Below are 133834 nucleotides of genomic sequence, written 5' to 3'. Positions count from 1 at the left end.
AAAGGGTTTCAGTGATCGTTTTCACAAACTCAGCATCCTGTCTTGTAGAAAAGGAGAATCTCTCAAACTGCTCCTGCACTTCAGACATTTACTGTATGCGTTCATCTAACTTTTTGGCCCCACAGTTTACCTGACCTGTGTTCAGGTTGAGCTACGTGCTTTGCTTCACCAAACTACATGAACCAATAAGAATGATAATGATAGGGCGAGAGTGTTACACTTCTAACAGGTGCAACAAAACAAGTAAGAGAGGTATCAGTCATGCACAGTCTGTACATCCTCACGCATTCTTCAAAAGGTCTAATCAGGCACGATAAGTGAAAACACCTGCACGGGTGTGCAGGGCTGGTAAGCGCCTCGCACTGATTGCATTGAGCATCAGCATCCTCCTGTGTTTCCAATCAATCAGTGATTTAGTTAGTACCTAGATAGATTAATAAAGGCACATTTTCATCCTCCTCTATTGAAATACAGCTCAGAACAGTCTAATTATACAGATTTCCTCCCTGCTGAACTCTTCTCTAAGTTAGATCCGACAACACAAGGACCTCAAAGTAATATCGACCGCTGAAGTGGAATAAGAATGAATCTAGGAGCCTTGACTCTGTGGTCAGGGATTACATGATCAATACTCCATTCAGTCTTCAAACAAATTGGAAGTGATATAACCTTGGGTTGAACGGTCAGCTTCATATCTCATCTTTTTTCCCCCCTACGCCTGCCTGTTATTTTCATTGGCTGTATCTTGTCTCTCTCACTTTGCTGCCGAGACGTCTGACACAAGCGGCATCTGCCCGCAAATATGTTATTACATCTTGCAAACAGTGAGCAGTGAACACAAAATGGCCTCAATGACAACCTGCAGAGTATGCTGCAACCGAGGAATCCTGCTGGGAAACTAACACACACACACACACACACACACACATGCACGCACTCGCACACCCAGTCACGCTAACACAAAACAGATGGCTCCATCCCCAACTATGTTATGAGTTACTTCACCGCAAAATCTTCGGGTAGCCATTGGAAACTCCAGCAACAATTCCCAAAAAGCCCGGCCTCTGCTGACCTTGACCCACGTCAGGTTACGTCACTCGGTGGGAACACCACGGCCTAGTTCTGCCCCCTTTGTTTGTTTCCCTCAGCGTCCCATAGAGCCCGGGGACCTCTGGAGTAAAAACACTCAACAGTAGCAACCGGCTCGTGGGACGGTCGTGCACATTCCACCGTCTGGGAACGTCCTAACAAACTGTCACAGAATCCGAGTAGTTGTTAATGTGAGGGGGAGGGAGAAATGATGGGATTAATAACATGACGCTATGAGAGCGCGTATATATTTATATATTATTAATATGCACTCATTTTTACTGGACATAGCTTTGTTGTTGTATAAATTTTATGATGATTCCGGTGATTTTTAGAGAGAATTTCCTATTTAGACGTTTGGATGTTACGTTACAGGTTGATTTATTAATTTGTCTAGGTTACTGCACATGTCCCGTCTGCAAAAAATGTGATACAGCAGTCAAGAAGGTGGTCAGATGATTAAAAAAACGTACTGTGTACACCTCCTGCTCAGCACCAAACAGCAGACAGACACAGTCAGAGACTAGCTGGTGAACATAGTGGAGCATTTAGCAGCTAAAGAGACACATATTTCTCACAGGAGTTAGAGCTAAAAGAGAGCGAACATTGGACACAAACACGACTCCAAATGAATGAAAATGTTGCTCTGTAACTGCTGGTTGTGTAAAGAAGCAACTGTTTACAAAGCGGCTCACCACATCACTTTAAAAGATGATGATAAGTCAGTGTTGTGTTTACAACTTGTTTCCATTGCCACCAAGTGGCCAAAAAAATCAATCACTGCAGGTTGGAGGTTGGAATTAAAAAGGTTTTTGATCTTCTAATATTTAAGAATGGAGGAAAATAGAGGTTGAATAGTTCCAACTGTTTTTTGCTGAAAGAAACTTGGAGGAGTTGAACTTTTTGGATGTAAATTGAAGGGATATGGGGAATGGTCAGATGACTGCATTGGAGTCATGAGTTATTGATAACAGAAACAAGAGACTTGAGTATTTGAAGTAAGTGACAACCTTTACCTGATTAAAATGTTTTACCAGGCATCCTAAGGGGTTTTGATTACATATGTCTTCCCCCTATACTTTGCTTGGTTTTCACTAAATAGGTTTTTGTCTCTTTTACCCCCCCCCCCCCCCCCATACACTATTGCATTCTTCATACCATAGCTGTAGTCGTGTCAGATTTCCCTCATGTCTACTAAAGTCTCTTCTCTTTTGTCACAGGCTATGAAGAAGCTGAAATCTGGGATTCCTGGATCGATGTTCACAAAATCCACATCAAATTGAATTCCATCTGCTTCAATAAAATTCAACTTAGTGAGCTAATACCCTCTCTTTTTTATTTATGGCCAGGCTTCTTTATCCACTCAAACCATGAAATGAAAGCTGGGATGTGACTCACTCTGTAACAGCTCACCTTTTATCCAGTAATACAAGACGTTACACTCCTCTGCTCAGTATTTCAATCTCCAATCTTCTCTCATTATTTTAAGGTGAATCAGTATTTAGTTTCTCACTTGTGTATATTTTGTTTTTTTTACAGATTCATCGCTGACTGTCTTTTCTGGTCCCTGCTGTGGTAATGTTCGGTCGAGAGGCAACACTTGGGGATAAAGAGGTCCTGATCTGTGGTTTCCTCTCACACCACACTGAGGCTGAGGGGAGGAGGACCTGTGGTGTTTCCCCCTCCAGTTTTGGAAGACTCAAACTATTTTGAATGGTTGCTGTCATGCTATCGAGGGGTACTCGAGGAGATTAGTGGTACTGTGTGGCTGTCGTCTGTGGCTCATTATAACCATTATGCTTAACCTGATTGGGCGGCTGACAGAACGAAGAAGGTCTGAAGAAGCAAATGTGTTTTTATTGGATCTGCACTACACAACTCAAAGTTTACATGTGTTTATGGTGTGTATCAAGAGTTCATATGCATCTTTGTTGTGTTTTAATGGAATTGATAGCATCACAACCCACTGAGTTATTAAAATAATTAAATTTTTTAGACATATAATATATGTTCAAGTGTAAGTGAACTTCTGTGATACAGGCCAGCTGGTTTCACCTGCTTCCAGTCTTTATGCTAAGCTAAGCTAATCGCCTGCTGGATCAAGCTCTGTATTTACTGTACAGACATGAGAGTGGTATCAATCTTCTCAACTCTCAGCAAGAAGGCAAATAAGCATATTTCCCAAAATGTCACATTTTTCCTTTGTTCGTGTTTTCTCCGTCACCCCCCCAGTGTTCGGTGTCTCTCCAGGGTCCTCAGCCCTGTCTTGTAAGCAGGAAGCCTTCCTCCTTCCCACTGTTTCACTGTGCTTTTACAGTCTACCCACATTGTTTGTGTGCACTCCGCACACTTGCCACCCACTGGGGAAAAAACACGCTCAAGTGGAAATAAAAATACCTTGCAGGCCTCTGAAGAGAACGCAGGTTGAAGCAGTGGCATTTCCTTAATCAGTTGATGAACTGCGAGTTAAAATGTGCTGCTCTACAGTCTGCTTAGCATCAGCGGGTCTCACGGCTTCTTGTGGTTGTTGGTTGTAAAATGAAAGTCTCTGCTGACACAGGCGTCAACGGCAGCCGCAAACACAGCTTGCTTCAATTAGCAGAGCTGTGCATTACCAGACAAAACCGCTGTCTCCTGGACTGTGAAAATCAATGGCTGACACTGACACCGGCATCGAAACACAGCAGTTCATCATCTCAACGGAGCTGCACATTGTCAGCACAGCTTTAGTTTCTCTAGAGGCTAAACACACACTTACAGCATTGATTTACCATTTCTCATATCAACTTTAATTACTGGCATTACAGTGTCTTAAAGTTGTGCAAAACTGCCACAAAAGCTTTGAGTGGGTTCTTGCAACACAGCCCAAGATACCGTAGTCAATTACAACCATCCTGGACATTTGAAACACTTTCATTCGTCTGTTCTTGTGTTGGCTTGCAAACATTTTTAAGTTCTTTAATATTTTCTACACAAACATTCAGTCTGCTCGTCAAACAGTTGTTTGAACTAAACTCCTGCCCCTGACTGGGCAGATAGCCAATCATAGTTTAGGATAATGGGGTGACAACTGGGGTGGCCAATCCGATTTCAGGGGTGGCCTGGGCCTCCCCTACTGTCAATCAATCAGTGTTAACAGGTGTTTCCTATTTCCCTCAGCTCAACAGAGATGTGCAGAGCAGGAAATATAAAAGCTTTCATCCAGTTTGTAAGCATTCTCCTCCCCCTCCACCCTGAAATGTCAGACAGAGTCTTAATACTAGTGGTAGTGACGATCCGTTAGATTTTTTTATGTGAACTGGAGCAGGACTGTTGAGAAGCTCATCACACTCTGGACTGACTCTGATGAATTGCGGGGGTGGAGGGGTGGAGGGATGGCGCCGATCAAGCACTGAAAAGACAGCACTCCAGCTGACAGCTACAGCATTATTGGTTGACAGAGGTCGTGGTGAAATCAGATTGGTGACAAAAGGGGACAAAAGACGCTTGAATTAGAGAGAAGAAGCATATGAAAAGCATTCTTTCTGATTGAGCTTTATTAGTTAGGCTGGACCACCACGCTTTGCACTACTCACTAATACAGCTACAGCTGGGTGTCCTGGCTTTGACCCCCCCCAGAGAGCGTCTTCTCACCCACACACACCACCATCATCACCTCAATCTGTTCAGCCAACCACTTTATGTTCAGATCTGCAGAAAACACTCGACCACGTCACATCCCCACCGCCCTCCGCTCCTAAGCCTCTTTTTCGCACAGCCAAGTGAGAATATAGTTTTCTTTCCAGCAGACAGACAAAGGGGCCCAGAGGTTGTTGTTAGATTACATGAGGCTGATACAATCTGCCCCCATTAGAGAAGATAAACCGTAATACTGCTGAGTTGTAACCAGAAGAGTGGGAGGGGGGGGGGGCACACACTGAACATACACATGGGATGATGTCAGCTGACAGTGGGGCTAAACCCTTTTGATTTGTGACCCTTTAAAGGTGTGAGCATGTCAGGAGGTGTGATGCCCCATTGCAAGTGCGAATGCACAAGATGGATAACTGACAAACAGATCATAATTATTATGTGTTTGATCATTTGTCGTACTACAAAAGAAATACTGAACAGACCAAATCTATATTTGATCGTATATATTTGCACAGTAGAGGTGCGTAGCACAAATACTGCTGGAAAACAGCAAAGCGCCTGTAGCTTCATATTTGACGGACAAACATGCGAGTGGTATCGATCTTCTCATGAAAGAGAAAACATCCCAAAATGTTGAACTATTCCTTTAACATTTTGAAGGTACATGGTTTTGTAGTAGTTATAAATCTTCCTGTTGTTTACATGATGTTGAGAGCAGTGAATGTTGGTATGTGTTGATATGTGCTGTTCTATCTTACAAGCTGTGGAGGCCTGCAACCCAAACTTGGTATATTACCTGCTGTGTGTTTCCTGACACCAAACTGCTCCTGATGATGGTTGAGACTTAAACAAAGCCTCCATCATTTGTTGGAGTACATGTACCTTACATGTGTTGAAAATCGGGTGATCTCCAGGCTACATATAAACTGTATATACACATATAATGTATCTGTGTATATACACTTTATATTCCTCCGTATCCATTCTTTCTTTGAGTTACCCGAAGAAGATGATGCTTTCTCTATTTTCATCAAACAGCAATACTTAACTGACGTCTTCTAAGTTGTTTTTGGGAAATGGCCATTGAGTGCTTTGAGTGCTAATGGATCTGCATTGACAAACCTTCGAGGGACGACTGGGCCAAGTATTGATTAGAAATCTACATAAGGTTCAGTGGAAGCACTCAGAGTAGTTTACATTAAGAGGTCAGGAGAGAAAAAACAACTGCTCACTGAAGAGTGGGTGGGCAGGTTTCGGTTTTGAATTTCTTATTTGCTTTTTCTCGGGGGAAATATTTGATACACTTGTCCAACGGATCAAGAGGTGAAAGTGCCGAATAGGATGTTTTTACTTCCACTTCCCTATCTGATAAGGGAATAAAAACACAAGCAAAAACATTTAAAATACCTTTAATCATTGGATAAGCTTGTATAATTTACATACTGCATAATATAATTCTCCACATTAACGAACATAATCGTAGTCATTTGTTGAACATTTTTCTCTGGACACATTGCATAACAAAACGATAAAAATGCATCGTACCACGGAAATAAAAAAAACGTTCCACTCACTCAAGCAAGATATTGATTCGACTGATCCGGTAAACAGCAGTCGGTCCCTGTGGCTTTTATCTTTCAGTCCTCTAAGCTTTGTGTTGCCTAAGTTAAGTTTTGGACCCGGTTCAGAGCCCAGTGTGCACTCAGAGGGGCTGATTTCAATTCACTTCTGTTTCTTTGAGCTGTTTGGGATGTGAACAAAACACACACACACACACACACACACACACACACAGGGATAAAGTATAAATAAGAATCAAGGAAAGGAAATGCTTAATGGCTCTCTTTGAGGGGCTGTCAGGTACCTAGCGACCCACGTCAGTCCCGGGATAAGTTGTGCTCGTGTGTGTGTTTGTGTATGTATAAGAGGAAGGAAGAAAACAGCAGGACACCGGCAGTGGAAGCTTCTTTTTAGCTGCATGCTGTGTGCTACGCCGCTCAGCTCACTGTTTATCCCTGTGTTCTGCCTCCAGGGAGGCACAACCACTCTTTCAGCTTCTCAAAAATGGCCAAAACTTGCAGTCAAAGGGCTCTTGACATCATTTCAGGTGGCTAATAGAGAGGATGGCAGAGCTGTTTACTCTAGCAGAACAGAGCAGAGGGGTGTGCGAGAAGAAGGTACCAGCAGTGACTACAGTACTGTGCATATTGTTAGGCTGCGATGAAAATGAAAAACTGAATTCCTATCATCTTGAGGAACACAATTATCATCTGAAGCTGACGCTGAATTTTTCACCTTGTGTGGCTTCTGATTTCTGCCTCTCAAAGACTCTCAACACTGTTAATCAACCTTTTAAAAATGTATCACATAGGAAAAAGTATGTTTTGAGCCCAAACTGGCTCTTTGTCGGGTACAGAAGAATCTCAATTGAAGAGTTTAGATTTAAAGGGTCCTTGAGGGGCAAGCATCTCAATCACAGCACCTGGACAAGAAAGATGTGCATTTGCTTTTGCATGTCTTGTTTAACTTTGGACTTATTTTTATTCACAAATACATACTGAGCTGTCCAAGGTGAATATCTTATTACATTTAGTTATTTATTTAACCAGGAAAGCGCTGCTGAAATATTTTCAAGAGATTTTGAAGAATTTGTTTGTTTTTCTTTTGAAGGTTTTCAACCAGGAATATTAATTAATTATTAATAGTGCTTTTTGCAGCAGCCAGATTAATTCACATTCCCTCTGTCAGCACATTCAATCTTCTTGCTGGTGCGTTGTGAGTAATGGCTTTATTAATGGTCAATCAATCATTTACCAATGCTTTATAGATCACTTGTAAGCCTTAATTAGAACAAATGCTCATGAGTTTCTACCTTTTCAAAAACCCATCAAGTCAGCAGTTGTAAATGTTATTATGTTAATAATCAAAAGGTTTTAATCACCAGGTCCAGGTAATCACCAGATGTTTCACTACCTAGTAACCCAAGTGTTGTTATTATAAATGGCTTATAATTAATCTATAAAACATTAGTAAATTAGACAAAATATTAACCATTAATAAAACCACAAGGTGAAACCCCTTTGTACAGGGTGCTTTATTAGGTAGACGTACCTGAAAATGTAAACAGGATTCATCACAAATGACCTATCAAGGAGTTGAACATCATTCTAATGGTTGTTATTCTGACTCTCTCTGTTTTACGTGGCCACTAGAGCTGAAGCCTGCTAGGTCTCATTGTCATGGCAACCTTGTGGATATCCACTCGTCTATGTAATCATGCTGTTTGTCTTGAGCCCAGAATAGCTGGAGGGTGCCTGGCACCTGAAGCCAAGGCAAACACGTCACGCACCGGGCATCTGACAAATCCTGGACATCATAAAAGGATAGAACAGAAGGATTTCAGGGCGCAAGCCTGCCGGGTGGTGTTTACCTCCATACCGTCCTAAAACATCTGGGAAGTGAGGAGAGGCTTTCAGCTTTAACTGGAAGGTATTTTCCACAAGCGTGCCAGTTAGTAACACTTCCATTCTTATCCATGCACACAGCAGTTATTATCCTTATTTCAAAAAACGCTTTTCTCCTGGCACCTAGACTGTCAGTACCCATTACATCTCTGCCAATGAGCGTTTTTCAAACAATGTTCATATTCCAATTTTAAACTGGATGTTCCCAGTGAAAACACATTACAACATCTTGGGCTACAGTATAGCTTCAGACAAACACACTATAGCTTGATGTAATGTGTTTTACAGGTTTGTTCCCTGCACTAAAATGTAGGGTTTTTTTCCCCCATATGGCTCGACGAATTTGGAAAGAAAACCACAAACTAGCGGAGCAGACAGACTCTTTGGCATGCAATATTGCTTTACAGCCAACACATATGTTAAAAAGGGAAGGAGGTTTCAAATGACCTCATCTCTATACTGTGGCTGGATGATATACCACGGTTGAAATACTTATCCAGCGATGGATAGATGCGATTCTTCTTGTATTCAAAGAGATTTAGAGGGGGAAAAAAAACAGGGGGACAGATTTTAAAAAAATGTTCCAACTCGTCCAAGAGTTCAAGGTCCAGTTTGAGCACAGTTTTCCTCTCCTGTCTCCACGTCTGGCCTACAGTCGCTGTTTCTGTGGGGCCGGCTTTATGGTGCTGTCTCCAGCGAGAGGGCATTGTGTGTGCATGATGTGTGTGTTGGCACAGGCTGAACATTTCCATCGAACCAGTGTGGTGGTGGAAAGTCGGATGAAAAGAAAGGCAGGAGGAGGAGGAGGAGAGAGGAAACACTTCAGTGGCTCAAACAAATGGAGATGCTGAGTTTAACATCTCACTGTAGCTGCCTATAAAGATAGAATTTCTTTACAGTGAGACCGAGCAGAAATTGAAAAAAAAAGATGGACTGGCTATAGTTGAATCCCAAGTCGACACGTTATAACAACTAGTTGCATTATATATATGCAAGCAGTGGCAGTTAACAAGCAGTTAACTCTTTACATGGCGTGAAAGAGCTACCATCCATTTAGGCCTTTTGACCGTTTGCTAAACCCCTCTCCTGAACTAGGCACAACAGGTCTGTCCAGCTTTGGACTGGGGTCTTAGAGAACGGTCAACTGGATGGTTAAAAGGAAAAGTCTGTTGCTTTTTTCAGAAGGTCATATAGGGTAGGCGAGAGGGGAAGCCAAACCTTTTTACGAGGAGCCTTTTTTGAAGGTATACCGTAGGTTAAAAAAAGCCTATACTGATTATGTAATATGTTCCCCTCCGTTAATCAAAAGTGTTGCACGGCCGCTGCAGCGTGACATGACTAACTGCAGACAGGGAGGAAATATAGTAACGGCGGGATGAATGAGCTGAAAACGCTTGAAAACCTTTGGGAATAATCTATTCTTATATGAACCTGAGCAGGACAGCTGTGCTCAGGCAGGCAGGTCTCATCTGTCTCTCTCTCACACACACACACACACACACACACACACACACACACACACACACACACACACACACACACACACATCCTCTCCCTGTCAGTAGTCTTGGAAACTCCTGAAGAACAAACAAAATTATTAGATTTGCTGAGAGGAGGCTGCTTACGTAAGCCAGTAGAAAGACTTCAAGAAATATTGCTTTTCCTCTCTGATTGTTTTAGGTCTTCCACACATTTCTCCTGATTTAACCAGTAAAGCTCTCAGCATAGGGCATGCAATATCCACCCAGCCAACATAACACATTTACCAGTCAACACTCACATGGCGAGAGCACACAAACTGTTGGTCTAGCCATTTTTACACGCAAGGGGCCAGGAGGAGGCAAAAATAACACAAATAAAATCAGTCAAAAAACTCCGATTATCATAACAACAGTGCAGTCATCTCAGGAGGGAAAGTACAGGCATATGTAGTTAAGGTTTACACCAATCAGGCACAACAGCTGCTTATAAAAACTAGCAAAGGTCACCACAACGGTTCAAAAAGAAAAAATAAACTCAGCCATATTCAGTATTTGCCTACAACCAGTCACGACTAGTACCTGATGCACAGAGTAGCTGGATTGCGATTCAGTGAATATACAATATTGCAGATGGTTGGTTAAGCACTGAAGCTATTAGCTCCACAAAGACACAAATGCTAGCAGTGGGTACCTTATTTCTCAATATGGGGAAACTTTTACTAACCTCAGAGCTCTGCCTTCTATTTTCAGATCCACTACTTTTTGTTCAGGTATCTACGAGTTCGGGGAGAAACACGCTCACAGATTTTATCAAAAAGGTGTTTAATACTTATGTTTTGATTTTTTTGTTAATACTTTATGAAGGAATTCAGTCAATAACCATTCAGTGTTCAGTTATATTGTCTAAGTCAAAGGGTTTATACAATAGATTTAATTTGTGACTCAAACATAATGGGGTTCATAGGGGGAAACTTTGGTCTACTACTTAAATGCAGTACAATAGGCTGTATCAGTGCTGTTATTAGTGGAGGTAAAGGTGGTGATGATTGTAGAGGGCCCACCACAGGACGTATGAAGTAATTCAGTTGATCCCAAAGTGAAATTCTTTAAGGGGGGTCAGAAATCTTGTTGTGCCCCTGGGTTTTAATTATACATTTAGTATAAGTAGAGGAATTGTAGTTTATGGGAATTCTTTTTCTGGATGAGAAGGTCAAATTAGAATTGAAATCCTCAAATTGACATTGGTTGATGTTAATATGTCAAGCAATCTGAACTCATGTTTCAGCTCTCCGGCAGATCTTCTCACTGTGCTTTAGAAAAGAACAGAGTAAAATCAGGGAATGCCAAGAAAGACCCTGAGCAAAACTGTGACACAGGATTTTACCAGGATCAATTCTCCTAAGTTTGTGTGAGGCAGCCCAGTTTGGCTAAATATGGTCAAAATCCTGTTATGTGCAACCACCTTAATACTGACATCAATGTTTTATAGAAAGTTAGTGCAGTCACAGGAGGGAACAACAGGACAAAACAAGTTATCATTTGTCTTTCCAAACCAGTGTCGTTCAACAAGGAAAGCCTCGCTATGTGCATTTCACGACAGCAGTTCGATCTTCTTCTGTCCTTCAGTGATCTGGTCTTCGATGTTACAGAGGGAGTGTTCAATAGTGGCTTTATTCCCCTCTGTTATTATCCTTCTTACAAAAACGTCACATCTTCTTGCGACTGCACCCACCGCCAGTGGGCGTCGTACTCCAGATGCATTTTGCCGTTCATTTTGCAAGTATCCAAGTCGATCTTTCCGTTTTTGTAAGGTTTGAGTTTGGGGCTCTGGCTGGTTCCCAGTTTCTCGTTGAGCTTGGGGCGGGTTGGGCTGCCTGTTTGCATGGTTGGTTTCTCCAGGACGCCGTTAGACTTACCGGTTTGGGTCTGGGTATTGTCCTTAGATACAGGGCTTCCTTTACCCGTCTCTGCAGCCTTGGTCCAGACTGGAGCATCTTGCTTGGGGGCCTCAGACTTGGCTTGGGGAGAGCTGACAGGAACAGCTGGTTTCCCAGTTCCAGGCCCAGCAATCCCAATCCCGGTGATAGCACTGGTAACTCCAGTCCCTAGTCCACCTTTCACCTCCGTTCCATTTCCAACCCCAGTTCCATTTTCATTTGGCCCAGCTCGAATCCCACTGCCAGCCCCAGTACCAGACCTCACCCCTACCCCAGTTCCCGTCCCTGCTGCTGTGACCGTGGCCGCAGTGCTTCCCCCTGTCCGGCCCCCAAGAGCAGCCTCTGAGACCAGCGGTGTGGTGGAGCAGATGACCGACTCCGAGCTGGAGGGGCAGTACTCATCCATGTCATCCGCCAGGGTGTCCAGGTAGCTGCCGATGGAGATGTTGTCCAGCTTGTCATTGGGGTCCTGCAGGCTGCTCCAGGAGCCTCTCCAGGAGGTGTCAGGGCCCTCGCCCAGGCTGTACTGGCTGCTGGTTAGGCTGCTGCAGCGGCTCGTCAGCGTGCTGCGCTCCTCCAGCAGCCATTTCACTGCCTCGATGCCTTCATGGACCGCCAGCAACTGCTGCAAGATCTTCACGTCCACTGAGCGCAAGTGAGCCTACGGAGAAATAAAAAAGGAAATATGGATGAAATTACAAAGAGACAATAAATGTTGCATGTAGAGTTTTATGATTATTTTCATTGTGTGTTCATGTTTTGATAGTTTGCAGTTTGTAATAGGAACCTGGAGTCTCCAGATATTTATTTTAAGCATTCAGCTTTGGCTTTGCAGACGAGTGCAAATACCATTATAATGCTATTAAACCTTTGCAGATTACCATAATTGGAAGTAAAGTAAAACAGACGCTGGCGGGTCAAGTATACACAGCAACCAATGTGGAAACAAATAAGGTAAAGGTAGTGGGGAAAAGCTTAAGGAAAGAGGGACAAACTGGTAAAAGAGGGAACAGAAGGTTTAGGGAAGCGTACTGTAAGCGGTGGATTAAGCTGTTGAAAAGTGTTAACAGGGAAATATGACCAAAACTAACTCTGCAGGAGAAGCTGCTGAGAGAGAGGACATTTGATACAGTGGAAAGTTTGACACGTTTGACAATAAAATCAGGAAAGACTATCTTTAAAAAGACGTCTAAATACCCTGCAAACGGTAGTGGTGGTGCAAACTACTCAAACATACATTTATTCATGATGTCATCTGGTATAACAAATAAAGGAATGATTAATCAGAAATAACCAGCCACTGGTGTCTTCGAATATGGTATGTGTGTGTGTGTGTGTGTGTGTGTGTGTGTGTGGGGGGGGGGGGGGGGGGCGTGGGGGGGGGGGGGTAGCTAAATGATGAATAAGAGGAAAAAGGCGGCGGCGGTCATGGAAAATTCCTCCACAGAATACATTTGCAGAGGTCTGTGGTAAAGTGCAGGGCCAAGAGGTGATATATGGCACAGCTCGGCCTGATGATACCCCCCCCCCCCCCTGCAGATAACCAGTCTCTCTCAAAGCTTAAGCAGCGAGTCTTTCAGTATCTCAGTTCCCTCTGCATAATGTCTCTCACTGTGCCCCCACAGAAGCTTCTTCTTTCTTTCTCAAGGCTACTGTCGCTCACAGTCACATCGTAAAACAAATAGTTTGTCAACAGAGTGTATTACCATAACATGTTTACAGTTACATACTGTACATATATACAGTAGTTGAGTAAATGTACTATGTCCACCACTGTGTTTAACTAAACTAGCTTATACAACATACAGTGTTACAATGCAATGCTATACGAAATATACATTATATTAACAGTATAATGTATATTTAATAATGTATACAGTGACCCCAGTTATAACAATCACAGTCAGACAAAATACACAAACATGGCATGTTCCTACACAAACTAAGCCTAACTGTATATGATTATCATAGATTGTGCAAAACTGATATGAATGGTCAAAAAAACGGCACATACAGCAGTTTTAGCGATGTTAGGAAGAAATGCAGAGACCTTAAGTGACCAAGACCTTTGCCCTCTGACCTTTTGGAGTCTTTGTATACCTCTCTTATTTCCAATATAGGGTCCTTATGACCCTTCAGGTTAAGTCAATAAAACAGTAGAGAGGAACGTATTGATTCTTCCAGCCTGCCAAGCTATTTATCTCTTGCTCCTGCATAATATTTGCATGGTTATGCCGCCAGTGGAGCGATGCATCATTGTAGATTTAGTTCGTATGGTTTTTCTGTCAATAACCTTAGTGTTAAAACAAAAAAAACCCCTCTCCCTGTCAGTGTGTTAAGAGCCAGAGATTCTTCCATCTACAAGGAAAACTGAAAGTAATGCCTCTCGTACATCCTCTCGATGCGTAGGTAGTGGCTGACCTTTGTTTCTTCAGGACAGCGAGCACTGCTGGCTGTGGGGTAAAACTACTTCATCACATTTAGTCCTCTCCAATTCAGTGTCATCCCTTCCTCTCTCTCATTATCAGACCCTCTGTGGTTAGAAAGTGATTTAGATCAGTGGTGTCCTAACTGTGGGTCGGGAGCCCCCAGTGTGTGCCAAAATAAAACGTGCCAAAAGTCACACGATGAAAATCTGTTGCACAAAATTGTTATTTTTCCCCGCTCTAATTTTTGCCTTTTCATGCGAAATATTGGATACTTTCACCTCTTCAGGCCTTTAAAAATTCCCTCAAATGATAGAGTCAAAGGAGGAATAATCCCCCTTTGGTTGCTCACTGCTCAAGACTTATTCAGGCCATAACCTTTAATGAGGGGTCTCAAGTAGCTCCATTTCAAGGAGTCAAAAGCCACACAGGCTGTTAACCATCAATTTAGATAATACTGCATCCTCATGTAGAATATTGGAGGGGGGGCTACTAACAGCCTACTATGTTATCCAAATGTATATCAATTGTCAACACAGCTGATTCTAATCATACAATCACCTACAGCATTAGCCCAAACACTGTGGTTGTTTACATGACTCGTGAGGACTTACATTAATTCCTTAGAGGTTTACCCAAACCTAAACCACTGCAGGCCTAACCCCAACCCTTACCCAAACCTTAACCAAAGCACAACTTTAATTTCAACCAAAAGCCAAGTCTTTATCCAAATATATGTAGATGGTTAACCTTGTGGGGACCTGCTTTTTGTCCGCGGATGTGAGACGAGTCCCCACATGGCTGAAAACACACTTTTTCGGAATTCACCTCGACACCTCATGCGAGCACTTACTTGTATCTGATTTCTTAAAAAAGAACGAAAGCCCTAAGCACTTGCACTGCAGCTCTCTGATCCCACTTTTAGCTGTATACTGGGGAGGTTTGGACGTCCAACTTGTCCGTTCTGAGTTTGAATGCACTTATTGTAAGCCGCTTTGGACAGAAGAGCAAGTACAGCAGAGCTTGTTTAGAGGAAAGCAAAGGCATTCGCTGTGTGGCCAATGTATTGCAGATCTGCTGAGGCTAAAGTCACACTGTACGCTAAATTACAACTGGCAGACGCAGCTCTAACAACACGAGACGAAGGACCAAGAAATAAACAGAGTGAGATATAAGAATATGTCTTTCTGCTTATTCATCCCATCCATCCGCCTCTACTGTTCAAGAAACACACATAAAAGCGCACATCACATGATTACAGGGAGGAGTTGCCAGACAAAGAAGAAGAAGAACTAAAGATCAACAACCACAGCTTTCTGTCCCTGTGTGTGTGTGTGTGTGTCTGTAAACCCGCTGACGTCCTGGGGCACAGTCAGACTTTTGGGGTGGGGTTCAGGTTTGAGGTTTGAGGTTTTTTTCGGCTGGCAGAGACTGAGTGCCTAATGAGGGTGGCAGTAAAAGTAGCTCCATGCCTGTCAGCGCTGAGGTGGCACAATGCTAACGAAGCTGAGCGCTCCACCGGTCTGTGCTCACGCTGCTGCCGAGCTTGGCCTGTCTGACAATAAATTCATGGTTACTCTCACACTTCAGTGTTTTCCTCATTCTTCTTTAGTGGGAAGGCTGCATTTGACTCTATATTCTATATTCAGCAAAAACAAGTAACCAAAAATAACAAATACTCCTCGACTCCAGCGTCTCAGTTGTGAGGAGTTGCTGCTTTTCTTGTCTCGTGCGATATTAAACTGAATATATTTTGGGTATTTTGAGCAAAACAAGCAATTTGAAGATTTCACTTCGGGCTTTCAGAAACTGTGATGAGCGCTTTTTCCACATTTTCTGATTTTATAGCCCAAGCGATTAATCAACTCATCAAGGAAATAACTGCCAGACTCATCATTGGTCGCATTAGTTTGTTTTCCTCAAAATTATATCCTGGAATATAGAGCACACATAAGTAATCATAATACAGTCTCAGCGAATAACTGTAAAATAAAGTAACAGCAAGAGAAAAAACAGAAATGTAACCAAAAGCCATACTAGTTATTTTTATGATCTAAAATGCAAGACTAGTGTTGCTTGTGGTCTTAGCAATGCTTTCTTTCATTTTTAAAATCAGTGGGTTGTCAATCTAGAGATCAACATTGTAAAATACAAAGACAATATTACATTGTGTTACTAAACAAAGATGCAAATATGTCCTTTATGCTTTTTTGGCGTCAAATGAAAAACTCCTATGGGCCCAACCTTATGCCAACAGTGGAACCCATCCAGTTTGCATGAATGCCAACCGAGTCTTGCATTGTGTGTTATGCTTCTGTTCCTGAAGGAAATCCTTCCATCTCCATCATTTTCATTATTTCCAGATTGATTACAGCCTTTAATTATATGACGATGTCAAACCTTCTCATTATAGAGAGTAACCCAGTCAAGGGAAAAAGGTCAAACTGGGGTCAAAAGGTTTTAATGTGACACCGGTCAGAAGAGAGCAGGAAATGGACGTCCAGGACTGAAACATCATTAATCATCTCTTCTTGTTTTTGTGCCATCGGTACACAGACCCAAACAGATTCCAGTTTTCCTGCTCAGGCACGAGGCCAAGCGCCTCCTGGCTGATCCACAGGATTCTGGAAAGCTCATTTTCCTGCCTTTTGATTTGGCACATGACGCCGTGTGTGTGCACTGCAAACAATATTCAGCTAAATATCACTCTTTAATTAAAATAAGCCTGCTGACTAAGTGATTTGAATTTTGTTGTCATTTTAATAGGGAAGTAATCGTCCTCATTCTGAACTGTTTTCGCAACACGTGTTAAGTGAAACAATGCAGATAATAACCAGTGTTTTTCATTCATTTTAAGATAAATACGATTATACAGATTAAACTAAATATATTATAAGTAAAAAGTCTAAATCTGATCAAAAAGATGATCAACTGAATGGTAATCAGTGACTACTGGATAAGTCATTTCCCAAGTAAAAAAAAAACATTAGGACCAACATCTTGGGATCTGGTGGCAGGCATTTGCCATTATTTTTGACAGCCCACAGACAAAACAATCAATTCATTTAATCCACAAAATGCACAAAAGATAAGCCAACATTGAAAATAAGTAGTTGTGGTCCTTAAATGTGTGTACAGTACATGCTTGTGCTTGGAGTGCCTCAGTGTAACTCAGCTGAGCGTAAGGAAAAGCCGTCAGCTCTGAATACAAGCACCAGCAACGTTGAGAAGATGAGTGATGGTAACACTTCAGTGATCTCCTCTCATGAGGGAATTTAACCCAAGGTGTGTTTCAATCTCTGATTCTGACTGACCTATTTCTACGTCTTTGAAAGTGGAAGGAACCAGTGAGAACCTGAACGTGCCAGGATTCCCAAACACATCAGAAGTCCCTTCAACAGCTTCACACTGACTGTTGGAAAGTTTACTATTATGGATATTTTGTTGGACTTTGGTTCTCTGTCAGATTGCAGTTTTCCTTGGACACTTTCTTGGACATGTGGATTTTGTGGCAGAGCAAACAGCGGTGCAGTGTTTTAGATCACATGTTTGGACCATGAACCTTTTGTTTTATCCAGACAGAGTTTTTTTGTCGTTTTGGCCATCACTCTAATCTGTAGTCATAATATCACTGGCTTGTTTACAGCCAGTCTTGGCTGACCGCTCGTGTTTTCTTGCCCCGTCTGTCTTCGCTGTAGCAATGAACCCGTCACTTATTTTGGTGAGTGCAATGTTATCATAACCAACAATGACTATGAAAATAAAACACAACTTGCAATAAAACACAAATTATCCTTTAAGTTTTGTTTCGGATGTTACGGTAGACCAGTTTCCCTTCGTCAATATGCAAAATGAAGCAGCATGGTGCTCCAGATTCTGATCAGATCATCCTCTTATTTGGGGGAATGTGTAAGTGTAAGAATACATTTTATTTTTTGTATTGAGTGTCTAAACACAATCATCAATCATCAATTCAGTCATGATGCAGTGCGCGGCTGAAGCGTGATCCGTGACGCGGACTCTCCCATGTGGCAAAAGCAGCTTCCCAATGTCACACAGCTACCTGACAGACTGCTGAATCACTGCCAGCGGGGACGGCACGGACATGCACTCGTTCTCTCCTACACCAGCAAAAACAAACGCCCGTCTCTCTCTCTCACTCTGTCTCACGTCCCCTGGTGTCACTGTCTGTCGTTTCACCGTCCCGGTCTGCAGACATACGGCGACCTTGCAGAGTCCCTACGGTCTCAATAGACAGCAGAAGGTCGGCCCTGCCTCTCCATGAACCTCCAACTGCTCCATCTGTCTGTGTTCACCTCTGAATGCTCGGTAAAATCTCTTTCATTCTGTCTCTACTTTTCAGACCAACCAGCAGACGTGCTTTGGATCGCAACATAGAGGATTTCATTGCGCGGTACAAGCCAGACCAAATGAAAACAAATTTTTCACAGTATTAAAATACCGCCAGGAAAATATTCGACTGCATTTTTGTCTTCTGACTTTGGAACAATGTTTATTAAAACATATTTGGGAAAACAAATTAGAAGCATATAAACATAATTCCTTGGAGTTGTTGTTGAAAACAAAAAGTTATGGATGAATAAAGGAGCACAGGTCATTTGGCAATGGTTTCATTGGACACAGTCCTTTGAGGAGATAGCCAGTCGCCGATAGAGAAAGAAGACTGAGATTAAACAGACTAGACTTTGATTCCCTACAGCTCAGCTCTGCGCTCAAAGCTGACTTTGCGCTGTCATTCATCTGCCCAGAGGTGGAAGACAGAGACAGAGAGAGACAGAGAGAGACAAGCACACATGGACAAAAAAGAAGAAATACCCTGAGCAATAACACAGCATGCACTAATACGTCTCCCTTTGACAGCTGAAATACAAGTGCTGATCGTGTATAAAACCCACAGCAAAGGGCCGTTAGTGTGTGTGTGTGTGTGTGTGTGTGTGGCTGACTGTGAGTCTTGTGTGGTTTTAAAGGAGTGTCTCTGTATCCAGTAAGTCTGTTTAGATCAGTGGAGAGCGTGTCGTCCATTAGACAGCTGGAGACGAATGCAGGAGACAGACGCTTTAAAACTGCAGCCACAGAGACGAACAGCAACACTAAAATCATTAATAACAACGTTTATCTGCTTTCAGCCCACTGTGCTGTAAGATGTTCTCTACCGCACTGAGACACAAGCCTTGAGAAAGTGTGAGTCTGTACAGGATGCAGGGTATGTGTTAGCAGACAGTCTCAAGCCAGATATGAGACACACCAAAAGCCTTTTTCACTAATGAAGTACACCAAAACAGAAACTTAATTAGCAGCGTTTCTGATAATGAACTAAATATTTCAGCTACTTCCGAGGCAGAAAAGCCAAAACATTATCTGGCTCCAGCTTCTCAAACATAAGGGTTTCATGCTTTCTCTGTTTAACATCAAGTCCACACTGAATACCTTTACACAGGCGATTTGAAGACATCCTACTGGGAAATTGTGATTTGTGTTTCTTCTTCTTTAAAAGTACTGTACTTAAGTACACTTTTGAGGTTCTTGTACTGTGATTCAGTAATATAACATATATGTTTCTGAATTCTGCCATTCTGCATAATGACTGCATTTACTTTTGGTACTTTAAGTATATTTTGATGCTAATACTTTCGTACTTTTACTTTTTGTAAGATTTTGAAGGACTTTTACTTACTCACATCACCACATGCCCAAACAAAATGGCGCCCCGCGCATCAAACAATTGCTCCACAGCATTGCTAGTGGTCAAAAACTCCACAGGGTACTTTTACGTCAACTAGACACGCAAAGGGAAAGACGTTGTATGTGTTAAAGGCAGCGTATGTTTGTTCCAGTCAAAAATAGGCTGTAAGGAGCATCAGAAATGCAGAATAACATCCTGTTTTTCCTGACAGTTAACAAGAAGCAGAGCAACATGGCCCACACACACACACACACACACACACATCCTTGACCTTACAGTAGACAGATGCAGCAGCCCACCATCACCATGCTGTGAGGTTACAGACACTAACAGATAGTAACAGACCTGACTGTGGAACACAAGCGCAAATACAGCAAACAGAGACACTCACACAAACGCAAATACACAGACACAGTGAGAAGAAGAAGCAGATAGCCTACTACTTAACATGCTGTGAGTGTGTGTGTGTGTGTGTGTGTGTGTGTGTGTGTGTGTGTGTGTGTGTGTGTGTGTGGATGTGGAGCTTATTAGTGTGACAGAAAGTGTTGAGCGTCGGAAAACAGTGAGGATAAAAACCCACATCCAGGGACTATCCAGGGACTCTTCCAGATCAAGTGCGCGTGCACGAGTGTGTGTACATCAGTGTGTTAGCATTACTCTGCAGACACTCTGCACACGCACACATCTTACTAAGCAGATTTCTGATGAAAGTGCAATGCTCAGAACTCTTCTTCTGCACTCCCATTACACCACACCACTCTCATAGAGGAATGAAACACACACACACACACACACACACAGATAGAGAGGAGCAGCTCGGCTCTGTGCTGGAAGTTTCACTCCCCTCCAGTTAGGAAGTGGCTCTTTATCACTTCTCTCTCAGTCCTCCCTCCTTTGCAGCAGACCTGATTAACGGCTAAAAGTGTCAACAAATCAGTCTGGCCCTCTGCTCTCGGCAGATTTATAGAAACTCTCTGGATGCTTTGTGAATCCAAACTGGGTGCTTTGGTCAACTATACACTTTGGAACTGGCGGACATCACTTTCTGGGGGTTACAGTTAATTTCTCTATAACATTCCTAATTTGATAGCCTAAAAATGTATATCCTCCCCTATGAAATGAATGGGCTGACGGAGAGCTTGGAGACGTATTCAGATATTTCTTCTTCTAACCTGGTATTTCATTTGTTTGGCCTGTCATTACTTTTTACATATTGAGCGGTCAAATGGGCCTGCATGCCAGCATGGTGCCAGAAGTGGTTGATAAGGGATTTGTGATGTGACTGTAAAGGCTTCACTTCTACTAGCATGGCTATTGACGGAGGACTGAAGGCAAACCCTTGAAGAATGGATTAGTTTGGGACCTTTATTGTGTTGGAAACACTCAGAAAGAATGTTTTCTCCCACCAAATGTTCAATTTGTGCATAAAAGACGTAAGGGGAAAATGCCTGGCACACATTTTTATTGACGTTGTGGTGCCTGTTTCTGCTCCTCCTACTGTCAGCAAAACCTCCAACATTCAACAACCAAAAAGTCAAGAATAAAAAGAGCGAGGGTGCATGTAACCTTACGTCACTCGCATCTCTATCACCACAGCAGCTGTGATGGGCACAACTGGGCCAGATGACTCAAATGCATTCATTTAAATAAAAAAAAAGCCATATTAGGTGGGAAGCAGCAATGAAATGCCATAATGTAAAGTTACTGGTGTCATCTCATCACGTCCTCTATTATACAGTTGATGGAATTACGCTGACTCACATTTTGTTTTTCCAAAATGTAAGGAATCTGCTTAAAACCTAAGCAGCATTTTAATGGAAAAATAATATAATGGACATTCTTTCATAAGCTGACACATATGGTAATGCATTATGTATCAAAGCATCATCATATAATTTAATAATGTGACGATGATGTGATGATGCATAAATCTTATCCCCAGAAGCAGCATTAATGTGACCTGCACATGGTGTCGTGCAAATTAAACGAAACTAAACTAGATTACACATATAAGCACCATCTAAATGCAAGATATTGGAAGTATTAAAAGGGCCAAAAAGTATTTATAAGCCCACATTCCTAAAAAAAAAATCCTACTGTTTCTTCAGGAAGTGTTCAGTTACAGTGGGGAGAGGACTATTTCCTCTTGAGGACTCTCCAGACCTCTAAAGTGCATCTGGACTGCCAGCATCATGAGCTTGTGTTGCCACAACGCTGCAGTTTCTATTTCTACCGTCGTGACAAAACTGATAATGTGTTTTGGATGTTTGAAAGAAACCAATGTGTTTTGGAGAAACTCTCTCAGAAGACAGCTTGCTTTGTTTGGGAGTTTGGTGGCGGTGGTGGCATGTGCTCTGTGTCACAACCACAGGAATGTATGACATACATAATCATGGGGGGGGGGTCAACTGTAGAGTGGTGCATTATTGCTACAGACCTCCACTGTTTGGAGGAGGCAGGGTCTAAGTAAACAAGAAGACAGAGAGATATTTGTTTAATGGAACAACTGAACCGCTGCTCAATAGGAAATAATCTGCAGTCAAAACAAAGAAAACTTGGCCGGACAAAAGGAAACGTTTGATTCCAGATCATAAGCTTCTACATGTGATAATCATTTAATATGTGAAAAACAAAAGAATGATGATATCCTAAAATATCACACCAAGACTAAGTCTCAGTATGTACCGAAATAAAGTGCTGCCATAGGTGATAGAAACTACAAATGCACATGAATGGAGTGATTAGAGTGTTCACCACCTGACAGTACATGGACAATGAATCCATCACACTTCTACAGGCCTTTCGTGGTCAACTCATTTCCTAGCAACCACAGCCATCTGCAGCTGTTGGCATGGTGAGGAGCAGCTTGAATTACTGACTGAGTGAGTTTGAAGAGACACGTCACGTTTTATCACTGAAGACGATTCAAATTGCAAATATCACTGATGCATTTCATACAGTAACATCTATTTAGATTCCTTATATCATCATACAGTAATTCTCTGTACACAGTATTTAACTGGTTAGTAGAGTTTTAATTTATTATAAGAATAATTGCCAAGAGTTAGATGAGAAGATCAATACAACCCTGTACTGTACCACTCTGTCTCCTCACGGTGACTACAAGACTCCAGGAAGTCACTGCTCCCGGCCAAGAAATAGTTTAGCACATAACCACCCATAAACCATGCACAACAGCGTGTTGTGTGTGCACGGCTGTTCGTGTACAGATTAAACAAACAAGATATTCAATTAGTGAGGCATAGAGATAGTGGTGCGCAGATTTTGTCACCTTTGGACAGAGCCAGGCTCGCTGTTTCCAGTCTTTATGCTAAGCTAAGCTAATCTGCACCTGGCTGCAGCTTCATATTTACCGTACAGACATGAGAGTGGTATCAATCTTCTCATCTAACTCTCAGCAAGAAAGAGAAACAGTGGCTTTCCTAAAAACCTATGAACTGATATGCTGACACATTTTAGTGCCTCTTATTGTATATAAGGCACATAATAACAGAACAGAAGAATTGTATTGTATCCATTTATTCATCCATATTCTATACCAGCTCATCCTTTGCTTTATTATTTGCTTTTTTTTTTTTTAACATTAATCAACATATAATAATATGCCAGCACAAGTGCATTAAGTAAGCAATTACTAAAAAACATTGGTTAGTGAGATTACTGGAAGCCTGACAATTGCAATAGGTGCCAACAGACATCTTAAAATGGTGCAGTCCTGATGTGCACATGAAATGGAAACGTCTAAGAATATTTGTACCACTGCCCCCGTAAGGAAACGTCTCTGGACATTTTACGAAAAGACTTTTTTGAGATTTAAAGTTAGACCTATATAAGCCCGGGCTTCTAATATCAGCCGATATTAGCTTAATGCAGAGGGATCAGTATCGGTGTGTGTGTCTGCCGATAAGTAACAAGAAATTTCAGTGCAAAAACTAGGTTTGAGGTCATTTAGAAACAGTGTTTCCATTACGTAGTTTGTCCACCAGAGAGCACTGACAAGCTGGTTTTTCAACAGTAAAACACAGCATGTGTCTTGGTCAGGAGTCTAAAACTAATCTAGGGGATCCATATCAAGATTGTTTGTTTATGTCATGTGTTAAACAATTTTTTTGTTTGTTTGTTTGTTTTTTTTACATTTTTATAATGTTTTACAACTAATTACAACTAACTTATTTGGTACTTTCAGGAGTTGTACAACTATACGAATGTGCTGCAAAGTACATGAGTCATGATAAACTGCTGATAAACTGCTGATTAATGTTAAAATATTAACAACAACAGAGTCCAGCGGAGCAGGATCACCACTGTGATATCTCCGTGCTGTGGAGACTTCAGTGAACGCAACATCCTGGAAAACGAGAGCCTGCCACACGTCCAACAGCCTGTGCCACCACGCAAGTGCACGTACACGCACACGCACGCACACACACACACACACACACACACACACACTAAAAAGCACTCTTACCATCTCCATCTTCAATTTCCTGATCTTTTCATCCAAACTCTTCCTCCCCGTCTCCTTACTGGTGTCGTGCGCGGTGCTCAGCTTGGCGTCTCCCCGGAGAGAGGACGCATCCTCCCGCATCCACCTGAGCAAACCCTCGGGGGTCTTCCGGCCAATTTTCACCTCTATGTCTTTCAGGTCCGGGATGGTCTCGCTGGCAGTGCCTTCGTCCATCGCGGCCGTGTGTTTAGACCCGCAGGACAAAGATTACGTCCTCTTTCGTGTCTTGGAAAATGTTGCCCGTCAAGCTGCGAGAGTCACTTCCTATAGGATTGTGTGGACTGTGTGGCATCCTATGCGAGTCCAGCTGAGTTAGACTGCGCCAGCAGAGACAAACACCCCGACAGCATCAACACTACAGCGTGTGCTTGTTCCAGCAGGGTCCCGCTTGGAGGATTTACTATTTTAGCTGTATTATCATCTGCTGTCAAATTGATGAAGCCCGTGTATCTAAACAAACTGGGAGCAGGAAAAAAAAAATCTTTCAATTTTCAGTTTTTTCTTTTCATTTCTCGTGGCTTGTTGCCTGGTTCCTCCACAGTCTGACCTCCGGTGTCCGGCGTGTGGTGGCTGCAGGCCGGTGGAGGCTGGTGGTGTCTTGTTGGAGATCCTCAAACTGAGCTACATTGCGCAGATTCCACCTGCATGATGACGGCGACCAGCCGCCGCAGAGTGAGAGAGGAGACCCCAGACTGTCAACCGCCCACAATTACACCGTGTAGCTTCCGGTAAGGCTTTCAAAATAAAACATGCGTAAAGGAACACGTTGAATTTGAGTATTGTGAAGTACCAAAATAAAAACAACAGCTCCCATGTGAGAGCTGAGCAGTGAACAGTTAAGTATAAATACGACAATGTAAAAATACTCCCTTTGCTATTAAAAGTATTCAAAATCCTACTTAAGTAAAACTATCAGTATAAATAGGCCTGTAGGCAAAATTTACAAAAGAAAAAGTTCTTGTTTCTGAAGAAAAATGGTCAGTGAGTGTTAGAGTTATAATATATGACATTATATACTGATACATCAATGTATAAGAAACATGTAGGTGGTCGAGGTGGAGCTAGTTTTAACTATTTTTTAAATTTTTTTACTGTTGGTTAGTTTAATCCCTAAGGGTTAGACCCCCTCTAAAGGGTCACAAGATGAATCTGAGGGGTCGTGGGATCATTAGTGGGAGAGGAAAGAAGAAAGACAACATCTTATCACCTTTGTCATGCCTTTAACATTACTGTGTAAAAGTAAAATGAGGAAGTTCGGCTAGAGCAGTTTAACACATTGCTATAAGCAACACCCTTGTTTGAGTTACAGCTCATAGAGAACAGCGGCCAGTTTAGTTTAAAGCTAAGACAGGTTTTTTTTTTTAAGCTTTGACCAGATTCTTTCACTTTGTGTAAGTAAGCGTTATTGAAAGATGTTAAATGACTGTTGGCGATTTATACAGTAATGTTTACCAGTAATGTGCACCAGCTGTTTATGTAGCATTTTTATCAGCAAGTTTTTAATCAAGTGGTAGTTTTTATCAGCCTATCAAGTAGCATTCCCATTACAATTTACAGTCTCTAGTACCCGTTTAGCACTGTTTATTTCCTGTAGAGTTGTTAGCCCATTTGTGAGGTTTAGGTTAGTTACAGAGACAGTTTAGTCTAAGTAGCCTGACGTTGATTTCTTTGTTTCCCCTCCCTTACGTGCGCAATAGACATTAGTAATAATGCCTGTGTGCATCTGTATATATCTTATGTTACAATAAAACCCTCAAAGACATCCCTGCCTCCTGTGTCCTGACTAGACACCCCACATTGCTGACTAACTTTCCTAACCACCAAGAGCTCCATTACAATTACTTTCATCACTAACGGACTTGCCAGCCTATTAAAGCACTATGTCCTCAGCTCAGATAAGGTGGACAAGTAAAGGTTTTCACAATCAGGCCTATGATTGGACCTTCAAATAAACTGTCTGCACACATATATTACTAACATGAACAGGCTTTGTAGTTCCATCCATTCAGTACTTGTAAAAGCAATGCAAGGCTCAATCCAGGCATTACTAAATCTTTTACAAACACTCTGTTTCAGCTGTTTTCAAGTTCAAAGGCTTCTGTTGCAGCTGACTCCTAAAATTAAACTTTTAATTTAAATTTTTTTTTTCTTGCAAAAGCAGAAATCTTAGTAACTCATATTAAGTTTGCAGCATGTGTTGCAGCTGATTTCAGATCATTTCACTGAGAAGCTGTTTAGATGCAGCAGAGTCCCTGTGGGGTGAGACGGATGAAGAGTCTAATCAGTGTAATGAAGTACGACAGATGTCTGTGTTACTTAAGACTATCACATTACTTTCAATACACTCACACACACTCACACCCCGTGGCTCGACATGACAACCTTCTTCCAGCCTACGCAGACTCAGGCCTGGATGTCCTCATGTGGAACCACGAGCGCCGTGGCTGCCATAATACATCAGGTTAAAGCTCATGGTTATGAGACTGGTGGGGTGATGTATTGTGTTGGCAATGGTTTGGAGCAACAGAGATTAAATGCGGCTGTCAATGGAAATAGACATGGTCAGTTAGAAAATTCAATAAGATGTATGGTTAGCGTAGTTTTGCCCCTGACATTTTCCTCATGGCTTTGGAGGGAAAGCATTTTAAACTTTGCTAACAAATGTAAATCCGGTGCTAAGTAACAAAGACACATGGCTAACAAGGTCTTTAAACATCCTGCTTTGTATCCATGATTTAATACAAATATGACATTTTATGAAAAACAGATGAAACGCGTCATAACAATCCTAAACAATTAGTCGTAATTTTAGGTATATTTGCTGTGCTAAGATTTCCTGAAAATATGGCGTGCTTGCTGTATATGTGTGTTACACACAGAGACAGGACAAAGAGACATTCAGTGGTGTAATCTGCAGTCAGAGGAGGCCTCTGGAGAGCTGAAGAGTTGCTTTTCACTGTGAACACTCACTCGGGGTGCCAAAGAGAAGCTGACTAAGAATGGAAATACAGTCATAGTCAACAGTGATGAAGTGGCTTCGAAAGGCAGAGGGGTTTCAGCTACAGTATAAGCACTAATTAAATGTACAAGTGTGTCTTGGGGGAACAAGGGATAAGGAGGGGAATCTGCAGTAAAAAGGGGGATGGATATCTGCATTAAATAACAATACGTTAAAAGCAGGATTTGGGATCTGAAGTGGATTAGGGCTGTCTCATTCTTATCCGATATGGTATGAGAGCTACAGAGCCTGGATACCAGAATTAGGCTACTTTTCGTCAGTTTAAGATGGAGAACACACAGTATAATACATACTGAATCATTCAATCCCTCCTTTCTTAGTAATTCTTTGGACCGGTTACAACAAGATAGTGAAGGTGTAACAAAGGTATTAATAACTGAGGAGAGCTCAGCCTCGACGGAGGGGATAGGAAGGTGTAACGTCTGGATTAATGAGGCTTTCCTGTGATCCTATGATCCTTTTGTATTCAGTGTCACATCTCATGAGGGGCCCCAAACGTCCCAGTTATGCTCCTGTCAATGTAAATGTAATGTGTCTGCAGAGAGGGATTTCAGAGAACTTTGATGCCTGACTGCTGCCATCTTGGCTCTTGTTCATACTGTTCATGCCAGGCAACCTTTCCATTCTCATCCCTGACTGTCTGTATATTATTCTTCACCACTGTCCTTTGTGCCAGAAATTAAGACATACACCAAAACAATTAAGTAGGTTAACAAGGGGTTAGTCTAAAAGCAAAAGGACCTTTATCAGTATGTAGGACACATATCCTAATCCTACTTTACAGGGGAGTGCCGCTAAGGCTACAGGGATTATTAGGGGTCAACATCTTCCCCGTAATACCCTTGTTTTGTCTCTTGGCTGCTGGTATGTAAAATCTATCATGTAAATTCAAACCTTTATGAGCAAAATGCTGTTAAAAATCCTGCCTTTGGCCTGGGGGGGGTGCACAGCCACACAAACAAGCATCTGTAATCATTATGTTACCATGCAATCAGCCTGGTATCCATGATGGCCACCATGGCAACGGTTGTCAAGAGGAGAACATTTTCGGATTTCTGTACACCCACATGGTACAAATGGAAAAGGCTGCCCACGAGGAGGCAAGTCTGCAGTACTAAATACACATTACGCAACACACTCTGGTAGTAACTCTATCTCTGTGTGTCAGGGGCAGCAAAGGTGATTCAGCACTGTTCAAACCTGACTGAGGCATCTGTGTGTGGGTTTGCATGTTGCTCCAAGTGATCCAGTTTCTAACCCCATCAAAAACACGTTTGGTTTTAGAAACACTCCTCTCACTGACCTGTGAGCTAATGGTCCACTGCTGCCAGCTGTGTTCTCGTCCTGCAAACTCCCTCCTTTTCAGACAGGACTCACTCTTCGTTGTCTCCTCCATCTTTGAGTAACTGTTTGATTAATCTAAGACCATCCTGCCCCATATCCCTCCAACTTGTGCCCCGGTCGTACTCAGGACTGTGATGCGCAGCTGCTGGGCTTTTAAAGTCCCACTCCACTTATTGTTGCTTAATTTTGATGATTGCCCTTCACTGTGCAGAATGATGTATGTGCAGACTTTGACAAACACACACGTTCAGGTTTCTCTGTGCTCGCCTTAAATATCAGTTTACGACCACGACAACAACATTTTGTGCTCAGTTGTTAACTTTTTATATTAAAAACATTTGCATATTCATAGATTCCGGATTTTTAAATAAACGAACCTGGGAGCTCATGTTTTATTGTTATCATTATCATTCTCAAAAATGAACTGAGAGGCTCCAGACTAATTAGCATTTGAGAATTGGTCTGAGGGGATCTTTCGGGCTTTTTTTAATCATAGTTTTCATTATCTAACTGTATGTTTGTAACTGTGTGTAAGATAGTATGACTGGATACTGTGTTTATGCTGACTGGGGAGCAGCCATGATACACGTTTTTCATTGTATGGAAATGCACTGACAATACATTCCTTGAATCCTTGAACATCAACCAGCAGTACTTTCTGGGACTTAACTCTTTGTATGTATATATTGATCTTGTTTAATCTAAGCAGCTCTTACTATAATCCTACTGGACTTTTTTGTAATTGATTTGTTGCCACCTACAGCTATTATTGCACCGCAATTGTCAGCGGAGGGCTGATCTCTCTTTGAATTATCTCTTCAAAGGTCTCTTATGTGCGGAGGCTTTGTGGAGTTTTCGAGTTTTCACCCTGTCTTCTTAGAGAGTTAGAACTTGCTTGGGAACCACTTCTGATGTGGGCCTGCAAAGCCCATCGAGGCACTGCATGTGATACTGGACTTACAACACTAAAACCCTCTCTGCTTTGTTCCACTGTCCGCCTGGTTTATCATAATACAAGTTTACCCTCTGGTGGAAGAGTGTGGATTTGTATGCAAAAGCACTGAGAAACAAAACTGTGCTTATCTTGTGTGTATCTGATCTTGTGAGATAATAAGTGACTTGCAGGATAATGAGGATTCACAGTCAATGTTTGCTTTTGTTGAACTCTTGCAGAGTATCTGCATATCTCCTCCAGGTGTTTACATGTGCTGTCAACAGCTCATCATACAGCTGCGTGTTTATCTTTTCATAATTACCTCCTTTTTGGTATGTCTAAAACATGTTGAATTTTTGTTGAAATGAAAGGTAATTTAAAGTTGTGACATGGAAGGAAGGAAGGAAGAACCTGTCACTGAGTTTCCTTCAGTGTTTCAGTCACACTGATCCTGATGGTTCACATTCTTCTGTTGGCTACAGCTGACTCAGGCAGGGGCAGAGGGGGTTAACTGAAGCATTCTCCAAAACAAGGCTTCAAAACCATTTTTTTTTTTTTTTTGCGAAACTCAAGACATAGATAATATCATCCTGTCATAATGGACTTTAAGGAATGTCAGCTGGTATTTCTGAGCCAAATAAAAAAAAAAAAAGAAAAAACAAAACAACTCAGAAGTGATGCGATCTCCTTTTTGGAATAGAAAAAATAATAGAGACGATGACTAAGATTTTATGGATTTATGGATAAGACTCAAAAGGGGGACTTGATACAAAAAAAAAGTGTGTGGGAAAAATATATATCCATAGTTATACACTATCTCCCCCTTACACTCTTATTCCACTCCCTCGTCACTCCCAAGCCTAACCTGTTCAACCTGTCTGCACCGGGATCACAAGAGTGGGTGGCTGAATTATGTCGCAGTAGATTGACTTGTAACTGTAGGCTGAGGAGGACGAGAGGTATTTTCTTGTGTAGGATCTTAGGTCAAAATATATTAGAGAAGAAATTATCTTATTTAAGTTAGTAAGTTTCTTTTTCTTTTGAAATAACAGGTGGAGCAGGAGGAGCAGCAGGCCATGGAGGCAGACAGCACAGAGGACATTGAGTCTCTCATGGAGAATATGGACTACATCCCCGGCCACTTTCACCTGGACCTCAACCTCAACTGTGATCCTGTTGGGCCTGTGAAGCTGAGACTCAGGGACACTTATCTGAAACAGGAGAGCCTGCGAGGCGAGCTAGAGGCTGAAGCCGGATATCTACAGTACGCTGTCCAAAATCTGCTGGGTCTGCTGGCTTTTCACCTGGAGCAGCTGGACACGGCTGAGGAAATGTTCAGGTGATGATACACTTTTACACACTTTTACAGGAAGAATACTCACAATATTCACCAAGCAAGAGGCCTCATATTGAGACACTGTTGATGCACGATTTCCCAAGAGAGCTTGTCTTGTTTTTAAGATTCTGTTGCACTCTTTGCAACAGAAACTCCACACATGTTGAAACATGTCTTACTACATATAGTTCATCTCTGTGAGCTAACCAAGAACCACCACACTGAATGCCTACACAGCAGTAGAAAATGTAACACAAAGCGCAACCTAACTTTTTTACCAACTATAGTGAAACATCAACCAAAATCAAGACCGACCTGTCAGTTCACAGTAATCTCAAATGCAGGATGCTGCATAACAAACACATTGTTAACATGTTTGGCAAAGACAAATACTTAAAAAGCATTATCAACAAAAGTTGCTCCAGTAAGATTAACACATTGATATCTTTATTTCATATTGCTAACTCTGCTCTCTGCAGACGTTACCTACTACCCAATTACATTCATAATAAAGTGCAATTTAGTAGTAATTATAGCAATGTAGATACCCTCCAATTAACCAATGATGTCTTATTTACTTTTAACAGATGGTGTATATAGTACATCTCTTTTCGCATTAGAATGCTTCATATTGTATAGATGGTGATAAAGTATGCATAATACTATTTCATTTTACTTCTTTTATCTAAACTATGCATCTTATTGTGTACTTCCTTTCCTGATTGCTTTGGTCAATGGAAATACACCAGCAATGCTAGCAGCTCTGTGAGGCTGTAAATGCTAATGTCAGCATGCTAACATGCTGACAGTGACAATGCTAACATGCTAATGTTTTAGCAGGTATAATGGCTACCATATTCACCATCTTAGGCATGTTGGAATGCTAATGTTTGCTAATCAGCATTAAACACAAGCGAGTATTTAGCCACAAATCAAAGTACTGGACAAAATTGTAATTTTGACCTGGTGATAGCATTAGAAGTTACCACAATTCATCCTGAAGTTGGCATGAATGTGTTTATCAAATTTCATGGAAATCCATCCAATAGCAACCTCAAAGTGACGCTAGAAGAAAAGTCCAAAATCAGTAAGATTCATCCTCTGGGGACCATGAACAAATTTTGTGGCAATCCAATCTTAGGTTTTGTGTATTATAACATATTTTTTGTCAAAATAAGAATGAAACATGGTGCGATATTTTTAAATGACTTCTGATGTTCAAGACCCTTTGTTGGCCTTTCAGAAGCATTTGTAAAGAAGACCCTGGTAACCTCAATGCCTGGGCCAACCTGGGCTACGTGTACGACAAGCTGGGGAGAGAGCTGGACGCGGGGGAGTGTGTGGAGAAAGTGTCCCACCTTATGGGTTTAGATGCTGGAGAGGCCTGTCAGGAAGAGACCAGGCTCCTGGCGGCTCGCTGCCTGGTTGAGCAGGCCTACGTGTATCCCTATGATGTGGAGCTGGACAGCGAGGATGACCTGAGAGAGAGACTGACAGCAGCATTGATACTTTACAACAGAGCCCTGGACTACGGGGGTCAGCTGGTGAGAAACATGCACATGCAGTAATACTCACAATACAGGTGTTTAACAGTTTAGGATTAACATGAAGAATGTAGATGTGAGGGGCACTGAAACAATGACTGGTTATGTGATGAGACCACCACCTTCTAGCAATTTATCAATCGGTAATTCAACCATGCAGCGTAAGTAATCATTAGATATCTTTGAATTCATCGCTCCGCCATGACTCATTTCACCTGCAAACTTTTACTGAAGTTAGAGGATGTGGCTATGCTCAGGAGATTTACAAATATGAAGCTTAATAACATGGATATGAAACTAATATCCCCAAAAATTAAGCCAATTTTATTCTTGTTTTGGAAAATCATGGCACAGCACAGAGCCAATCATGGCTCAGCATTTTTCATTCAAGACAAGTGCAAAATTGTGTTCATTTGGGTGGAGCAGCAATTAAACAACACTGCTGAAGACTTAACTATTTACAGTATTCCTGCACAATAAATGTCATTTTATTACTAACTAAAGACTATTAGTAAATAATGTTGTTGTTTTTCAGCTACCAATAGAGGAAAAACGAAGCTGGTATTTTAAAATGTCAACCATCTATATAAGGTACAAAACTGGCATCAAAAGATAACCACTGCACCACTTAATGTGTAAACATTCATTTGTACTAAGTCATTTTCTCCCTGCAGACTGGACGACATAGTAAAGACCAAAGAGGACTCTGAATACTCCAGACTCTCTCACTACAATAAGGGACTGAAGCTTCTCAAGCAAACACTAGAATCGGAGAAAACACAACACAAAGGTAAATGACAAATGTTTCTCTATGAATATATCTGCTCTGTTGTACATTTAGAGGCATATTTTGATTTGAAGTGTTACATACAATACAACCATTTCTTCAATCTAGAGGGAGACAAAGAACAAATGCTTTAAGTAGAACCTGGTAAAAACCCTGATTTTGATCTCCCCCCTCAGCTCTTGCCTGGTGTTATGTTGGCATCATGTTGGAGAGGAAGGAAGAGTTCAGCACTGTGCCCATGTCTATACATGACTGTGGCTACTCCGCCTCTGACCCTCTATCCTGCTATGGAACAGTGAGTTAACCCACACATTTAGATACCTCCAGACTGTTTTACCTAGACCTGTTGTAGAAGTTGTTAAATCTGATAATCCGATCGGAAACTGCTCAAGTTCCTGTCATTTTTCTTTTACTGTTTTGCTACCGGCAGTTCATTTCAGTTGAACATTCTGTTGCTAGTAGCAACCACTAGTAGCACAATGCTATAGCAGTTTAACTGACATTCCTACATCCACCATTTTGTCAGTTTTGTGACCAAGCAAATATTGACAGGCCCCTTTTATCTATTCTCCAAATATCCTGGTCGGAGGATTACCTGTAGGTTCTCTGCCTGTAATTGCTATTTTGTGACTCTTGTCTGTAATTTGAGATATTAAAATGGTTGTTTCTGCAACCAGTACTGACCAAGATAGCCATTATACTAGCAGTTAGCTGTCTTGGGCTAATGTGATGCTAATACAACATAAAGGGAATAAAGGTTTAATTACTATTACTACTGCTACTTTGTTATATATATATATATATATATATATATATATATATATATATATATATATATATTTCACCATAACGTAATATAACTGACTGTGTCCTCAGGCCATAAATTTTGCCAGTGACGATGCATTCACCCTGAACCTTCTGGCAAAGGTCTTCTTTCTGCTGGGCAAACATGAGATGGCTACAGGGATCTGCAACATGGCCCTAAACATGCTCCCAGACCCAGAAATCAACTGGCAGGCCTACTGCACCCGTGCCAAGGTACTGCAGACCAAGTACAACCAGTCAATGTCAAGCTGTCAAAACTTGTGTCAAATTACCACGTGAAATCCATTCAGTGCTTGAGAATCTGCATTAATTTGAATATATTCGTGCAATCAAATCTAACATTTGAGCTGAACTATAAATGGTTATATCTGTGCACTGTATGTATTTATATTCAGTTTATATAGTAAAAAAGAAATGTTATACTCCAAACTCCTGCAGTGATGATTTCATTTGAGAAAACAAGATGACAATAAAATGGTGTATAATACAAATATTCATAAAGTTTTTCCTTGTAGATCAATATGATGCTCTACGTCAGGGACCTAGAGAAGGCAAAACATGGTCAAGGTGGAATCCCAGACCGACAGAAGCTGACTGAGGCCAGAAAGGACTTGGACAAGGTCCTGACTGTACGTCCATGTCTGCGGACACACCTAGAGATGGCACAGGTCAGGACACAAACTAGTAATGAGCATTGGATTGTCTACAGCAACGGGGTTTTCAGATTTGTGTGTTTCCCTTTAGGTGTACTACTACATGGGTGTAGATGCACTCCAGGAGAGTCTATTGGTGGATGAGGGGGCAGTGAACAGTGCGTTGGTGAGTCTGTCCCACGCCCTGCAGTTTGAGCTGGGCGACAGCTTGCCGGACCTTCACGTGCTCAGAGGACGCTGCCTCCTGCTGAAGGGTGAGGAGCAGAACGCTGCAGACTGCTTCAAACTGGCTGTGGAGTTAGAGAGACCAGGGAGCACAGACACCACAGCCCTGCGCTGCCTCCTACAGGCCCTCCTGGTTCTGTTCATGCAGGGAGGCCCTGACCCCACCCTTGCCATCACCCAACTGGAGCTGTGGGTGCAAAAGGCAGAGGAGAGGTACCCCGGGGACGTTGTGAAGGCCGAGCTGAGGTGCCTTTACAGGACTCACACAGCGGAGGTCACGGAGTTATCCAGGGCTCTGATCAGGACAGGCAGACTGGACCTAGTGAGGAGGCTACTGGAGACGGTGGTGCCTAAACAACTGGTTAAGAAGAGACCAATAGCAAGGTCTTTCTCCTTTACATGAATGTGACTTTGAGAGATATACAGGCACGTGACCAAACCAGACCAGTCATGCAGTAATTAATGAACTTCTTGCCAGTATTTCACAGATAACAATGAACAGAAGCAGTGCACGGTCATGAAGCTGTCTTAACTGTAACAGTGTACATTTTAAATCTGTGATTCCTATATCATCAACTTGTTTTTTCAACTTTTGGAAAGGTTGGCTCTACAGACCGGAACCTACAGTCACAGTGTTACAGCACAGAGGGATATTCCTTTTTAGCTTGATTTTACAATGGAAAATGCATATGTAAGTAATGTATGTATATGTAATGTATATAAAGTGTATAAAATAAGATGGTCACGACTTGAGAGAATTGCTGAATTGAAGAGAGTGGTCGGTGTATTCATAATGAAATGGATATGGTTAGAATGCCTCATTGGCCCTTCCACAGTGGCCATATAAATGACGGCTTCTCACAGTGGCCCTCGGATGACTAGTTTCCAGCACAAGTAGTCTTAATTCTGCTTAGTAATATTTAAATCATGCCCCACTACCTCTGAGGGGGATGTTTTAATGCTCCACCACTGATGACCAGCAGGTGGGGATGTAAACAGTTGAGATGTTTATGAAAGGTTCTGTGTTTGATGCAAAATGGATTAATCATAAGCCTTTAAGAACTTTGTGCATAAATTAAAAGACTCTTGAATCACTCGTTATGTAATCTGTGGTCCAGATCTGAACCAAACTGGACACCTGTGGGAGACTTTGGTCCAATGTGTTAGGCAGAGCTCATCACCGCTATAACCTAAACACCAAAAGAGGAAATGTCTTTTGGAAAAACAGTGTTCATCCTCCAGAGTTCTAGAGACTAGAAGAATATGTCTTCATTTTGGGCAGCAGGGGAGAATAATTAGAGACTAAGTGCATTTCTTGCTCACAAAGGTGAAATGAAAATTCTTTGAACAGATACAGGTCACTGTGTGAAATATCCACAGAGATGTTATGTTGCCACTGTGTATCATTTAATCTCTCTTAAAGCCACCATCAGTAGAACTTGGAGTTTTGGCTCCCCCCTGTGACGGTATCAGTAAAGACACTGTGACACTGCACACTGGTTTGATTTATATACTGGTGCTGCTCCTTGTGGCTGCACCCAGCAGGGGGCCCAAGGGCCTGAGTGACTGTCACTGAGTGACTGTCATTGTGGCAGAATGAAAGGGAAACACCTTCACAGGGAATGTAGGTTTATCCCCTCTGGTTTTCTGACATTATTGACACCATTGAGACAGAGCAGTTTGTGAACTGAAAAAGGTCATGATTAGGTCAGTTTATGTATGAGTATGACATCTGTTTTGCATACAAATTGGACTGACACACTGAGTGAATGCAGCTAAAAGGAATTTAAGAAAAGATAAAGACGCAATCAAACTGGACATTTAATATCAACAACCCAGACTTTTTACTTTCCAAAAACAGTGCGATCACATTAGGAGGGGATGTCATCCCGGCCAGTATGGACAGGAGGACAGATTACAGAAACCAACAACACTATAAAAGTACACTGACGTGTGAGTACTGTTTTATGACAGTCGTGACAACACGTGAATCCACACCTTGTAAAAACACATGTTGAGTCATTTTGGGAAAGTGTCAAAATGAACGTAATGTCATGCCATCTTCATCAAGGGTCTTTCACCCTTCAGAGTGTGCAGAGGACCAGGGACAGGTCAACGTCATGGGTGTTGTTTAAAGCTGCTATAATGTATATTTATATATCAACAATGTGTGAAAGGACAATGTATAAACAATGTGGTAATGTGAAGGGGGTCGCACGTAGTGATGAACCTACAGAGAATTATCTCCTGGATCTGCAGCTCGCCTCGGTTTTACAGAGCTTTCTAGTGAGTTTTAGCTCAGTGTTTCGCTGTCTGGCCCATAAATGTGGGTTCACTCTCAACGCTTCCATTGCGTCGTGTTCAGCCACAGCAGGCAGCTGTATTTAGAGGAAAAGCTCTAGAAGCCCACTGTACACTAACTGCTCAGACACCAGACGGACACAGTTAGTGACCAGCTGGTAGGAAGATATTTCCCTCAGAAATTGGTAGAGACCAAAAACAGAGCTAAAAGAGAATGAATATTGGGTGGCCAGAAACACAACTCCAAATTAATGAAAATGTTGCCCAGTAACTGCTGGATGCGTAAATAAACACCTGTTCGCTATATAAACTTAAAAGGTGATGAAGTGTCAATGTTGTGTTCCCAACTTATTTCCGCTGCCCCCAAGTGGCCAAAATAATCAATTATTGCAGGTTGAAAATGGTCTCAGCAGGTGATATCTGTGCAGCAGCTCATAGCACATTTGTTCTATTGTAACGTTTGGATGTAACCCTTCAGTGTTTCCTTTTGTTTTCTCTGCTGGCTCTGCAGTGCACTACAGCCTTGGAGATTTGCTCCGATGTGGTGATTGCTCTGTGGAGACAGTATATATGTCTCATACTATATCTGTTGTAACGGAAAGGGAATGAAATGGTATGACTAACTTCTGTTCCCTAAAGGAGAAGAGCGAGGTACAACATTATAGATGTGAAGCAGCCAACAAACTGAGGAATGACTGTGATTTACACGTTTTTACAGGTGGGACATCACATACATGACTAGAGGACATCTGGCTTGACAGCAATATAGGCGTCTTCAGTCAGGCCACAGTGGGCCGTGATATTCCATACTCTATAAAACACCTGAAATCGAAGCATTGATCCATCTTTACTAACAGTTAGTGTCTGACTGGTTTGCCACACCTGTATCAACATAAAAACAATGGACATAAAATTCTTGAAAGCTCTGTTGTTTTTACTTCAAGAACATGTCAGGTTCTGCAGCATTGTTCGTGTTTGCTTGCTCAACTTGCATGAGGTGCCACTCCTCGTGCAAGGCACATTCTTTCACAGCTTTCCAAGGTGACAACAAGGCTTCAAGCAGGTAAGATAGTTAGGTTTGGTAATAAGAAATTAGATATCTTTATTCAAAAAGTGAAAATCCAGCAAAAAGGGGGTTTATGAAGAGCAAAATTGTTGGTTTTGATGTTGATTGTCACTTAGCCACATGCACCAGTTTCTGACACAGTAGCATACTGTGCAGCTTCACAGCTACTTAGATTCAGATTTATCAATATTGAAATACAAAAACACAATGAAATGTGTATCATATTGCTAGAATCCTACAAAGAAGATTTTCATCATGTCCTACTGGGTCTATCCTTTTGTAAGCCATAGAGCTCACACAAGCTCACACACCCTGCAGTGCTGTGCTACCGCAGCTATGAAGGATCGCAATTCTTTTCGCTGCACACACACACCTGTTGGATATCACACACTAGAGCTGGGCAAAAGCCTACAGTTTATGTTTTTATAATTATAATATTGTGATTATTTGTTGCTGGTACAAAATTATCAGAAGCCATTGTTGCCAGTATTCTTACAGATGAAAGAAAGCTTGTTCACCAAGACGTTTACAAAAACTAAGTCACAAAAGGTTCTGGGGTCTATTCCAGAAAGCAGGTTTAACAAAATCAGAGTTTTCACTCAACCCACTTTACACAATTTACACCCCTGTAGGCGCTCGCTGCTGCTCATTCTGGCTACAGAGCCTATAGTCTACTAATACCCCGTTCATGGGCACTGAGTCACAAATGAGTCCAATGGATAAAGTCGCTATATTTTATACATAAACAGAAAAGTGGCAAGTCATTAGAAACATATTTGTCTTTACATAGCACATGATTGGTTGTGCTGTTCCATGAAATTGAGAATGCGTCAATTCAAAGATTTTTCTCATTAATATTCAAATGAATGCCACGAGACGGCCCATTATCTAATCAGGTCATTGGCTCTTAAGGATGAATATGTGTTGTAAACATTACATTTCTGTTAAGTGCAACACAATGTCATTTTCCCCAGGTTTCCTTGCTATATACTGACTATACTACACTTCATTTTCAGTTAACAGGTTAATTGTGGTAAAGTTCAAGAGCCAATGGCACAACCCTTGACAGACTGGAACACAGGCCTCTTTGACTGTTGCGACGACAAAAGTTCATGTAAGAATCAACACCACTTCCAACACATAATCTTATCAAAAATGTCATATTTGTAAAACTTGTAAAGAGGTCAAATACTTTTCTCCTTCTTCAGTCATATAAAGCCAAGACTATATATTACAACTTATGACTGCTTGTTTTTCAGGTTGCTATGGTTTCTGGTGCTGCCCTTGCCTTGCCTGTACAGTTGCAGGAAAATTTGGAGAGAACCGTTGTCTCCCATTATGTGACATATTCAGCCCAGCCATAACAGCAGCCTGTGGACTACCTCTGTGTGCGCCTCCTGCAGGCCTGTCTCTGCGGGTTGGCGTTCGACACAGATACGGTATCAAGGTGATCAAAACTGTCAAAACTGATGCACATTGATTTCACATATCATGTTTAATGAAAGCCTCAGGTACATCAACAGAAAATAGGGCCATTTTTACAAAAATACATTTGAATTTTAGAGAATGATATACTTGAATTTAAAGAATGCACTTCTTCAGTCATTTTCTCTGTGGAGATTAATGAACATAATGAGACTGACTATTGTAAGACACTAAATGATAACTGAGGAATACAGTAAAAAGAACTGTACTTTTGTTCTCCACAGGGTTCTCTTTGTAAGGACATCGCGACCTCCTGTGTCTGCTCCTGGTGCTCCTGGTGTCAGATGCATCGTGAGCTGAAATATCGCAAGAAGCACCCCGCAGTCATCGTCAACACGCAGCCTGGTCCAGTGATGATGGCTCCTGGACACCCACCTCCTGCTGGGTTTAATAGCTAATCGAGGGTTTTTTTTGTTTCATTTTTTGCGGCTTCACACAGAGCTTTGCGTCTTCTAATTGGCCTGCTCTGTCATGCGAAGGAAATTTGATTTAGCTCAGGTCAGTTATCTGTGGTGTGACCATGTTGTGTTATTCCTGGTTTGGTGTGGGGCTGAGAGGGCGAACACAGTTTTGTTTTGACCTTATTATTTTTTTTTTTTTCCAAGAAGCTCATCAGCTTGCTGCTGTTTGTTTTGTTACACTGAAGACAGAAGCAAAGTATTTATCAGTTAGATCCAACGATGTGATCGTTTTATATTTAAATAAATGGAATCAGAACATGCTGGGTACATAATGCCTCAGTAATGATAATCCTGTCAATTTTATGGTGGAAGTTGGTAGACATGATCAGTCTCTCCCTCTTTTTAAAGACCTAGGGCTTGTCCTCCTTAATAAAAGTGACCTACTGTTGTAAACTATGGCCTCGAGATGACGGATCAGAAGGAGATTCACAAATGTGTCTTTGAAAGTCTACATTTGTTCCCTGAACATTACCAAAATACTTGCTTGTCCCTGTCAGTTGCTGTTTTAGGATCACATGTATGTTGAAGAAATTATGTATAATTAATACACATAACAGTGTGTCATCGAGTCCAAAGGTCTTATAATCCCAGAAAACCACTATGTGTAGATTTGTAATTGAAGTAATAATTTTTATCTGATGCTGAGAGGAAGTGGTTGGTGTCGGTGTGTTGATGAGGGTGAAATCACAATCAAATGAAACCTCTTTAAAAATAAAATACTGTGTGTTCATATAACAATCTGCTCTCTCTTACTTCTCAGTAAACATGTGTGGATGGCAATGAATAAAAGTTCCCAATCAATAAAATGATCACAGGTTTATTTAACAAACAAGAGTTTCTAACCAATATTGCTCCGTTTTACACTTTTGAATAAAACCTTTCCTGCGTTGTGTCCCACCCCAACATCCTGTTTCATAGGAAAATACGTCAAATTAAGTAACTAATGTACTGTCTGCCTCTCCACACAAGAAGAACAGAGATGGGGTCGTTAACGTTGTTTCTGGCTGCTCTTATATTAGTAGTAAAGAAGGGAACCAGAAGATGGCGGCAAAGTATCAACATCTACACCAAAGCTCCCATTGTGTATCACAGCAACGAATTCCCCTGACTTTCAATTTCTTTCTGGTAGAAGACACCATTTCAACTTGACTGTATTATTAGGAAGCTATGCTGGAGGCCCACATTTTGTTTGTAGGTACACGATATTGCTCAACTTTTTTAAGTTATAACATTAATTCTGGCGGGGGAAAAAAAACCCTCTCCACCTTGTCTTGTTTTAGTATTTGCTACCCAGGTTCTTAAAACGAAACATTTAGCTCACCTGATTTCTGAAGAACGGCTGCAACACTTGTCTGTTTCATCGGAGCAAGACTTTTAAAGAGGAGTGGATCTGCTTCCACCAGCTGCTGCTCCAAGTCTTCAGTTCAACATGTTGACCTTTTTGGGTTTTGCTTTGCTGAACTACACATCACACTCTCTCTCTTCTCCTGTTGAGAATCCCACCAAACTGGTGACGCAGAGGATGCGCTGACATTTGATTGGCCAGAGTGACACTATGAGAGTGGGTGGCTGGTAAACATGTCAAGGTGGGATTTAGCTAATCGGGTGCGTAAACTGAATTGTACTTGCCTGACACCCAAAAGTCAGGCAAATAGTGATTTACACCTTGAAGCTAAAACTTCAGGCAGATATGGACATGTGGTTGGCTAACATACGGCAAATTCAGTTTGCTTAAATTATAAACAAAACACAGGCAAACGTCTCAGACGGGTAGTGGGAGCCCTGGACTCCTTGTGCTATACACCTGACATGTCTTTGTACAGAGTGGCACAATGAAGATGTGTTGTAGTGTTGTAGTCAAATCAAAATGGGACTGGATTCAGACAAGTTACTGTGTTCTGGCCCAGCAGGACGGACCCCCACCCCAGCCCCCATCACAGCAGGTCAACAGCAGGGCAGAACACACACACAGTATTCCTGTTCCAAGAGTGCAGCAATATTTGTGGTATTTAGCAAACAACAAATAAGGAAATAGTCATATTAAGATGTATTTTCCACTGATAATCCCTCTAGTCACTGAGCAGGTTTAGTATGTATGAACTGGTGTATTTCTTCTGTATTGTACATGTTCATCTCCGATTAGATAGAATATTTTTTCCCCTTCCGTTCGTTCTTGATGCTCATGAATTCAAAAAGGTTTATAAATTGGAAGTAAAAATCTTTGCTTTAATTCACACACTAACTGATGACATGTTCGAGTGCAGTACATCCACCAAAGGCGTGGTGTAATTTAACTGTCATCAGATGTCAGAAACTGGGTCACACAGACGAAACCCTCCCAGCTTGATGGATGTTATAATCCTGACCTGTTGACATTTGTGATCAGGTTCTTGTCATCAGGAGCTGAATCCTGGAAACTCCCTGCAGCCAGTTCATCACCGGCTCCTATGAGTGCAGTCACTCCATCTACAGTTATTTTAACAAACCATGTATGTTCCTGGTCCGAACTTTTTAACTTTTTAAATGATAGAAATTAAAATACGATGGACATGCTATTCTTAGCATGAATCTCATGTCTTTGTGCCAGTAGATTCAGGTTTTGCAGCATTGTTGGTGTTTATCTGTGCAGAAGATGCCACACAAAACGATGAAGAGGAGTGGGGTTTCTGCAGACCAAAATCATTGATTTTCACTTCCTTTGTGACACAGACACATGCAGGTATTTCTGACAGAACAGTTCCTTTTTGGGACATTTCAACCGTCTGTTCCTGTGTTTAAATGGAGTAACTTAAACTCTTAAAAATATCCACTTGGACGTAGTAATTGAAATACCATGGACACGCTATTCTCTGCATGTGCTTTCGGTTCCATTTCTTTGTGCCAGTAGATTCAGGTTTTGCAGCATTGTTTGTGTTTAGCTGTCCGACACGTACAAGATGCCACTCCTAATCCAAGGCACATCATTTCATCCACTCACAGCCGCAGAGTCACCAACAAGGTGTCCAGCTCAATCAGGTGAGATCTTTACATTTGCTAATAAGACATTTTACATCTTTATCAGCTAAATCAAAGTTTAATCTGACATGCTGTAAAAGATGAAGAGGAGTGGGGTTTCTGCAGACCAAAATCAGAGATTTTCACTTTCTTTGTAACAGACACATGCAGCAGTTTTTGTAAACACACATTAACCACACTTGAGGCAGAGGCATCCTGGGTATTTCTAAATATTACCAGCTGGTTTATTTTAGGAGCAAACTGTGACTTTAAGAGGATACCTGTATGGCGATTCTTAGCACATCCAGTATATTGAAATATAAAAACACAATCAAAGGTATCTGACTGTAAGACTCTTAGAAAGAGGTTTATTTTTGTTCTTCTTTTATTGTTCATCTGTTTTGTTTGTTTTTTACTCACCACAGGCTATAACATATTTTATGTTGTTGGTATTTTTCTCACGTGGTCTCTGTTTGAATTATACAGCCAATTTGCCAGCCTTTTATTTTGCCCAATCAGTGTGCACTTCTTATTCAGAGGTTTTCCAAATAACTGGGAAGAGCAGGTGGTAATGTGTTAGTCAAAGCTAAATACAGTATATTAAAACATGATTGCCACAGGAGAAAGTAACACAGCTAACAGGGAACTCCTTTTCCCTCCGTGGAAACACAATGCTTGAGTGTTATTGCTGTCAAACTGGAGGGTGAATTGTATACTCTCATTTCCTAATAAAAAAAAAAATCCCCTCTGAATTATTTTACACATGAACAGAAAAGCAGCAATGTATTAAAATGATGTTTGGATTGACGTAAACCTGGCTGTCAATGGTTCAAATGTTCTGTGAAATCAAGAAGTGGGAAGGTTTGAATTCAGAGACGCACACGTTTCGCAACAAGGAGCTCCAAAATCGAATCAGATCTTCTGCTGTAGAGGATAAATGTGGTGCAGGAATGACATTTTCAGACATGAGCTCTACTGAATGCGTGGAAAGAGCTTAAGAAATATAATATAAGCTTCTGCATAACATGCTCCAGGATATGAGTATTTCTTTTTTTTTTTGATGTGAGATTCTTGCTATGCTCTGATTTCAGTGTTTATTATTCACCATCTGTGGATGAGGTTGGAAGATGGAAGAAAAACCCTCAGCAGAATGGAGCAGTGGTCTCTTGGACTGCTTTGAGGATACAAGTACCTGTAAGAATCCAAACTATTTTTCCCCTCATTTCTATGGCCTGCTTTAGTAATATTAAGTCATTATTAAGAGAGTTTGTATATCCCCGGGTGTTTTTCAGGTTGCTATGGTTTCTGGTGCTGCCCGTGCCTTGCCTGCACGGTTTCAGGACGATTTGGAGAGTGCACTTGTCTCCCATTGTGTGACATATTCAGCCCTGCCATAATGGCAGCCTGTGGGATACCACTGTTTGTTCCTCCGGCAGTGCTGTCTGTAAGGGCTGCCATACGAAACAGATATGGCATCAAGGTATGATGCACGTAAAGCTGTTGTATACTGAATTTCACATGACGTATTGAATAAAAGTGAAGCCATGCTGAATTTACAACTTTACATTCTCTTCACTCTGGTTCTCTGCAGGGTTCTATCTGTAAGGACATCGCAGTGTCCTGCTTTTGCTTGTGGTGTTCCTGGTGTCAGATGCATCGCGAGTTAAAACATCGCAAAAACACTCCCACTGTCATCAATGTGCAGTCTCAAACCATTGTCAACATGCAGCCTGCTCCAGTGATGATGGCTCCTGGATACCCACCCCAGGCTGGTTTTATGAACCAAGGGGTCATGGCGTCATACTGAGCTTCGTGGCTTCCTGTTGATCTTGTGAAGGAAATATGATTCAGCTCAGATCATTTCCCCCCGGGGATCAATAAAGTACTTTATTCTGATTCTAAAGACAAAATCCAAGTGTGTATTTACGTATAAGATGTAATCATTTTGAATTGTGTCCCCTTGGCATCAGAGGATGCCGAAAGTCCTGCAGAACAAGTGGTTCCCGCATGAGGCCCGATGTTTTTATGTTTATATTTAGTGCTCTTGATGACACATCTGTCTGTGACAATAGAAGCTAAAGGCCTGACTGGAAGCATGAGCATCTTAGTAATTAGTTCATCGTATCACCCTGTCGATACAGAACACGTAGCTCTAGGGAACTCGTGCCTGGCTGAGTTGTCTATTGTAATGTACTGAAGCGCATCGGCAATGACAGAAAAGCCTGCTGAACAAGGTACAGAAGCTGTCGACTTTAATCCAACACCTAACTTGGCAAACACTAGTCACCTGTAATGTGCGTCTCAGTGTTGAAAGTCCTGGTGGAAAGCCACCAAACTTTCTCTAAAAGCAAAACTGAAAGGTGAACTTGAGATTATATTGCTTTTGTTGCTGACTAACACTGAGACTTACAGCACCAGATTTCTGTTTAGGAACTAGTGTTTTAAATGTCAAGGATAAAGTCAGAAGGCTTTGCTGTATTCTTTCTTTTTTTTTTTAAATGTTTACTTACAAGCACTTACATCACTTGTTTATACTTATTACACATTTTGTTCTTGTTGTTTAATTAATGTATGGTGGTTTCATTTGTCATTAATTTGTCTAATTAAGCACTTGAATGAAATCTATTTACACTGTTTTATTTCTACATACAGAAACTCAAAGAATCCACATGGATTACATTCGTTTTTCATTCTTTTATATTGATATTTGGTGGCAAACAGTGTGTCCTGCTCTCGGCCATGAGAAACACGCATGGTGTCCCAAGAACAAAGTCAGTCTTCTGGGGTTGAAAAGAGAATTTGATGTATTGAAAGTCCAAGATCTGAAGGCCAGTGTTTTTACAATCCTTGTATTTTCTTTCCTGTTAAAAACTGCTTCCAGAAGGATGAGCCATTTACCAGAACGATGAAGCTGGGAGTGCCCGCCTTGACGAAAAACCTGTTAACAGAAAAGAGGAAGAGAAAGCTGAAGTCAACGAGTGTCCAAACAGATAATATCCTCAGAGATATACATTCCTCCACTGTGCTGGATTACAAAAGCAAAGAATCTATGACAAGGAGCACCTGCCCAAAGGGAGATATATGTCATCAAATTAAAATATCACTTTCATGTTCCTGCTTAATGAGGAAACACCAAACAGCCCACAGCAGAAAAGAAGTCATTTGCATGGTTCTCATTAGGTTATTTGTCTGCTTTTTAATTGGTTGCACAAACTAAAGTGCCATTAAATAAAGAAGACAAATTTGAGCCTAGGTAACATTTAGGCTGCTATTTTACTTGCAGTTACTTAAAATTTACTTGCAATACATTTATAAACGTAATAAATGTTAATAAATGTATTAACGAGTAAAAGGGCAGTGTGCAGAGAAGTTCTCTCTTCTCTTGCCTGTGGACATTTCCTCCTACACGCCTGCCTACAAGAAACTGAAGGTGTGCATGAGCCTTTACAGTCAAGATTTATACCTAAAATTTTAAATAATTTTAGGCCTATTAAGACAAAGAGAGAAAAAAATAGAATGATGCAAGCAAGAGATGCAGGTTAAACTAGTTAAACCAAGAACTGCAAGAAAATAACGGACGCCTGCCAGCTTATCAAAATTCAGAATTCTTCAAAATGAAATCACACTGAATGAATAACAGACTTTATCACAATAGATGTACCTTTTGTGCTGCAACACTTCTAAAAGTGTCGTCTCTGGCTTTACTTGGTGGAGCGTCTCCTTCTTCTCATCTTCAAAGTACAGCTAGAAAGTGAGGAAAGGTCAAATGTGGTTAATTAGGATTAAAAATGGATTATTGTCACCTATCGATATGTTTTTGGTGATGAAATACAATCCCTGTTTGACAGTAACTGAATTATGTATCTACATACTTTTCACAAGTTCAAGGCTGCAGAACAAAACAGCAAAAGTTAACTTCTTCAGGTTGGTGGTGCAAATCGTTCCTGATCGATAAAGTTTAGGCGTGACACACAAACCTGCAGATTTTGGGGATGGTATTTTCTGTCCGCGTCCCAAGGTGGAAGTTCTTCTCCAAACATGACCGCCAGGTGATCTATGAAGCTGAACAAGACAAATAAAAAGAGGCAGGAGTGACTTTGCAGCTGTGAATCTGATGTAAAACACTTAAAAATAAAAGTATTTGTGTGTAGTATTTCTTACAGTATACAAAGTTGAAGAACAAAATCTAATTGCTAGAATCTTTAACTACAAACTACAGGGGAGATTTCTAAACATTACTTGTAATCTTTTAAGATAGCTGCAGCAAATGTAACTACATCTTGGCTACAGAAATACACCAAATCAAGATATATCCAAGACTAGACAACAAGAACAGGAGGAGTTTACCAGTTGTTGTCACAGAAAGCAGAGATGAAGTCGCTCTGCTGGTGTTCAGGATAGAGGAAGAGAACGGGCCAGTGCAGGGAGCCCTGCTCGTCCAGGAAGACCTGAGCCCCCGTGGCCTCCCGAGAGCCGAGGCCGTCCAGGCTCAGCTGCGATATCGCTGCCGAGGAGCCTTCATCCTCGTCCTCACTGTCTGAACTATGCTGACGAGGCTTCACAGGCTGGAGGAGCTTGATGCCTCGATCCTGAGTAAAGCACACAAACACGCATCTGATCATCACGAAAAAAAAAACGGGCCGTACACGTCTCACATCATGTTAACATACACTTAGTGCGCATGCAAAGCTCCACGGGTGTGATGCTGGACTGACAGCCAGTGGAAGTTTTAAATAGGGCGTTTACCTTTATAGCAGCCAGAAGAGCTTCTTTCTCACCATGCAGCTTTTTCTCTTTGGCATTGGCCTTCCGGGCATCTCTCTCTGCTGCTCTCTAAGGCACAAAAATAATAATAATTAAATAATCGTTATGCTCGACCGAAAACAAAACCTCCACCTCAAAAATCAATTCAACATAGTAGTGATTAGACCTTGAGTTTATCTGCTGCCACTCTCAGCTCCAGCAGCTTCTTGTCAGTGGGACAGACCTTGAGCCCCTCATCACACCACTGGACGGCCTCTGCAAAGATGCGCAGCTCTATACAACACTGAACACCTGCAGACACATACACAAGACATGCACATGCTTGTTTTTGTCATTCTAAGCAGAGTTTTGCTTTCTTGTGATTACTGTGTACCGTTATGCTATTGCAATGTTTAACCATATTTATTGCTATATGCAGGCGAACCACCTGTATGTTTATATTACATACCTCTGATTATGGCTTTCAAGTGGTCTGGTTTGATCTTCTTTGCAGCTGCAGCATCATTCAACGCAGAGCGCATGTTACCTGCATGACACAAACATGATGAAATGAGGATGAAGGATGTTATCATTATAAAATATTATTCTGCGATATCTTAGTAAGCCAACAACCCATGTTCATGGTGCAAGCGATACATTTACATTTTAAAGCTATGAATGTGTCTGTGTGGCATGTAAATAAGAAATCCTCACCCAGGTGGAAGTGTGCTGCCGCCCGGTTGGTGAGGAGAACTGTGTCCAGGTCCTGGTCCCCACACTTCTTCTTCAAACCTGCTGTGTAGGCCAGGATGGCCTTTTGATAGTTCTTCTCTTTGAAAAACTGATTCCCCTCATCTTTCAGGCTCTTTGCTTGCTCTGGGGAGGAATGAGGCAAATGAACTGAGTCCGTAACAGTTTCTCAAGCTTCTTTTCACCGATGACAAAGATAACTAACCCCAACAGGTGTTTCAAAAGCTGGAGGGACTTAAAGCTGTGGTCCACCTACCTTCTGGGGGTCTATCTTCATCATGGATAATGGCCTGGAGACAAGCTAGTTCCGGGTATTGTTTTGAGTCGATTTCTTCAGGGGCTGTTTTCATGAACATGGGCACTTTATTGAACTCCTGGATGAGACAAAAACAGAGGGGTCACTGCGGCTGCACAGAATGTTTACCTCTGTCATGTTACCAGTTAGCTTGCTAACGTTAGCTTACAACTGCAACAACATTAAAGTTGGCACAGCCCACTTACGTAGAAATCATTTCTGGCTAATGTTGATAATCGATAGCTTCTTACCTCCTCCCAGCTGTTTTCACTGAAGGCATTTTTATATCTCTGGGTCTTGAATTTGTCCATGAACTCGTCCATGCCATCGTCGCTGTCACATTTCTCCGCCATTTTCGAGCAAAATAGATTTTTGAAGCAGCGCTTCGTTGTTTACAAACCTTATAAAAACTATGACTTGTAATTACCGCCACCAGCCCGTCAGCTGTAATAACGTTATACTAATAAGTTACCCAGCTCCTTGTTTACACATGTGCATGGGCGGTGCTACGTGATTTAAGATCCGTGCGGAAACACAGTAGTGAAACTTTTGTTCCGTCGCCCATGCCATGAAGAATTGGTAGAAAGTATAAAGAATAAATAAATTACATATAATAACACTCAAATGTGGCCAACCTGCATATTGAGCTACTTCTGTATTTTCACTTGTAATGGAGTATTTACTTTATATATGTTGTGATAATGCTATTTTTAGCACTACTTCTTTCACCACTGCAAATGTCCATTTCGTTTTTTTGCTTTTCCATGACTTTCATTAAAATGGTTGTATTTGCAGCATTTACCCAATTCCAGCATTGAGTTGTACTATGTTATAAATGCAAATGCATATTAAAACACAACAAATGGTCATTATTTGTGTTCACCTCTGTGGGCTCATGTTTTTATTTGCATGGGAACATGAAACGCTGCAAAAATAACATTGTGACATTCCTGTGTATTACATCAATCATTCAATTTAATATGTTTTTGTTGTGACAGTAAGTTTATGCCAATCAGCAATGTCAACTGGTATGTAAATTAGAGGTTTTCTAACTTTGTAAAACAAAAATAAACTTCCAGACACAACTTACAAAACATACAAGGCTTTTATCTTCTTATCCCACCACCTCACTGATTGCCTCATACACATTTTGCTTATTACAATATGCACACAAACATAAAATCACATTTATTTCCACATTCAGAGTTGTTATTCACACAGTTTCCACTCTTCCCAGAAGATCTAACAGTCCATCTTTACTGAGAAACATTGTCTCACCTGTCCGCTGACAGATCACCTCAAACCTGGGTGTTTCCTCTAGCGCTCCCTGTCCCACTACGATAACATACGGGTAGCCCAGTCTGCTGGCATCCTTCAGCCTCTTTCCAATGGTCATCTGTGTCCGGTCATCAAGAACAACTTCTCCTCTCAAACGAGGCAGAGTTTCTCCCAAAGTGTGAACCAATTCCTCAGCTAAGACTGCCGCCTCGTCCACCTTGCTGCCCTTCTTTGGGGGTAAAACACACACCTGGTAGGGGGCGAGAAGACCTGGCCAGCGGATCCCCTCTTCTGTTGACATCACCTCAATGGCCGCAGCAAGAATACGGGTTACCCCAAGACCATAGCAGCCCATCTCTGCAATACTAGGCTTGTTCTGGGCATTGCTGAAGGTGGCATTGAATACATGAGAGTATTTTTTACCCAGGTAAAAGGTGTGGCCGACCTCTATACCCTTTGACTCTACCAGTGTGCCAGTACTGCACTGTGGGCAGTCAGTTCCGTCTGATGACATGGTCTCTACATTAGCAGAGAAGGAGCAGTTCCCACAGACCAGAAGCCTGTCCTCACCAATGTCTGCTGGCAGCTGGAACTCGTGGGAGAGTTTACCGCCGATGTTGCCCGTGTCTGCCTGCACCTGAACGCAACGCAGACCGAGCCGGGCGAAGAGCCTGGTGTATGCCTGGCATACAGAGTCATAGGTCTGGTAAGCTGCTTCTTCACTCACATCAAATGAGTACATGTCCTTCATGTAGAACTCCCTCCCTCGAAGCAGACCAAACTTCGGCTTTGGTTCGTCTCTGAATTTGCGGGTGATCTATTTATAAAAAATAAAAATAAATGTAAAAACTGCAGCTTATTACAAAACACACTGATGGCAACACGGTAAGGGCTACCTGATAAAGAAGCAGAGGGAGCTGTCTGTAGGAGAGAGTCGTCTGGTGAGCGACCAGAGTCGTCACTGCCTCCTCGTGTGTGGGAGCCAAGCAGTAGTCGGCTCCATGGCGGTCTTTCAGACGGAGCAGCTCCTTTCCCATCAAGTCCCAGCGCTCACTGGTTTTCCAGAGATCAGCTGAGCACAAACTGGGCATGTCCAGCTTCTGACCACCGATCCCCTGCATCTCTTGGTCAATTACTCTCCCCTGAGAGAGAGAGAACATGACAACATTTACACTTAACCTTGCATCCAGGTTCATCACATTTATGATGATGCAGTGGTTCCCAACCTTGGAGCCGGGACCGCCCCCCCCAATGGATTGCAAAATAAATCTTAAATGATTAAAATAATATGAAGGGAGAAGAAAATATATTTCTGCAACACAAAATGATGCTGATGATATTGCTGTAATCTTTTCCTTTTTTCTTATGAATTACTAAACAAACAAAAAGATTCATCATGCTTACTTGAGTTGACTTGTACTATTTCTTTAAATAAACATGTCTCACCAGCTTCTCCATGGAGCGGACAGTGGCAGGAAGGTAGTAATAACAACCCGGGTTGGATGGATGGATGAGCCCGGCCTGCTGCATGAGCCTTTGGCTCTTACAAGTCATCTCTCCTTGCAGCCGGTTGTCCTGTCCCACGTCACGCAGGTTTGAAGGCTGATAGAGGCGGGACACCAAGAGTGTGGGCTTGATATGTCTGGAGTTGGTGGAGGCAGGAACAGTGGCATGCTCAGTACACCCTGAATGGCTCCTCCTGGGAAGTAATGAGGTTCTGTGGAGGCGCTGGAGGACTCTCAGCCAGATCTGATTCATTATGGGCTCCATGGTAGATCCAGACCTACTAGACGAGACAAGTCAGTTAGAACTGAAACAATTGACAGTGAAATCATCATTTTTCCAGTGAAACATTCTCTGGTTCCAGCTTCTCAAAAGTGAGTTGGTCAGAATAAAAATAATCATAATTTAAAGACAGCACTTTATTTCATGCTTCTACTGCACTACATTACAGAGTAAATATTCTACTTTATCCACTGTTAACACTCTGAATTTGGACATGCATGATGAGTACATAGTATAATACTAATGCACGTGTGTTTTTGTATTGTAGAACTACAACTTTAACTTAAGTAAAGGATCCGAGTACTTCTTCCACCACTGACACAAATACACACGATCTAAGTGCTGAATCATAGGAGCTGAAATGACAGTCGCTGCATGCAAGTAGTAAACAGAAGTCAAGGTCGCCATAACTCTCAATTTCTTCACAGATGTCTATTTAGACCTTGGAATAAAACGAGATGTATGACATGAATGTGGAGGATTCAAAGCTGTGAAAGTGTAGATGCCACTGACAGATGTCCAAAGTGACCACAGCAGTGACAGCTCAGAGATGCATGTCACCAAATCCTGCAGCATGTCCTGCCCTGATGCCCGGTGTAGCAGCTTAGCTAGCTGAGGTTAGCTTCCTCAGTTAGCACACAACGACGTTTATTACGCGCACAGAACTAATACACAAGACTCACCTTGGGGTCGATAACTACTGTCTGATTGTTCCGAGTAGATTATGTGAATAAATGAGGAAATAATTACATTTCTATTAAGTTGACAAACTGCAAAACATTGAAGGTCCCACCACCATGCTCTCTTCCTTGGCTACAAGCCTGCAGGTTACAACGTCACTGCGCCACCTGCAGGCCTGGAGGAGTAAAGACGCAGAGGCAGAAAGGAGAGTATTATTGCACTAATAAAAATGTAGTTGTTTGTCTATTATTATTATTATTATTGTGCCGTTTGTTTGCGTTTGGGTGTACAGTCAAGTTATATGTTGTCTCTGTTTGTATCACAGTATACAGCATGACAGTTACTTCTATGTTCAGCAGACTCTAGGGGCTTACAGGCAATGTTTTGTTTTTCCTCACATGTCCTCTTCCAGCCAAAATCTAGCTTTCAAGAGTATCAACTACAAATCAAATGATTTTGCTGTGCTTAGATTAAAATCTATGTTTTGTAATTCCCTAAATATGGATATCATATCTGTGTTTTTATACCTCATAAGGTTGAAGACTGGTTTAGAAATGAGCACACACGCCTACACAGCTGTATATGGTGTTTGGCTAATCAGACATTTCCCCAGGAAGGAGACGTTTGCATTTGTTTGTTATGAAGATACTCGTATTGACCTTAATAGGGACGCTGGTCTCACCATGCACGTTACTGTCAGGAATAAAAGGCTCAGTATGTCCCTCATTAACCTTTTCTTTCTCCCTAAACACTGTGTACACATCATCACGATCAGCTGCTCCTAAAGCTCTCCCTCCTTGACACCAGCGCTGCACTAAATGTAACAGGTTCCTTGAGTTTTAAAAACATTGAACCAATACAGAATATTTAACAGTTGTATTATTTAAAGAATGAAAATGACATAATCCATAGATTGCATTTTAAGCCAAAGGTAGTTTTTTTATGATTATGTTCTGTGAATTTTGGATTTAGACTTTATAGAGCTGGAAACAGGAAACATTTACTGTGAAAGGGAAAGGCAGACGCAATGGAGCAGGAAAAGGATGTAGGTTCAATGGCCTGCAAATATATTTAATGAGCCATTTGGTGTTGGCATTGCTTCACTTCCTCACAGAGTCTTGACATGTATTTACGAACCAGTAACATGACATTATATAACCACATTTGCATTTTTTTCAGTGAAAATGTTCTTCCATTTTCACACCTGTTATACCCAACTATTCTATTGCTAATGACAAAAACAAAACCTCTTGATTTAAGTATGTTTTTAAAGTTGCCGCCAGTATTCCCAGGCTCAACACACACATTGAAAATACAATCTGAGGTTTTAATGTTTTCTAATGCTGAGTTACTTCAGTTACGTGTTTGTAAAGTTAAACAGCCCAATATGTTAAATTATGATCAGAATGAGAAGCATACAAAATGCTGTTTGTCCACCTGACTGGCATATGTGAAGACCTCATCCACAAGAGTCAAACTCACAGAAAACCCCCTGTGAGTACAAAGTGACATGACATTCAGTCACCTCCCTCTGATGAGGGCGGTTTTAAGCACATTGTGTAAAATACAAGGGACCAAAGGCTGTCCTCGAAAGCTCATACTTTATTACAGCAAGTGAGCTTGCAAAATTTTGCTATAATAACTGAGAGATGCAACATTCACTACAACATAACACATTTATCTTTATAAAAAAATATTTTCCCCATTGACAAGTGGCTTTTTTCATTTGGACAAAAAGAAGAACAAGTATCTCAAAATGTTAACATGTCCACCATAAACATTTCTCTCTTTCTGCACAGCCTGAACAGTTGTGTGAAGACGGCATCTCTATTATTTGCCACCGAGACAAGCATTATCTCGGAAGGCGACAGTGATGGACAAATGACCCCTATCAGCTCAAGACATCTGGGTGGGAGAGTGCAATGAGGTAAAACTGAGGAAGGGGTGTAACATACGTCCTGACATGACAACATTTATAACAAAATCAAAACACTAAAAGGAAGCACGCACATAAAAACAGATGGTGCAGTATATATATAATTGGAAACAAATAAGAGACATTGTGTTTTTTGCTTGGTTTGTACTTTCTGTGAAGCTTTTACAGAGAAAGGTGCCTTAAGGATCAAGTTAAGCAAAACCAAATATAATGACAACTGCCACCAGTGGGTACAAGGTAAAATATTAGGTACACTGTTTTGGTGCGATTGATGAGTTTTTATTGAACATGCTTTACTATCACAGGTAATCTTTGTCTTTTGTTGACATTATACTGTTCTGCAGTCTGTGTTAATGCACCTTTGCTGGCTTTATAGCATTTTATGTCAGCAATTTGAAACCATTAATCCCTCAGTCAGTCAATGGCACACGGCTACATGATGGTCATCTCACACGGCAAACACAGCGGAGCTCAGAGTGTCTCTCTGGCTCTTCTCTTTCAGGTGGACATCGTTCAGTCTGCAGGTTACACATTGATTGAAGATACATACACACACACACACACACACACACACATAGTCCCGAGTGAATTAGGTTTGCGCCTGTTTCATCCATTTATCTAGTTGCTCTTGTTGTACGATTTGGTTCTCAGAGGAATGGGCGACTGAATGTCTCCTTGAGATATGAACAATCCCATTAGGACAGATCTTATCTGCCAACATCACATTTGCCTGCTTGGCTTCATACTGAGTATAGAGTTGACATTTCTACTGTTACAAAGACTTAGTTCAAGCTTTCTGGGAAATGTAGTGTTAAGCTATATATATATATATATATATATATCATACGTTAGAGAGGGTGGTGGAAGTGAGGGGGACGCAAGGAAGTCCGTTTTTCAAACAAAAAATAAATAAATCTAGTAAAAAATAAATTATGGTGACATTGGTAACCAGGCTTCATAATAATGATAGTCTAAATTGCTGTGTTAACCTTACTTAATGTTAAGTTTCCTTGACAGCACTTGCGGTTAGAAATGTTCCCTTTTCTCTCTCTGTCCTGTTGTTATTTAGACACGTCTGAACTAACGGACAGACTAACTCCATGATGTTTATCCAGCAAATGTCCATGGCTTATCGAAACATATGAAGCGTGCCATACGAAATACTGTTGAGAAAGGCTCTGTTACAAGGCAGGGGTTTTAGTTATGAGGGGAGTTACACATGGGTGTCGACAAACTTGTTGGGACTGTATTGTTTGTTGGATTTCAGTTTCTGGAGATGGATGGAATACATTCTTCACATGTGCAATTTATTGATGTAAAAATAATCCTCACCAACAATCACTACCCTTCGCATATAAGTGTCAATTCAATTCTCAAATTCAGTCTTGACATTACGGCCTGATACTGAAATGGGAAACATGTAGGAGCTTCGTAATCGGATGAAAGCTGACAACCTCCAGCCATGAAGGGAGGGACGCCTTTCTGCTTCACTGCAGCTGCTGCTCAGTTTGCTAGTACCGAATTTCAGGCAGCTGTTAAATTGCATAAACGCTGATCTTGTTTGAATTCAAATCAAATAGCATGGATTTGGCTCAACACACAGTACTAGAGAACAAAGTCAGATGACAGTTAGAGAGCCACAGACATGAACAGCAGCCCTTATTTTTAGTTTGGCATCATAATCAGAATCAGGTTTTCTCTTTGCCTTGGTATGCCATTATGCCACTTTACATTATTCAGGGTAATTTAAGGTCATCGTAATCTAAATGGTTGCCTTCGCCTCTCCAGACCGCTGAATCAGTAATCAGGTCCATTATGACAAAAGAAGTTGTAGCTCTGATTACAGCCATCAATGCTCACAGCTCCTCAGCTTCAGACACATGAGGAAGACGGTGAATGCTGACAGAAACGCTGTAATATCTCTATTACTCTCATCAGGGTTACATTTTATTAACATATACAGCAGTGAATATAATACAGACAAAATACCCCAGAGTGGTGTTTCAGCTTTTCTGTCCATTCAAGGTTTGCCGAGAAAACTTAAGTAAATATAGGAGCCAGAGTGGGATCATGATGGCAGCAAAAAACATGTGAGCGGGCCATCTTAGCCGGGCTAAATGAATAAACCTGTGTCTGCTGATGCACGATAACCTCACCCCTCTTAAAAAAGAACAAGTTCATGAAGATGTACAGTGCATCCGGAAAGTATTCACAGCGCTTCACTTTTTCCACATTTTGTTATGTTGCAGCCTTATACCAAAATGGATTAAATTAATTTTTTTCCTCAAAATTCTACACACAACACCCCATAATGACAACGTGAAAAAAGTTTATTTGAGATTTTTGCAAATTTATTAAAAATAAAAAACCTGAGAAATCACATGTACATAAGTATTCACAGCCTTTGCTCAATACTTTGTTGATGCACCTTTGGCAGCAATTACAGCCTCAAGTCTTTTTGAATGATGCCACAAGGTTGGCACACCTATCTTTGGGCAGTTTCACCCATTCCTCTTTGCAGCACCTCTCAAGCTCCATCAGGTTGGATGGGAAGCGTCGGTGCACAGCCATTTTCAGATCTCTCCAGAGATGTTCAATCGGATTCAAGTCTGGGCTCTGGCTGGGCCACTCAAGGACATTCACAGAGTTGTCCTGAAGCCACTCCTTTGATATCTTGGCTGTGTGCTTAGGGTCGTTGTCCTGCTGAAAGATAAACCGTCGCCCCAGTCTGAGGTCAAGAGCGCTCTGGAGCAGGTTTTCATCCAGGATGTCTCTGTACTTTGCTGCATTCATCTTTCCCTCTACCCTGACTAGTCTCCCAGTTCCTGCCGCTGAAAAACATCCCCACAGCATGATGCTGCCACCACCATGCTTCACTGTAGGGATGGTATTGGCCTGGTGATGAGCAGTGCCTGGTTTCCTCCAAACGTGACGCCTGGCATTCACACCAAAGAGTTCAATCTTTGTCTCATCAGACCAGAGAAATTTGTTTCTCATGGTCTGAGAGTCCTTCAGGTGCCTTTTGGCAAACTCCAGGCGGGCTGCTATGTGCCTTTTACTAAGGAGTGGCTTCCGTCTGGCCACTCTACCATACAGGCCTGATTGGTGGATTGCTGCAGAGATGGTTGTCCTTCTGGAAGGTTCTCCTCTCTCCACAGAGGAACTCTGGAGCTCTGACAGAGTGACCATCGGGTTCTTGGTCACCTCCCTGACTAAGGCCCTTCTCCCCCGATTACTCAGTTTAGATGGCCGGCCAGCTCTAGGAAGAGTCCTGGTGGTTCCGAACTTCTTCCACTTACGGATGATGGAGGCCACTGTGCTCATTGGGACCTTCAAAGCAGCAGAAATTTTTCTGTAACCTTCCCCAGATTTGTGCCTCGAGACAATCCTGTCTCGGAGGTCTACAGACAATTCCTTTGACTTCATGCTTGGTTTGTGCTCTGACATGCACTGTCAACTGTGGGACCTTATATAGACAGGTGTGTGCCTTTCCAAATCATGTCCAATCAACTGAATTTACCACAGGTGGACTCCAATTAAGCTGCAGAAACATCTCAAGGATGATCAGTGGAAACAGGATGCACCTGAGCTCAATTTTGAGCTTCATGGCAAAGGCTGTGAATACTTATGTACATGTGATTTCTTAGTTTTTTATTTTTAATAAATTTGCAAAAATTTCAAAAAAACTTTTTTCACATTGTCATTATGGGGTGTTGTGTGTAGAATTTTGAGGAAAAAAATTAATTTAATCCATTTTGGAATAAGGGTGTAACATAACAAAATGTGGAAAAAGTGAAGCGCCGTGAATACTTTCCGGATGCACTGTATATTTAGTCAGACAAAAACAATCCCAACTCAAGGTCCACTGACTAGCTTTTTGCAGGGATTTCAAACGTATCACACAGTCATCATCAGCGGAGGGAACTGGCTCAGGTACTATGGAGATGGAGCTGTTGACGTGTGAGCTCAGCAGCTGTTATGATTTAATCTAAAGCACCTTTAGGACTTCCGCTGATGAATACCATGTGACACAGCTATGAAAAATGTGTTATTACTATTTCCAAGGTCAAGAATGATTTTTCTGTCTTTAATCGTATGTTTATCTTGTATATGGTTACTGTACATGCACTATTAGAGGTAATACTGTATGATTACACTATTGAACGGTTGCCAATGATGTCCAATAATGTCACCAACCTGAAACAAGCTGCTGACAAGGGCAACGGCAAGTCTCTAACTAGACGGCAGGTTGTTTAGGGTCAAGAACTAGACTAATATTATGAAATCAAAGAGTCAGTCAATTATTACTGATTTCTCCTTTCAGTTGCCAATTGTTTTTGGAGCTGAAATGGCTCAATTGATTCTGGAGAATCTCTTTAATATGCAAAAGTCTAGAAAACAGCAAACAGTGTAGTTTGGTTCTAGTAAATAAAAGATAAGTATTCTTTACTGTGGTACTCCCAGCCACCTTAGATGTCACTTTATCAGGACATTCCTCAACAACAACAAAATGGCTTCCAATAAAGGAGTCAACCTTTGAAATGTCTTTTGTTTTTTTGTTAATTTTTATATCTAAAACATTGGTCTTTGTTTTCTGCTACCATAGGGACAACCCCACAGCATGCCCAGCAAAACACAATATAATTTCATTGACATCCTAAGTGGGACCTCCACCGCTAATGATCGAAGTGAAATGGCATGCTGAGTATCACATCGCACCATCAGCAGCACCGTAATGACCTGCATGATGGACTGTCAACATTGACTTTTTTCCTCTCATATGGGCCCAAACTGCTGTAAAGCCAAAGACACGCAGGCCATCAAAGTGTTGTAAACTGATGAAACATCTGTTTGACTGCAAGGGGGAATCACTTTGCGTCACTTAATTAGCCGTGTGTGTGTAGTGAAGGTCGGTGCAATCACAGAGAGGCTGAGGAGGCTGCCCTCATCTAATGTGATTGTCAGCTGAGGGTTGTAAAAGGCTGATGGCCGTCACTCTCTCTTAGGTGGGGATGACCGGAAACATAAAATGACTGTCCTGACAGAGTGAGGACTGTGTGTGTGTGTGTGCGTGTGTGTGTGTGTGTGTGTGTGCGTGTGTGTGTGATGGGGATGAGCTAAGAAGAGGCCAGTTAGAGGGAGGAGGGGGAGAGATACTCGGCACTGATGAACTGAAAGGTGGGTGGTATATAAAAAGGGAGAGATGCAAGCATTGGATCAACGACCGGTCCACTGTGCAGCAAAGAAGACTCAAAGATAAGAGATAACCAACAAGAAACAGCCGAGAACAAACCAGACCAGCAAAGAGACAAACCTCCGTGCAGACAGTCAGGTATCCAGTATGCGGGCTCTGGTGGTTTTGCCTCTCCTGCTGTGTGCAGTGGTGCATGTGGACCAGGTGAGAGCGGAGGGGAAGGCAGTGAAGCTGTGCGGTCGAGAGTTCCTGAGGGCCGTCGTTTACACCTGCGGAGGCTCCCGCTGGAGGAGATTCCTCAGTGAGTCAGACATGGATGGTGAGACAACTTTTTTTCGTTTTTGATCCTCAGAACAGCGGACAAGCTGGTCAGTGATAGAAAGAACAAGGACTTTTCTCTTCGGTTCAGGACTAACCTTATTATTAGACGGGTGTACAAGGAAGAATAGTGCAGGATAACATATAAATAGATTTTTCTGTTTCTGCGTAGATTTAGCCTTAAAACATAGGTTCACAATGTTTAAAGTCTGTCTTAAAGCAACAGTCAGGTGCCCATATGAACACTGAATCATTAATCATTCCTTCTGTTCATACCGGCCATCAAGAGATCTCTTTTCTAATGTGCTTCCAATGTAAGAGATGGGGGACAAAATCCTTGTGTGCAAACATGTATTCAGTAGTTTATCTGAAGCCACTGTGATATGGGGCTTCAGTTGTCCGAGTCAGACAAATCAAATGGATATCTTCCAAAGTTACAACATTTTTAGCCCCTCTTTCTGTTCCTATCACTCCACTGCAGCTCAACAGGGAAACACAAAGAGGGAATTTGTACTAAAAAGGGATGTAATTTTGGAAGATATCCACATGATGTGAGTAACAGACTGCTGAACCCTCGTATTAGCATGAAATACACACAAACCGAGGACTGTGGATTGTGTCCCCCATCACTTACACTTTGTGGTGACGGACCCACTCCTGGGCTGCTGCTTGTTAAGGGTTCATCTACTGTAAGAGACATTGCAGACATTGAAATTCTGTTGAAGTGAATCCTGCAGTTTGATTACGGAAATGTAAATGTACATTTTCTGTTCCTGTTTCCCTGCTGAAGTTTGACCTCTTTAAGATCTCATCCTACTTATCTGACTGAAACTGTTCTTCCTCATACCATGTATGTGTTTCATCAAATGTTGAACCCACTTAACTGCTGAGTACTTCTGACAAAGTGCAGGTAAAGATATTAACCCTCAGACTGAAACATAAAACAGTTATCACACTAAAGGGGATTCATGTGTCTGAATGTTACATTTCCATTTGAGCAAACTGCTGTAAATCTCGCTACATGCACTGTATACTGTGTACTATTAATTCAGTGGGTGTGCAGGCAGACAGGTGCCGGATCGCAGAGACATTGTCTGCTGTTCTACCTTATTAGGCTATAGGAGCCCACATATCATGATTAAATGGTGCAGCAGACTGTTTCCCGGCCAGCCTCTCTCTGTTACTGTCTGTCACACACAAACAAACCCAGTTAGCCTATCAGTCGTGCTGATTAGAAAGAGTAAAGTGACACTGTAGAAGACAAATAGCACTGAGTTAATCTGTACAGTCACTTAGAGTTTCCTTATTTAATGGGAACATAGACCTCGATTACACAAGACTTTGTTCATCCATTACACTGTTGGAAACAACTGTGAAACTAACTGACACTGACATTTGCAGAGGAAAAGTGTGTGTGAACCTGGTTATGGGACTAAATCAGAACAATGGCAAAGTTTGTGATGATGTTTTGTTGTTCCAGGTTTGCCCACAGGGGAGCAGAGCAGTTTGGAGAGCGTGAGCAGCAGCAACCCGGCCCCCCAGTTGACCAAACGGGATGTTAATAACATAGTGACCACCCTGTGCTGCCAGGTGGGCTGCAGGAAGAGCGACCTCACTTTCCTCTGCTGAGGCCAACCCCTCTCTTCTTTCTCTCATTCTCCAAGTGACCAAAATGACTCTGTTCTCTCCCATTTTGCCTTCGTAGAAACCAAATCTGAATCAAAATGCTGATGTTTAAAAACGACACGATCACTGCACTGTATGTACAATAATGCTCAGATCCACAACTGCTTTTTTTCTTATTGCTTTTGATATTTTTGTGAGTTATTACTTTAACTTGTGAGGTTTGTGGAGCACTGGAGCATCTGTGAACATAAAAATATGTTTCATAATAATATAAATGAACCTATGAGAATCAGAAAACAATACTACAGTTGAGGAAAATGCACTCAGGGATGATATTCCAGGGTGTAGGACTGTATCACTTCCCACTCAGACTCTGCATACAGAGAAGACAGATGTCTTAGCCCGGGCTTGTGTCCTGTATGTAGACAAATATCCACAGGGTTGCTGGTTTGAAGACTTTCCATCTCTGCTTTGATGTATTTATAGAAAACTTGAGCTGTATTCTATCATTTCACTATATTTGTCAAATAAATGTTCTTGCACAGGGCTTACATTCTATGAGGTGTGAGATCTTTTTAAAACTGCACTGGATACTAAACAATACTTGGTTAATTTCAACAAACCTAGTGTCAATAAGATAATTATAACATCAATATGAGACTAGAAGCCAAAAAATAGCACCCCAGCAGCCATGAGCCACAACGGCTGGTGACCTTGGCTGTCATTCACACGCTCTTTCTCCTCTCATATCCCGTCATCTCAGGCGTAATGTTTGCCATCTTAATTTAGCATGCTAACATTTGCTAGCAACTAGCACTCAACACAAAGGCTGATGTGAAAGTTTTGCAGTATTGGAGAAATTACAGTTCATCCTGAGTAGAACACTGATGTGTGTATCAGTTTATTATGGGAATCCATCCAATAGTTGTCGAGACAAAACAACAAATGTGAACCTCATGTTGGCGCAAGTCGGGGAGTTGCAATACATCGTGCAAATTTAACCTGCTGGTGGCGCTAGATGAAAATTCAGGGGATCAATAAAGTCAGGAGGATTCATCCAATAGTTGTCGAGAGATTTCAGACTGGACCAAAGTGGTGGCCCTCTGACAGACCAGCATAGCCATCTCCAGATCCATGCTGCTAGCGCGTCTTAAAAAAGCCAAAGAAATATTCAGCAGAACTCTTTGTGTGTTTATGAGGAAGACCAAGTCATGCAGAATTACACGATACAAAGAAAAACTGCAAACACAGGCGTCCAGTTATATCTTTTATTGGTTTTGGAAAGAAGCAAACTAAGTTTCTCAGTTCATCTTAGCATTGTTATGTACTGTACAAACAGCTTGCACATGTGTTTGAGGTTAACGGTACAGAACCAAAAAGCATTCTGGCTTACAGCACACATAAACACACTCCCTGCTCTCTTCTCAACATTAATACAGGTAACTGACACTCAGCACAACATGTCATTTCAGTACTATCTATCATCATAGATGCCCCACCTTTTACTGCATGCGCTGCATGCAATAATGAATTACTGCAGGACAAATTTACCACAGAGATGAAGATCTGGAAAATACAAGTTTTGTTCCATTTTTTAACTAGATGCAAAGAATAATCTGGCTACTAACAGACCGAGAGTGAGTTTTGTACGGCAACATGACTTTCAAGCTGAAAGACAGGTAGCCTGTAGTGTACTGGTAAGTTAAAACAGATGCATGATGGGGGTTGTGTATGGTGGGCCTCTGTAGATAATGCTGTAGTGACTGTTGCACTGATAACTTCAAGATTCACCCAGAAGGTTACAGCTTCCTGTCAGCCATGTTGATCCATCCAGTCAAACGAAGGCCTGACATGACTGAAAGAAAATGTTACCAAACTAATGTGGGAGCTAAATGGCGCCAATCATCATCACTTCGCATTAACAAATTGAATGCAACCTCAGAGTAATCCACAATGCTCTGTTAGACTGAGTCTGCACAGGAATAATGGAAAATCTGGTCAAAAACGAGATTTTCATTTTAACCGCACAGTTAAAATCTGATTTCTTTTATTAGTCAAATAACCACATATCTTCAAAACTAGGTCATTAAATAGGAGTATTGACATGTTGCTAAATTCAGCCTAAGATGCTTCTACGGCAGCTCTGAAAGGACCATGATTGGTTGCATTTAGCAGAATGCTGACATACAGTACAGTACAGAGATCTTCGGCTACACTTTACACTCACGATTTGTTCTTCATGTTGAGTGTCAGAGCATTCAGGAAGTTCAACATCATCAGCACAGTGTTTTATACACATTAAACAATATAGTATTTTTTCACTTTTATCCGTTTTAAAAATATTCAGCTTATTCTCCTTAACAGAGGACTGACTGTCCGGGGTACACACACATAAAATACAAAAAAAAAAAGAAAAAAAAAAAAACGCATTTTGGTCAACGTAACCTCCACAACCTCATTCAACTCATGTCATCTCACAGAGACCATTACAATTATGCAAAATAAAGCCATGGATTCAAGCGCTGGTTGAATGATTGGGGGTGTGCTCATGACATAGTCAGGGAGTTTAGGTACCACTGAGGTCAATGGAAACGGGCAAGAAGACAGGTCAGACATACAGTATAGCCCAAGTTGAGGAAGAACTGAATAGGCAGATGTGGGAACTGAGAAAGCTGGATTAATACAATGCTTTCTTTCTGTTTTATCACAATGAGGTTTGAACAAAACAAAACAAAAACAAAACAAAAAAACAAGCTGGTCCCAGTAAACAAATCCTGTTCCAGTAGTGGTACCACGGCCACCAAGCGTCATCACTGCTGTTGAGGAAAACCGATTGCTTTTGTCGTCACTGTCTTGACCTTATTAAAAAAGTTAAACAATTTGGGAAATACACCGACTCACCTTCTTGCTAAGAATTAGATGAGACAATTGATGCCACTTTTATGTCTGTCTGTTAAATGTTAAGCTGGAGCCATGAGACAGTTAGCTTAGCTTAGCATAAAGACTGGACACAGGGGGAAACAGTTAGCCTGGCTCTGTGCAAAGGTAAACAAGAGGGTCTACAGTCATACTTGCAGCTCTGTGAGGCTGTACTTAGGCACAGCAGTGCTTTGAGCTAAATGCTAACCTCACAATGACAATGCTAACATGCTGATGTTTAGCAGTATTAATATTTAAAACCACAACTGGACATTTTTTACACTATGGATTAAACAAACAAGATATAATGGGTTGATTAGGGAACTTAAGAAGTGCTGGGAAGCAGATTTTTTTACCCTCAGACATAGCTAGGCTAGCGGTTTCCACAATTTACGCTAAGCTAACGGCTTTAGCCTCATGTTGAGCAGACAGATATAAGAGTGGTATAGATCAACTCCTTTCAAAACTCTCGAAAAAAACCAAACCCGTTTCCCCAAATGTCAACCTAACTCCTTATAGTGTGGACCTTGCCCATGGTATGACTAACTCTACATTAACACTGCTTTCACAAAGCATAACACAGCATCCAGGAAGATATTTATCTTTTTCTTTAAATTACCCACCCCCCACCCACCCATATATAGCTCAAATCTTCTGTTGCACTTGAGTTAAAAAATTATATCTGAAATAAATTCAAAAATTATACCTTATACTGTACACAGGTTACCCAACTACACAGATAACAAAAAAAAGAGAGAGAATTCAAATATTTATACCTTTAAGGGTTCTGAGTTGTGTGATACCATTCAAATTCTATTCGTATACAGAATCACATGTTTTATACAACAAATCATCGTCATCAATAAATAAAAATAGAATGCTGTCATGTACTCTGGAGTCTATCGCTGCTGTCCTGGGAACAACAGAAAGGCTATCTGACAATACGAGGAAAACACCAAACGCCCTTTAAGATATATATTATTGATTTAAAATGACACTTTGTACACTTCTTTTGTTCTGACGGGAAAACATATTTTCTTATTTTGCAACCAGTACATTGATTTATCATTGCAGCTGCCTAACTGGCTAAAAACCTCTCCATGTCTGTATATTCCAGAGAAATAAAATAACAGTTTGATTGACTGATCAGTGCATTTATATTAAAAAGGATGAAATCCAAAGTCATGTGACCCTGTAGTACCAGTAGGTGATGCATGAAAATCTAGTTTCTTTTTGTAGTTACTTGATCCTATGTTTCATCCGATCGCAAACAAGCACCGGCGAAACATCTTTCATTGTTGGTGACAACATACACATCAAAATGCATCAGTAAATGCATTTACTTGCTGGCAAAAGACACGCTAATGGCCGCCCGAGACAGTGAGGACAGCAGTCTCAGGCTTCGAGCTCAGAGTCTAACATAAGGATTATTTATTGAGCTGATTTTTAAAATCTGCTAGTGGTGTTTAACTTACAATGAATTGTCCTGGGCCCTGCTTCTACTAGTCTAGCTTTGGATGTGTCAGAGGTTGAGCTGCGTGTCTGACCACAAAGCTCTTATTCCTACAGCCAAATGTTTCTGGACTCTAGACAACAAACACTTTCTGTCCATGTCTTCGGTCAGGCAGCTGCAGTGAAACTTTAAAAAAACACCACCACACATTGACCAGAGGAGGATGGAGACAGAGGGACAGACTTTAGAGGGAGGAAGAACCCAGGTATCTAACTGCAGCAATACAGATGTTATGAAATGAATACAAATACGATAATTACATGACCTAAAACAGCTCCACGATGCTATATGCAAGTTGTACAATACTGCTGGGTAGGCTGCGGACCTGTCGTGTGGGTTCAGAAAAGGTTAATGGAAAGTCTGTCTGGTGTCGGTTTGCCCTCTGTCCTCGGTGTCAACCTCAGTCCACTGCCATTGTTTTGTTCAACAGTGCTGTTCTCAGTAGCACGGGTTAGTTGTCGGCCAGGTATTTTCCTGAAACACATCATCGTAAAGTTTAGCTAATGTTTTAATAATTTATGGACCTTTTATAGATCTATTGTTAACTTCAGAGACAGTTACCGCAGTAAGTACAAGCGGCATTATTACACAGTAATGGAGGTAATGATAATGAGCCTGGTGCATAAAACAACAAATTAACGCACACTGTAGCACAGAAATACGAATAAAATCAGTACCTGTTATCTACCTTTACATAAAGTACACCTTGATCCACAATTTAGCAATTTACTCAATACAAACAACAATAACAAAATGTGTAACTGATGAAAAATCGAACAAATATTCCTTAATTTATATTGATATCTACATTACTCGCATATGAGAATCAAACAGTTTGAAAAGGTTCGATCTACTGAACGAGTTGGCATAGCTCTCATTGGACACTAGTGACAGTGATCATTAACGCTAGCTTTTGGAAAATCCCTCTATATGTAGTTACTACAGTACCAAACTGACCTGCGGCAAACCTCTTCTTGACGAGAGAGAAGCGGTATCCTGGCCCAGCCAGTTCAATGTCACAGCCTGACAGGGTGCTGCCCTCACTGGTGAACTGCACCGCCAGTGGAGCCGGTTTGCTGGGGCCTTCTGTTAGCTGAAAGCGAGCTAACAACGATCCCACACCTGAGGGAGGAGGGAGACTTTAGAAAGACGTCTGCGGGCCACGAAGAACGTTTTAAGGGTGAAAGAATTAGGATTTAACTCCCAACATTTCATAGACAGTGACAGTGACACGAGGGAATCAAGTTCAAAGACGTAAACAGCTCTGTAAACTATTTTGAATGGCTATCAGAGGGATAAGTTGGTGCTGATTTAACAAAATGAAAAATGCAGGTAGCAGCTCCAGACGACTACAGACGTTGCTATATTTAACTTTTTATTGTGGGAACAGGCTATTGTTATCAAAGCCTGTTCAATGTCAAAATGTTTGCTGGATACAGATTTCCAGAAAGCACTGAATGAGATTCATTTGAAAAGAAAATTACAAATCAAACAGATGATCACATTTAAATGTCACCCACGTTCAAAAGAAGCACAGCTAAACTGATCATGTTTGAGCCTGGTTACATTTTCTATCTTAAAATACATAATCAAGTTGTCCTTCTCCTGGAGACCAGGTTAACCCCGGAGGCTTCCTTCCTGCTTCGTAATATATGAAACAGGCCAGCTACTTAAAGTGCATCAGATGACGTCAGATGCACAAATCAAACTATGCTTTATCAGTTGAAAATATGTGTAAATATTCCACTGTATGTGCTACATCAGGCACTGACTATTAGAGAAACTCTGGAAACATACACATACAACACACAGACACAGTGCAGTGACAGGTTTGCTGAAGTAATTGTAACACCATTTGTAGACAGAAGGGGGCATTGTTTACTTCAGGCAGAGCTGACAGCCACCGAGGGCCCCATGTTTTCCAGAGGGGCATGATGTACTACACTTTTTTCCCCCTGTAGCCTGCTTAGCTGCATCCATGGCTCCTAGTGCAGGTTCTAGGTCAGTGTTTAAAACTGTCCAGCTCTACATGCCTGCAGAAATTCTGCAGGTTTGCACGTTGCTTTTTAATCTATCTATTTCCACATTCTAGCTATGGTTGTCTCTCTTTTTTTTATTTTTAATAAAAATTGATTCAATCTCTTCCAGGCTGATACAATCTGAGTGACTCTTCAAAGTTGGTTGAGATGTACAAAGAAATATCTTGTTCAGTGGTCCAAAAATGTCAAAACCTGCCCCGGAGCTGTCATCTGGTTGTCCAGGATTATATCTGATCTTTATCAATATAAAACTATAAAGGACTCTCTCATCACTTGCCACAAAGCTGTTCCTTGAAGAATATCAATATTACTAAACGATACAATTTACTTTTATTACACTCTATGTACCTCCGTTTTCAGATTTCTGGGAGATATCAGGAATCTTCCAAAGGATTCTTTGCTGCTCCGCATTCCTGTCAGGATTAGGGCACAAAAAAACATCTATGAAGCATTTGAAGAGTAAGTGACCGACTGAAAGTCACAGTCAAACCATTGTAGAGTAAAAAGCTCCGTGCAGATACTATATGCAAATTTGAGGTATCTCAGTGCTTTGTTACAGCAACAATAGACAGAAGTGTGCACTTTGAACTAATAATTGGTATGATGGTGATACAAGCATTAATGTGGTGTACAGTCAGCTAGAATCAAGGTAAGTAGAGAAGTCCCTACCTGGTATTACTATTTCTGTATTCTGTAATATACAATATTGTACTGTAGTATACATACTGTATACTGCCTAGTAATGTAAATGGTACTTAACAGTATAACAAAGTTTAGACCGTACCATGCAGCAGGAGGTAAGACAGCCTGCAGTTTTGAAACCCCTCCGTCGACTGGGATGAGGAACTGGACGTTGTTGAGGGCCATTGGCGTCGTCATGGCCTCCCCGTTGTATTTGTAGTCTATCCTCAGGTCAGTGCTGGTGGGCTCGCATCTCCAGCTCACCGCTAGATTCAGAGGAATCGACTGGAGCCCCTCCGTGGATACCTGCACACAGATAGAAAATATGTATAGGCAACTAATAATAATGCCAAAGCATTAGGTCTAATGTTCAGGGATTCAAACATAATCCATTTAAACCCCCCCCCCCAAAAAAAACTTATTCAATGGGTAATAGTTGCAGTTGGTGCTTTGCAAAACGGCCTTTCCAGTGAAACAGTGGAAGCTTTCTCTTAGCTTAGAGATGTCTGGTAACTCCAGAGGGCCGAACTTACCTGATACTTGAGCATGTCCACGTTGTAGTACGTTGCCTGTGGCTTCTGCTCTGCCACCTTCTTTAAATGGGATATCAGGTTTGGCATGTTCACCCAGAAGTCCTTGGTATCGGCCTTGGCTTGTGTGGTGGTGTCGCTGATGGGGAAGCATGTAGAAAAGCACCATCAAAATACAGAAATCTTATACCATCCTGGTGATTTGTCTAACCTGAGGAATGTGCATCTCAATTAAAAAGAAATGTTTGACCAGAAAAACAAACTCTTTTTGGCACCAATGACTTTGGAAATTTTGCTACCCATTGCGTTTCACAGGCTTTGGTCAGTATTTTAACAATCAGCCGGAAGAGGTCAGGCTTTACACTGATTCTACAACAACTGTGCTGGGTTTAGAAAAACATTTCATCAATTACTTCTTCAAGAAATGATCCTCCATTATTTGAAAAGGGAGATATTTAATAAATGTCATTTTGTAATGAATCATAATTAAGCAGTAATTGTCATCATTCCGATGTGAGGCAATATACTTTTTACTTTTGCTGCCATTGAGTGGTGATTTCTGGGTTAGATTGCTCACAATAAAATGTGTTTTTATGGGTCCCACGCAAGTGAATTAAAAACTGAAAACCAAGGACGATACACAAATAAAAAAGGAGCTGACCTCTGTTCAAGGTAGTTGGTCTGAAAACTCAGATGACCTCATGATGACTCAATACGCAGTCAGCATTAATACGCAGCACAGTGTCTGAGCTGATCTCACTGAAGTTGACTCATCCTCTCTGGTCATCACTTAACAACCAAACTCTTCCACATGGGATCATGAATGTTTCATGAGCCACTTCTCAGAAAGTTTTGCCAGTTTACACCCTGATTCCAGATTCACAAATATCTGCAGAATCACATCTGAAGCTTTGTTACTCTTTGTTAAGCTAAAAGTTTTGCTTTGTTTTTATGCCACTTTACACATTTTTTCTATGTCATGTTAGGTGTTTACTTTCATGCTGCTGTTTATTTTAGACATTTTATTTATAAAACAGTTGTCTTTGCGTATGAAATGTGCTGTGTAAATGAAGTTTGCTTTGGCACTATAACGCACTGTAAGTGTGATAAGCAGGATTTGTTGTGTGGAAACAAAGACGATGAAATACACTATGATTATTATGAAAAATACACAATAAATTGGAAACAAACAAATATAACAAGAAGGTGACTCATTTTGATCATATGATGCAACATGCTCTTTAAGCTATTATCTCACATGCTCTACAAGTGAAATCAATACTATTGAAATTATAATGCACAATGAGTAAGAACATTTGATTTGGTTTGAATGAAGTTTAGTTAAATTATAAACACTCAACATATAAAAAAGAAATATGGGGCATTTCCAAGCTGGACAATAAAGCATTCAGACTTGAACTACACATGTGAGCAGGATGCAGTAAGAGTTATGGTGTAATCTTATCTTTTCGCTTCACTGCGACATTGCCTCCAGTGAAACGCTGTGTATTTGATTTTTTTTTTTTTTTTCTGAGAGTGAGGTGGTGAGGTCACAGCGAGGTCATTACCAGCAGAGGAGCTGGGGGTTAGGCAGCACATGCTCCAGTCGGCTGTAGTTGGTTATGCTGAAGGTTAGCACGGCGGGGGACGGGTTATTGGCAAAGTGCCGCGTGATTCCTGCCGGAAACGACAAAACCATCTCACCTATGATCTTCACAACACACCTGAGGGGAAGAGGAAGAGAAGGAGAGGGTTAGAGAGAGAGAGTAAAGACTCTCTACATATACAGTACACAATTATTTGGTTGATTTCTCCGTTTTCTGCGGGTTGTCTTTCTTAATACACATTGCAATGAGACAGTTTCAGAATCAGAATCAGAAACTGTTTATTGCCAAGTAACATACATTGCAAGGAATTTGCCGTGGTCTGATGGTGCTTGTTTCATATACTATAATTTCTTAATAAAGGTTTGTGCCCATGAGTGCGGATTTCAGCCTTTATGTATTGTAACTCAATGTCAATATTAAATCGTATTAATTTAAATATTTAAACGGTGTAAATCAATAATCTAGGCACAAAGTTTATTCCTCTCAGCTCCTCAACCTCAAAGCAGTGTAAACACAGACACTGAGCATGCTCCTTGAGGTCTACCTGATATGAAGCTACTGTGCAGAGTATTATTACAGGTTATGCTTTTTTAAATAGCGGTAACACTTGAAACCCTCTGATTAGCATATGTAAGCAGTATATGAATGTTTAATACATTTTTAACACACTATATTGCAGTTGTAAGCTGATATAAGGACATTTCTAAGTGCTTATCAATGCATTTGTCAGCAACTACAGTATAGCTTCTCCTGTGACGGATCTGTAACTGGTGTATAAACAGTGCACAGACACTAACATCTTTATGTATTTAACATAACAAGGCTGCACATGCTACATAACTAGGTAACTAGGTACCAGTAGGCGGGGTTGTGACCTTGGTCTATTACTCAGCATCACTAGCTAACAATGCTAATAAGGACTCTTCACAAGTACCGCTGAAAATTGTGATCCTGTTCAGGGAATCCTACGATAAATAAGTAATGGCAGGATATGTTGGAATGTGTGAAGCTATTGGATGACCTACTTGCTGGGGTCAGCTCCTTTAAAGAAGGCGTTGACCGTCTCTGTGAACGCAGCGGCCACAGGAAGAGTGTCCTGAGCCCCCATGGTGAGAGGACTGGGCCCTCTGGAGCAGCCTGGAGGTAACACACACACACACATTAAAATAGTGTATAAAATAAAACAGTCACACTCAACCAATGTCCGTAACTAAAAATCCCCTGAGCTGAATTATACGCTATGCTTTTCTGGTTGTTATGGCCAGGACAAGCCAGGACTACATCATCGTCCAAATCAAATTTTCAGTCAGGGATCTGAACTGAGTTTCACATCAATGTATAGTGGCTTCAACCCAGTATAAAAACAGCCAACAGACGTCAATAGATAGATACATGTTTCAACTCCCAAACCAGGACTCTACGCTCTTCCTAACCAATAGTGTGTGGAAGAAATGAGGAACAAAACATGGTGTGCAAACTGCAGTGAGGAAATGAAACTTTACAACTATTTGAAATGAGAACAAATATTGGTGTTAGTAAGGTGGCATGAAAACAGCAGGTTAAGTGTGTAGAGGATACCCATTTCTCTCTGCTCTTTGACTGTGATATTGTAGAGTTAAACACAATTACTTCCTCAAATTGCTGATTTTTTTTATTACACACTGACATCTGCTTGTAATTTAATAAGCACAGGTAGATGAGGAAGGAAAGGCAAGAGGCAGACATAGAGACTGAGCGAGATGAGCATGCTTATTCCAGACATGCTGTTGAAGCTGAATTATTCTGACAAGATCAAAGAAGATCACACAGTCTAAAGATCAAACCAAGAACTAAAAAGGACCAAAAGGACAAACGTGACGACAAAGAGATTAGTAAAGTACATGAAGAACGCCAATTGTTCAGGGAATGAAAGGCGGTCAGCGCAGATGAAATGAGTATGAACAATGTCAGGAAGAGAAGGTTGAGGAAGATATGACAAGACTGCATAGTTGACTGCATATGAGGGGGCTCAGCCAGGAGTTAGCATGGCGTGGGTTAGGGTGATGAAGGGGTTGCAAAAGAGGAAGAGGAAAAGAGGGGAGGGAGGAAGGAAAGAAGGGGCAGGACAGGGGAGGGGCGAAGCTTGCACAAATGAGCCTCGAAAGAGTGTGTGTGCACGCTACCCTGGTGCAGAGAAAACTTACCTTCAAAGGTTAAATAAAACTTCCCTCTGTCAAACCATACAAGGGATGGCTGGTCATTCTCTGTGTGGGGTGGAGGGGTGGAGGAAGGTGGGGTGAGGAGAAGGAGGGGGGAGAAGGAAGAGGGATGGAAGGGAGGGACGTGGGTGAGGAGGGGTGAGAGGGGGGAAGGAGAGAAGGACAGTAGCGTGAGTCTCACATGGCAGGTCTATCACATGTCACAGTGAGGTGGAGGTGGAGGCCGGGGGACGAAGAGGGACAGAGGGCCATGGCAAGCCGAGACAGAACATGTGACAGCACGGGTGTGACTGGATGTTTTTTTGGGTGGGTGGGTGAGTGCGTGCGTGAGGAGCGGCAGGAGTCAGGTGGAGCGAGGGCCAGGTGTGTGCTGCCAGATGTTGGCAGTGGTACGAGTTGATGTGCAAGATACAGGAGAGAGCAAGTCGAGGATGTATAGTCTGGGGGGGGGGGGGTGGGGGGGGCATTGTCACATAATAAAATGGTAATTTTCCAACAGCCGATGCTCCAATTGCGGAAAATTTGGGAGCACTATGGGTCCAACGGTAAACTGGCACTACTTTCTACTTTTCACTGGCAGATTGTTCATATTGCGTTTATCTTTCTTCGGCTCACTGTGCAAACATTTGCCTCCAGGCCTCCACTTTTCAAATTATGAAACAGATGGAAGCACACTGTCATGTATAAAAAGAAAACACCCTGCAGGGGGCAGCCATAAGCAGGGAGAAGGAGGTGCACAGAGAGACGCTGCGTCCCAATTTCAGGGGCTGGATCCTCCAGAAGACCTCACAGACACCAAAACTAAGGACAGTTCAGACAGTTCTGGTTAACTTTCGTTTCAAGTTTGTCACGGAGAGATACGAGAGCTACACAGATGAATGGGCCAGTATTTGCTTATTGCAGATTATTGGTAGCGTAGTGTATCTGTGATATATTTCTGGTAGGAATGGCGTCTCCACCAGAGCACAGTAGCAAGTGTATCTTAGGTAAGATAAAGTAGGTAGATTAAGATAAAGTAGATTAAAAAAAATTATTTAAATAGCACACATATCTGAGAAATGCATAAAGGACCTTATGAGTTAATAGAGATTGCCTTAACACTCACTGAACAACTGACCAGTGAACAATGCATTATGACAGTTGTTCTCAACCTGTGGGTCAGAATCCCCAAAAGGGGTTGCAGGATTATTTTAAGAGGTCATGAGATGATTAATGTGATAGGAGAGAATCAAAAAACTTATTTCTTCTACACATAATTATGTTTTTTGTGTCTAATAATACTTTTTTTAGTTGGAAAATACTAGATAGTTGCAGCCTCTCTGGAATATAACAAATATTTAAACAAAAACATTTGAGAAGGGAACATTATTGCACTTGTCATGAGTCACAGACATATTAAAACCGTGAAGAGGAGTCATTGCTTCGTTTTAAGGAGACAAGCCAAGAAAGGGTTAGGAATTGGTGGATTACAGGATACTACAGGCTGCAAAGGATACTCTGGTTCTGTCCTCAGACTTTGGGCAAAAGGAGGCCTCATTTCTCAGCTGCATCTGAAGGAGCCTTTCATGTCAGGTCATGCTGTGTTTGGTATGGATTCAGACTTTGGAGGATCCAGCCCCTGAACTGGGGTACAGCTCCAGTTTGACAAGAACAAGCATTACCAGTCATTGTGTTTACATATGGTACTATTTCCTAAAATGACATGCGGCAAAAACATGACTCTTCCAAAGTCAAATGTGTACATTTAACTCATGTCAGTGTTTGACAGTTTGACACGGAGAACTTGGCAATCATCCTGGCAGAGCAGGCTTGTTCTAGTCCATACTGTTGTTTTGATGTGGGGTTCCAGCAGCGAAGGTGTGTTGTTGAGCGAGTGGAATAACTGAGTGTTGGGCGATGGCACGACGGGAGCAGCGCAGTGCTTCATGAGGAGAACAAAAGGGCAGGTGTTCAGATGGGGAGGGCGGAGTTTGGGGCTGTATTTATTTCTATGGCTGGAGAGTGCGTGAGTGACAGGTGCGGAAAGGTGGGCGTCATGGGTCGAGTGTGGGAGTAGACCGAGGCTTTAAGGCCAGTGGAGATTGGTTAAACTTGAGGCTGCGTCGTGCTACTCCAGAGGTAGAGAGAGGACGGCATGAATACCAAACAGCTGCTGCCTGTCTAATTCGGCCTAATTCTCATGCCAGACTTCAAACGACTCTATGAGCAGCAGCTCTGATATGGCAGCGTGTGTTTGAGAGTGTGTGTGTGTGTGTGTGTGTGTGTGTGTGAGCGAGAGAGAGAGCGAGAGAGAGAGAAAGACAGACAATATGGATCTCAAGGGCCCACAGATAAGGAGCTCTTCAGACATGCTCATTGAACACACAGCACACAAACACTCAAACACACTCTTGTGGTGCAGACTGAGAGTGAAGGTATCTGGGAGTGACTGCACCACACACACACACACACACACACACACAGACACACACACACACGCAATATGTGTCGCCAAGAGAAGAGACAGGAGGTTGCCATGGTGACATGGCGAGACAGCCGTTGGTGCACAGTCATAAAACAGAGAGAAAAGTCTCACGAGTGGGCAGATGGGCAAAGGGGAAGACACTCAAACTTTTTCATTAAAAAAAAAAAAAAAAGGTTATGCAATTGATGCAGCTTTTCGTCTCACCACAGCTTTCATTTGTTTCTGTGGGTGAATGAGGAAAGATATGCAGATAGACAGAGAGAGAGAGGGGGGCTATCATATCTATCAAATGCTTGGGAAATGTGTGGGAAGGCATGAGTTGGCAAGAGCAAAACAATGAAGAGAAATGCTGCAACGTTTGAAAAGAAAAAAAATGAACGTGTGGTATGTCCCTACGTCTGTGAGCAAAACCCGAAGTAGACTAGTCAAATAAGTAGGTATTAGGATAATGACACAGAAGCGGCCTTTTTATATATCTCATGATTTGAGATGTCTTTAAAGATTGACACGAGGCTGCAAAACCGGCTTTCTGGAACTGTGCGAGAATATGGGGAAAAAAAACAAAACAGAGTCTCACTGTCCCAATACCTACACCTTTTGACCAACATTCATCAAGAGAGCACAAAAACATTCAGTGATGGCCTTTACCCTTCTATGTCAAGTGCACTCCGGGTAAAGAGCATCAAAGAGATTGAAAACCGACAAAGGAACACTCCTCCAACCCCTTTCCCAACCCGTCCCCTTTCCTCTCTCTGAGGGGATCTTTACTATACCTGCAAATGAATCAAAGTGTCTCTCAAAGGTGGGCAGTTTGTCTACATAAGCATCGTCTTCTGACAAGCAAAAGGACAAATAAAGAGACAAACAAACGGCAAAACAAAAAGCAGAAGGCAAATCAAACCAAGGAAACAATCATTCAAAAATAATAATCAGAAAAGTACTGTCATGCAAACAAAAATAAAACTGCAAAAAAACGAAGCATCTTAAACACAAACAAGATGAAAATGTCACAATTAAAATGCACTGGAACTGGAATAGTGGCAGTTTCTTATTAAAACTGCTCCTCTGTGACCTTTATGTTACTGTCAAGTCCATCAGCCTTTTAGTCTATCAACAATGAATAAATAATGTATACACATACAATCATATTTTTTCACGTTACTCTCTGAATCTATTGAAGCCATTTGCTTATCGTTTGTCCCCGCAATCTGTTTAAAAAAGCAACTTCCAACCAGGGACTAGATTCTGTGTTTATGTAACTGCTGCTGCCTCCAGAGTGTGTATTTTTTTAAAATCTATTATGACTCAGCCATGTTACAGTCTACTGAGATCTGCTATTATCCACCAACAACTGCAAGGTCCTTCAACACCGACTCTAAAGTTAGATCGGGGAGTATAAACTGTTGTTGTGCCATTAATTCATTAAGGGAAAGTTTGTCGGGAATGTTTGCTTGAAAATGAACACCCTTTATGTGCAGTTTCATATTTCATTGTATCAAAATGATCTTTAGGAGTAACTAATACTTATTTTAAATGAACAGAAACCAAGATACAAATGATTATGGTCATATTTTACATATTTGTTTGTTTGTTTACACATCTATCTCCAGATAGTAACTGCTCACATGCGTGTGTTTGAATGATGTACATGCCACAACAGGTTTCGACCCTGTGTAACTGATATTCATCATTTTGTGGACCATCATTTCCAGGAAACCATTCCTAGAATTTTTTTTTTTTTTTTTTAAATCAATGTAAAAATGAATAAATAAATACACAACTGCATGACTCATTCCACACAAACTCTGAGTGCAAGGAAGGACGGGGCCGGTGCATGAAATCAACAATGAACTTTTAATATTAGACATGAACAGTAAAATTCAGCCAGCCGTCGGGCGACAGGCTGCACAGCTCAGTGACTGTTGAGGGAGCACACACCTGACACGGACACGGAGAGCTCTTTACCGACGGTGGGGGTGGTGGCGGCACTCAGGGAGTTGGTGGAGGAGATGGAGGAGGTGCTCTCGGCCCGCGCCAACGGGGCGATGGGAGGGGGGCTGGCAGAGTGGACCGGCGGGCTGAACGGACGATTCTGAAAAGATAAAGAGAGAGTAGGAAAAAGACAGATTAGCGTGAAAGAAAGAAGAAGAACTTTCAGGTTCAAGGTTTTGGCATCTTATACCATTGCTTGTTATGTTTTTGAGAAACGCATTTAAAAATCAAATCAAAAGTTGTTTTGAATAATCAGATTAAGCTCTGATTTTAAGGGACTTCATTATAACAGGAAACATTTCACCATTGGCAAGTTGTACAGTTGTGTTTGGCTTTGAGAGGCTTTCTTATGGAAGTTTCCTGCTAGTCCATGCAAGGATGCAGACCCGGAGAGCAGTGACTGACCCCCTCAGGTATTAACCGACCAGAACTAGTTGCAACAGCGACACAGTTCGATAGTGGAAAGTCAGTACTAAAGCTTCAACAGCTGGCAAAATACCAAAAGACAACCATCTTAATTACAAATGAAAATATGATGCCGCGAGACTTACTGCATCTCCTACAGTGGGTTTCCCTGGAGGGAGTTTGGGCCGTGAAGGGGGTCGAGGTGGAGGTGGTGGTGGGGTGGGGTTGACTGACGAAGGAGTGGCAGGTCGCACCGGAGAGGAGGAACCTGCGGAGCAGAAGAGAAAGAGATAGATTTTCCTTGATAAAACTCTACAGCAGAAATGCAGAATAAATGCAGGTTGGACAGAATCAGCTTTCAGACACATTGGAAAGCATATTTCCTGTATTATATTCATAATATCATTTCAAGCATCCAATGCAACTGAAGAGCATGTTATTTTACTATAAACAAGGAATATGTATACTTATGTAGTTTACAATTCTAACTCAAATTTGATTTTCATAAGAAGACACAGACAAGGTTTTATTGTTTCACTTCAATCCTTGAAACTGTTTTTTCACCTCCATCATGCACACCTCTATTAGAGGATTAAGAACAGCCAACATCCTATTTAACGGCCTTCGGTATCCGTTACCACTGACAATTAGGATTTTGCTAAAGCTGCGACCAAATTATTCCTTCTCCTCAGCTATTAGTGACACACTTTCTTTTGTGAACTACTGGCCTACATCTGATCAATGTCCTCCCTTGTACTGAGACTATTTCCTCACATCGTTATGTATGCTATGTTTGGGTCCCTGACTCATTAAAATTTACCAGAAAAGATTTTTGTCTCCTGCATAATGGACAGCTGAAATAGTCATACAAAAAAAGGCACAAGTCCTTCGATTCAGTGATACTGGCAGGACTGGCTGACAACTCAAAGAAGACACTGTGTCTGCGATAATGAAAATGTTCTACCAGAGTGAAGTCTGACCTTTAACTACAAGTCAGTCAGAACAGCAGCCTCTCCTAACATAACACAATTCAGCAGCAGCATGAGTGGTCTAGATCCATCCGGGCTAAAAGTGTGACCTCTTTTCCAGGGATAAAAATGCAGAATCATCGTTCAGTTTGACAACAGAGATGGTGCAATGGGCTGAAAGGAAATCCACTCAAACTTCTCCCCTTAGTTGTATGGATGTCACTGATATTACTAGTCACCTGACTGATATGATGACCAGTGTTTTCACAATTCAATTCCTGCGAGTGTATCAATCAATCACTGTCCTCTGAACATGGTAGTTATTATCTGGATGCGATTCAGGAAGTTATTTCCACAAATCAGAGCTCTAAAAAACCTGAACTCTGTAAATCGTATTCCACTTAGAATCCACTCACCGCTATTCGTGCCACCAGGCCCAGATGTGGGACCCGGTGACGACACCACCGCCCGGTATGTGGGGGGAGGAGGTTGGGGAGGCGTAATCCGGCTCCCCTGGCTAGCGTCGTTGGGTGAGGTGACAGGTTCACCTCCGTCCTCTTTGGGTCGGGTGGTGTCAGTGTTCTTGGACTGCTCCTCTTGAGACAGGACAAGAGGCGGTGGGACCGGGCGTGTTGCGGGTTCCTCAGCAGGAGGAGACACAGCTGGAGGGGTTCTTGCTTTGGGAGCAGGGGCTAGTGGGACGCTGGTGGGTGAGACGAGCGGAGGGGGAGAGGAAGTGGGAGGAGACGCAAGCTCCTTTGGTGGCACAGGGGGTGGAGAGGTGGCGAGCGTGAGAGGACTTCGGTCCTCAGGTGTAGGAGGACCTGAGGGGACAGGAGGTGCAGCAGGCTCCTCTGAAGGAGGAGGGGAGGCTGGTAGAGGGGGCACAGGTTCTTCTTTTGGGAGAGGGGAGGTAGGGAGAGGGGGTGCAGGGTCTTCTGGATGAGGTGGTGACGTAGGTAAGGGTGGGGCAGGAGATTCAGGTGGAGGCGGGGAGGCTGGTAGCAGAGGTGCTGGTTCCTCTGGTAGAGGCTGCCGGCCAGAAGATTCTTCAGTGAAGCAGACCCACGCTTCACCTGTGTCCTCGCCAGCAGGGGGAGCCTGTTCTGGTCCAAAAATGTTGTCCAAGTCAGCTATTGACGGCTTCCTGGTGGAACCGTCGGCTTCTGTTGACGCTTCTGAAACACAGACAACCAGTGACCAATCAAAAGCTGTGTTTGCAGAGGTGCTCAGTATGTTTACACACAGAGATAAAACAGGACAGACGGGCAGAAAGTTGGAGATAAACAAGCTGCTGCGATCAAATGTAAAAGTCTGCTTTATCCCGAGGTGATGGTTTGATATAACAGGCAGAAATAGATAAGAAGACTTCTCACCAGCTTCATCTGCAGAGGGAGGGCCAGTCGAAGGGGGGGAGGTCGGGACATTCTTGGGTGGAAGTGGAGGTGGAGCTGCAATAAAATGATCAGTGCGACAATGAATAGTCCTTTAACGTGTTATAACAGGGAGTGTCTAATCAACATCAGTGCTTGTTGCCAACGGTAATTTATGTTGATGAAGACTTGTTGAAAACTTATGGTGGGCAGCACACAACGCAAAAAAAAGAAGAAGTATTGTTTCATGGTTTAGACAATAACATACACACAACTTGTAACAAAAGCTTTGAAAGTTTGGTTCCATGCGTGACAGGTATTATCCCACCTGCCACAAACAGCCACAACAACTTGAGGAGAAGGGACCATCCCACAAATCGTCAACCATGCAGCACAGCACATTCAGTCACCACCATGCCAAATGCAAGGAGGAGGCAGCGAGGGAGGAGGGGTTGGCGCGGTATGGCAGACAGGTACTGAACTCTCCCATATAACTACAACCAACACTGAATCATTAGGTTGTGAAGTGGCTGATGAAATGAAACAGGTTACAGATGGCTGTTTATAAAGAGAAGCAGAGCGTTATTGCCACACGGTTGTTTGATCGGGTCAGTGTGCTGGTCTGTTTGTTGGGCGGATGATGAAGGGGGGGGGGGGTCATGAGGTGAGCTGATGGATGTGTCATTCCAGGGAGAAGAGGAACAATATGCGGCAAGACATGCTGGAAGTTATAAAACTTACTTCCTGTCGGGAAGGATCTTGTCAAAGAGGATTCAGGCTCTGAAAGAGGAGCCCCCCACGCATCGGACTCAGACAGACCCACTAAGTTCAGGAGGGGACAGAACAGGCCATGTCAGGGGGCATTAGAGCCAAAACACACAAGGGTTTCTGATTCTCTGGGGCTTAAAAAAAGCAATCGGTGTAAGAGGGGAAACAACACAGATCAGCCGGTCAATAAAATCTTTCAGTGGAGAAAACAGACTTTCAGACTGCAGTCAGGATCTGTTAGAACACCTAGAATACCTTTTCCTTGCCAACTAAATTTCAGTGCCACTATAATAGAGGAATACAGGGTTCAGCACAGAATGCAGACATATGAAGACACGGTTATAAACCTGTTCACTCAGACTCATTTCTAGCAGCAGAATAAAATCTATTTTGGCAGAGGTGACCAAAGCAGCCTGGCTATATGAAAGTTAGCTTAACACTAGCCTAACCACTTGTCTCAACAACAAATCAGATGATGCCAAAACCAACATTATTAGGGTTAGGTAATATGACAATACATGAGAGGTTGGTAAACTGGATGATATTTCGTTATACTGTTTATACCTAGGTAGCTATCTGTCAATCTAACTGTAATATTTGTGATTATATAAGCCAAAACGTTGCAAGAAAGTTTTATGAAAATATTGAATTTAAAGGATATATGCATTAATGTGATGAAGTACCTTGATTTTTCAAGGCATTTAATTCACTTTATTTACCAAAAACATCAGATTATTTTATCTATAAACTGTTTCTCAAATACATTTCCAAAGAATTGACATTGTATGCACTCAGTTGCATGTTGTTTATGCACACCTAGCTAAATTTACAGCAGTCTAATACAGCCATTTCAGCAATAAATCCTGCCTTCGCCAAGCTTATAATGTTTTAGAGAGCACGGCCATTTTTCGGGATGCAATATGTGGTGCTGTTGAATTATACTGTATTAAAGTGACAGGTTTTTCTATTATTTTGTCAACCCCATTTATATCAATGAGGGTGGGCTAAACAACAGAAACACCTCTCAGTATGATTCAATACAGTCCTACAGCACCACAAAATACATCCTCCAAAATTGCCAGAAATTTGAATCAAACCTCTCCGAAACAGATTTATTGCAGGACTGTTGTATTGGACTGCATTAGTCTTAGCTGAGTGTAAAATATACAATATATATCATCAATATAAATGGAGTTGACATTAGAATGTGATTAGAATCACTGAAGTACTGTCTGTCTTCAGCAAAAAACGACCATTATAAGTTTCATGAGGGTAGGATTCTTTGCAGGGCTGTTGTATTAGTTTTAGCAAGCTGCACCCTAATCAACTTGAGATGAAGTGTAAAATTACATATGGTGAAAGATACAAATACCACACCCCTCTACATACAGATAAAACGGTAATGAGCAGGAAGGGAAAAAGTTACCAGTGTCACACACAGAGCTGTTTTATTTGTCTGAATGAATGTATAAAAGGAATTTGTGTCAAGTTGATGTTAGTTATGCCTGACATGGCAGTTGCGTAACAGCTAAGCGCTCTCCCACAGCCTGTACCGTTAAATCCTACTGGATTGGGTGAGAGCGTGTGACAGCAGAATCTGCATATTAACAAGCTGCACTGTGCACGTGAACATGCCAATTTCAACCTTTGACCTTAGCGAAGACAGATGGAGTGAATCCACAACTGCACAGTGAGCCTGAGGGAAAAACAACGCTGTCAGAGAAGAAGGTGGGAGAGGGAAGGGGAGGAGGAGAGAGAGAGGGAGGAAGAGAGGGTATCTGCTGTGACAGCCAGGCAGGGCTTAGCTGGCAGCCTTAAAGAGACAATAATCATTGTGTTGCTATCACATTTAAACAAAAAACAACAACACTGGTAACAACCGTCAACACAAACATATTCTAAGAACCAGTGCAGACACAAGGAAATACGAAGAGACACGAACAGAGCGGCAAAGACACAGGGAGGAGGGTTACCTTCAGTTTTCGGTTCTCCAAAGGATGTTTCCAAAGGAGGCCCAAATAAGGCTGTGGTGTCTTCAGGGGCCGGCGTTTGTTGACTGCTGCAGCAGACAAAGGACAATATGAGAGAAGTTAGAGAGAGTTACAGGAGGTCATTTTTGGAAACAGCTACACAGCACACATCATATCACATCAAGCTTCCATCATCTGAACATGCTACAGGTAGAATTTTGCATCTTAAGTGACAGACGTGGCAGGTTGCAATTTTTATCTTTAACACATAGATATCGGACTTGGTTTGTGGATGAACAGTATTTTATTAGATACCAAACAGTATTAGAGAATCAATAAATGCTTATTTTGTTTATATTTTATGTGGTCACTGATCATTGATATTTAGATAATGTTGTTTTTGTGTTGTTTTGGCGTCCAAAACACCTGTGCTGACGGTGTAAACACCAACACGCCCCCGGTGCTCAGAGCGAACCGAGCCAACGGCAGCTACAGTTAGCAGCAGTTAGCGGTAACTTTATAAAGCTCTCTGTCCATCAGGAAACTCTGTAAATCACAGAGAGTTGAGGCAGAGCAGCCGGAGGACAGTAATCAATGAGGTCCAGTCCCCAGAAACACTCCGCTCCGGCAGCATCTATCGTTTTTCCAACCTACTTCTTGTCTCATTTGTGGTCTGATAAACAGTAAGTTCATCAAATTCAGTGCCCCATATCTCCAAGTTACTGTTGCTGTCATATGCTGTCGAGCACGGCTGCACGTGGATGAAGCGGTGCAGCAGGTGTTCGAAAGCCTTGAGTCTTATGCAGAAGTTTTCAGTGACACAACACTAGCGGTTTCATTGGATGCTGGTGACTATCGGAGCAGAGTAAGAATATAAAAATGCTAAAAAGGGAAAAGTGATGCAATTCATAGAAAAATCCAGTTTTTAACTAACTAACTAAAAAGGTGCATAAAGCTGTTGGTCACTGGTTGATGCCACTTAAATCCCCAGTTCATCCGACCATGACAGAATGTATCATGGTTGGACGGACTGGCCAATCTCCCGCAAAGGCCTAATGATTCTTGATGGTGACATTTGAAACCTCTACATTATGTAACAGGTCATAAACTCAAAATATTAACACGTTTGACTTGAAAAATGAAAACTATCATGCAGTTTCTGATAAAAAATTGAGCTACATGTAACATTTTAACACCAATAAATGATTACAGCTTAGCTTGTACACAGCATTTTACACCGTGTGCCAAAAGAATGCATTACACAGCAAATCTACTGCACTGCTTTACAACACAAAAGTTTATCTTTTAATGATACAAAAGGGAGCCAGTGTCTCAGCCCAAACAAAACCAAACACCGTTTCTAACACAATGTGTGGTGGGGAAAAAAAAAAGTGAGAAAAGCCACTTGCACACCATTTTTAGGAATGCAAAAGTGTAAATATACAGAATACACTACACAAATACAGCATGATACATAAAGCACCTTCACATTAAGTGGCAGTGGCTTGTCCTCAACCTCGCCAGGAAACAGTGAGGTACATACCTGGGGGGTTGTGGTGCTGGGGCTGGTGTGGGGGCCACAGTGGGTACAGTAGGGACGACACGTCTCGGTCTGGCAATCTCCTCACCTGGAACCAAGTTTAAACCTGTTCACCACATGTGCCTCTCGCATTGCATTATCTATAATTCACCATTGTTAAAAGTGAACCTGGCCTAAGGTGCAACAGGACTGATACTTACTGGATGTGTTCCTTTTCAAACCCTGTAACACGAAAAAAAAAAAAACAACAGTAAAATGTAAAACCCCCAAAACATGAAAATTAAAAATGTCAACAGCACAGAGACACTATTATTGAAAGTCTTTCTTGTGTACCAACACACACATAACGACGTACATATTCATACTAATGGCAGATCCTGGAGGTATGAAATATATATATTATAAGTATATATAAGTTACATATAAGTTCACTGAAATATGGCACAGAGAGCTCTAACAAACAGCAGATACTATATATCAGATGGAACAGAAAAGAAATATATATCTGCCTTTAGGGACACAGTTTAAATCAAGGGGTGTAGAGTTTCTTCAATAAACAACTCCAAAATTCGATAACAACAACATTGTTAGTATATGGTTAGAAAATGGCAGCTCGGTGAACTGCTGCTGCCTGTAGTGGGAATATTGGAAAGCTTTCAAAACATGCTTTTGAAGTCCTAAGAAGCCACCCCTGGAACCAGAGAAGGTGTGAGGCTGATAGTTAGAGCGTGAGAAAGTCAAAAGAGAAATGAGTTTTGTTGGAGAGACAGGCGGCGTATGTATGAATTCACCATGAGAGGGACACAAGAGGCCAAGAAAGGCAAGAGGGCAGATAAGGAGAGAGAGGGAGGGGAGGGGGAGAGACGGGAGCAGATGAGATGGGAGGACACGTCGATGGGGAGTGACTGAAGTAAGACATCAAAGGTTCCAGCTGTCAAAAGTGCAAATGTTCTCCCACTACAGAGACCAAGCATGAAGCCATTCAAGACGAAAAACAAGTAAAAATGAGTGTAAAACAAGTTAGCTAACAGTTTTGACCCATCGCCTCAGCCGCTGAACCCGCCTACGTATTTTCTGTCTTACTCAACCGACTCCAACGACAAGGTGAGGAGCAAAAGGGCAAAAGAAGCATGTGACATATGTTAAGCCTGACCCCAGGGAGACGGAGGAAAAGGACACTTACCGGGCTACGTCTCTGTGACCAGCAAAAAGGAAGAGAGAAGAGATACCTGGTCAGAGAGTAACAAATCAGTAAAGCAGACATCATGTGCATCAGGAGAAGAAGAATTTTGGCCTGGCTGGTCAGATTTGGGGATGAGGACAACAACATGTCCATAAAGAGGCCGTTAAGTGCTCATCTGTCTTAGATTTCGTGAGAAATTGCTTGTGCAGCCTTATGCGGTTTAAGGATTTTTGAGCATAAATGCAAATGGCTCATTACGTCCTGGATAATAAGGCAAGTGGGTATTAGGAGACTTATTCAAACTGATCTGTGTGTTTCTGTGGGTGCCTACATCCCTATCTTGTGTTGATGGTGAGAAAAAACCCCAAAGTGCAGTAATTCAAGGCCTTCAGATCAATGAGGATATTTGCCTGAATCTCTAACGTCATCTGTGAACCGGCTGTGACTGGACATCATCCAAAATATCTTGTGGAGCTGCTTAAAGCACTTCCCTCTCTTCCTCCCCTCATTTTTATCTCCAACTGTCTGCGTCCCTATCCTGTTATTTGATCATGTTTGTTAAAAAGCATGTCATTTTTGCCATCTAATCCTTCTGCGTTTCCTTTCATTTTCCCTTGTAGTCTCCCATCTGCTCCCTTGGCCTCTTTAATTTCTGCTGAAATCTTCCCATCTGCCTGCGTCACGTCCACCTCGCATCAGCCCTCTCTCCCTCCATCCCTCACTCCTGCGCTTGTTCCAGTTGTGCAGTGAGCCATGAGTGATTAAAGTGATGCAACAAAGGGGGTGGGACATGCTGGTGGAAGGAATTCATTTCATTGGGCGAATTGGTGCAGTACCCAGCGCAACACTGTCTCTCATAACCAATCATTGTCTCCCTGCTGTATGTAAACAGGAAGAAGAACAGGAAGTATTCAGAGTCACACACTGTGACCTTTTAGCTTCTTTCAGGGATTAACAATGATCTTTAAAACACAAACTGCTGTGTACAGATCTGCTTACGTTTAAAATGGACCACCGCAACAATTGTGTGATATATTTCAACTCAGAAAATGTTAAAGGATCAGAAATACAGCCTTTTCTTTTCCAATATTGCGCCTTTGCTTTTGGCGTTAGAGTAATGAAACATCTTGTAATTGAGGCAGGTCGTATTTGTACAGAGAGAGTCAGCTGGGCTGTAAACCTCGCCTGAGGGGACTCTCTGTGTAGACCTGACATATTATACATTGTGAAATAATATAATAAGTCATCATAAAAGTCTTCAAAATTAAGCCTTTCTGGTTGAAATGCTGGTAGACAATACAACAAGGGAGGAATGATGTGTGATGTAAGACCTCTGTTTTTTAGTTTCTAACACTCTAACTCCATCCCTGACCTTTTCCTCGCCTCCTCCACTGTAGTCTTGTTATTTGGAGAAGTGGAAGCTCAAGACTCCAGAACTAATTAAAATCAGATTTAAGACGTCTTAGTCAGCGGAAACAACTTGAAAGACAGCGCACTTATACTCCAAGTAACTAGGCAAACAAATCAACATGTGCCGTATAAATGCTGAGCAGTCGCACGCATGCACATTCAGTACAGTAATCTGCCTATATATAAACACCACAATGAAACACACTCACACCACATGAGAAATCACATAATACTGGCCATTTGCCCTGTACATGCTGGGCCAATAATAAAGCCTACAGTTATTACACACGGGCTTGATATGTTGCTTCATTTGTAGTTAGCCTATTTTCAGCAACACGGAACGGATTTTATGAGCAAACGCATTCATGAACAAGCAGTAAGTATTAAGAGGGATGAAAGTGTTATCAGTCAAGAATAAAAAAAAAAAAAGATAGACACACGACAGCATGCAAAGCAACGGCTTACCGGACTCCTCTACAGAGGTTAGCATCATTAGAGGCAGCAAAGGAATGAGAGATAAGAGAGAAATCAACAGGAGAGAGGGGTGGAATGGTTAGAAGACTGGAGGGGAAAGCATATTAACATTGGCAATGCAAAGCAAAGCATCTGTGCACAATGAAGGTAAGCATCTACATCAGCTGCAATCATTAGCACAGACAGATAGAGCTAGTGTAGTACTATAGCTCTTCACTGCATTCAGTCAACCCTTCATCCCTCCACCTACACATTACCCACTCCTCCTCCTAACATGATGTGAACACCGACTCCTGGCTTAGGTTTTCATGTGAAATAAGCTGTTCACCGGCATCTCCGTGTCCCTCTCGCAAGCTTGTGTACATATGAATAATTCATGCAGAATATGCCAGATATTACACAGAAATTAAGCTCATGCAGTCTGCCGAATACAACACTCAGTATCTAGGTGTGCATAATACTTGTGTGTTTCAGGTTGTCAAGGTTTCGCAAATGCAATGTCATATTTACACGCAGGAAACCGGCGTCAAGCGCAGAACGCGGAGCCTCAGTTATTAATGTAGGGAATCTCAATGATAGTCAAATGGCTGTGGGCTGTTGTCAAGTGTGAGTCATAAATGTTTTGGTCTGGGGATAAAGTTTTACTGGATTAGCTCAAGAACACGGAACAGCTAGAAAGAAGCGGAAAGAAGCCGTGTTTGATTTCGGAGGCCTGTTAACATTTGGCCCCTCTTTCCTCTTTTCATCAGACTATTTTATTGTCAGTCCATAGCCAAGGTTAGCCAGAGTTGCCAGGGACTGGGAGCGTGTGACTCATGTGATTTATGTGTGAGGGAAAAGCTCTGCTCAGGCAAACGTGATGCTAATTTGAACTGGTAGAGGTGAAGGTGGCAGTTTCGTAATCACAATTACAGGCCAGTAATTCCAGTGTCATGACCTTTCAGGTGACATTCGGGTGACTTGACTGTATTACATGAATTTCACGTTAGGGGAAACTTGTAACAAAGATAACTTGTCCTGGTCTAGGAAAAAAACCAAACATTCATTCATCCAGATTATAACTAACTGTAACACGCAACGCATGGAAGCCCCAAAACCAAATCTGTCATATTATGAGCGCTGCAACTAACATTTATTTTCAATATCAATGAATTCATCACTCAATAAAATGGCAGGAAATAGTGAGAAATGCCCATCACAATGTCTAGAATATATCCAATTTACAATGATAGAAAACAGATTTCTGAATCATTACTAAATTCTCAAATTTAAGAAGCTGGCAAACGCTCCATTGCTAGTTCATTTTTTCTTAATAAATGATTTTAACAATTAACTTCAGCGTCACATTTGTGAGTAAAAAAAAAAACTCGTACGTGTATATGACCACTAGCTATCAGACTGGAAAGACCTTCACACCTGATCAGGTTAACAGAGCCAGCGGGTGAACACATGGCGGCTGGATTAAATTATTGAGTCCAGAGGCTCATATGACCACAAGCAATGTCACTGCAGAGCAGACTGACACACGGGTTCATTGTGCCCACTTTCCTACCTGAATTATTCAAGGTGGACACCGAAGCTAACTGTCCCCACTGAAGAACATAGGAATCATGGGTAGGAGCCAGACAGGCAGGGGAGGCCAAAGCCTGTTTTGGAGTCCCACTGCTAAATACAGGCTGTCTAAAGGGGATGCGTGCTTGAATCTGGACTGGAGCTACATCACTTCAAAGAGCCTCACACCCTGTTATTCACTGGTCTCTGTTGTGATGGGACATCTGTCTTGTGCTAAACTACACCAGACTAAACAGGAGAACATTGAGGTCACTGACTGAGTATCACAAGCATCACAAATTATTCAAATCATATAAAATCGGCTAACGTCACTTGTTTGCTGACATGGATTGTGATTTCAGTCTAGGGACCAGAGACATCCTGTTGCACACAGGCTCATAAAAACAAACTATGTTGTCACATACAGGCCCAAGACAAGCAAAGCAGTGACCCATTTAGAGTTCCCATCAATAGCTAAAACCAAACAGTGGGATTAAGTAGAGTATATATTGTGGAGAAAGACACTAGCACACACAACATCATGCAGCAACTCAGTGGGAATAAAAGCAGCATAAAAGACAGTCAGACAGACACATCAAACTCTACTACATGTTAAAAGACAGTTAAAGAGGACGAAGATAAGAAGCAGGAGTCATTCACACGCCTGTTAATGAAAGCCGGCAGTGAGAGGACAGTGGGCTACTCACCAGAGGAGACGGGGACAGGGCTATGTTGCCTATGGAGGCTTTGAGCTCGTCGACCGAGGGGACTGACGTGACGCGATCGGCCGGCAGCGGCTTGATCTTGATTTTGAATTTTTTCCTGTGGTCCTCCTCTTCTTCCGACTCATCCGAGGAAAAGAAGTGGGGCTTTTTGGTTATAGGAGGTAGCTCGGTGTCAAGGAAATCAAAGTTCCCTTCCTCGAACAGTCCAGGATTTATTTCACGTTTGACATAATATTATGAAGGCGACTATGTGATTGGGTCATGGCTTCCAAACTCAGAACTACATCCGAAACTAGCCTCACTACCTTGGTCTTAAAATCTCAACTAATTTTCATGAAACTTTTTGTCTTAAATGTTTTTTTTCTCTCTATTTCCAAATCATTTTGCCTGCATGGCTAAAGTGGAGGACGAGATACCAACGGAAACCTAAATACTACTGGTACATGAATTGACAGGCAAGGCAATTCTAGCCCAGACTTAATAACTTAAACAAATAGCGGCTTAAACTTGGTGCCTGCCAACCCACAGGATGATGGTGCAAGTCCCTCTAAATCAGATCACATTTTCAACCGACTGAGTAGGTAATTGCAAAGTGATGAATACAGTATCACCATCAAGTGAAACAGTCACAGAGAGGTAAACAGAGCATCACCTCTGCTCAATATGAGCTGACAGTCTGGAGAATCAGTGTATTGATTGGAGGGATATTTCCACACTTCACAAAGAGGTCACGGGACTTTTCTCAAACACTTTTCTGCAACTTCCTGTTCACGTCTGATGCATCAATGACTCATTCTTCTGTAGCTGTGTTATGTGCTGCACCTCATTACCTTTATTTAGATCTTTGTTAATTGGATGTTTTTACACTTTGCTAAGCAGTTGACGCACTATATCATCATTGTACGTCAAGTGGAATCTTTTGTGTGTGGATTCCACTGTAAAACATGAGGATATTTGATTATATAGATTTGTTTCCACTGATTTGGCCCCAGCAGAATTTGAGAGGATGAAGTACATTCCCGTGTGACTGAGATTTACTACACAAACTGATCTCCTATCAGTATGTACCAATTTAACAAAATCCTGCACTAACAATGGAAGCCAAACTAACTTGGCAGAGATAAGACAGATGAACTCTGTTAAATGACAAATCAAGCAGCGCGAAGGATATCTCCCTCTTCTGACTCCTCTTCAGGTCGCATGCTGTAGCCCTCATCATCCACCTCAGGGGAGTTCTGAAACACAGGGTCAGTATAAATCTCCTTAAATGGTTGTATCATGTTATCGGTAACACACTGCTGCGATATTAGTTGTATGCAAATAAAATGCTAACAGAGGAATAGCTAATAGCTAAGTAACAAGGAGTACTGCAGGTTTACCGAGCTACAGTTCTCATACTGAGACTTCTGGTCATAACAAATGCTGGGCTCCCTGCTTAATGGAACATGACTAAATGCATATTGACAAAGTCATAATCTGGATGTAAAATGTAAGCAGTGTAATATTGCAAATGATAATAGTTAAACCCATCAACTGACTTACTGTCTGTAGCCACTTTTAACATGCTTTGTCCACAAATTTGTCGATAGCACATTGATTTTGCAATAACGTGGATCAATACTATGAGTTAATTCAATGTAAATGAAAACAAATCAGCAGTGAGTTGGTGAGGACCAAGCTGACACACTGTTTAAAATCAGTATACAATAATAATTCTACACTCTTTCTTACATATCTGTCCCAGTCGATATCCCCGTAGAAGCCATTAGGGGCCCCGTTGGTCTTCTTCTGAGACTGAGACGAGAGACACAGTTTGAGTAAAATCCCACCAGACAGTGAAGGTACAGTATATTCTACACTACTGCGCTACCACTGGATGTGTTTCTATGTTAGCTACTGTTCAGTGGAACTATGGTGCAGCTAAATCTGCCCTATAAACCCTGATCCTGTGCACTCTGGATGTCATGTCACGTGAGACCTCAATTTGTTTCCCATTTGCAACTCCTAAAGGCAGTCAAAATAAATAATTTGTGAACTTTTAAGTCTGTTTTCTGCAAACGGAAATGGTCACTAATGATCTGGATGAGGATTACTGTTACTACCAAACATGCTGCAAATAGTCCAAAAGTGCTGGATAATATTTCAAGATTTAGGTCTCCGAAGCTAAACTGACAAGATATCCTGCTGCCCTTTTAGTTTTTTCCCCCCTCAAAGCCTCCTCAGAGAGCCTGCTAATGAAAAGGTAGCTGAAACAGCAACACTGGCGGCTGACTGATGAGTTAAAGAACGTACTGTGAAGTCTATAAACAGTCTAAGCTCTAAGCTCTAACTATTCTAGGGGTTAGTCTACTCCAAAGGACTAGAGACTAGAGTTCAGTACCGAATCAACCTCTTGGGGTTCCTGGCAAGTAAGAAGAACACAGAAAATAAATAACGTACTGCACAATCACCAGATTATCTCCATTAACACACATGTAGAGTGAATAGTAATTTACACATGAATTCAGTGGTCGACATATATATTAAGTATTTTGTGTTACTTACACCCCCGTCTCTGTCTGGGGACCCCCTGTGAGAATGTAAAGAAGAAGAGAGAGGAGAAAAGAGAGCAGGAAAGTCATTTAACATGTGAGCTCTTCATTTTGAAATCAAGTGCTTTGCTAGTTAGTCGAGCCGAAGTGTTAAAAAGAACTATTCAACCTTTTCACACCGCCATAGCCACACACTTATTCACTCACAAATCGCACTCTCACAGGCATCACAGCGCACAAACCTTTTACAGTAAGTGTCTCATGCACAGTTACAAGCTGGCTAAACACTCCGGTAAATCTATCACGCTTACAAAGATACTGCAAGATGACCAAGTACTTCATAAGGGATCTAACTGGTCTATAAAGTCTTATTTCGATCCTTTCTGCCATGATATGACAAACAAGCAATGTCACAAGCATGTGTCATATAGGATTTATACTGGCTGTTTAACAGATCCATTAATACAATACACAATATACCACTGTACATCCATACATATATATACATTGTTACTGTATATATATATATATTTTTTTTTTTTACCTCACTTCACTTAAATACTGTAAATGTGTAATTTTCTATTTCTTATTTTTATATTTTGTACATACCTTTAGTTCTAAATTATGCTATTTTTCTACTCTGGAATGGGAGCACCGGTACTGTACAATTTCCCCCCGGGGATCAATAAAGTATTTCTGATTCTGTGGCTAATAACTCACTGGTAGACTCTTCAGCTGTGCATGATTAATGGAAGCAGCAGTCTAACATTTATTTGACAAGACCTGCACTTAATACTAATCCTGTAATTGTTCTTACTTATTCTAATCCTGTAATTCTGCTGTAATGTATATGCCTCCAATTCAGAGGTTTCAGCCAGCTCTCTGCTCCACTGCACAACATCATTGTGAATACTTTCAGCAGTGGAACGACTAATATGCTCTATGTTTGGATCGTACTGTACACCAGGAAGAAGGTATCAGGACTTACGCAGAGTCATTGTCCTTCTCTTTCTTCCGTATCCCAAAGGCCTTCCTGGTACGTTTTTTCAATCCTGGGGAGGAAGAGGAGGAAAAGGGTGAATTATTGCATGAAGAGACACCAAAAGGCATGACTAAAAGGTGGTGTCCGTGGGTGGGTTAAAGGGCAGCTGTCCTGCATCTGTCATCCAGGAGATCAAACATGACGTTTTTTATATATTATTGAGTGAGTGGCTGCATCACTGTGAAGGCAAGCGCTGTCTTTCAGAGCTAAAATGTGTTCACGGTCAGCGCAGATGGACAGGCAGCCTTGCAATCCTCAGGGCATCTTTTTGGAATGGAAAACTCATTAGCACTGCGAAAATCAATGCGCCAAGAATTTAACAAGAATATCTTAGAGAGCTGCGGAGCAGAGGAACCTACTGTAGGTCACACAGCTGATAATAAACAACGCTTTAATCCACAATGCTACATTAAGCTTATGAGATCCCTAATGTGTTGATTAGCCATACGATTGCCAGTTTGAACCCCTAAACTAACTTGGAGAATCTCAGCTGAGGAATTCAACAAGGCTCACTGTCCCCTCCCTCCACATCTACTGTGTACATGACCGCGTGGCTTTGACCAAGGCACCAAGATCTCCAGCTGCTCACTCACCGACAACACAAATGATGAAGTGTGAGTGTGTGTTCTGGCCTGAAGACAACTTTCTGTAGCTTTTGGGAAAGAAATGTCTTAAATGCACACTGGTCCTTGAAACAGACATTAAATGTTCTCCTGTAAAGAAAGTGACTAGTGTGTATTGCAGGTCCAACCCCAGTTGAGGGCAGGTTCAGGACAAAAGCAGCGTACAAAGGAAAAGGAGAAGTAGTCCGTCCGCACACGTAATACTGCAACCTCTCAAAAATGGACTGATGCAACATTTCAACTGAATTTTCACCAGTAAACAAACTGAACATGTAGTGATCACCACAGATTGGCAGATGTGGTTCGAGAGTTCAAGCTTTTCACATGATCTCTTTCAACAACAACTCAAACTTTCCTCTGCACTATCGGGATGTACTCTGGACTGAATTAACAACAGAAGTTCACCACAAATTGTTTCCACAAAATCAACTCAAATAGCATCGTATTACACGAGAGCATTACACTCCAGTACTATGTTCAATCACAATCCATCTCTCGGCTTATTCTTACCCCAGATGAAAGCCCAGTTGTCCCCCTCCATTTGTTCTCTGATAATTCCTCGACACTCATTCTTCCTCGTCTTTGTCTGGTTGTGAACTCATCACATCATCTCATGACCAACCTATCTCTTCCTAATACCACATGCAGATACACACTGAGCCTCAGAGCAGGAACCTGATGCTACCTCCCGCTAACTCACTCACACAAAACCACACACTCACACAAAAACACACACGGTATCCTGTTCTTGATCTGCGTCTGGTACTCAAATTCAACACCAGTGACTCCACTCATGAATTAAAGACAAATGTCATCATTTCTTACATTTCATACAATCTCTTTACCACACTAAGTTTGCATCAGCATGGCTGTAGACAAAATGGCAAATCGATCCAGAAAGACCTGCCTGCCATGAGGGGTCTCACCCAGAAATACCCTCCCATTGAGCCTGCGAACATCCTATGAACGGCCACTGTCACAACTCACATACGCACAAACTGAAGGCACGTTCACAAATACAAAGGCTTGTCCTTGTATACACAATAGGTAGGCACACATGTAGACATTTTAAGAGCATACGCAAACACCTCAAGAAACAGAGCTTGATGAATATTCATAGTCGCTAGGTGATCAGGTGTTGGGAAGCAGCACCAAAGGCAGTACTCAGAGGAGGAGGGGAAAAAAACGATTCACATGTGTGGGATGTATGAAAAATATTATATAGGTTTATGTAATTGAGGGTAGAAAACATGTGCCCTAGTGGGTCAATGCAACACGTCTCACAAGTTGGACACTTTGAAATGTCAACAATAAATTGGAAATTTAACAACTGTGGCCTTGAGTGCGGCAATGAATGACCAAACACAATATCTTTTTAAGGACAATACTTCTGTAGGGGGAGTGCTAAAAACGATCATACTGTTTGTGTGGGTGCTTGTGAGTACGCACGTGTTGTTTGGTCATTCTGCTGTATTTTACAGGTACAAAGATAATTTGCACACTTACAGACACCTCCTCCCCAACACAACTGAGAGCAAGTTTTTTTTTCATAGTACTGAAGGTTTCACTTTTGTCAAGCCAGACTAAAGATGACTTTAGATTACATTCCGGGGCTTGACAGTTTCTCTCTCGCTAATCTCGGTGAGGCGTCTGTCGGAGGTCTCCGTATGAGGACGCGGTGTGCTCTCTCAGCCACGCTACAGGCTACAGAGGGAGGGAGCCTTAATTGTCCATCAACAGCTGTTCTGCTACATCCATAGTTTCTTTTTGACTCTCTGCTGAGTCAAGTCTCTAAACTGCTGCTTCAATTCTTCATGTTTGTTTATGCATCTTGTGCCTGATGCCATCCAGAAGCAAACTCTTTTCCTCGTCGTGGCCCAGTTTAGTGCTAACTGAAAATTCAATGTCAAAACCTGGTTATAATTATCCTCCATGATACTGCCAGCTGGGGAGGCCTTGTTGTCTTCGTCCTTTTAACGCGACTTGCACCATGCTAGCATCTTCACATGAGGCATCATCAAGGCATACCAACTTCAACTCATTTTTGACAAAGTGCACTTTCATTTCAGCAGGCCGTTTTTGATCGCATCTGTCAGAAACACGTTTCTTTACGTTGCCATCGTGTTTAATGTCTTCAATAAATATCTTTCCATATTACTAGCCCCTGTATTGGCCTCTCTTCTTTTTCTTTCCTTAGGTCTCCTCCCCTCTCCTGTAAATCCTGCTTTGCCCCCAAGCAAGAGCTGACAGGTTTACAGCTGTGCTAATGAAGTATTTTGTGTATGTGTGTGTGTGTGTTAGGGTGTGTCACTGTGCACATGGTAGCTGTACCCTGGCTACAGAAAGTCTGCATTACATGAGATTGAAATCTGCATTATTATTTCACTTTATTTCATTGTCTTTGCTTATTATTTTTTCTTTAATTTTATTGGCTTGTTGAGTATTATTTTAAGAAAATTAAAAAGACCAAAAACAACCATTAGCAGATTGCCAAAAACTATGGCAAAATCAGGCATAGGTTTAAAGCTTTAGTTTCTTTTCTATTTGGCTACAGAGGTGGTAATAACTGCCACTAATGATACACATTATAAATAACCAGAATAATGTGAACTAAGTATTCTGTTCCAAAGTTTTTCATCTCGCTGTATACAAACAGTTCAAACACACACAAAGACCAGAAGCAAAACTTAGAAATTGTATACACACGATTCAGTGGACCAGCGTAATTGAATAATAATGCAATTAATAAATATTCCAAGTTCAGAGCACAGCAGGATCTAAATCTGATTGGATGACGTTGATGTGAAAGAATACATGAATGCGTAGGCAGGGGTGAATTAATGGCCAGGGAAATAACAGAGCGTGCGGTACACACTGTGTAATGACTTAATGGCTTCCGTTCAGAGGGATGCTAGCACAAGTGCTAACGTGATTAGCCGTCTCGTCTCAAGACAGAGTAATGTAATTCTAGGAAAAGCCAAAGGACAAGAAGCCAAACAGGACAGGACACTGCCAAACTTTAAAAAAAGCCGTAGACTGGTCAGAGTTAGACGTTCAAAGATTCTGCTCTGGAAAGCACTTATAGAAAAAAAACAAACACAAAGCCACTTCTTTTTCTAGCGTGTCTGTGGACTCAACACTAATTTCTATGGGAAATATTTTCAGAGTAATGTTTATCTGGTTTCTAAGAAGAGTTTAGAATGTGGGGTTCAGGATAATCTTGGAGAGGTGGGAAGCTAACTTTAGAAAGGGTCCCAAGAAGTGAAAACAAACTCACTACAGGAGGAACACCATCCAGAGCAGCACAGAGTGTATTATTATTACAACCCTGTGGTCCACCCTTCAACCTACAGGAAGAGGTTGGCACCAACACTGCCTTCAATAAAATAAAGAACCCGTCTTGAAACACAGCAGTTTTAACTCCCATTATCAACCCCTAAGAATTAGTAAAAACACACTGGCGCTGCATGTCATTAGCTTTTTACAAATTGAGGTTTGAGCCTGAGAAGAAGTGAAATGTCTGATGCTCTCATCTACAGGTGAACAAAATCCAACATTGCAATCGAATTTATAGATTAGATTCTTTAAACTTTTTGGAGCATCTATACAATGAATACACTGTATATTGTTTTCCTATTTGAGGAACACAAGTAGACATTGCTTTGAATCAGTCTCGTCTTAAACTAAGAGCTGTGATTCAGTCTGTGCATTACCCTATCATTGTCCCAGTGATTAAAGAAGATGAGCTGTTCTTCTTTATTAGCCAGAGAACTAAACTGGAAGAGACACCATGCTCTGGACACACAAACAAAAATGTAAATCACACACGGTTGCACATGCATGCTACTGCACACCCCCACTAAAACACACTTGTATAAGGAGAGCTCTACTTCAGGGCAGGCGGAGCAGGGGCTGTTTAACAAGCTCATCCAAAGAAGGAAGAGATGAAGAGGCTAACCAACAACACAGACACACACACACACACACACACACACACACACACACACACACACACACACACACACACACACACACACACACACACACACACACACACACACACACACACCTTGTGCTTCCAGCCACAGCGGGCCAGGCCAGGCCACTCCAAACTCTGCTGCTGTGCATAGTAAGTAGAGAGGACAATAACACACCATTGAGATCTAGAAGCAGAAGTGTAGGATGTTTTTGGTAAAAAGTCTAATGTTTATGGCTTTTAAATACTAATTTAGATATGAGAGCATTCAATCAAGTTCATGTCAGATGCACACTCAGGTGAGAGAATGGCATGAGGGAATTAAAGTGTGAAGACGGTGCGTTGGCTTGTTTTGAGGGTTTTGAGTCAAGCTGTTGACTAAGCACAAGGAGAAGCATGTGGATCCGCTGACAGGCAGGCAGGCGGGTTAGCAGACAAGGAGACGAGTAATTAGTAGAACAGGACGAAGGCTGGCAGGCACACAAACAAGCAGAGAGAGAAAATAAAACTGCAGAAAGACAGGTTGTAAGAAACAGTAAGTAGACAAAGAGATAGCAAGCACAGAGACGGACATACAGTAGACAAACCGAGAGATAGACAGGCATATTGCAAACAGGAGGTTTAAAAGGCTCTTTCGTTGGAGTTACTCATCCATCCTCCTGGCCCTGAGAGGCAGGAGGAGGAGGACGCAGGTGAGGACAGAAAAGCTGCTCAAGACCGGCAGATACACTAACAATGACCTCGCCATGCTGCAATGATGCTGAGGCAGGAAAAAAAAATGCTCCAATATCAAGACGGGGCACGTGACGTGTAGCTAAGTGAGTGCAGCCTCCATTTTATTGCATACACTGTTTTGCAGACCTGCATGGAGCTGATCAGATGTGATCAGGGGAGAGCAGAAGACATAGATGCAATTATTTACACAGGATGTGCTGACGAAAGCCATATGCTTCTATGTAGCAGCTACTATGCTGCACTCTCACAATCAACCTTTGAATATGAAGCAGCTTAAGATTTCATTTATGTAGAGAGAGATGTCAACTAATTTCAGAGGCTCTAACATTTGCACAAACACAGTTTCATAGACTGTAACACAAACAAGACGGTGCACATAAAATCATTTGGTCTCCCGCTGTTGTTCATTACATATCTCTACTGGCACAGGAAGGAAGAAAGCCATATATTCAATCTCCCCCACCTACATTTTCCCTCCTCTCACCACTTCTCTAACCTGCCTGCTCCCGACCCAAAGATGGAGGAAGAATCTGACAGAAGAGGCCAAGAGGAGAGAAGCCGTCTATGGAAATATCCCCCCCCCCCCCCTGTCTCATTACCTGGCAGCGCAAACAGAAAGCCAGGGGGCATGGCATGAGAAAACCTCCAGAAATGGCCATCGACAGCCATCACCTTCAGGCTCACTGTGTGTTTCAGTGAAAGAGCCTGTGTCAGTGTGGCAGAGGAAAGACAAAGAGACGGTGTCAGTTTGCGTTTGTGCCTGTGGATGCTAAAATTAGGCCTTGGCTGTACTGTCCAGGTGGCTGCACTGTGAGCTATCAACTGTAACATTTGCAGAAACAAAGTACCCATCACACACACACACACACACACACAAGGAACTGGATGGTACATGTCTGTTTTGTTGCACGACTGCATCCTTTGAAAAAAAAAGAGAAAAAGAGATGTTTCATCGAGTGACGTCACCCACCTCTAAGAAAAGTGGGTCAGGGCCAGAAACCATATAGCAGCATGCCGGCAGTTTGTGCAGAGATGAACAAAAGATGTTTGAGAATGCCAGGACGGTGGCGATGCCCAATATTTAATTTATTTATGCCTATTTTTGTTTTTATAAAAGGACGGATAATTAAGCATAAGCATTTAATGAACAAACTAGGGCAGCAAGAAAGGGACGCTATCGATTCATCTGCAGATTTATTTGATTAATCAATGAATTATGTAGTCTATAAAATGAAAATAGGTAAAAACAATGATCTCAGTTTCAGAGCCTTGATCCAGTGAATATTTGGCATTGTTGCTTGATAAATGACTGACTATTAATCAAATATCAGATCATCCAATAATCACCAAATAATCAATTCAGCACTATATCAGACTAATGCTACATATTATAGCATTCAGTGTAGGATTATTGGCAGCACTTGTCTGTCCATCTCTTCTTCCACTCCCCATCATTGTTCTTCATCTCTTCCCCTCTCTCACTCCTGTCTCTATAAACAGCCAGCACTCATGGTTCCCATCCCCAGGCTCCAAATAGCATTCACCAAGGACTGTGTGGCAAATGACCCTGCTGCAGAACCAACAAAGTGGCTTTTAACATGGATTTTCAGCACAAAGACACAGGAAGTAGATGAATTTTTCCACCATGCTGTCCATGTATTGACTCAAGACTTTCATAGATATGAGAGAGAGAGAGAGAGAGAGAGAGAGAGAGAGAGAGAGAGAGAGAGAGAGAGAGAGAGAGAGAGAGAGAGAGAGAGAGAGAGAGAGAGAGAGAGAGAGAGAGAGAGAGAGAGAGAGAGAGAGAGAGAGAGAGACACCAAGTGCTCTCTCCGCCGCCAGCTGGTGCTCACAGTCCGATACTTCTGTGATTTCCTACTAAGTCTGCTTGTTCCATATAGACGCCAAATGAATGGTTATTCCTTACAAGATAATGTGATTCATAATGAAGCTGGGTGTTCAATACGTGACTGTTACTTTGCAAAATTCAATCAAAGTTACATGCTGTGAAAGTTTAAGCATATCTCTGAAAGCATTAGCAGACCACAAATGGGATTTTAAGCTCTTGAGAATCAGGGATCATTGCTCTAAGCTCGTCTTAAAACATTCATTAGTTCATTGTTTTTGCCATTTTTGGTGCTGTCTTTTCTACATCTGCAGACGCAGAAAGTAGTTTGAAGCTTCTAAACTGTAGCTCTGAAACTTGAGTATAACTACATCTTGAGGTTGACCCAAAGTTAGCGGGCAAAATTTTTTTTATACAAGCAAATGTCTCCATAAAAAGTGTATGCATGGGTGTTGCCAGACTACAGTTGTCAAAACCCCTGCTAGGCCTCCGACTCTCCCCTGGAGACGAGTCCCCAGCTATTCCAGTCATGTTCTCCTATCAAAACAGATCACCACAGCTGCCACTACGGGGAGAAAACATAAAGTAGAAATCCTCCCTTCCTCTTTTTGTCCAGATTAATCTGGCAGTGCCCAGAAATGTCATGCAGCCGCCCAGCTCCCATTTCCACAGGAAGATGAAATACCAAAGCAAGACAAACATCCTCGTTTCCCTTTTTATGCATGCTGCATTTCATATCCACAGTTGCCGAGCACATTGACTTAGCTGTGGAGTGACGTTCAACGATCAGTTCAGCTAGAGCCCGAGTCGTCCCACAGATGCTGGGCAAAGTAAAGCCATCAGTCTTATTTGGGTGTCTTTTCCCAAATTTATGCTCGCTGTGCACATCTGCCTCCATCACCGGCACGCTGCGTGCTCACTAAATGGGCCTGCTGCTCCTCATTCCTCATGATAATACTTCTATTCTCACACAAGTTTTCATAAAGAAATCACCCTGCCTAATGCTATTATAAAATGGCAAAACAAAGTTACTCATGAACAGTTTTGTGTATTTAGAGAAATATTTGCATTAACTACATAGACGTCCCTTTCCTGCACAAACTAACATACTGAATTTCAACCAGTAAGGTGTGAGACTGAGGTGCTAGATGGCTGCATGATAACCTGGAGATTAGCCTCCATAAGATAATAGGACAGAAATGTCTTCTGGACTCATTTCAAGTCTCCTTTGGAACGGGGAGGCCACATGTGACGTCAGCTAGCGTGATATTGTCTGGTTTTCAAGGCTAAAGCTGCTCTGGTGTGTTAGCTGTTGGCCAGACAACAAAAAACTAATGTGAGACACCTCCACAGTCGAGGGGATTTGTCAGCCTGCAGGGACCATGACACCATTTCCTCATTGCATTGTCACATTTCTGTCACTGCTTTGTAATCAAGCAAGGAAGGAAGGAAGGTAGACTGCAGCCCCATCTGCACTTAAAAAAAAAGAGTCCCTGATATGTCTGTTGACCTTCAAACACATAGCAAATTCAACTTAAATGTTTCCTCTTTCTGCTGTAGGTTCCCGCTCGTCTTCTGGCTCAGGACTAGGACCTTTATCATCACTCCTCTCATGTATGTAAGGCTCAAGATACACCTGATGATGAGTTTTCAGTTACAATCATGTGTTGATCAAGAGTCTCCTGGATGTAGTTTTCTAAAATGTGGAGGTGCACAGTATTATTGACACTGAAGAGATCAGACAGCCACATACAGGGAGGTACAGTATATTATGCTAAGCTAAGGAGATGCACACTGTGGCAAAATGGTGCAACAACTCAGAGTGCTAAAGTAAACCGAACAAAATCAATCAAATCAATATACAATAATTCAATACGTGTTTTACAAATATGAAATGAAAAGACAGAGAACAAAAATCTATGCCAATGTACTTTATCAAAAAAATCTAGTAGCTAGTGTTAATTCATTCTAGTGTTTCCTATTGTAGAGTTAAAGAAAAAACCTAGAGCCTGCCCACACTGATCAACATGATCCCCCGTGTGTTTACTGACATGTGATCTGTGTTTACTGGCAAGTGATCAATGTTTCGATCGCATAAGCATGTTTGTCAGGATTATCAGTCTAATACAGCACTGCAGCACAGTAACCAGAATAATCACAGCACAAATGACATACTAATAATTTCAAGCCACTTCAACAGATATATTTTTAATTAAATGACGCCACGGTGAAGCAACAGCCCAGAATGTACGTAGCTCTGTGGTGCGTTATAGCCATATTTAACCCAACAGCCCTCAGAAATACCACCGAAATACCATTTCATATAAAAGCGTTCCCATCTGCTCTCAGGCCAGGGATTCACTTCAGCCTGTTTTACACCAACCTATCAAAAGATGGGGGAGAGCTGAAATAACTGGTGAACGTTCAGAAAGGAAAGCATGTTTTCCTGAGGAACTGACAGAGCAAGCCAGAGCTAAATGTCTTTGGCCATGAGTGGCATCTTGGCCATAAGAAGTCGATCATGGTGGTACCAGTATAAAAGTGCCTTTACATTATATGGAGATTTTCTGCCCATCACTTTCAGGCTCTTACAGCATTGTTTGATACAAACAAGACGGTCCGCCTTGATTCACAGATGTGAATGTGGAAAAGCAAATACGCTAAATACATAGAAATGTTGATGACTAAACTGTCAAAGAGATTTTAATACCAAAACGCAATGATTCAAAGAAGTTGAGCCATAAGGCAAAAGACAGTGTGGGTGTACAATGAAGTGTGACTCACAGATGAGAGGATGGATAATTTCTTTTTCAAAACTGGGAGATCAGTGTTTGCACTGAGTATGAACTCCCCATTGTATTAAGAAGACGGAGGAGGACGGGGAGGAGAAAGGATGGAGGGTCTGTGGTGAGAAAACATTTGCCACACACACACACACACACACACACACACACACACACACACACACACACACACACACACCTTCATACGAAGCAAACACAAGCCCGCATTTGATGAGTCACTGATGAATCAATTTTACAATTTTACAGAACAGACTGGCCAATAATGATTAAGAATAAACAACTACAGAGACATGAACAGCGCCCCTAGCGGCTGTTCACGCACTTTCATAATGGATGATGTTTACTACATCTTACAGTATGACAGTGTGTCCTGAAGGTAGATGGTCTCTATGTATAATAAAAGGCCATACGGTCACTAAAATAAAATACTCCTTGAGAGCATTGTTGTCCTCTGCAAATGGCAATCTGGCAAGATATTTTGTTCATGTTGACGACTACTGAACATGAATGTGCAATGGCAACATGTGTATTAGATTTAGATTTTTTTTATGTTCTAGAAGACATTTGGGCTTGTGTAAAATGGGTGCTTCATGAAAGGACTGGAAATCATTGGGGAACATGAATATTCATAAAAAAAAAAAAGGTTCAAGGACTTCAAGGTTATCTGGTCTGTAGTTCTTGAGATTTGTTGCTCTGTAACTAAGTACTGAATGCACCTGACTGACTGACTGACTGACTGACTGACTGACTGGCCTTTCTGAGGCCCCGCCACGACTGGAGCAAAACGATTAGGTGAAGGCAAACGCAAAGAGCTCGTGTTTGTTTATAGAAGCTTATGGTGAGTTTTCTCTGGGGATATAATGCGTGTGTATAATTTAATATACATCAATCTTAATGGTGTGTTAATGTTCATATTACTGTTATTGTGCACTGTCCAAATAACAAAATATTTATGCAGAGTTACAGTTCCAGGTGATATTGTATGTATGGACATGAACCATCCATACATACATGTGAACCATCCAAGCCACAATTAGCAAGACAACAGCAGTTTGAGTGTTATTTTCTTGATTGCTCTGATGGAAAAACTGAGACTTTATAGGTAGACATGAGATAATAAAACCCAGCGTGTATTTTACAACAGTGAAACGGTACTTTATGCTACAGAAAATCACTCTCAATTACAACCACTGAACCTTTCCTTTATGATCTGCAGCACAGCTTTGTATCAAGGTTCCATAAAAAAAAGTGTACGTGTGTCTGTTTGCAGATATAATCCTGGGAATTGCCCCATTGGTCTTGCCAATGTCCTGTATGGGCACTCTTCTCAATGCCAAATCCCACCAAGTAACCAATCAGGGAAGTGGATTTCATTCCATCCGTTCAACTCTTGTAAAAACTGGAGTGAAGCACTGAGTGATAACAGAGGGATGAACTGATTATTCATAAACACCATAAATTCCGTAAATACTGCTATTAAATCACACAACTTGATGCAACTAAGTTTAACAACCCTTTCACTTATGTATTTTTAGTCTCCCTACCCTGTCCTTTCTGATTCCTCCTTTTTCTATTCCCTTTCTTCTACCACCACGGGTAAGCCTGTCTTCAGGTGCGCACATAAAACCGGTGGTAAAGCTGAGTATAATTAATAAAGTGCCTCTCCTCCCACAAGTCCTGTTAGTAAGATAAGCCCATTCATCAGGGTGTCAGCTTCACATAGGTCAGCACTGCTTCAATACTCTGAAAAGAGCAGATAGCCTGGGAACTTAGCTCTTCAGAGTCTCTAAAGACACACTCCTTGATGTGCCTGACTCATCAAATTTCAGTTCATGTTGTGTCACCTCTTGTATGGACAGTTTGATTTGTTGTAGTGATGAAATGATTCGTTGATTAACTGATCAGCCAATTAGTTGGGTCATCCATCAATCATTGAAGTTATTTATCAGTTAAAAAACATTTAGACTAATATATATTTGCTACAGCTTCTCAAATCAAGAGGAAATTTGTGCTTAGGCTGTTTGAGTAAGAGAGCTATTTTAAAGGTATCTCTTTGGGCACTGGTAGCTTAGTTGTGATGGGTATTTGGCAATAACTTGGACATTTTCGGAGTAATTAATAAAAGCAAATATTGTGGAAAATCTATTATTTCTTAATTGCAGCCTAATTTGGTTACGTGTTTTAAAACACAATTGCATCTGTACTATCCACTAAATTAAGTTTAAGGGAAACTCAACTGATTTTACACATAAAGATCAGTTTACTATTCATGTAATATTCAATAGCTGTAATACTTCTGTGGTTCTGCAGAAGGAGCTTTGTCAAGTCTGAGAAAATAACCCTGACGAGGTCATCAGGGGTTTTCTCTGCCTTAGAGACAACACATTTATAACAGAAAGCCTGCATTATAAACTGAGGTGCGGAGTATCTAATGAAAGATGATGTCGTGTTGCATAATGGGAAATTCAGTGTTTTTATGGACCTTAAATCGATAGTATGGACCCAGTAAGTCTATCTCTAGTCCTCAAACTTTATGGAAGTGCAATATTAAATAACTGAAGTACCACTTAAAGTGTGGAGGGGCGATACCATATGTTCAAGGTTCCTTCAACAAAACTGGGTGCTACGACTACCAGGGATCAGGCCAGCAACTTTCAATTACTCCACAGGCTTATTAGTCTTGTCTACCTGGTTGCGTTGTCTGGGTTAATTCTATACAAAATCTGTGTACTTCGAGAGAAAAGGGGGGAAAGAAAAGAAAGAAAAAAAAGATGCAACTGAGAGACACGAAAGAGGGATCTCTGGGCACTGCTTTCCCAGCAGCCAGTCACACGTCTTTCAGTTACCATGCCAGCTATACGACTCGAACATGGTCTGTTTGCCTGTTTGAGAAAGACATGTGAGCGTGTGTGCTGTGATGCGTGTGTGTGTGAGAGAGAGAGGGAACTAGACACAGGCAGAGAGGCATACAGTAGATTGCCAGTCAGATTATGAGGCTGCCCAGAGTGAAAAATTTCCACATGAGCAGTAAGCAGTTCTGCACACAATGTGTTACCAGACTGTGTGTGTGTGTGTGTGTGTGTGTGTGTGTGTGTGTGTGTGTGTGTGTGTGTGTGTGTGTGTGTGTGTGTGTGTGGCCTTGTCCAGATGAGGCTTGACAGAAAGTTGATATGTATCAGTAGCTCAGATGCAGGCTGGTCACGTCCTCCTTCCACGTGCCCCAGGGGAGCACAGGAAATTACTTTGTTTGTAGAAAAACAATTATGAAAATGAGGACAGAAAAAGGGGGAGGTAATGAGAGAAGGACAAAAACAACAGTGTCAACTCTGCACTCTGAAGAGACACAGAAGTGACAAGCCTTACATTAAAATGAAGCGACAAAGGCTCCATCTTCTCCTCCATCTCTTGTCCCTCTCATTGAGATGGGACCCTAAAAAGCTGGCCCAAATTCCTGTGGATTACATCTTCCTTACTCCCTCCCAACAATCTAATCTCAGTTCATTCTGGTTAAGGCAGACCGCTGACTCCACCCCTCCCCTGTTCACACCCAGATTATAGGTTTGGTCAGCTTTTGGTTGGAAAAGGAATGTCCTGACTGTCTATGCTTCATTAAAACAGGGGCTTATTAAAAACCTGACTGCATCTTCTCAACTTCACAGTCCTCAAATAAAGAAAAACAAAAAAACACTGGCATCATCTATAGGTGGTGCGCTGTGTTTGTCTCTAAAAAGGAGTGGAGGGGGAATGAAAGCAAAAGCGACACAGGGAGGGCGAGAGGCAGAAAGAGCGAGGGGATGTGGAGAAACCACAATGAACCACAAGATCTGGAACCACTTTGAGGGAACACACCATCAATTCCAGTGTCACTCTAATACCCAGCAATCTGATGTTATGGAAAATCTTACATAACTTGCAGGTTGAGTGAGGCTACACATACAGACTGTATCTACCTATGTCAGTCATTTGTATCCTAAGCTGAAGTATAGTACAGTACAGGACCCCCAGCAAGGAACAAGGGTCGTCCTGCTGGCTCTGTCTGGTTGTGCACACTCACACACCATGGGGCATCAGTACATTTTGACTCATGAACTGATTTTACTCCCATCCTTCTCCCACCATTCTGGACAGTATGCACTAGAAGAATGTTTAAACAAATCTAATGTCTTCTTCTTTTAGTAAAGCTTAAGGATTGTGCCCTACCTGCTCTGTAAGCTTGTGAGTATGTGCTGCTAACATTGTGTACACATGTTGTGTAAGCTGTGCAAAGGTAAAAAAAAAAAAAAAAGACACTGTTCTTAGTGACTGCATGTTATGTAACACGCTGGTACTTCTAAAACAACAAAAAGGGGCCATCAGGAGATTCCTGCTACAACTGCTGCACTAAAGTAATGCAAAATGGAGGACAGCGTGACTGCATGTCAAGCAGCAGTCTTGAACCAGCATGCACAGACACACAAATAATACACATAAAAACGGATGCATACAAGCTTGCACCATGTAGAACTCTGGTGTGCTCTGCTGAGACGGTATAAAAGGGTTAAAACTGTCTGAGATCGGAGCTGGATTACACCCTGCTCCCCACTCCCTCTCTGACTTACTGCTGATATTTTGTAAGAGTTAAAATTTTAGGTCGACGAAATGCAGCAGAGGGCATAAATTTTTTAAATTGTACTGAGGAATCAGAGATGACTGTGAGATCTGTTAGCTTTAGGGCCTTTAAAATGAGAAACTTGAGCCAGTACATAAAGTAAACACTCATTAACACAGTATCCCTGTAGTAGGGGAGCAGGATACTTGGATACTGAAAGATTCCAGTTCCCACTTTTATTAAAAAGGAGCTAAAGATATGCTGACGTCGCTTTAAAACATTAGGGGAATAAACCGACATGAACACAAATGCTGCTGAAAAGTGCTGATGACAATCTCCATTTTAGTTCACAAATACTAGCAAATAAAAACTATTTGGACAGAGCCTTATGACTTGCCAGAGGGGAAAAGAAAGGACAAAACAAAACTTGTGTTTCGGGGGGGGGGGGGCATCCAACAGCCCTCAAAGATGATTCTGCTGGTGTTTAAAAGCCCAGTGAGACAGCTCAATTCCTAAGAAATAAGACAGGAAGGCATTCTTCCTCCTCCATTGCCCTCACCAACTATAGATAGTGGTTAACATTGTGGTAAAGTGAGGGGAGTACCTTCCTTTTCCTCCAATCTCCCTTTTAATTTGGACAAATTGCGCTCTGGTCACACTTGGAAAGGATGCTAAATGACCAAATAGGAATCTCACTCAGTCCCCGACCAATGAGGTCAAGGAGGTACTGAATCTGAAGAGAAAAGGTTAAGAGTTGGCAGGAGTGATGAGTCTGTGGCGGAATGAGAAACACAGTGAATCATCTTCAATCCAGTTCCCATTTATTTCTGCCTTGCTCCCTCCTCCATGACGGTCATTTTCTTCCATGTCTGGCAAAGCGCAAACAGGTCAAATCCTTTTGGCTTGCAGGCTATATGTTGATTCCAGGTTATTTTGGCAATGCTTGCCCCTGTGTGAGATAGCAACCTGAGTAAACTAACAGTGCTGTCTGTCTTTTCTAGTCCCTAATCCATTCCTGTCATTTCCGGCCTTCTATCAGTCCGTCACTTCTCCAGCGCTGACTTTATAACAATTCATAATCAAGTGGGGCGTCTGATAAAATAAAAGAAAGCCTGGACTCTCAGCTGACATCAACGCGGCACAGTAAACCCTCAAAACACTTTCTGACATAACCGAGTCACTTGAAGGCTGCACACTTACAACTAACATTCAGCAACAAATAATCACACAGTAGAAATTAATCTGTTTGAGTCATCTCATTTCCGTTTGTTTATGACGGTGCTTGAAGTCTGACTTTTATACAACCATCACAAAATTAATTGGAATCATGACAGGAACAGTCTGGGGGCGAATGTGGAGGAACTCCTCTGAGGATACAAGCTGCGGAAACAATTACTGCTACGCCAAACTGCAGCGCTGTATGTCAAAAACCCGAATCACAGCAGCTGAGGTACAGCCGTTTTTGGGAAAAAAAAAAAAAAGTCCTCTCCTGGTGAATCTTAACAATTTGCTGAATGATATTGGAATAAAAACAAAAAAACTAAATGTCTCACTGACTAACAGAATATCAAAAATCCTTTGTGGCCATCTTTCATTATAGACACAGATACTGATCAGTGTTCAGCCAATGCCTCTTTCAGTACTCCTCAGTGGCGTCTTACAGTGGGACTACAAATGACAGGTGCTTTGTGTGGTTTAGTTTCACTGATGTTTTCTCTCAGTCGCCGCTCTCTCTGCACCTCTAACTCCCATGTCTCCCTGCTTTCCCCTTTCTCTCCCCCTCCGTCTCTCTCCCTGCTGATATGGTGAAAATCAATGGCTCCTCTATTCTGTGGAAGGTCTGATGTCTGCTAATGAAATCCTATCTGCTATGAGTCATCCATCTGCTGGGACAACGACTGGCAGAAGGGCCGTCTCTCCGGCATCAATTATGATCTCTCACACGCACAAACATGCACACCTTTATGGGAACATCCATTCATGTTAACATAAATGTGTTGTGTGCAGAAGCGGAAGGAGTGCAAGACACACACACGCAAGCAGTGGTTGGACTGCTATGGTCAAAGTACTCTCAAGGCCAGTAGTTTTGTAGGTTTTAGTATAAATTGTCATATCATGACAAGAGACAGTCCTATTTTTTGTTTTCATTTTCTGTTTCTGAGACAGAGCAGACTCAGGGACAATAAACTCGGATATGTCACCACCGACTTTTAAGTCATGCTCACGCGTACAGTACGTACACACTCATCCAAGATAAAACTTCAAGGCCAGTAACAATGCCCTCATGTCATGTCTGCAAACACATCTTTGCTTTTAACTGTGCCACACAAATCAGTGCATGTACTGTACACACACAGTGAATTACAAAGTGTGAAACTCTTGCATGCAACAATGAATGAAGAAACTATGCAGAGGGATTTGTCTTCAGCTTTCACACAAGCCTGAATGTTAACCAGGCCTATAGCCTAATGTACACAGAGAGTACAGACACGTAAAGGCTCGCACTCACACAAACACACACTTTCCACGCAAACAGTGCAAGGCTGAAAACATGTCACACACAGCTGGCGAAACACTTCTACACATGCTGTGTTTCTCTCTTTAATCACATACTGGAAGCCCTCGGTTCATCCCGCTTTCATGACTCACATTGCTCTCACACTAAATACCTACATCTCTCTCTCTCTCTCTCTGCAGCACTCCAACCTTTCAATCCCTCCCTCATCACTACATCTCTCAACCCAACCAGTATCAATCTAAACGCTGCTAATCTCTTCCTGTAGCTGTGTCTCTGCGTCACTGTGCTAGTGCATCCTCCGCTGATTGAAACTGACATCTGTTTGCACTGGTCTGGCTCGTAGCCATACAGTACAAATACACACGGAGTTCTAGACCCAGACACATCCACAGATATGGCAAAGAGGGGATTTGTCACACACGCATGGACGAATACAATGACACTTTTTTTCTAATAAACCTGGTATTGAAAAGAAATATTCATGAAATCAAAAGGAGGAAGGACAGAAGGGAGGAAGGGAAACAGAAGCCTGTTGCCAGCTGTCTATCTTGTATTTCATGGACTGCTTTGTTTTTTGCTGCTAGATTGGACAAATATAAGATGATGTGAGGTCATGTTGAAATACTTCAGCTAAAATATCAATGACAAAATGCAGATGTTGATGTCAATTTTCAGAATCAAAGAGTGAAAAAAAGATTCTATTTTCTACACCCATAGCAGAAATACTATGCAGACAAGACATAATTGTCAATTTATCACCACCATCATCATCATCATCAATTGCTTTGTGGACATCTCGAATTCCCCCCCCAATCCCTAGACATGTAACCAGTTGCAGAATAAGTCATGCTATTTTCCTGGGGCTTGTTGAAAAAGTATTCTGGGAAACTAAGGAAACCAGTAAACGAAGTAGATGACGCAAGTTGAAGGTAAGTGGGTTCTCCAAAACAACACAACAACAAGGCGTCTCATCATTGCACAAATACTCATAATGGTCATGTGTGCTGATGTTTATCTCATAAAACAAAGAGAAAGAGCAGACGGATTTAATCCATTTAACTGCAATGTTCATTTATTAATTAAGTAGAGTCGAAGGAGATTGAGCCAAACACTAACAGTCAGCTTGGGAGCTGAATACATTATGCAGAGAAGCACATTAATATTATATGGCCAAATAAATCCAACTTCCCTGAGGGTTTCCCTGCCACCATGTCAAGCCACCCCTCCTTCGATAATATGAAAGACATTGCTGGAGGAAAGGGGTGCAGGTAAGGAGAGAAGAGAGGCGTTTTCCACATCAGCAGGACAACAGGACATGGGAGATGCTCAGGGGGATGAAATGAGTGAGGGACAATTGAAGAAAGAAAAAGGTATGCAGGTGGAGATGGGACGGTATGAGGCAGAGGATGGTGAGAACAGCAGATGTAGAGGAGTGAAGACAGATGCCACCAGAGCACTAAAAAAAAAAAAGAAAAAAAAAAAAAATCACAGCAGGCTCACTGATGTGAACAAGCTTCTACCTGCACTACCTTCTACCTAAAGCAACGCATTAGTAAACCATCCACAATTTAGCTGATTTTTCTCTCCGTGCACACAGAAATATGAGGATGTACCTGAAGCTGCCATTTTGATGCAAATCCAGATACAGAAAGGTAACATAATAGTATAACAAAACAAAACAAATCAAAATCTAGGACACAGCGCATCCCCCTTTAATAATTTCTAAATCCCCCTCCCCATCACATGTGCTGATCAGACTCCAAAAAGGCCACAAACAAAGAAGTGACTCAACAAAATACTTTCATGATCATTGTACTGTCCTCTTCCCCTCCGTCTGTATACGTCTGTCTTGCCCTCTTCCTCCGAGGCTCTGACACGCATTGCTGCTCTCCATGTATCTCTCGCACTCTCACGCTATCCTACTTGGACATTTTAACTCACTTTATCTTCTTTTCTATCTCCACCACTCCTCATTTTGTTTACCTGCTTCATACTGGCAATGGCTATACAGCACACTCTTCACTCTCTCTTTCTATCTCCCAGCTTGTGTCAGCTCCTTTCTCTGTGCGTCTCTTTCATTGTCTGTCTCTCCTCTAATTGGGTACTGTGGATTGCTCCCCTAGCTACACTGCTATGGACTCTGTAAAAGACACTATTATGAAAGCAGCATTTCTTAATGTGTGTGTGTGTCTCAGGACTGAGACAGAGAGATACAGGGAGACCTTGTAATCCAGAGTAAGGCTCACAGAGGATCTAGCCTGTGACCTGAACACATCCTTGTAGTGTGTGTGTGTGTGTGTGTGTGTGTGTGTGTGTGTGTGTGTGTGTGTGTGTGTGTGTGTGAGAGAGAGAGACACACAGATGATGAGTCAGTCAAACAGATAGCACAGCACTCCACTGAAAAACAAATGTACAAATGAGACTTGTGTATTGTTTCACACAGCACGCAACAGCATTAAGGTCATCAATGGGGCACTCAACTACATTTAATTGGTTCTCGCCTGAATTCTGCCTGTTGATGGATCCGCCAGAGACTTTCCCTTCTCATTTCTTGTCATAAACCACGACACAAAAGCGCCCATGGTGTCATCACAGTGATGGCATTGGTGTTACAGCAGCAGCCACAACACTAGACCGTCTTTTTATGATAAAACTAGAGCCACTGACTAAATTAGACCACACGCCTTTGACAGCGAATCACCTACTGTTTTGACAGCAGGCTCCTCTAATCTCTGTGTGGGCCCCGTCAGGCTGAAAACAGCATCCCTAGTCTGTTGGTTACAAGTCTGTGCTGCTTCCTGTTTGTTTTTAATGTGCCATGTGTGACGTTTCAATTTAAATAAACCACTTCGGCACCGTACTATTGCATTGGATAATTATCTTTTAAAGTATGAAAACATTATTTGGTGAAGGAAAATCACCTGCTGCATTACGTGCTGTGTACAGATTTACAATGCAATGCTTTTCATTTTCATCTACTCCACGTTGTTAAAGCATGATCCTGTCAAACGCACAAATAGCTTGAGCAGTTTAAACAGCCGTGTTTATCTGATGACATTTTAGACAAATACATTTTTTCAAGCTGAATCTGATATGTCATTCAAGGAAACAGCTTGATTACGCTGGAACCTCATCTTCCCCCAGCTGCCACCGGACTACACAAACATGTCCGTTTATCGGTCTCAGAATCTTCAATGGCATCATTACATAAGCTTGTCTATGTGTGTGTGGGAGTGGGCGTGTCAGCACAAAAAAAAAGAAAAAAACAAGATGGTATTTGGAAGGGCTGTTGTGTCTATGAATGAATGAATGAATGAATGAATGAATCTGGTGTTAGTGTGAACATGAACAAGACTGCTTCACAGACTGCTTCCCCTGCGCCTCCTCCTCCCCTCAGCCTCTGTCCCTGCATGTCTTTGTTGTGGGAAAGTTCATTTGGGTCTCTGTCAAACTTATCGTCGAGCAGTCACAATGGACCCATTCTACTGCGACACGCTCGACAATGAGCTTTCCTGTGCGTCTGCCACACTTTGTGAGGAAGACACACACACACAAACGTGCCACTTTGATGATTGAACAGACATATACATGCCCACGTTGCCCGCACTGTCTAATGTCGTGTCAGCATCCATGCACACATTTATGTTATTATTAGGAAAAGTCAGTGACTCAGACTTGTCACGTAACGTCAGAAATAGCCTACAGTCTATCACCTCGCCATCCGTTGTACATATTTCAATTAACACAGTATCTAACACCAATTTGTGCACAGCAGAAAAACATGCTCACATTTAATTATTTTTCCACCTAAACATATTCTTCAACAGCTTGCAATTACACTCCGGAAGTCTTAAGAGGAAAACATTGCACCTGCATTGGCATTTTAGTCATGCTTTGAGGTGACATGTCAGTGTAAACAGTTAACATTTGGACACACACACACACACACACACACACACACACACACACACACACACACACACACACACACACACACACACACACACACACTACAATTACATGTTATTAAAGCAGTAACACTCCTACCGCGCTCCAGTACAGGAATTTCCTGAAGAGCTACAAACAGTCCTAACATGACTGCTTTCATCATTTTATCAGTTGGTGACTTTCTGTCCCTGTGATATCTAAATCTCTGTATGCCTGGTGGCTGAACATACAAAAAGTCCTATTAATCACTACAACCATCTAAAGCCTGTGTGTGTATGTATGCAGCTTTTATTTGCTATGAAAAGTGGATGAGTAGATCTGTGGGTCAGTGTATGGCTGTAAGGCAGATTAGATAGCAGGAGGAACATGGACTTAAACTATGACTCAGGATGGAGAATAAGTGGCACCAAACGAGGGATGGCAGCGAGATACAATTCTGCATTTCACATTCACAGGCGGTGTGCTTCTCTGTTTCATACCATCATAAAATTTCTGCTAGGCCACTGAGGGCTGTTTCCGATGCATCAGCCCACATGAGTTATGTGTTCGGGCCAATGGCAAGACATCAAATTACTCATTTGGGTCTTCAACAGGGAGCAGAGTAGCAATCTGCACTTCAAGAGGAAACACATACCATTAACAATGTTCTCGCCAACATGGGCAGACCTGGTGCACCATCCTTTATGTTTTTGTGCCCACGCATCAACGCACCAAATACCTATTTATTCAGAAATCAATGAGAATATGCACTTGGGAGCCTCTGCCCAGCTCATTACCAAAACAGACATGACTCAGCCTCACTGTTGTTACCCAGGAAACCATATGGCAGCAGAGTCCTTCTGAGTGAGAGTGAGGGCCACAGTTGACCGGAGATGTGCTATTTGACATCACTGATCCATCTCCGAGGCCTCTCGAAGTGTTGTTAATGTTTTTATGTGGTTCCAATTTTGCTTATGCCAGCGTGCTTTAAAAACTTCTAGGATACAAAGTAATAGCGTATTGTCACATGAATAGCTGATTATCCTGAAACTAAGGTCTTTCAACATTTAGATATTTCATGATATACCGATCAAAAATATGAAATATAACCCCGTTTTGACTAAGCTGATAAAAGTGATGGGTTAAATGTTAAACTGTTGTCCAAGTGATGGCACTAGACCCATAAACAACACTCACACACTGGTTATTCCACAGGGATCTCAGCAGCAATATCATGTTGCTTTCATTACAACTCAATTGAAAGAGACAAGCCGAGTCAGTGGATATGACCCTGCATGCTTGTGCGCCACGAGCTAAGCCAGATAGACAGGGAATTTAGAACTTCATTTGTTTTTAATTGTATCATCGTAAAACCAAAATAATTGTACTGATATAACGTGTTTAACTATGTGAGAATCCCCGAACTCGGCCATAACCACAAAAGCAAATATTGATTAAGTTATCATTTATATATAGTCGGGCAATACACCATTAAAGGAATGAAGTGGAGCCCACCATATGGCCTTGTGTCCTCTCTGCCCTCTACTCTGCAGCATTCCAGTCAAGGGTTTATCCAAGTTTCAGCCCGACAAGCTCTAAGTACTGGGCCTCCCTGTGACAGTCTGATTCCTAACTAGGATTAACAAGACTACAAGTCTGAAGCCTTGCTAGTGGCCACGAGAGGCTGCAGCGCTTATCAGTGCAGGAACTACAATGTTAACTTTCTCCTGATGGAGGGGTTACAGGAAATGCCCATCAAATGGGCTTTTCAATTAGGAGCATCAAATTCTATAGCAACTTACCAAAAATATTACGAGAAATGTTGTGTAAGGAAGTGGAGGGAAGTGTCAAAAAACGCAAAATGATTAGACTCTAGGGAGCATGAGAAAATGTCACTGCAGTGTGTGCCTGGTAGATATTGATGTTGTTTCTTGTGTGGCTTGATTCTAATGGCAGAGGAAAAGTCAGAAGGTCACTTAAAGCATTAGGATTAATCTGCTGGGGACCAAGAATATGAACAGCAAATTAGCTGGTAATCAACCCATTGGCTTTGAAGATAATATGTGACTTTGTCCAATGGTGGTGTTAGATGAAAGCTGAAGAGAGATGCCAAATCAATTATGGAACATGGACACCATAAATGTCATGTCAAATTTACTTGCAATCGGTGTTATTGTTAGATGGATGCGGACAAACCCATAAACCATTCGTCAAACCAAAAATGAGCCATCGTCAGGCCCCGTCAGATTACTTGACATTAAAAGGAAAAGCAGACACTGATTTTAGTCACCAAGTGATACACTGTTCTTATACAGTTACATATTTAATCTATACAGTCTTGATGATGCCTGAGCCTCCTCCTTTCAGCTCCTACCCACAAAGTCCAACAGGGATCAGGAATCCCATGCTGCACCAGTACGATTACCTTGAGGAGAGCTGAGTAAATTATACACAAGTGCAGGCTCTTGTGAGTACAGAAAAGCATACAGGAGATTTGTTACTTAAAATGACATCTGCCTACCAATGATGTACGCTGTGCAGCACAACCACAGATGCAGTAATCCTACTTGCAGTAAACCCAGGATATTCGTAGCAAACGATCATGGTAAGTGCTATTACACCGTTATAAATTATAGGGGGAGAAACAGCACAGAAAAATGCTTCTCCGAGAGCATGTTTGATTTTTGGCTTTACTGTAGGGAATGTGCCTTATTGTGATCATCATGTGGAGGTCACAGTTCACCAACAGTTATATTTAGCACAACCTGTTTTAATACTAATACTAGCACAAACTAATGACTGCCTCTCTCCCTTTGAACTAAAATGAAGTAATCATCCCATGTCTTCCACCCTGTGTGTTACCCAGGGACAACCATGCTGGCCATGGCATGGGGCTTTAAAAAGCAGAGCTAACAAGGATTAGCATCCAATTTTAACACCTGACTGTAATCCTGTCCTCACACAGTCCATGCTAAGCCTGTGCTAGCCATGCTAATGGTAGGGAAGCGGTTTGCAGACGGTCTGTTTTTTTCTTGGCTACTGTTACCTAACAACTTGGCTCGTGACAATTGCAGTCGATGACAGGACAGCACACTTGCAGGGGAGGGGGAGCAATAGATTAACTCATCATTTCTTCCTGAGCACTGTTGGTGAATTATTTACTGGAAAAACAAACAAACTTATTACTGGATCAATTAGTTCTGTTACTGTATTACTTTTGTGCAGCTCTGCTTTTCTGATTTTGTGTCATGATCCAACACTGTACATAAAATAGAACAAAAAGATTTGTATACTGCTGTGCCCAGCACCTACCTGGATTACCTGTTAACACCCAGACAAAACCTTCAAAAACGATAACTATTGGCTATCGTGCCGTCTTGGTATTATCGCCCTGAAAAAGCCAATATCCATAATTATCTATCGTGCTTCTATACCTGTGCAATTAGCATGAGCTTATTAAACACCACTGTGCATAAAGTGGCTGTGTGCTGCCAAAACAGCTCTGTTCTAATTCTGACAAGGGCAGAAAGGGTGCAGCCTTCATCATGGTCATCATCCAAATTATAACTTACTGAGCAGTTCCTGGAATAAACCAGTTGTATAATGATGTGTATGTGACAAACAGCGATGCCGTTATGATTGTTGCCTTTACAACCTGCTTGTCTTTTTCATGATACAGCTGCATGGCAGTTTCCTACAGTTATCCAACATATCAATTCACTCAATTTAAATTTAGATCCACTCTGACTTCACACAGCACGCCAGTAATGACACCTTTATTTAGCGTGCACTGGCGGTTAACAATGGGAACGGACATGAAGAACGGTCCAAATCATGGTCTGATCAAGAAACGGATCAAGAGACTTTTTGAAAGTTGTTAAGTTCAGAACAGATCTACAGTACCATTTGGTCATCATTTCAATTCATTTACTTTACTGTTTTACCCTATAGGAAAACCAAATTTCCCTTATAGTACTGTACAATAAAGTTTGAATGACTGAATAGGTCTTTGATTGTTTTCATGGCCTACAGTGTTGTCTGAGCAATCATAACAGCACCCTCCATGACATCTTTACAGAAACATGCTTCAAGCAGGTAGCCAGCACTCAAAATAAGAAGAAATTTGGTTTTGGACTATGAATGATGTATGGCTGAAAAGACCAAACTGCTAGAAGCTGCTAACTATCTGAGACCCGTCACTTCAAAATCAATATATAAGTTCCAGCCCGCCCTTCAAACCCACTCCAAATTTTAAATGACCTGGCTACTATGTTACTATGAAACATGTTTTTTTTTTCTCTCTGGTGTGAAATCACTGAGAGCCAACACATGATCAGACAACAATAACATCATTCCTTTGGAAACACTGATGGACAGACACACATACTCTAACACAACCAGACAACAAGCTAATGAGAGTCTTCCTCAGCAGCAGACACACTGGCATGGAGTTCATTTACTAAATGCACCAGAATGAACAGGCTTGAATGACAACATCGTCTAACTTTTTTGGAACATGGACAAAAGAGAACCACTATAAGGAAATGTATGTAACTGCAGGGTGTTAATACTGTTAGCAACAGTGACCTTCCCATTTTTTGGATTATTGTTAGATCCTTATTTCCTCATATTCACTGCCTCAAATATGTTGCCTATGTGTCGGGGACTATGAAAGCTTACATAATTCAAGGTTGATTCAGTAAAAGTCGACATATTGAGGTTGTTCTGGTCAAACAAATGAGCAGCAGTCGTTAGATATAGGATGCCTGAACAATACGGAAGATAAGAAATAAGAGCCATCATGTGGAACTGATGGACGGATGGAGGCTTTCGTGTGCCAGCTGCAGAGCTGTAGGGATTCATCCCTCCATCACTGGCCTTCCCCCTGATGATGTCATCAATTAAAGGGACATGAAACTAAAACAGTCATCATTTCTCTTTTTCCTCGCTACGCTCAACCCAACAGAGATGGATCAGTCCAACCATGGGTGGTGTACGCATGCACCCTCCCGTAAAGACATGCAATCCCCATGCGAGTGCTGGGTAAAATGGCAATGTAGTGTGAGCAGATACATAGCAGAGTCATACAGTACTGTGAGTGTGCATGTGTGTGCGCATGTGTTTCAGAGTACACCGTACAAAGAGAATTTATACAAGTGAGCCAGCTGGGCACGTAAGCCCTCCTGCACAATAAATCCAAATAATCCTTTACGATGCGAAGCGGGAAAAGGGGGGTTGGGGGGTGCTCAGACATATGCACGCACACACGCAAACGCACACTCACAAAAGGTACACACGGTTCAATTAGCCTCGCCATTGTGCCTCTGTGGTAGACATTCAGTGGCTGTGCCCTTTTCCTGAGAATAACATGCAAGTCACCGGAATGTATGCACTCAAAATAGCAGGGCAGCTTATGACATTTGAACCTCTCAAACACACACGCACGCACATTCACACTTGCCAGCAGACGAAGCGCTGTAGGACAAGGACATAAAGGGGGATTACCCTAAATTACAACAGAAAACGGGACAGCATAATAATAAAAAAAAAGAAATTCATCTTACCTTCCATCATGGTTGCAGATTTGCATTCCTCTATCTCCAAGGAGCCTGAAATGAAAGCAGGAGGTGTGCGGGGAGGGGGAGAAGAGAAGAAGCCCCCGGTTACCAGAGAGATACAGTAGAATTGATGGGCAGCAGAGCAGCCGTGTGCATGTGGCTAACGCCCTGGCTAACTGTGAGCCTCCGACACCCCCAGACGTCGCCTGTCAACTAGCCCAGGAGGGAGACAGAGAGAGAGAGAGAGAGGGAGAGAGATACAGAGAGAGACAGAAAGAGAGAGAGAGGAGGGGTAGGGGCCTGGCCGGGCTAGCTGCCGATCAGAGCTGGGGCTTAAGCCATGGATGCTGCTACTGCTGCTGCTGCTGCTGCTGCTGCTGCTGCTGCTGCTACTGCTACTGCGGCTCTAACCTACACATTCAGCTGAGGATGCTGAGAGGAGGGGGAAAACCTAACCGGAGGAAAATAAATAAATAAAAGAGGCAGAGAGACTGAGAGGGAGGGAGGGTTGTGTGTGTGTGTATGTGTGTTTGGCAAGGGGGGTGGTAGTGTTGAGGAGAGGCGGAGGCACTTTGCTGAGGTCAGAGATGGCCTCAGCCAATCCCTGCAGCTCTCTGTGGAGTCACATGGCTTACAGCTTGAATCTCCTGACACCATAGCCCAAGAGAACGCTGCATTAGTAACCTCTCTTGCTGGACAAATAATGGTGCGTATACACTACACTACACTACACAACACACACACACACACACACACACACACACACACAGAGAGAGACACACACACACACACACACACACAGAGACACACACACATGTTTACACATCCAAATAGAGGCAAAAAAACACCAGACATGTACAGAGTAAATACAGAGGATACACAAATACGCTAAGTACAAACACACACACATGCACCCCTCCCCTACACCCTACCTTATGTCAGTGCAGTGTGCCGAGCCTGCCCAGCGGTGAATGACATTAATTCTTTGCCCTCGGAGAGAGTAACATGCAGGTGTGAGCAAAGTGACAACCCATGTTAAGAACACACACACGTACACAGACTCTATGCCAACACACCACTGCACAAAATATTTGTCCTGCACCCTCCTGCACAGTGACTGTTCCCGTAGTAGCTTGCTTGTGTGCCCCTGCCTGTGTCCCGCCCCCCTTGCAATAAGGTGTGGTTTAACTCAGCCCTCTCTTTCTCTCCTCCTCTCCCCGCTCCCTCCCACCTTTCCCTCTCTCCGCCAGTCTGTTTCACTCTGCTGTCTTTTTCCGTCTCTGTGCTTTCCCACCGCGCAGGGGTGAAGATCGATCAGCGTGACGTTACGGCAACGCAGGCTACAGCTGCAAGCAACAAGCAGGGAGGGCCCATGAAAGGGGGTGGGGGGGGGGGGGGGGTGCGCGCTTGTGTTTGTGCGTGCATTTGCCGATTAATTATCTATGAGAGGGTGGAGAGAAAGAGAGGGAAAAGGGGGGGGGGGGGGGGATGTTTATGTGGACTGACAATTAGGCAAACCTACAAAACAACAACAACAACAACAGAAACAGTGAAGTGATACCAAAAAACACAAATCTGGGAACAAACCAGGAATTAATACAGCAAGCAATTGAGTCTATTGTTATGGTATTAGCAGTAGTGCTAGAATTAGTATTTCTATTGTTAAATGTAGTGATAGTATTACTAGTCATCATAGTCACAAGCAGCAGTCATGAGCCATGAAGTACATATGATAACAAGATGTATTCATTTAAAATCTTAGTAATTTATATTATTTCAAATATAAGATGTCCCTTTTTCTCTATGAATCATACACATAGGTTTCCTAACATTAAAATCCAATGTATTCAGTTTGCAAAGTCAGACAAACTAAACACAATCAAAGAGAGAGAGATTAATGTATACAATATTTAATATTGTCACTGTCAGTCTTACATGGGCTGCTTTTTCCTTTTATTTCAAATGCAAAATGTTTCGCATGAAAGAGAACTTGAGAGTCCTTTTGACCACCAGCTAAGAGTTGCTTATTGTTCATTTGTTCCTAGTATTATTCAGTAATTCTCATACAAAAACGTGAGAAATCTGTAAGCAAACACACAGAGAAAAAAAACTTCAGTACTGGTTCATAATGACTTTTTCAGAGCCACCAATCTGTGTATTTCTTTCCTGCCTCACTAGGAAGATCAATACGCAGGAAAATGTGCCAAAAGTTGGGTGTGCATTACTATGTCAGGCTGTGCCCTCATAAATCTGCTGAGCCCTCTGACAGTGACACCACTCTCTAGCCTTGACCTAACCTACCTTTAAGGATATAGAAAGCAATATCTAAAAAGGAAATAGGTGTAAACAAAATATCCAGTTTTAAGAGCAGGCAGAGTGTGAGGCGTATGGGTGTTCACATAGATGACTTTGTACACATATGCATATATGGATGTATACTGTAAATACTGCGTGTTTATGGGAAATCCTATAGTCTGTGGCAACTAATTTCCTCCAGAGGGACAAATAAGAATGTCTTTTCCCCTTTATCTAGCTCTCTGTCCTCAGTAAAGCTTAACAAGAGCCAGCCGCGTGCCTCTCCATGCCCAACGAATCCTCCAAAGTCACGCTTAAGACCATGTGATGGAGACTCCCTCCCTCCAAATCTCTCTCTCTCTCTCTCTCTCTCATTTATCACTTCTCCCCTTTTCATTTACTGATTCCCCCCTTTTCCCTGTTTTTACCCCGTTACTTTTGTCAAGCTGCCTTTACGTGGCTCCTTCTGTCACTTGCCTCCTCCCTCCTTTCATGTCTTTCCATGTCCAGCTCCTCTGTCTTAACACCCAGCAGATGCTCCCAAGAAGAGGGTCCCCACACTCTCACCCTGCCCCCAGCTTTAACTCCCATCCCCCCTGTCCTTTCCTCTCCAACCTCACTCCAACGCTGTATTTAATGACCCTCTCCCCTTTCTGATTTTTTCTGCTGCCTCCCTTCCTTTTGTCTTTATCTACCTCATCTCTATTCCCCATCATTTCTCTTTCCCTCTCCTATTTTCTTCAACATTGCTCCTCGTCTCACCCTTGCTCACTCCCTTGCTCACTCCCTTGGCTGCAGGACGACCAGCGTCTTCTCCTGCACTGCCATCTAGTGTTCACTGAGACTCATGGGGAGATCATTACCATTGTGCTGGTGTTGAGGCCTCACTGCTGAGGAGGTAAGAGTATTGATATTATGAGACATTTTTTCCTGTGTACTGTAATAACATACAGTACTTGTCTAGTTTCCACGGCTGATATTTGACTATTTACTTGTACAAATAAAGAGATATGGTGTTTATGCAGCTGACAAATGCTGCCATGCCAGCTAGTGGAGGAGTGTAGAATAAGGGAGGAGGAAGGGGGGGGGGGATTTGCTAAATAAAGCCTAATGCCCTATAAGCTCTGTTTTGGAGCTGCAGGAGTGAAGCAGCCTGAATAAAGACACGCACTTATGTCATTTACTATGGAGAGGACAGAGAATCACACCCACACTACTCTAGATAAGTGGGCTTTTTCTGCATAACATACCAGAGAGAGGTGGCATTTATGACCATCTTGATGAGCAGTTTGCCAACACCCCCCCCCCCCCCCAGTCTAGTATGCCTCAGCATGTCACTTAAATTTTGAACTACAGTACTTTTAATAGCATTAAAAACAGTGCAGCCACAGCCAAAACTCCTGTTGTTCATGCTGTTCTTGTACACGCCATGTGACACTTACTATTAACTTAGATGAACTTAGATGCAGAACCCCAAAAACTGCAAATTGAGAGTGACAACTCTCCCTATTGTCACTAAGTGAAAAATAACATTCGTATAACCTTTCAGTGTTACTGTAACAGATGAATCGACATGGCGACCTTCGCAAAGATCTAAATGACCAGGCCAGTGGATTTAACATGGCATGATCTCAATGTTGTTTTCGATCAATCGGCTTTGGTATCAAATATTCATCTGGAGTTTGAGCAAAACGGGGAAAAAAAAAGGCATGGACAGTCAGGACATCTAGAAAGGGTAGATGGAGCATGCAGCTTTAGGGAAATGAATGATGTATGTTTGAATGCCGTGGGAATACCTACTTCTTCCTCCCTTACAACTTTCTTTTTGTCTCTAAATGACAGTGCCAAGAGTGTTCCCTGATGCACCAGAGGACACTCTCCAGCACACCAACACCCACATCCACATGTTATGGCAATAACATATCAGTGAGGTTTACAAGTAACTGAAGGTTAATGAGTACGTATATTACACACAGCCACACGCACACACACTTACTACTACAGTTAAAATCCATACACTCACAATAAGACACACACCACCCACTTCACAGGCATCAGATAATCTGAGTGAACCACCTGAGAATATATATATATATATATATATATATATATATAAAAAACAACAACAAAAAAAAACAACCTACATCCCTTATTTTCAGGTATGTTGACAATCCACATTCTCACTGCTGAGTCGATGCTGTACTGTACTGATCAAGACGGGGGTTTTACCTACTGTACCTGCAACGATGCGAAACCAGCCGGTGCACAGCTCCTCAGCCATTTACAGCTCTCTCCATGCACCCCCTGGCTCTCACCCCAGCCAGACAGAGGGGTGAGAAGGGAGAAGACGAACGGAGGACAAAGCTTTTTCGCTGGAAAAGAGAAGAGGGAGACGAGAATGAGGAGCAACCGAGGACTCTGCCAGACTGAGCTGCTCAGAGGACATGCACGTACGCGGACGCTGATACCAGCACATCATTTAACTGCAAGTGTAGCGGCGAAGGCATATTCACGGCTACACAAGAACACAACCTGTGGAGAATAGTAATGTGGCACAGGAGGAAAGACGAGCCGGGCAGTGAAGGTCAAGCATCTGATTCACTGAAATATCTGTTTGATTCAATTTTATTTTTTAAATGTAAAAAGGGTCGTACACTAAGAATCAGATAGCCTAAAATGACATTTGGCATTGTCAATTACTGGTGAACTGGACCAAGAATTTGTTTTGATTTGATTTACTTCCCAACAAGAACCCAAAAATCACATGCTGTTGGCGCCATCTGCTGTTCACTTTAACACAGTGCTCTTTTCCATGCCATACGCAGTTCCTCTCCAACCCCTCCATCTCTGATCCACTTCTACAGCTGCTCTCAATTTCCGTTTTTCAAGGACAGTACAGAGACGGTAAAGCATACAATTTGTAACAGGCATCAGTAGTAACACAAACACACACACACATGTTCACTAAACACAGTGAAAAGAGGAATCCAGGTAAAAACCTTGAAGTATTTTTGACTTCACAGTATCCAGATGCAGCATTTGCACATCACATCACATTCAGACTGGTTCACTGAAAAACCTAATCCTAGTGTGAGCTATGACAGTCTCTGCTGGTACAGAGACTATCTAATAAACATTTCACTTCATTGTCACATTCAAGCCCTTTGCTGCACGTTATCCGTCCCTTATCTCAGTAAAACACTCTCTCCTAAGAGCAGAGAAGTCTCCCTGGTATTTGGACAGACAGCAATTACTATTCAGAAATATATGGACAAGGATGCTCTTATTTCTGGCACATTCCATATACCTCCCAGATGGCAGAAACTTGTGGAAAGTGAGTCTGTTTATTTCAAAAGCAGCAGATGCAAAAGAAAAATCAAACCTTCTTGTCCATCTCCACCCCATCTACCTCTCCTGTTCCCTCTCTCCAACCCTCTACCTTGCATCTGTCTCAAACCACATACATGCACCCTATACCTCCCTCCCCCTGACCTACTTTCTCTCCACCTTTGCTCATGCCTTTCGCCTGTGGGGTGCAGTGTTGCTCTAATCTGACTATTTTTCAGTGCTGTCTCTCTGCATCTGTTTGCAGATCCCAAACAGTTTTCACCACCAGCAAAAACCGCACCACAAATTCAAATGGGTCATCACTCTGTCACTGTATGAATACAGTAAAGAAGGAAAAGCTGCATTTAGCAGCAAACTGCCGTTATCATCTGGCAAGTGAAGAACCAGTGGGAGCGCAGGATGAGGTATGGTGATGCCACTTCAGGTCCCTGAATTGCTTATCATTTATCAAATGTGTTCTAGTTCCATCCAATTTCCCCATAAAACAAAAATAGCAATCTTGCACAAATTGTGCTCTTCCCTTTGCACCAGCGACAGCTAGTGCTGAACCATTTTGGTGATTGATTGATTGATCAGACAAACCAAATAATAAAAATAAAAAAGAAATCACTGGCAATTGTGATACCTGATTAATTACTTATCAAATGAAAACACAAAACCTTTCCAGGGTAAAATTTCTCAAATGTGAAGATTTGCTTTTTGCTTTGCTTTTCTTTGTTTCATATCATGGTTAATGGTGACTTTTCTGGCTGCTGGTCGGACAAAATGAGCCATCTGGATACATCAAGTTTGGCTCATCATTAAAATAATTTTTCTTATGCGGGTCATCAGCTCATGGCTTTTGAGACAGACAGGCGTGCTAACTGCAGGCCTCAACAGGCCAAGTTAAACAAAAGAAAAAGTGATACTACATAGTGTGAGTGTGTGTGTGTGTCTGGATGCAAAACTTTTTTTTGTTTTTGTTTTAAGTCAAAAAGCACCGAAATTCTTGATTTAAAAAAAATAAAAATAAATCTGAACCCAATTCACTTAGGTTCCACCTCTTGCCACACTTACTGAGGTGAGCAGGATGATGACACTAATTCATTACTACACGAGCAGGGCACTGAGGAGCAGGGAAAGCCCAGTGGCACATGACCATGCAGTGATGTGAACCAAGCCAACAGGAAGAGAGAAGGGCGACTTTTCTCTTACAATCCAATCATCAGGTTCACCCACAGTTAGCCAACACTGACACGCCAGCTAGCAGTAAATATGTATTCATTCATGCCCCTCTCCCTTCTTTTATGCTGTGTCACCTTTCACTGTAGCACTGTCTAGTGAAGCAGAAATTGTCTCACTTGAATAAATGATTATACTTTGTGTAGGGAACATTTCTTAGCATTTTGTCCTTTTGTCAAGCTTACACGTGACACCCTTGTCGCTACGAACCTACCTGGAGTACTCTACCCTAAGCCTGAGGTATGTCAACACAGAGCAGGTGTTTTACAGATATGATGCCACTCAGTAAACGTCTTCTCTATACTGGGACTTCCCTGGGCTCATGTTGCAACTGTCACGTCTCATGTCTCAAGACCTCGTGCCATTTCCTGCACGCTGCTGAACCGACATCCCTGCAGACCTCCACCCTGCTCCATCTCTCCCCAACCCCAAAGTGCCCTGATGAGGGATGATGATTAGGCAGCAGTCATTAAATGTACACGGACAAATACCCACCCACAGATTAGGCAGCAGTGAGTGCAGTCAAACCAAAACAACGCACTCTCCACTCAGCGGCAGGGGAAGGCATGCAGGGTGGTAAAGGCGTGGCGATGGCAGGGAGCCATGTCGAGTGCCTACGTGCCATCCAGCCACTCATGATGCTGTCTGTCTGTTGGTACTGCCAGACTGCCAGACACACACACACACACACACACACACACACACACACACTGTGCTCTGTCATAACCCCACTTGCTGCCCTGGGGGCCAAGCCAAACATACACAGAAACACATACACACCACATCAAGCGGCAAGGTTTTCTGTGTAATTAGCACCCACTTCCTAATTACTTGATGATGCTGAGGACGCTGACTGCCAGCTCATAGGTGAATTTGGCTTGTTTAGTCTGATGCCACTGGGGGGTTTTAATTCTGATTCATTAGCTTTAAAGGTTCTATACCACGAGTAATGGTATTTTTTCTGGTATTAATTCTCTGGGACAAATAGTAATGACGTGTTATATTTTAGGTGCCAGGTCATGCGATCAATCAGTGGTCAGTTAATTAGCTAGTTAGCAAGTGTTATAGGTACGTTGGTCACATTGGAAGATATTCAGTCAGACTTTGTACCAGCCACCCAAAGGCAGAGTTAAAAGAGGTCAGTCCAGTACAAAATGAAAATCCACTTGCGGAGACTTGAAACTTGAAATTACAGTCTTGTATGACTACATTTCCCACTGCCTCCCTGCCCTGCAGCACCAGTTTAATAACAACCACTGTCAGCCTGGACTATTCTCTGACCCAAAACCCTGTCCAGAGTCTACCCCCTGTTACAAGCCCCCTCTGAAAACCCAGTCCTCCCAACAGGAGAACAGGGGATGGAAAAGATGAGCTCATCCCTCTGATACTGGGCCGGTCTGGTCTGTGGTCTCCCTAATGGTCTCCAGGATGTCAACACCAGTCCAATAAGTCCCTCTTACTCACACCAATTACCATTTGCGCACAGGGCCCAAGCCTAAATAAACAGAGCCCAAACTTGCTATACAATCAGCTTATATCTATAAACAGTGGAGAAGTTTAAATTAGGCCACTCCCGAGAGTACCGGTCTTTGCTTGGACAGCCAGGCTGAGATGACAGAATGGAGCCAGATGAACTCACTGCAGGGAGTTTGAAAGGAGTATTTTAAAGACAATAGAAATAGCACAGACATGGATTCTATACTACCGAATAGCTTCTTTGGATAATTCAAACAGAACAAGTTAAATTATTTCTCACTTGATATTAATTTGATTTGGAAGGATTGGCTCTATCCAACTGGTAAATGACCCCCATAAAGAAGACATTGAGCTGAATGACTCCTCTGTCTAAAGCTAAGATAGGAACAGAAAATCACCAAGAGTTGTGTCAGAACATTCATAGAAAACCCCATGGCTGAATTAGTTTTGTTCAAAAAAAAAAAAAAGACAAAAACTTGCCTACGCTTGCTTACTGGCTCACTCTGGTTTGGCTGGACACCCACGAGAAAGTTGCTAATATAGGTTATGCGTGTGTGTGTGCTGTGACGTGCTGGTAGGAGCCCAGATCAGCCTCCCAATGACGCATTTAATACTGAACCCATAATTCATGAGGCATCTTAAAATAGGAGTGTAGATTTTTAAGATCTACTCTATCTGACAGCACTCCAGAGCAGTGAGAACAATGAATCTGCCTCTGACACACTATCATAGGTCATGAGGCAGACTCGGAGTAAGGATGTGGGAGATACAGTGATACAGATTCATACTGCAGCAGGATAGTGACCCCAAACACACCTCAAAGCTTTGCAAGAACTACTTGAAGACCAAAGAAGACCAAGGAGTCCTGACTGTCGTGGACTTTCCTCCACAGTCACCTGACCCCAACCCCATTGAACTATTTATGGGGGTACTTGAAGACTCAGAAAGCCAAGCAGTCTGTGACATCACAAGAAGCCCTTTGGAACATTGTCAGATCCTGGACAATGGGATAACATGGGTCACCAGGTTTCGCACAAACTCCGTGTCTGTCCATGCCAGCTGGAGTACATGCGGACATTAAAGCCAAAGGGGGACATACCAAATACTACGATTTTCTGAAATTCCTGTACATTTTTTGTACACTCAAATAATTTCATTTGTAATGAAAAAAAAAATGCAAATGCAAAATAGAAGTATCTTGACTAGTGGTCTCAGACTCTTGGACCCCGCTGTATATCTTGCACTAGTAATTTATTTGTTCTTGTTTTATTTTCTTGTACAGTAACTGCCTGAGCACCCCACTGCGTGTTTTGCTTGTATCTCTGTGCATGTGACAAATAAAGAACCTTGAACCTTGTAATTTCATTACATGCGTAACACTGAGCGCCACACTAAAGCTTACTGGTCACTGTTAGTAGATAGTTTTGAGATGGCATTGCCACTATGCTATGTTGAGGCGTACTATGGAGGTGTCCAGTGGACCCACTTGGGAGTGCGTGTTTGTGGGACATGCCCACACATCCACGCACCACACATCCAAGTATTGGAGCTGACACATCAAAGGCCTATCCAACACGCTGGAACATGCCGACTCTCTGCCAGAGTGCAGCAGCAGATAATATACACACATGTACGTCAAAACAAACACAAATCTGTGTGCATGTACATACACATACATGCAAAAGCACTTCTACCCAGAAGGCACAGCATGCCTTGCTCTTTCTTACTCATCGTTGACTTGTTTCACACCATCTCCTGAGTGTCAAATAATAAAGCATATGTTCCCCTCTTTTCCTCAGAAAGCCGCAGCTCACCCACGCACACACAGCTCACCCAAATCCCTCACGCACGCACACACACACACACTTCCGGTAAACTCTCATCCTTAAAATAAGCAGCCTCTGTGATGCTCACAGACGCACGACTACCACACAACATCTCTATTTCAATTTTCTTACACGGGCAAAGTACATCTTTTTTTTTTCTTTTTAAACCACACCTACCTCAATGTGAAAAATCTGATGCTGATATCAGCTGATTAAGGACTTTGTAGTCCCAAGATGTTCTGCCTTTTTCCTTCAGGTCTTCTGAGCCAGCTAACGTTTCACAGAAAAGCCAACTTGTGATCTGCAACACAAAAAAAGAACATTTAACATGATCAGACTAAACACCTAAATATGTATCACCTGACTTTTACCCATATAGGTTTTAAAAGTACACCTTAAACTGGCATTCAAATTAAAAAGTGAAATGAAGTAAATGACTGGTGATTCATTAAACTCCTTATGACTTTCCTTGTAGAAATGTACAGATAAATGATGACTGATGGGTTGGTTTGCGATAATGGTTGGTGTTTTCCCGAGCACGCAGACAGGCTTGAAAGACTGATGCTCTGAGGAAATACTTTGCTCCTCCACACGACCACACATTCTGTAAGGCTTCCCCCATGAACCATCCATGGCAAAAGCAGCATGAATGACTCACCCCTTCAACAGCAACAACAACACTTCAGGGCACGGAGAAATAATACATAACACAAAAGACTATCACCCTCAATTCCTAGCTGGAAGTCACTGACAAAAGTTGATTTAGTTTATGCGAGTGTTGCTCATTTGCTGTACTTTACCTGCCCACCCCTTTTCTACTGGTGTTTCTGATTAGGCTAATTTGTGAAAACCAAAATCAAATTTAGACTAACTTTAATTTGTCTTAAATGTTTTTCGCAAACCTGAAAAATGAGTGTCTGGAAGTATATTAAGCTATTCTGACTTGTAAAACTTCAGCAGGTCTGAACAGGTCTGTGCTCTCTCCCACCACACTTGGGCAAAATAACAGCTGAATATGATTTACGGCGTTCATCGAAATAAATGTTAAATGTATTGCTAAAACTTAAAAGCTAAATGTAGAATTATTCATTTATATAGCATAAAACATTTTCTTGGTATCTGAGGCTAGGCGGCTTTGTTGAAACCATTTTTAAATTTTTCCCGCATCTTCTGTGCTACAGTGTGATATAGGGACACAGCATTGTCGTCATGGGCATAGCCCAGAATCAACTGCCCGATAATGCTGCATTTGAGGGTTTTCACAGCTCAACACAGGAAACAGAGATCAGAAATTTTCCCAGGCTGTATTCCCAGGCGAAATCCACCTAAAGCTGAAACCTCATTCCTCACTCATCACTCTCAAGCCTGGCAATCCCTTCTCTCCCCACGGCTTTTCCCACATATCCCGAACCTCTACTTGAACTCACTCTACTTCCAACTCTCACACGTGCAGTAGGCCTCTGGGATATATAGCTGTCCCAACACAATACCCCCAAGCCCAGAGCTACGTCTCATATCAGCACTGACATTTTGTTTTAGTTTAACTGTTAAATGTCCTCTGTAACTGTCTTAAAGGATAGCTCTACAACTTTTCAAGTCTGTCTTAAAACAGACAACAGTCAGGGGTAGTAAAAACACTAACTCAGACTGCTGAAGCCTCATATTAACTTCAGATAAACTGTGGAATGTATTTTTGCACAGGAGGAGGGCTGTGGATTTTGTCCTCCATCACTTACATTGGAAGTGTTTTATTAGGGATCTCTTAACAGCCAGTATGAATAGGAGGAATGATTACAGCAAGAAAACCTGTTGCAATGTGCACATGGGCGCCAGACTTTGTTTTAAGACTTAGAAAACTGAGAGCCTTTTTAATTTCTAAAGAAATTTGTCCGGATGAATAGAAAGTTTCACATTTTCTCAGAGAGTATCCGACTTAATTATTGGCATCCACACACATGTTTTGAGCAACCGAAAATGTGCCATTGAAGAGGAAACACGCATGTGCTGAAATGACTCAGACTGCAGCGATGAGTCTGTGGCTGGTCCATGCCAGGACCACCACTGATACAGGATGGAAGTGTCGCAGAACTCAGGTGCAGCTCCATGTGAATCATCACATGCAACAACACCTGTTCACAATAACCAACAGAATTAAAGACAACACACCAAAATATTTTGATTGGACACATATATCACATGCTGATGTCTGGCACAGTCTGGCCTTGGATATTTTGACTCAACCCTCCCCAGGCATCAACGTCACAGCTCGTACAAAACATACTGTTATTAATCAAACTGATTATTAATTTCCCAAACAAATGGTAATTATTTTTCACTTGTGCCAAACATCATGATGCAGCGAGCCTGGCCAATCGACCCGGATGAATTGACTGGAGCACACGGACGCCAAAACACTTCTTCTCTCCCTCTACTCCCTTCTCCAGCCCTTTCTTTCATGTGCTGGATTGCAATATTGTGTAATAAACTTCACCTAGCTGCTAGACGGTCTCTATTGTGTTTAGAGTATTGTCAGGGTTTCCGTGACTAATGTCAGAACCCGAATGTGTCAAGACTGCAGTGGCTTGTATCCCCAAAAGCACGCCCATTACTTTCATAAAAATGACCTGTAACTTCACACTGCAAGTAGCATCCACAGCAACAACAACTCAAGTTTTTTAATCTCATATAGCTAGATCTCAGCAATGTGTGAAAACATTGTCAAAACCCCCACAGCATTTTCTGCAGTCACACATTTCTTGTCTTCCTGGTGTAGAAACCACGTGACTTCATTTCCTGAACAACAGTAAAAAATACTCAAGAGGTCAATTACAAGCACTTTTCTTCTGCTACAGGAATAACGTGTCAAAAGCTATGGCTGGATAACAGTACTTCAACATCTAATCATTACACTAAAACGACTCTGGCAGGACACTTTACTGGCAAAAACTGCTGGCAAAATATATAGCAGGCAACTGCTTTAAAGTGTATACATCATCCATTCCAGCTGGTACTAAAGCTCTTCCTCAGCAGCCTTTCATACACCAGATATTTGGGGTTTACAACCTTTTCCAATTCCATTACTCAGACAAGTATGATAAAGGGTGATACCAGCTATCAAAGAAATGCCAGTTTCCTGTTTCATTTCTAGGATGTAAGCTGTTCTGCACAGGGTCTCCATGGTTACGGGAACAAGTACAAAAATACACAGGCCAGCTCTGAGGGAAGTACATCATTTACTGTAAACGAATTCCTGGCAAATTATTTTTATTTACTATCATGAATTTCTAGCTATGATATCATCTACCACAAAGGACGAGGCTCGCCTACAATTTCAATGCTCAGATGTGCTCAAATTATCAAAACGGGCA

General features: G+C 42.0%; 7 protein-coding genes across 8 annotated transcripts; 3 read left to right on the top strand and 4 right to left on the bottom strand.

Annotated features, from left to right (window-relative positions):
- Positions 1–11362: 11362 nt before the first annotated feature.
- lurap1 (leucine rich adaptor protein 1) lies at positions 11363–24436 on the bottom strand. Its single transcript, XM_070908956.1, has 2 exons — positions 24224–24436; positions 11363–12265 (listed from the first exon to the last, which is right to left on the bottom strand). The coding sequence occupies exons 1-2, from the start codon at positions 24434–24436 to the stop codon at positions 11363–11365; spliced, it is 1116 nt and encodes a 371-aa protein (XP_070765057.1).
- Positions 24437–30461: 6025 nt separating this feature from the next.
- On the top strand, positions 30462–36017 carry ttc22 (tetratricopeptide repeat domain 22). Its single transcript, XM_070909067.1, has 9 exons — positions 30462–30518; positions 30612–30898; positions 32139–32439; positions 32975–33030; positions 33114–33229; positions 33403–33521; positions 34103–34264; positions 34567–34719; positions 34796–36017. Exons 2-9 carry the CDS (start codon positions 30636–30638, stop codon positions 35330–35332), a joined length of 1707 nt encoding a protein of 568 aa, XP_070765168.1. The 5' UTR covers positions 30462–30518; positions 30612–30635; the 3' UTR covers positions 35333–36017.
- Positions 36018–43203: 7186 nt separating this feature from the next.
- On the top strand, positions 43204–45043 carry LOC139287589 (cornifelin-like). Its single transcript, XM_070908699.1, has 4 exons — positions 43204–43257; positions 44328–44430; positions 44529–44716; positions 44828–45043. The coding sequence occupies exons 2-4, from the start codon at positions 44364–44366 to the stop codon at positions 45041–45043; spliced, it is 471 nt and encodes a 156-aa protein (XP_070764800.1). The 5' UTR covers positions 43204–43257; positions 44328–44363.
- Positions 45044–45868: 825 nt separating this feature from the next.
- Positions 45869–49401, bottom strand: ttc4 (tetratricopeptide repeat domain 4). 2 transcript variants are annotated; one of them, XM_070908696.1, is made up of 10 exons: positions 49276–49401; positions 48986–49103; positions 48694–48855; positions 48449–48526; positions 48167–48291; positions 47983–48069; positions 47584–47825; positions 47214–47298; positions 46898–46980; positions 45869–46174 (listed from the first exon to the last, which is right to left on the bottom strand). In XM_070908696.1, the coding sequence occupies exons 1-10, from the start codon at positions 49375–49377 to the stop codon at positions 46075–46077; spliced, it is 1182 nt and encodes a 393-aa protein (XP_070764797.1). In that variant the 5' UTR covers positions 49378–49401; the 3' UTR covers positions 45869–46074. The 2 variants fall into 2 exon arrangements, with proteins under 2 accessions (XP_070764797.1, XP_070764799.1); XM_070908698.1 differs by lacking the exons at positions 47214–47298; positions 47584–47825.
- Positions 49402–49907: 506 nt separating this feature from the next.
- On the bottom strand, positions 49908–52893 carry pars2 (prolyl-tRNA synthetase 2, mitochondrial). Its single transcript, XM_070909394.1, has 4 exons — positions 52771–52893; positions 51749–52085; positions 51199–51444; positions 49908–51119 (listed from the first exon to the last, which is right to left on the bottom strand). The coding sequence occupies exons 2-4, from the start codon at positions 52070–52072 to the stop codon at positions 50238–50240; spliced, it is 1452 nt and encodes a 483-aa protein (XP_070765495.1). The 5' UTR covers positions 52073–52085; positions 52771–52893; the 3' UTR covers positions 49908–50237.
- A 7014-nt stretch (positions 52894–59907) lies between these two features.
- Positions 59908–61845, top strand: insl5a (insulin-like 5a). Its single transcript, XM_070909496.1, is given in 2 exon segments — positions 59908–60217; positions 61697–61845. Coding segments are annotated over 2 exon segments (459 nt in total).
- Positions 61846–66454: 4609 nt separating this feature from the next.
- Positions 66455–121358, bottom strand: sgip1a (SH3GL interacting endocytic adaptor 1a). Its single transcript, XM_070908284.1, has 22 exons — positions 121233–121358; positions 120307–120351; positions 93672–93735; positions 92697–92721; positions 91884–91946; positions 91341–91387; positions 90135–90315; positions 85010–85031; positions 84838–84897; positions 83273–83341; positions 81273–81353; positions 80535–80609; positions 78337–78458; positions 77732–77885; positions 76567–76626; positions 72157–72268; positions 71093–71248; positions 69528–69663; positions 69098–69300; positions 68662–68726; positions 67232–67396; positions 66455–66748 (listed from the first exon to the last, which is right to left on the bottom strand). Exons 2-22 carry the CDS (start codon positions 120314–120316, stop codon positions 66726–66728), a joined length of 1893 nt encoding a protein of 630 aa, XP_070764385.1. The 5' UTR covers positions 120317–120351; positions 121233–121358; the 3' UTR covers positions 66455–66725.
- Between the last annotated feature and the right edge of the window lie 12476 nt (positions 121359–133834).

The sequence above is a fragment of the Enoplosus armatus genome, chromosome 7, assembly GCF_043641665.1.
Source record: "Enoplosus armatus isolate fEnoArm2 chromosome 7, fEnoArm2.hap1, whole genome shotgun sequence".
NCBI classification, from domain to species: Eukaryota; Metazoa; Chordata; class Actinopteri; order Centrarchiformes; family Enoplosidae; genus Enoplosus; species Enoplosus armatus.
This window is presented reverse-complemented; position numbering and strand designations above follow the sequence as displayed.

Excerpts from the sequence above, each read along its gene's own strand:
- LOC139287589 (XM_070908699.1), top strand. The coding sequence starts at position 44,364 with ATGGAAGAAAAACCCTCAGCAGAATGGAGCAGTGGTCTCTTGGACTGC. Across the intron at positions 44,431-44,528 it reads CTTTGAGGATACAAGTACCT|GTTGCTATGGTTTCTGGTGC; the intron begins GTAAGAATCCAA and ends GGTGTTTTTCAG. Across the intron at positions 44,717-44,827 it reads GAAACAGATATGGCATCAAG|GGTTCTATCTGTAAGGACAT; the intron begins GTATGATGCACG and ends GGTTCTCTGCAG.
- lurap1 (XM_070908956.1), bottom strand. The coding sequence starts at position 24,436 with ATGGACGAAGGCACTGCCAGCGAGACCATCCCGGACCTGAAAGACATA. Across the intron at positions 12,266-24,223 it reads GGAAATTGAAGATGGAGATG|GCTCACTTGCGCTCAGTGGA; the intron begins GTAAGAGTGCTT and ends ATTTCTCCGTAG.
- ttc22 (XM_070909067.1), top strand. The coding sequence starts at position 30,636 with ATGGAGGCAGACAGCACAGAGGACATTGAGTCTCTCATGGAGAATATG. Across the intron at positions 33,522-34,102 it reads CTCTATCCTGCTATGGAACA|GCCATAAATTTTGCCAGTGA; the intron begins GTGAGTTAACCC and ends CTGTGTCCTCAG. Across the intron at positions 34,265-34,566 it reads CCTACTGCACCCGTGCCAAG|ATCAATATGATGCTCTACGT; the intron begins GTACTGCAGACC and ends TTTTCCTTGTAG.
- pars2 (XM_070909394.1), bottom strand. The coding sequence starts at position 52,072 with ATGGAGCCCATAATGAATCAGATCTGGCTGAGAGTCCTCCAGCGCCTC. Across the intron at positions 51,445-51,748 it reads TCCGCTCCATGGAGAAGCTG|GGGAGAGTAATTGACCAAGA; the intron begins GTGAGACATGTT and ends TCTCTCTCTCAG. Across the intron at positions 51,120-51,198 it reads TCCCTCTGCTTCTTTATCAG|ATCACCCGCAAATTCAGAGA; the intron begins GTAGCCCTTACC and ends TTTTATAAATAG.
- ttc4 (XM_070908696.1), bottom strand. The coding sequence starts at position 49,377 with ATGGCGGAGAAATGTGACAGCGACGATGGCATGGACGAGTTCATGGAC. Across the intron at positions 49,104-49,275 it reads GTGAAAACAGCTGGGAGGAG|GAGTTCAATAAAGTGCCCAT; the intron begins GTAAGAAGCTAT and ends TGTCTCATCCAG. Across the intron at positions 46,175-46,897 it reads GAAGTGTTGCAGCACAAAAG|GTTTTTCGTCAAGGCGGGCA; the intron begins GTACATCTATTG and ends TTCTGTTAACAG.
- sgip1a (XM_070908284.1), bottom strand. Across the intron at positions 83,342-84,837 it reads ACCCACTGTGGCCCCCACAC|CCCCTGAAGACACCACAGCC; the intron begins CAGCCCCAGCAC and ends AACAAACGCCGG. Across the intron at positions 81,354-83,272 it reads TGGAGAACCGAAAACTGAAG|TGGGTCTGTCTGAGTCCGAT; the intron begins GTAACCCTCCTC and ends TCCTGAACTTAG.